This window comes from Bubalus bubalis, chromosome 24 (assembly GCF_019923935.1).
Source record: "Bubalus bubalis isolate 160015118507 breed Murrah chromosome 24, NDDB_SH_1, whole genome shotgun sequence".
Taxonomy (NCBI): Eukaryota; Metazoa; Chordata; class Mammalia; order Artiodactyla; family Bovidae; genus Bubalus; species Bubalus bubalis.
The window spans coordinates 8,073,178-8,179,366 of NC_059180.1; the positions used below are offsets into that span (position 1 = coordinate 8,073,178).

A 106,189-nucleotide genomic window follows, 5' to 3' on the forward strand; every position below is an offset into this window, starting at 1 on the left:
TATAGGCTTTAGTGAGCACTTGAACTGGAGCGGAGCCTGGGATGGCTGCAGATCTGTGGCTTAGGCACCTCCTGGTAAGCAGGGCAGAGACACCGGCAAGTTTTCAGCAGGGACACGATAGGGATTGGTTTTAGTCAGGGTAGCCTGGTGTCTGTGTGAAGGGGCAGTAGCGGTGAACTTGGAGACAGGGAGACATAAAGAGGTCCTCGTAAAAATCCAAGCAAGAGAAGAGGCTCGGAATTGCCTCCCTGCCAAAGAGCAGCTTCCCCAGGCGAAAGTGTTTGAGGCAGGATGCCCCCTCCCTGGGCCTTGGTTTACTCCCAGAGTGACCGGCAGGGACAGTGCTGGCAGGACCACGCAATTGGCATCCCGCGTAGAGCCGCCCTCCACGCTCGAGCGGCCAGGCCAGCGGCTCTCGGACCCTGTGGCCCCGCCCCAGCCCCAGCCCGGCCCCGGATTGGCTCTGGCGGGGGGCGGGGCCAGCGGGCTCGCGGCCCCAGGCTTTTCCCCATTGGTGGTAGCGGCGGCTCGAGCCCGGAAGCGGGCGGGGGCGGAGGCGGCGGAGGCGGAGGTGCCTCGGGCCGGCCGGGGTTGCGGTGCTGTCCTCGACTCTTGGCTCCTCCGGCCCGCGGCCCGGCCGCAATGCATCCCCCGCCTCCGGGCCCGCTGGGCGACTGCCTGCGGGACTGGGAGGAACTGCAGCAGGACTTCCACGGCATCCAGGTGAGCGCCAAGGCGGGCTCCCATTGGTTCCGAGCCATGTCTGTCTGGCTCGGAGTCAAGGGTCGGGTAGTCCCGGGTCAGGCTGCGGAAAGCTCGGGGTCAGGGTGGGGGACCCTGGTGTTGCTCCTGACGGCGGCGAGGCCCTGGGTCCCGGTGTCCCCGGTTGGACCCTCCTTTCGGCCTCAGATCAATGTCCGGCGGTGGTATCTTTGGCCCGCGCAGCCGCCGCGACACCGGAGTGACCCTACTGACCAGGGCAGACCTCCGGTCTCTCGTGAAGATCTCGGAAAGAGGCCCCGACTCCGACCTAGTCCCCTCCCAGGAGAGTCCGAGCTAACCAGGGCCAGTCTTGGGTCAATCGCTGAGCAAACGCGCCGTGGGCGCTGGCCGGGCCGGCCTTCCCGTCCCTCGGGCCGGGCGGTCTGGGCTGAATGTGGCTGGGGAGCAGGACGGGAGGCCGCGTGGCCTCGGTCCGGAGAAGTGGGATTTAGGTGAAGTCCCTTGATGGGGGCGAGGCCGGTCCTGGGTGCAGGACAGCTTCCAACCACACAGGACCACGTGGCTGCTGCAGAGAGTGAGGGGAAAGTGGGTGGGCGGGGCCCTGCCAAGAGACTCATGGGCCTGACAGGGGTGGGAGTCTCTCTGAGACCAGTGGAAGCCTGGCATAGCGGGGGTGTCTGGATCTGGCTGCTATGGGCCGCTGTGCTGTTCTGTGGACAGGCGGACAGGGGAGTGTGGTGGCTGGGGGTAGGCCGAGGTGGCCCCTCCTTGAGCGTGAGAAACAAACCCTAGCCAGGGTAGAGCCCAGGCCAGCTGGGCACTTGATCAGGCCTGTGCCTCTTTTGGACTGGTGCCAGCCTTTTCCTGTCCATATTAAGCCTGACTGCCCCCTGGCCTGTCCTGGCCAAGCCGCTATCATTCGTGCGTCTCCCCAGGGCCCTGAGCAGGGCAGACCCAGGCTCCCGAGCCTGGGCACCACCGTCCTGGCCTCAGCCCCTGCCTGACCTTCCTCACACTGCCCCTTGCCCCCCATCTCCAGGCTGCTCCTTCTCGAGACTCACCCCAGGGGGCAAAGTGCTCTGGGAAGCCCTGGGCCAAAGGTGCTGGGGGGAAGGGTAGAGGAATGGTCTAACAGCAAGAGGCCCAAGGGCTGAAGCCTGGTGACCTTTAACCCGGGAGGAAGATGCTGGGAGTCCCAGAGCAGCAGCCATCGTGGACAACCTCAGCTTCCCTCTCCCTTGCAGGCCGTCTGGACGGGAGGCTCTGAGAAGGCCATGGATGGCTTTAGGCTGCCTGCTTGGTCCAGACTGTGGACCCGTGTGGGCTTAGAATGCAGACTCAGGATGGGCAGAGAGGGGTGCGAGCAACTAGTAGATGGGCTGAGACTAAGAAAACCTTCCGAGAACGTGTCTGTTTCTGGGGGCTAGGTGCTGGGGGGCTCCTGGGTTTGCCGGAAGAGCCCCGTCTCCTTGCCTGCCTTGGAGAGAGAGGACCCTCGGGGCATTCCTGAGGCTGGCTCAGCTGGCTGCCTCCTTTCCTGCTGAGACCCTCCCGGGGAAGCCCTGGGCGAATCCGTGCCCCACCCCCTTCCCAGCAGGCTCTGGCTCGGGGGTCCCCTAGCCAGCCTGAGCCTTCCCCCTCCCTGGTCCCCAGGAGACCCACCGGCTGTACCGCCTGAAGCTGGAGGAGCTGACCAAGCTGCAGAACAGCTGTACTAGCTCCATCACTCGGCAGAAGAAGAGGCTCCAGGAGCTGGCCCTTATCCTGAGGAAGTTAGGACCTGTCCCCCTACATGCTCCCCGCCCTCCCTTCTCATACCCCTGGCTGTGGACCGGGGGTGGGTGTTGGGCCTGATGGGGTAGGGAGCTGGCGCTGACTCCGAGGTGCCCCTGGGCACGGCTTCTCCCCTCTCTGGGCTGCGTCTGCTCCCCTGCCCCCCAGGGGTCGGGTGTTCTGACTGGCTTCTGCGGCCCCACCTGCAGATCCAAACCCTCCCTCCCGTCAGAGGCCGAGGAAGCCGCGCAGGAGTTGGAAAACCAGATCAAGGAGCGACAGGGCCTCTTTTTCGATATGGAGGCCTACTTGCCCAAGAAGAATGGGTGAGCCACCCCTCCCCCAAGCTCGGCTCACAGCCCCGTCTCCCTCTGCTTGGTTTCCTGGACCCAAGGGGGCCGTCAGACCCGGTCGTCCCTCAGGGACAGCCTCAGTGAGAGTGACAGGTCACTGGGATGCTGGGCGCTTTGTGCGGGACACAGAGAGTCGGGGAGAGCACAGACAGGGGCGCCTCACCGCCTGGGAGGAGTCGGGGAGAGCACAGACAGGGGCGCCTCACCGCCTGGGAGGCCGCAGAACGCCTCTTGGGGTGGGTGACCCCTGGGCTGCGTCATGAAGGATAGAGGAGGGAGCCGGCCAGACCTGGAGAGGTGCAAACAGCAGGTGTCATGTCCAGAGCACAGGGTAGGAGGTGAAAGGTTGCAGAGAGACCAGCTCAGGAGCCAGCCTGCGGCGCTCCCCTCTGGCCCAGTGGGCAGGAGAGAGCAACAGCTCAGTTATGCACTTACATCAGCCGCCGTCACAGCAGAGGACACGGCAGAACCGGGGCTCGGGGAAAACAGTCCAGCAGAGAGACCGCGGGGAGAAAGGCTGTCCCAGAAGGCAGGGGAGGGAGTGGCCCGCAGCTTGAGATCAGATGGACCCGCCGGGGGCATGGTGGGGGCCGGCCAGAGGTAACACTGAAGGGGAATGTTTCCTGGAAGTCCGGGTGACCTTGGAGAGAACCGCTTCCAGGAGGGTGGGGCTGGAAAGGTGATATTGGGGATGACAGAGAGCCGAGGAGACAGCCAGGTTCAGGCCACGCTTGCGAAGCTTGGAGGTGAGTGGAAGGAGAAACCAGTGCCTGGAAACCAGTAACTAGAGCTCATCGTGAGGGTTGAGGGGTCCTTCTGTTTGGGTGTGTGAGTTTGTACACAGGAAGGGCTTGAGCATCTCTACCTGCTCAGAGGTGGGGCCTGCAGAGGGTGAGACCCAGGAGGGGTGCAGTGTGCACTGGAGGGAACCTGGGGCGGTGGGAAGCGGTGGTCTGGGAGGAGGGGCATCCAGAGAGGAGGGTGGGGAGGCAGCAGAGATGATGTCACCTGCCTGAAGGTGACAGGGTGGAGGGTTTGGGGGAGGGTTGGCCGGGGCGCCGCTGGGAATGGGAGAGGGAGGAGCTGGCAGCGAGGCAGAGAGGCAGCCTGGCCTCCAGTCCCAGCCCCTGCTGTGCCCTGTAACCTCTCCACGGCCTCAGGCTGGTCCCTGAACCACCGTGAGCCCGGGCCTCGGGCTTGCGTGTGAACAGGAGCCCATACGATGGTGCTGCTGCTTGGTACACGGCTGTGACTCTCAGACGAGAGGAGCTTGGATGGAGTGGGTGATGGCACTCTTCGGGGTTGGCAGGAGGTTGCGGTGGGGCCGCGGGTGTGGGTGGCTGCAGTGGGCTTGGGGCTGAAGGCTACTGTCCTTCCCCAGGTTGTATCTGAGCCTGGTTCTGGGCAACGTCAACGTGACACTCCTGAGCAAGCAGGCTAAGTAATTTGTGGTCGCCCCCCTGCAACCTCCCACCCCGGGGCCCCTTCCAGCCTGCCCCAGCCTCCCTGGCTGAGCCTGGGGCTCGGGGGCCGCTGCCTGATGGCACCCCAGGCAGCCCGTCGGGAGGCCTGGCTGGGCCCCGCCAGCACCCCAGCCTGTCCCACGAGTGTGTCCCCCCAGGTTTGCCTACAAAGACGAGTACGAGAAGTTCAAGCTCTACCTCACCATCATCCTCATTCTCATCTCCTTCACCTGCCGCTTCCTCCTCAACTCCAGGTGGGTGTCCTGTGGAGGGGGGTGCTGGCCTCCCGGACCCTCTCCAGGCGCCAGCACCCACCCTCTGCACCCCTGCCCACAGGGTGACAGACGCTGCCTTCAACTTCCTGCTGGTCTGGTATTACTGCACCCTGACCATCCGCGAGAGCATCCTCATCAACAACGGCTCCCGGTGGGCGAGGGCGGGGCCCAGCCCCCAGGGTGGGGGGGACGCCCCTGGAGCTGCCCTGCAAAGTGGGGGGCAGTGGGGGAGCCATGGCTGAGAAGCAGGGGGTACTGGCTCCTTCCCACTGCAGCCCCGCTTCCTGCCCCCCGAGCCCTGATCCTGGGGCTGAGGGGGCAGGGGTGACGGCGGCTCCCTGACACAGGATCAAAGGCTGGTGGGTCTTCCATCACTACGTGTCCACGTTCCTGTCGGGAGTCATGCTGACATGGTGAGTGGGTCGGCTCGGTCCCAGGGCCTCGGGGGAGCGAGGGGCAGGGAGAAGGGGGGTGTCCCTGAGTCCCCACCCTGCCCTCTGCTCTCTGCTCTCAGGCCCGACGGCCTCATGTACCAGAAGTTCCGGAACCAGTTTCTGTCCTTCTCCATGTACCAGAGTGAGTGTCTCCGAGGTCCCAGCTCTGCTTAGGACTCGCCCCCTGGGAAGGGCGGGCTCGGGCTTGGGGCTCTGGCCCAGTCCTGATGCCCCCGCCCCTCCTCGCCAGGTTTCGTGCAGTTCCTCCAGTATTACTACCAGAGCGGCTGTCTGTACCGCCTGCGCGCCCTGGGCGAGCGGCACACCATGGACCTCACTGTGGGTGAGTCGGACGAGGCTGCCCTGCCCTGCCGTCCTTGCCTCTGGCCCGGGCTCTGAGTGACGGGTCCTCTCTGCCCCACTGTGCCCCTGCAGAGGGCTTCCAGTCCTGGATGTGGCGAGGCCTCACCTTCCTGCTGCCCTTCCTCTTCTTCGGACACGTAAGTTGTACCCGAGCCCCCGTCTACCTGGCTGTCTCGAGCAGGGACTGTGTGTAAGAGCCCCCTCCCTCCCAGTTCTGGCAGCTTTTTAACGCGCTGACGTTGTTCAACCTGGCCCGGGACCCCGAGTGCAAGGAGTGGCAGGTGAGCCGGGTCCCCGCATGGGGAGGACGCGGGAAGGGCCGGCCCGGCTCCCGTCCTGACCCCAGTTGCTCTCCCAGGTGCTCATGTGCGGCTTCCCCTTCCTCCTCCTCTTCCTTGGCAATTTCTTCACCACCCTGCGGGTCGTGCACCAGAAATTCCACAACCAGCTGCACGGGAGCAAGAAAGAATGAGGCTGGGCCCTCCCTGTCCAACGGCACCCCTGGCCCGAAAGGGGCTTCTGAACCTCTGTGTGGAGGGGGTGGGGGCTCCCCGTGTCTGGGAAGGTCTCATCTGCCCTCCCCTGGGTTTTGTGGGCTCTGTGGGCCCTGAAGGCGTTGCTGGAGAGGAGGACCTGGGCCTGTGTCCCTGCCCCCTGGGAGCTGGGCGCCAGTGGCCTGAATAAAGGAAGACAGCTCCGAGAGCCTCTGTGTGTGTGCTCCTGTGGGTGAGACGGGCTTGGAGGGCCTGTGCCGCCATCGCTCGGGACCTGGGGGCCCCCGAGGTGTCTCTGGGGTCTGAGCTAAGGAGACCCAGGTGGAGGCCTCAGATCTGTGCAAGCACTGCCAGGCAAATACAGAAAACAGAACTTTATTCCAAGGGCCAGAGATTATTTAAAATTATTTACACTCATCGAAAATCACAGGGAGGGGCCAGGCCTCATCCGCTGAGAGGCGGACCCCTGTGTTCAGCCGCTGAGGGTCCCGAGGCGCTCACACACCTCGGCCTGTGACCCTCGGCCGCACCCCCTGGGCTGACTGGAGGGCACGGCTTGGGCTGGGAGCAGCCTCTGTCCTGGGCCTGCCTCTGGGGCCGCACCCAGCAGAGCCACCCAGGAGACCCAGCAGAAGGGAGTGAGGTGCGAGATTACATGATGGGGAGAAAAGTCTGTAGGGCGTGAGCGGCGGAGCAGGGGGGCGGCCTAGCTCCACACGTCCAGGGAGTAGCGGCCCTTGGTCATCAGTTTCTTGACGTAGTCCACAGCCTGGGCGTGCTCCATGGCCCCCTGCTCGGCCACGATGTCGTAGAAGGTGTTCTGCACATCCCTCGCCATGTTCCGAGCGTCCCTGCACGCAGAAGGGAGGCGGCACTGGGGGAGGGCCCTCCACAGGCAGGCCAGCCCCCCACCCCGGCCTCTGCTGCATGCACCACCCCTCGTCTGCTCCACCCACGCCCCGCCCCACTCACACCCCCCACTCCCCCCTCACTCCCCATCTCTGCCCCCCTCACCCCTCCTCTGCCCTCCTCACCCCCCTGCCTCCCTCACCCCCCGTCTCTGCCCCCCACCCCCTCCTGCCCCCCTCACCCCCTTCTCTGCCCCCTCACCCCCTGCCCCCCTCATCCCCCCCACTCACCCCCTCCTCTGCCCCACTCACCCCTCCTGCTCCCCCACCTCCTCCTCTGCTCCCCTCACCCCCCATCCACCCCACTCCCCCCCCCCGATCTGCCCCACTCACTCCCTCTACCCCACTCACCCCTCCTGCCCCCCTCACCCCCCCACTCACCCACACACGTAGATGTGGGCGCCCCCCTCGTGGATGAGTTTCCACAGGTGCTCCTTGTCCTTCTTGAGTAAGTGCTGCACGTAGACCTGGGGGTGGGGGTGCCTGTGAGGGAGGCCGGTCGCCCCCTGCACCCCCCCACCCCAGGCCTGCCCCCGGCCTCACCTTCTGGGGCTGCTCCCGAGAGAAGGCCACGTTGAGCTGGGTGAGGGCGCCGTCCTTGTGGAAGCCGGCCAGCTCCTCGCGGTACAGGTAGTCCTCGTCAGAGCGCCGGCACCCGTAGTAGAGCAGCGTCTCGCCCACCTCCTTGCCTGGGGCGAGGGTGGCCGGGTGAGCGAGGGACCCAGGCCCGGCCCCCTGCCCGGAGCCCGCCCGGGCCACACACTCACCCTGCTGCCTCAGCCACGCCCGCTCCTGGATGAAGCCTATGAAGGGGGCAACCCCGGTGCCGGGGCCCACCATGATGACGGGTGTGGTGGCCTTGAAGGGCAAGCGGAACTGGGACTTGCGCACGTACATGGGCACCAGGGCCCGGCCGCCGTTCTCCCCGGCTGGCTCCTTGGCCCGCAACCAGCTGGTGGCCACGCCCTTGTTGATGCGGCCCGTCTTGGTTTCGTACTCCACGGCCACGGCACAGATGTGCACGGAGTTGGGGTGGACCTGGGGGTGTGCAGGGGTGAGCGTGGCGGTGCCCGGGGTCCTTCCCTCCTGCCACCCACCCCGTCACGGGGTCCCTGCTCAGGGCCCCTTCCTGGCGGCCAGCCTGACTGGCTCTTGGCACCAGGGCTGGAGGGCAGGGTGCGATCTTACGGTCCAGCCTTCTGGATACACAGCCCAGCAGTCTTGAGCAAAGTGCCCGTGGACGTGGGGCAGGGCTGGGGCTGTGGCCCAGAGACCTGGGGCTCTCTGAGGAGCCAACATTGTCTACTCTACGGGGGTGGGCCCGGAGCCCCCACCTTGGAGGACGAGGCGATGGAGTAGTAGCGGGCCTGGAGACGAGGCAGCAGCTCGCACAGGTGGTCGATGGGGGGCCGCAGGGACGGGTAGTCCTGCAGGATGGCCAGGATGTGCCGCCGAGCCTCCAGCACCCACCTCAGGTATAGCTCCTGGGGACACAAACGTGGGTAAGACGGCGAGCGGCCCAGGGGCCCGGGCAGCTTGGGGGATGGCCGGGCCGGGGGGCTGGCACTCTGGGTGCTTGGGCGCCGGGGGCAGGCCCACCTTGCCCTCGCCCGACGAGGAGGCCATCTTGCGCAGCTGCTCGTGCTCGGCGGGCTCCGAGGCGTACTGTGCCAGCTCGTAGAGCACGTTGGTGCGTGGCGGGTTGGTGATGTCCAGGTAGTAGGTGAGGGCCGTGCGGTAGGAGGTGGGGCAGGGGAAGGGGTGCTTCTTGTTGGACTCCTCTGCAAGGAGAGCGCAGCAGGGTTCGGGGTGAGGGGCCACCCCAGGGCTGGTGGGGTGCTACAGGGAAGGGGTGGGCCAAGGCTCAGTGGGCGGGAACCAAGGCCAGCTCTCTTGGGGTCTTCCTTGGGTTTGGGGCAAGGCCTGAGGCGCCTGGCTGCTGGACAGCCAGTCTCATCAGAGGCAGGACGCTGCTGGGGGCGGCCTGTCACTGTCCCCATCCAGGACGGTCACTGCTCAGAGAGGGCGGCCAAGGGGGAGCCCCCCGGTGGGGCCTGCCTGCCTGCGGGCTGGACCTGATCCACCGTGGGGGCTCCAGGCTTTGACGGTGAGATGCCAATACCGGGCCTTCGGCTGTGATGACAGGCCCCCTCCAGCTCAGGTTTTATTCTTGGACACAAGCAGAAGCTGGTGCACGCCACACCCACATGCCAAACTTCTGGGGTGGCATCTTGTACACTCAGGCGCTCCGCCAGCCCTTGCCGAGGGGCTTTCACTGCCACAGTCAACAGGCCGGCTTTACTGACGCCTCCCCACGGCCAGGCCGGAGCAGGGCTGGACCCAGGGGTGACTCCACCTCCTAGAGGCACAACCGCAGGGGCGTTGACTCCTGTGCACCAGCGAGCCCCAGAGAAGCACAAGGCTGCCAAGCCACCCAGAGAGGAGAGGGCCTGGCCCAGGACGGCTCAGCCTTGAGGGCTGAGGGCCTAGCTTTGGGGGAAGGGTTGAACTCCTTACTGAAGCACGACCTACATACGGTGTACAAGTCACATGAGCAGAGCTTGATGGATTTTCGCGAACTGAACGCCATTGTGTACCCAGCACCCACATCAAGCAGCAGGTGTTCCCCGCACCCAGGCACCCTCTTGTGTGGGCTCAGGAACGGGGGCTCAGGCCTCACACCACGGGGCAGGTGTGGGCGCGCCCTCTGAAGTCCCACTTCTGCCTCGCGTTCTGAGCCTCTGCAGCCCCCTCTCAGAGCAGCCCCTGGCAGAGAAGGGCCCCCACCATGGAGGCTCAGGCACTCCTGGGAGAGGGTGAGCCCCGACAACACCCCCACCGCCAGAAAGGTGCTGCTTCAGACAGCACAAGGCCTCCCCCGCCCCCACCAGTGAGAGGAAGAAGACCAGTCCATGGCCCACGGGCCAGCAGGTCCCCTGCCAGCAAGAGGAATTCCGCTGCAGACCAGCCCCCTTTCCTGTCCTCTCAAGGCCGACTCTGGAGCCTTGAGAGGTGAGGAGGAGCAGCCCAGGCTCGGGTCACCAAGGACACAGGTGGGCGAGTGGGACAGGGCCAGGCCGAGGGGGGCCCCAGGTTGGTGGGTGGTGCGGGGCGCTGGGGGGTCACAGTCAGAGGCTCGGGCCGGGGGTGCAGGGTGAGCACCCTCAGTGCACCTAGAGGCTGTCAGGATTGCTGCCTCGGACCCCTGTGCACAGGTGAGGAGACCCTGGAGCTGGAGGGGCCTGCGGTGGCCGACTGTGGTGCTCTTCCCCACGGGACATGGGGCTGCATGGACAGCTGGGCCTGGCTCTGTCTTCAGGCCCCATTCCCTCCAGGGGGTATGGCAGCGAGGGGATGAGGAGCCCCATAAGGGAGCCTGCCAGACCCTACAGCTGCCTTCTCCCCTTGCCTCCTGGTTTGCTCTGCAACTTGCCCCTCGGGTCTTGGGTATGAGGGCTTCCAGGATACCAGGCTTTAGGTCTAAGCAGAAACTCAACCTCTGGGCCTTGTCAGGGGGCCCATTCCCACCAGCGCCCTCAGGCCCAGGTAGGGGGGAGGCCTGGGACCCAGGACTCACCATCAAGGTTGTTCAGGGACATGATGACGTCCAGGTCAGCACCCAGGATCTCGCCAAGCTGGTTCACCAGGGCAGAGTCATTAGCCGGATAAACAGCCACATGGTCCCCAGACTCATACCTGGGGGTGATGCGAGGCTCAGGGGGAGGGTGGAGGGCAGCTCTGTGCGGGAACAGGAGGCCTGGGTGAAAGCTTTGGGGAGGGGCGTGGCGGCAGCTGGTACCTGATTTTGGAGTCTGAGATGTCTAATTCCAGGTGCATGAGGTGTCGCTCGGTTCCCTGGTTCAGCTTCCGGTTGGTGGTGACTACAGCCAGGAACGGGTTCTTGGCGTCGAAGGGGCTGGGGGGTGAGCAGTGCAATGACTGGCCAGGCCTCTGGTCTGGATCTCCACACCCACACGGACCCTCCCGACCACACAGCACGCGGGGAGCCTCAAAGCCAGCCTCCTGGGTCATGAGAAAACCTCTCCAATGAGGTAAAGGGCTTTCCCAGTCCCCACCAAAGTGGTGTTCCCGGCACCCGCAAGGGGGCAGAGCTGGGTTATCAGCGTCCCCGTCTGCAGACACAGAAACTGAGGCTGGTCTGAAACCTGGGGGACCCTCCGCACCTGGTACCCACTGGTGGGCAGAGCACAGGAGGGCCTGGCCCAAGAAGGTGGTTCCGTAAGACGGAGGAAGGGCCTGGGTCCTGAGCGACTGCCCAGGGCTGCACAAGACAGGCTTTCCCACCGGGAAGTCACTGAAATGGGCTGTCGGCCGCAACCGCAGTGGCTGTCTAGAGTGGGGCTGCTGGAGGGTCAAGGAGGACCTTCCTGAGCGGCTCAAGGTGTCTGGGTGGGGCCCAGGTGCAAGTAAGGGGCCCCAGAGAGGAGCACTTAGGACAAAAAAGTCCAAATATGGAGGCAGATTTGAAGGAAATGAGCCCTTTGGCCAAGGTTCAGCCTAGAGTCAGAGCTAACTTGCTACGTCCTGGTCCAGAAAGTGATGGTCACCACCCCCCCGGATATTTAACAGGCAAATGAAGTACAAACTGAGCAGGTGCCAGTCTCCCCGAGGCCACGCTCTGGACCAAAGGACCACCAAGAGGGGAGGGGTCCCCAGGGCCCTGGGCTCAGAGCAGCCTCCCATCTCTCTGCTCCGGGCCTTGTGCCCTCCTCTGGGGCGGATATGGACATGTGTGTGGCCCTGGCCAGGCCCCTTCCCAATGGAGGGAATGAGGAAGTCCATGGGACGGGGCCCAGCAGGAAAGGCCTTATGGAGACATACAAGATGGCCAGCCGTCTGGGCCCCAGCCACGCTCTCGACTCACGGTTTCTGGTTCTCATAGCTCTTCAGGCGGCCCATCTCGCCCGTGTACACCTTGGCCATGTCCATGTCTGTGTGAACCATGAGTTCGTACTGGCGAATGCTGGAAGGGGGAGACCCAGGGTGAAGCTGAGGGCTGGAAGGGTCCCCAGGAGGGAGTGAGGCTGTGAGACCATGGGGCATGCCTGAGGGATGCGGGGCCAGGCGTGACCCACGAGGAAGGAGACGTGTGAGTGTGGGGCAGGCAGGAGAGGTGGGGCAGCCGGGCCAGTAGGCCCGAGGAGGCCGGGAAGCCCACCCTGACTCTTGCCTGTGGGGCCCCTTCCATACCCTGACTGAGCCTCCCCCAGCCCCACTGCGCCCATTGGGCCGGTTCCCCACCCACAGCCCCAGCTGCACGCACTCACCTGGACTCCTCTCCGGTGGCTTCCACCCCGAAGTGCTCGCACACGGCCGGCCAGAACTGCTCTCGCCACGTGATGAAGTCCTCCTCCAGGCTGTGGACCAGAGGGGGTGAACCCGGGGCCAGATGGGGCTGCCAGGCCAGGCTTAGACCCTCTGTCCCCTGGCTACCCTCCAAGCTCGAGGGTTCATTTCACACCAGCCCGCCCAGTGATGTAACCCAGGGCAGCAGGAAGCGTCCAGAGGTTCTGCAGCAACCACGGGCAGCCCTGTCTGAGCTGGGTGAGCTGGGAGGGTGTGGACAAGCAAAGAAGGCGGGCCTGGTGCTGGGGGCTGGCCTTCCCTCCCCATGGTGAGGCAGGTCACAGGGATGCGCAGACACTAAGGCTCTGCCCTGCCCTCCTGGGCCCCGACCAGCCTGAATCTGGGGCTCCTGACACTTGACAGCCTGGGTGGGGGTTGAGGGTAGGGTTCGGGGTGGGGGGCACTCACTTCCCGTCATCGTCGCCCAGCCCCAGATCAAAGATTCGCTGGGCCCCGAGCTGTTCCAGCCGCTTGTCCACGTACTTGCCCATGGCGTTGAAATGCTCGTATGTCTTGTTCCCAAGGGCAAACACCTGTGTGGATGAGGGGCCAGGGTCAGCGGGTCCGGCCAGACACCTCGTACGGGGAGGCCCCGGAGCGGATTTGTTTCATGGACCCACAGCTCAGGCTCCCCCATGACCACCTTGGCCTGGACCCTGCCAGCTGCAGGGTGTTCACCCCACCCGATCCCTTGCCCGGCCGAATCCTGGTCAGCCCACTCCTCCTTTCTTGCCTTTTGTCTCTAGAAGCTAATGCCCTTGGGCACGGTGGGGCTGGGACACGGGAAGGGGGCTCTTAGTGCCGGGCTGGGCGGAAGAGGGTCACCGTGTGAGCCCTTCCCGGGATTCCCGCCTACAAGCTCCCTGCCAGGTCCGGGCTCTGCAGATCGAGGTGAGAACTGGAGGTGTCCTCTTGGACACGAGCTTCTGGAGGTCGCACGAGCCCACACGGGTGACTCACCGCGTACTTGACCCCAGAGAGGTCCACGTCCGTCTCCTGGAGCCAGTCGTAGAAGTCCTGGGCATTGTCGGTGGGGTCTCCCTCGCCGTAGGTGGCCATGCAGAATACGGCCAGGGCTTTCTCAATCTCTGGTAGGCTGCTCAGGTCGGCCTGGGGGGACAAAGGCAGGGCCAGGCCAAGTGACCATGACTAAGCTGGCTCCCAAGTGCAGACGGGTGAGTCCTGGGCTCAGGTGGACGGAGTGCATCTCAAGAGCGAAGAGACAGCAGGCCCAGAAGAGCACGGTGAGGGCCTGGGTGTGGATAGCAGCAGCTGGGTTCCGGGCCAAGAGTGGGCAAGTGGAACACGTTGCCACCTCTGGGGCACCTCAGCACCCTATGGAGTCCCGGGGGGCCTGAGTTCATGTGATTCCTAACCAACTGTCTGTCAACTCGAAACCCAGGTCCTAAGACAGAGGGATAGTGGTGCCATCCCCAAGACCGAAGGGGGCGTGTGTGTGGAGTAGACGGGGGCTGGTTTGGTTAGGGTGAAGGAGGGGCACAGGTGGGAAGCAGCTGGCACTCAGAAGACAGGGCTTCTCAGGAGAAGTTCATTCATCACGTTGGAGCCCACGTGATGACTGGCAATGACCCTGCGGGGAGAAGCAGGAAGGCGCTCCCTGGGGTGTCTTCCCAGGACTAGCTGCTTTGTCAGCCCCGCCTCTCCTGGGGCCTAAGGACCACTCCCTCTTCTCTGCCCACCGTGTCCCCTGGGGCCGCCGGCCTGGCCATCCCAGTGAGCAGACTGCTGGATGTTTCCTGCAGTCTGGAGAGCTATGACCGGGGAAGGAGCCAGTGCTGGGAGGAGCGTGAGCAGGGTGAGATGGCCCCCACGGCCTCAGAGGCAGGCTGGGTGTGGCTGGGGCCAGGAGGTGGGGACTGAGTCCTGCAGACAGCGCTGTGTGGGTCCAAAGGAGCCACGTGCCGAGGACAGCTGAAGGAGGAGATGGGGGAGGGGGGATCCTATAGCCCCAAATGGGGGCTTTCCCCTCAATCCCCGGGCTCTCCTGGGCCCTCCCCAAGCCCAGACACATGAGTTTACAGCCTCCATGCAAAGCTGAGCTGCAGGGTTCGTAGAGATGGCTGGTCCAATACCCTCATCCCTTCCCTGTAGACGAGGCCCCCCAGTGAGGGGCTGGGCCAGGTCCCCCAGGCAGTCGGGGGAGCAGGGTTAGAGTCCAGAACCCGCCCCCCCGGCTCCTGAGTCCGGCTCCCCTGACACTGCAGTCCAGGAGAGGGGGGTTGAGGGAACACGAGAGACAGTTCCTCTCTTGACCTGCTGAGACCCTGTCATCTTTTAAGCCACACCCAATGCACGAGGTGCCCGGGTCCCTTCTGTGGGCACCTGCCCAGCGCTCATAGAGCCTGCACTGTGGAAAGCCGGGCAGGCAGCGCACATGGCACACACCTGCGCCAGGGGTTCTTTATGTCCGGAGGCCGCCTGGCTGCTGGGACAAATGACAAGAGGTGCCCAATCCCGCCTGTCCCTTTGCCTAACTCTGCCTTCGTGTCTCCACGATCCAGATACGCCTGCCTTAACACCCTGGACCGCACTGTGCGGGAGGAAGGGGCCGGGGCGTGGCGGGCACTCACCAGGTCATACTCCTCGGGGTCAGCTGCCATGCCCCGCATCCCATAGCGGTGGGCGTCCTTGGACAGGCGGTTGGCAAACTCCTCAGCAGTCCCCGTCTGGGAGCCGTAGAACACGATGATGTTCCTGCCCTAGGGATGGCCAGACACACGGGGTCAGTGAGGGGCCAAGAGCCACAGGCTTCACCGGAGACTCAAGGTGACCACAGGGGCAGGCAGGTCCCTAAGGACACCCTCTTTCTTTCCTCCTTCAGGTCCTTTCTAAGTCACCTTGGACCAGCATCTCACTACCACAGACACTGCGGCGGGTGGGGTCAGAGGCCACCCAGCCGGCTCCAGCTGAAGCCACCAAGGTAATCCAACACACGCAGCTGCTCAAAGTCACACTGTAGACAGATCTTTAAATAACACTTGAAAATAGCAGAAATAACGTTCAGTAAAAAACAAGAAAAAATAAACTTATAGTGACCAAAGACTATGTATAGCATAATCCAATTTTGTTACATATCCACCCGACATGTGTGTGCACAGTTTATACACATTCATGCAGAAAGGAAAAAGAACAGCATGAAATATACCAAGAGTCTCTAAGTGGGAAAATATGGGTGAGTTTTCCTGGATGTTTGCAAAAGTAATCACACATGCTTTATAAAAACCTAGACAGCGGGGGGAGGTACCCCATCTAGACTGGCCCACAGGCTCTGACTCCGCCCTCCTCCCACAGCGCCCTCCGCAGCAGCTCTGGAAAAGCCCCAACCCATCCCCCAGACTCCCCAAAGGCAGGGATGTAGCAAACTGGCCCAGCCAATGGGTGCGCTCTGCAAGGTCCAGAAGGTGGAAGCGAGGCACAGGCCACCTTCCGGTCGGTCCCTTTCTGCAGACCTCAGCAGCAGGCCTTCCAGCGGCCAAACTGCCTAGAGGGGTCTCTGGTCTGGCATCGAGCCCTGACTGACAGGTGCAGGTCACAAAAATAAAATGCAGGGGTTACGACTGCTGTGAAGTGTTCTCATACCTTTTTCATTTCCTGAATTTTCTTACAAATCATTTCAAAATCATTTAAAAATGTATTTTAAAATGATGCTTATGATATCAAGGAAAGGAAGGTAAACATGATATAAAACAGTAGTTATGGTAGTTATGGTAGCATCAAAATATATAAAGAACCTAGAAATAAGCCAAACAAGAAACATGTAAGAAGCCACCGAGTGACAAGGGGCTTCCCAGGCGGCTCAGTGGCAAAGAATCCGCCTGCCAATGCAGAAGCTGCAGGAGGCTCAGCTGTGATCCCTGGATTGGGAGGATCCCCTGGAGAAGGGAATTTCTACCCACTCCAGTATTCTTGCCTGGGAAATCCCATGGACAGACAGCTTGCTGGGCTACAGTCCAGGGGGTCGCAGACGAGTCAGGTATGACTTAGCGACTGAACAGCAACATCAACAACTGAGTGACGGAGGGCCCTGCCGAACGGAAAGACCTCTGCTTCTCACAGAGATTCGACAGCAGGATGCTGGGCCTCCACCCACGATACAGAAATAACGCGATCCTAATAAAAACTGCAACAGCTCTTTTTTTCATCAACATGATCCTAAAAATCTTGTAGAAAAGTTAAGTATGAACCCATTGCTGGAACACATTTGGCAGCAGAAAGGAAAGAAGTGCTGGCACTTGCGGCAGCGCAGGCGACCCCTGAAGACACTGCTCAGTGGAAGAGGCCACCGAGGGCCAGGTACGCAGTGCCTCCATCACGTGAAAGCTCCAGCACAGGCAGCTCTGCAGAGACAGCGCATGAACGTCGCCTAGGGCTCAGGGTGGGGAAACCCGAGCGACTGCTAATAGTACAGTGTTTCTTTTGGGTAAGATGAAAATGTTCTGAAATTGACTGTGGTGATGGTTTGCGCAACTGAGAATACACTAAAAAACCCCTGGTGTGTAAGCTTTAAATTGGAGAACTGTATGGGATATGAATTAAATCCCAATAAAACTGTTATCCAAAATAAGTGAATATACATGAAGTAAAAGCTAGGAAAAGTGAAAAATAAGAGTGATGGGGAGAGGGAGGAAGTGCTTAGTGCTACAGATGTTAAAACAAGTTATAATAATTAACAGTATGATATTGTTTATATACAGACAGCTGGATCAAAGCATCAGAATAGGAAAATGTACAAATAGACTCAAATACCAATGAAAATTAAATTTATGACCAAACTAGCGGGGAAAAGATGGACTTCATTACATGGAATTTAGACAGCTGAGTAAAAACATGTTGGACCCAAACCTTACATCTTACACCAGGATAAATTCCCAACAGATTGAATTTTAAATATGGAAAACAGAAATCATAAAGATACAAGAGAAAACATGGAAGAACTGTTTTATCTCTTTAGAGTGGGGAAGCCTTTCACACGATGACTCAAAGTCCAGTAGTCATAGAAAGAAAAGTAAAAAGGACTATGGAATTTTTAAAACAAACACACAATAAGCTGAGTGACACACAAACTATCAACTGGGAAAAATATTTTTAAGTCGTATCACAGACAAGGCGTTAACTTCCCTAATAATTTTAAGGAATTTCTTGAGAAAGATCAAACCCAACAGAAAAGTGGGCAAAGGAGCTGAACAGAGAATTAAAAAAGAAAAAAGAAAAGCCATCCCATAACATGAGAATTTGCTTTAATTCATAGAAAAAATGCAAATTAGAACTACAGAGATAAATCTTTTTTTTAACCTAGAAAATGGGCAACACCCCAAACTCTGGTAGTGGACTCTGTTGGCAAAGCTGTGGGGGAACAGACTTTCTCACACCTGCTAGTGACTGCCCTGGTGTGAACCCTGTGGGGTGGGGTGCAATGTGACAGCTTCTATCACAAACACGTGTACCTTTTGATTCAACAATTCCACATCCGGGACTGTACTGTATTTGCAAATATGCAAACTGATCTACATGGTCACAGTGGCTCTCTCTGTAAGAGCTAAATGAAAGTCATTCTGTCGTGTCCGACTCTTGGTGACCCCATGGACTATACCGTCCATGGAATTCTCCAGGCCCAAATACTGGAGAGGGTAGCCTTTCCCTTCTCCAGGGGATCTTCCCAACCCAGGGATTGAACCAAGTCTCCCGCATTGCGGGTGGATTCTTTACCAGCTGAGCCACAAGGGAAGCACAAGGGAAGTCACAAAGGAAGAGCTAAAGATAAGCAATATTCCAAACGCCCGTCAACAAGGCAGTGTTGAAGGAAATTACAGTGCTTGTGGCCACGAGTGGAATCAATATGCAATTATGACAAAGGATGAGGGAGGGGGCTCTGAATTGCTGTGAGGCAATCTCCAAGACATTAAGTGAGAGAAAAAAAAGGTCTATAGCAGTGTATGTAATATGCCACTTTTTGTGTTTAAAAATTAAAAATAAAAGTTTATTTGTTTTCATTACACGCACAGAAAGAAGTTTTCAGAACAGTGATGGGTGACAGAGACAGGAGAGGAGCTTTCCACCTGAATAGTTTGTGTTTTGGATTTAACCACATGTATGAAGTACTGTGTCATAAAATTTGATACTTAAATAAACAAAAACAAAGAGCGAGAACTGTAGCTGCGCTAGGACCACAGCCATGTGAGGTGGACATCTGCTTGTGGACACAGCCTGGTCTGGGAGGAAGGAGCCGGGCGGCATCTGAGACAGAGGGAGGGTCTGTTCCTAGAGTTTGGTTTGTTCAAGAAGTAAACATTCAACAAACAGAGTAAACTGTCCCAGCAACGGCAGAGCAACCTCAAGGCTCTGGTTAGACTGGAATGTACACGCGTGGGAGCGGAGTCCGTTCCCACCTGCCCTCTCTCCTCCCGTCAAGCGAAGCTGGCCTTCTGCTGGCCATCTCCACCCGCCCACCAGGGCCGAACACAGACAGAGAGAGAACTCACCGTCTTCTTCATCTTCTCCACGAAGCTTCTGTCTTTGACAGAGGAGGTCCTGAAAAATAAAAGTGTCTGATGGGCATGGGAGACACCGTGGTGCCCACGCCATTAGCTGCCTCCAGTCCAGTGCCAGGCTGGAAGAGGGAGGACCCAGGCTCCCGGACCTGGTAAACCCAAATCTAAAGCCTCACGGGACCAGGGCTGACCCGCTGGGTACAGGAGAGCATGAGAATGAAAGGTCAAGTTCACTCCCTGGGCCCTTACCAGCCCATGGTCCCCATGGCTTTGTCTCACCTCCAATTTCCACCTCTCAAGGCAACCAGGAGCCTCCCACATAAGATTCTGACCACGCTACTGCTGCACTCTAAAACCTTCCGTGGCTCCCATGATCCACAGGCCAGAGGTACACAAGTCCCTTCAGGATCTGCCCTGGCCTTGCCTGCCAGCCCCCTCCCGAGGCCACCCCTCCGTGATGGTCCCTAGGATCCTGTCAACTCCACCGCCTTGTGTCTGGACATCAGGATGGCTGAAGACATACCCTGGGAGAGACCCACACCAGAGAAGCCATTCTAAAGAAAGAAAAAGGGCCCTTCGATTCAGAATCCACCCTCCTCCACTGTCTAAATGATCGGCCACAATGACCAGCTGGGCATCTCCTAGTTCCTCCCTGCCCTTGGACCCACTGCCGCCTTGGCCTAGAGCGCCTTCCTTTAACCCTTTCCCCACAGACTCCTGCTTATTCCGAAAACACGAGGCCTAAGCTCCTCTCCAGAGCACTTTCCCTGCCACTGACATGAGGCTGTCCATTACCACCTTCAATGCGTCTTCACGCCTCCGTCCAAACCCTTCAGTGTGTTCTTGCTCAACCTGAGGGCTGGGTGTCACAACTTGGGGGAGCTGCCTGTGTATCTCTTTGCAATCAGCATGAGCACGATTGCACTTGGCACATGAAGCCTTATCAGCTTCTGGGATGGTCGGTCCTGAGTCCTTGCCCAGCAGGAGGTTGGCTGAGGTGGCCTCAGAGGCCTTTGGAGGCTCCCCGACCCACCTGAGGGTCTGACATCAGTGGAAAAGCTCTCCTCTCTCAAAGGACAGAGGCTTCCATACAAGCTTCAGCCAAGTCGACTTGAGTCCTCACTGAAGACAGGGACTAGGGCACACCCACCACCCACTGAGCACCCGGCTGCCTGTCCTCCACCTCCAGGTGATGTGGGCCAGCCAAGGTGGGGCGGGCATGAGACTACATAAGGTGGCCCCTACCTTCCCAGGGCCTGTCACCAGGCTCGGAAAATCAAAGAGGAAGAGGAGGGGCCACACCTCAGGAGCAGAGAGGTTCAGGGTCAAAACCTGCTTCTTCTACTAAATAGGCCCCCGACTAGATAAGTCAAGCCTCTCGAAGCCTCGGACTCCTTGATTGAAAACCCTGCATCTCCACCTTTGCAGCTGCCCCAGTGGGGTGCTCCACACCGGGAACTCGTCTAACTCTTAGGGATAAAGAGGGAAGGGGAAAGTGTTTGGGTGGCTCTGTGATTTCAGCAGGGTGAGGTGTGAGAAGACCAAATTGATGGGGCATCCGCAGGCCACAGGCTCCAGAAGGAGCAGGCACTGCGCCCAGAGAGACAGGAAAAGCCTCGAGGAAGAGCTGGGCTCTAGTCTCAGGGAGGAAATGGCTCCCGCGAGGGAAAGCCGCGGCAGCTGAGGGGCTCCTGGATGAGGCCCAGGCAGCCGGTGGGGATGAGCTCTGGGGAGGAGGGCCAGGGAGGGGAGGCTCCCTATGCAGCTGCATGGAGGGGGTGTTCCAGGCTGGCAGGAAGGGGAAAGGGGGCCCTCTATGCAGGTCTGGTTGGGGGTGTCAGAGGGCAGGCACAAGGTGCTAAGACCCCCCCACCCCCAGGAACAGGGTGCTCCTGAGAAAGGCGTGCACTTCTGAAGGCCAGCACTGTCCTTAGCTTCAGCCCCTGGGGAAAGATCACACCCACAGAGCCACAAGCGGGACAGGAAACCCGAGGAGGAGGGGGAGACTCCGTCCACGCCTCCAGTCACTGCCCGACACGGGGCAGGCTCCTCATGCTCCCACTGCTGATGCCTGGCTGCCAGGCCCTGACAGGGCCACCCCTGAGTGCCCTTGCCTGGCTTCCCCGCTCCTGACCGCTGTGCACTGGGATTCGCACTCGGAACCCAATCTTTTCCAGGGTGAGGGATGGGTAGGGCGACTGTGGCCCTTCTGGTTTCTGGTCTAAACCCCTTTCTTCAGGAAGCAGAGATATGCAGCCTGCAAACCAGGACCGCGGGGGCCAGGGTGGCCGTGCCCCGGCGAGCCCCGGGGGGCTGCTCTTGAGGCCATGCCCTCCTTGTGCCTCCAGACGTCCCTGCCCAGGAGCAAGTTCCCTCCACACCCCAGTGGGGGTGCCTGTGGGCATCCACACCGTCTCCCTGGACGCTGTCTGGAACTGACCTCAGGATGGGCTCGTCCTGATGAGCTGAGTAGGTGCACCCCATGGCTTCTCATGCCCAGCTGCTCTGGACTGCGGGGACCAGGCAGAATGCTGCACCCCGGGAAGCGTGCAGGGGGCCAGCAGCTAGCAGGTCGGGTTCCGTCCATTCTCTACTGGCGCTGGAGGTGGGCAGCCCGGCCCATGGACGCCGCACATCCTCCCGGACGCTCTGTCCTCTTGGGAGCCCCGCAGAGCCCCTGCCTGCCTCTGACCCCGGTGCCTGGGAGAGCAGCCGCATCTGGCGGGCCCAGTGGGGAGGAACCGGGACTCCCGGCTGGAGCCTCCCATGAGCCCCTGCGTCTGGCACACACCCCTCCTCCTCCTGTATGGACCGAGGGAAGGAGGCAACCTCCCCAGCCCCAGCTGGAGTCTCCTTGGTAACTGTTTATAGCAAAGCCCTTTCTCCCCACAGCCTCCCCCTTTTCCACTTTAAGGAAAAAAAAAAAAATGAAGTCGTGCAGGCTGAACAAAGCTCCTCTGGACCCTGGGAGGCGGTGGGGCAGGTTGCTATGGCAGGGCTGCATCCCTATAAAGGAGCCTGCTGCCGGGTCCCGTTAAATTAGATCTGGCTCCCATCTCCCTCCCTACAAAAGAACTGCGGGGGACAGAGCCTACTACGCTGGGTCCAGTCTCCTGGGGTAGAGGGTCCGTGAAACTAGCACATCTTGGCCCCTCACTACAGTGCGGGGAACGCCCAGCAGGGTGGGCTGAGATGGTTCCATGTGGGGAGCCCCCCTTTGAAGGCACCCAAGTAAACAGCCATCAGGAGAGGCCACGGCTGGCCCAGGCGCGGAGCTGAGACCACACGGCTCCAGAGTACAAACGGTTCCAATTAGGTTCCCCACCCCCAAACTGGGAGCAGAAGTGCCTCTGGTTTCTGAGGTCAACTACAGTGGGGGTGGTGGGGGGGACTGGATCGGCCCAAAGGAGGGTGGACAAGAACACTGAGTCACTTGGACCGAGACAAACCACAAGGGCTGGCGTGATTCATTCTGTTTCCAGTCCCAGGCCACGCTCAGAAGGGTTTGTAAAATTTAATTTTCAGCAAAGCGGAACTGACTTCTTCTGAGACTTTCCCTTGCTCCCGGCAACACGTGGGGCAGCTGCTTTTGAGTGGCTCCCTTCAGAGCCTTGTGGGTGGCGACAAGTTCTCCAGGCCCCAGGGCGGCAGGCCGGGAAAAGGGCCGAGAGCTGGGTCACATTGATGATGGTAGAGCAGGTGGTGGAAGGGGGAAGACGCACCGGAGCCTCGTGGCAGAAACCTTGTGGCTAGTGGTTGGGAAAAGCTGCCTGGGGTGAAAACAAAGTGGCTCCCTGGAGCTTGAGAAACAGCAGCTTTCTCTACCACCCAGGCCCAGAGTGGGAACTGCCATGGGCAGAAAGCGGCGAGGCAGGTGGGAGCATGCAGCAGTGTGGGAGGCCAGGGGTCAGAGACAAGAAACGGGGGGACCCCTGCGTACAGAGCGCTCCTGTTCACTTCCTTTTCTACTTCAGGTAATTGCCCCGCCCACCCCCACCGGGAAGGTGGAAAGGATTCTGCCCCATTTGACTTTGGAGGGAAGTGAAGCTTGGGGCTGAAGCAGTAACTTCAGCTCCAGGAAAGCCCAGAGGCACCCTCCCACTCCCCAGCAGGGCAGGCTGAGGGTCTGCTCCCCACCCGCCCCCAGCAGAGCAAGGCTGCATCTCCCTGGTCACCCCGTCGGTCAGGACACAGGACACGGCGGTCCCCGTGAACACTTCACTGCCCTTCCCAGGGATTCCTCCCTGTCACTGAGGGTACTCTGAGCCTCGGGGGGAGTGATGTTCCCCTGGTGGACACTATGGGCCCTGGTCAGCAGGACACCTCCTGATGACCATCCGCCAATCTGTGTGGGGCCCAGACGCAAACCGTAGCTCTTGGGGCTGCCCTGGCACCAGCCCTCCCCTTGGCTCCCCACGAGGGTCAGACAAAAACCCCAAGACCCTGCGGGTACCTCCCCAGCCTAAGCTCTCCTATCTCGGCTCCCTTCACGACCCCTGACTCCCTTGGTGACTTACACCCAGGCTCTGCCAGGATACACCTTCCCCAGAGCAGGCCCTGTTCTCCTGGTCCCAGTGTCAGCACACGCGGCCCTCTCCCAGCTTCCTACTCAGCCTCCAGACTCAGCCTGGGGGGTACCTCCCTCCTGACATCCCGCCAGTGGCACCTCAGGCTGTCTGAGCCTTGTCCACTGTACCACCCTCGTGCGTCCCACCTGCACATGAGGCCCTGAGGATGCCCTGTGTCCCTACGCCCTGGCCCCTGGCCCCCAGAGATGAAGCCACTGGCACCGAGAGCCCAGAGGATGCCCAGTGAGGTCAGAAGGGCCACTGACACTCGGCCCTGCATCGCTTCCCAGACAGGCCACGTCTGAGCTTTGGGGCACTGGCTAGAATGGCAAAACCTCCCCAATCCCATCAAGGGACAGGAGCGGTCCCTTGTGGTCAGGTGGCAGCAGAAAACCCCCAGCTCCGAGTATAGGGTAGCATGAATGTCCTGAGCCCACGTCCTCGCCGTGTCCACCACAGATGCAGGCGGTTTCGGGCACGGTCCACCCTCCATGGCCTTTCCTCGTGTTTTGCTCTTTGTAAAATCCGTTTGCGTTTCCACTGTCAGAGCCAAGGACCCCTGTCTAGGAAAGGTGGCCCTGAGCTGGGTGTGCAAAGAACCAGCACCAGGACAGCACTCGGGAGACAGAGAATGGTCAGAGATGGTGCTGGAGGCCTCGACTCCTAGTCTTCCTGGCCCTTCTGCTGAGAGCGAGCCGTCAAACAAAGGTCATGGAGGAAAATGAGCTTTTTTGTGGCTTTTCAGAAGCAACCCCCAGTGGGATGCAGTCAGTAAAATCTAGACCATGGGAAACTTGGGGAAACAAATGATCTGGTTTCTTCAACAAAAAATGCTGTGAGGGAGTCACAGGGGTGGAATGAAGCCTTCGGACCGAAAGAGATCTGTCACTGTGTGATGGGGAAGCAGCCAGGCACGAGAGGCCACAGCCCCAGTGAGCATGACTTGCCAGAAACGGCGAAAGTGCGGGACAGAAGTAAGACCAGCAGGTGCCAGGGGTGGGGGCTGGGGAGTGCCAGCTGTGAAGGGGCCTGTGGGGGTGCCTCCTGGGTGCGGAATGTCCTTGGTTATCTAGACTGTAACACTGGTTACGCCACTGCACACACCTGTCAGGACTCATCAAACTGTGCGCTTCACAAAGGGGAATGTGCATGGCAGAAACCAGCATGATAGTGCAAAGCAACTATCCTCCAATTCAAAATAATTTTTTAAAAAAGGAGAATTTGGGGGGTTTCCCGGGTGGTCCAGTGGCTAAGACTCTGTGCTCCCAATGGAGGGGGCCTGGGTTCGATCCATGGTCAGGGAACTAGATCCCACACGCTGTAACTAAGACTCAATGCAACCAAATAAAATAAATGAAATATATTAAAAAAAAAAAAAAGAAAAAAAAAAGGAGACTTTTACTGCATGTAGACCTGACCCCTCCAAAAGAGAGGTTGAGAAGATTGAGTAATCAATTGTGATGTATGGCTTTAGATCCTGAATCTTTAAAAAAAAAAAAGGTTTAAACAAAATGGCTTGGTCACTCAAGGAACTATGAACAATGCCAGCCGAGTATCCACTGATACTGACACGTATTGCGGACTTGAAGGGGTGGGAGGGAAGTGGTGTGTTAGGTTTAGAAAGGGGAAGTCCTCGAATGTGAGAGAACTGGAATATTCTGCTAGTGCAGGTTTCCGTCTAGTTTCACAGGAGATATTTCCAGTTTCCTATGAAAGCATGTGATTCTTTATTCATCATTCATATGAGTTACAGGACTAATGGTGAAATCATACGCCAGCTTTAAGGTAATCTGGCAAGAGTGGGAATGGCCCGGAGCGGCGAGCTGAAATGGTGACGGGGGCCTGGGCTCCCCCCATGCTTCAGTGTTTGCTTGCAACATTCTGTAAGAAGCAGCTTTGTTTCTCCTAAAAGCACCACAAGAGGAGCAGGCTGCAGGGGTGAGGGCTTCCCAAGGCTGTGAGCAGAGCCGAGGGGGAGCACGGCCGGGGCTGGCTGGGGGCGCAGGCTGCCGTGCGGACCCCCTCGACACCGGCGGCCCTGCTCAGCCCCAGCCCCTGCTGGCCACGGTCACGGTGGGCTCACAGCTTGGCCGAGTCCTCTGGGATGCTTTTTTTTTTCTCCCTTTTTCAAAAAAGGTTATATAGAAGTGAGTTTTAAGTGAAACTGCTAGGGCTTTCAATGTTGTAAATTAAAAAAAAAAAAAAAAATGTAACGTAAGCCACACCCAGCCTGTGAGCCAGTTTGCTTGAGAGGCAGACACACGTGCAGATTTTAGCATTTACTAAGTCAACGGCCTTTCTCTGAGTATCTTCACTTTGACAGGCCGTGGGCTGGGCTGGAGACCCAGACAAAGGATGGGATGGGAACAGGACACTATCTCTGCACCATGGAAGGAGGAAAGAAACAAATTCCCACCCAATAGGAAGGGGGCTGTATTATACGTGCAAGCAAAGTGCATGTGGGCACAGAGGGGCCCTGAGCTCCAGACCCCACCCTGGGGTCCCCCACACTGGGAGTTGCCCTGGCCCCACGCGCTCCGCCCAGAGGTACAAGCTGAGCCAAGGGGGAGGAGTAAGAGGGAGTGCAGATGAAAGAGGGATTATTACTATGAGGATGCGCTGCTTGTAACTGCTCTCTATTACAAGTCTTTAATTGCTATCGTAAACTGTTCGAAACACCTCCCCAGGGGGATAAAACCATGTTTCCGGATTAGAAGGCTCAAAGCTCAATACTGGAAGATGCCAATTAATTGAGAGATTCCATCCAATCCCAGCAGGTTTTTTTTTTTTTTTCATTTGTTAGTACTCTTGCCTGGAAAATCCCATGGACGGAGGAGCCTGGTGGGCTGCAGTCCATGGGGTCGCTAAGAGTCGGACACGACTGAGCGACTTCACTTTCACTTTTCACTTTCATGCATTGGAGAAGGCAATGGCAACCCACTCCAGTGTTCTTGCCTGGAGAATCCCAGGGACGGAGGGGCCTGGTGGGCTGCCGTCTATGCGGTCGCACAGAGTCGGACACGACTGAAGCGACTTAGCAGCAGCAGCAGCAGCAGCAGACATTGACAAACTGACTCTGAAAGTTACATGGAGGCGAGTCCCTGCAAGTCCAGTGGTTGGGACTCTGTGCTTTCATTGCTGGGGTCCGGGTCTGATGCCCGGTTGGGGAACTAAGATCCCACAAGCTGAGCTTTGGCCAAGTTTAAAAAAAAAAGTTATTTGGAAATGCCAAGGGCCCCCAAAAGCCAACAGAATCTTAAAAGAACAAAGCTGGAGGACTTGGACTACCAGATACCAAGTCAACAGTTACTATAAAATCACAGAAAACAGAACAGTGTGGTACCGGGGAGAGGACAGAAAACAGACCAATGGAACAAGGGGTCTAGAAGTCCACCCCCATCTCTCTGGCCCCCCGATTCACATCCCAGTGATGACACTTTAGTGCAGTGAGAAAAGAATGACCTTTTCTATTGTAATAAATGGTGCTGAACTGAACACATGGATATCCATAAAGGAAAAAATGAATCTCAAAGGGCCCTGACAATTGGCTGATACCCAATCAATTTTAGCTGGATGGCAGATCTAAGATAAAAACTACAAGAGTGAAGCTTTCAGAAGAAAATACAAAAGATAAGCTCCATGACCATAAAATAAGGCTTCTTAAACTGGACGCCAGAGCATTAGCCATAAATGTGAAGGCCAACCAAAAGTTCACAAATTGGACCCGTTTAAGAACTTCTGATCACAAAAAGACAGATACTATTAAAAGAGTTAAAAGGCAAGTTACAAAAAGATACTGACGATATGTAGATATCTAACAAAGGACTCGAATCTAGAATACATGAAGAACTGTGACAAATGAAGAAGGTCAATAACCTGGCAAGAAAAAAATGGCCAAAGTCTTGAATGACCTTCACAAAAGATACGTCAGTGGCCAGTAAACATGAAAAATCACTGAAATGTGATTAAAACAGGTACCACCACATGCCCATTAGAATGGCTAAAATTTTATTGGTTTTTTTTTTTCATTAAAAAATTGTTTTTGCCCATACTGTGCAGCTTGCGGGGTCTTGGTTCACTGTGGCGGTGGTGGTGGTGGTTTAGTGGCCCAGGCGTGTCGACACTTTGTGACCCCATGGACCGTAGCCCACCAGGCTCCTCTGTCCACGGGGTTCTCCAAGGATACTGCAGTGGGTTGCCATTTCCTTCTCCAGGGGACCTTCCTGACCCAGGGATCAAACTTGGGTCTCCTGCATTGCAGGCAGATGCTTCACAATCCAAGCCAGAAACCCCTTAGTTCGCTGACCAGGGATCAAACCCAGGCACTGATAGTGAAAGCAACAGGTCCTAAAAACTGGACCGCCAGGGAACTCCCTAGAAAGGCTACAATTTTTTAACTGATGAAAGTAAGTGTTGGTGAGGATGGGCAGCAACTGAACCCCTGCCTGCTGGGGGCAGGGCTGGAAGCTGGTACTTGCAGGCTGGGAAACTGGCTGTATCTAACAGAGACACACGTGAGCCTTCCCTCTGACCCCACCTCCACGTCCACCACACACCCAGCAGAGCTACGTCCACACGGGAACCATGTCCACTTGTACAGGTGTTCCCTGCAGAGCCACTGGTAACAATGCCTAAGGCTTGAAGCAATCTAAAGGGCCTTCGTGACGGGAGTGAATAAATCATGGTTTATCCCACAACTGAACGCCATGTAATGATAACGAAAGAACTATCACTACACATGATGTGGAGAAACCTCAGGAAAAATGGCCAAACGCTACACATCCCGAGACACAGACGACACTTGTCACGAGAAGTCAGGAGAGTGGGCGACCTGGGGGTGGTGAGACTAGTGGGGGAAGTTTCTTACATGATTATGCCCCTTTTGTGAAAAATGATCAAACCATGTGCTTAAGATCTGTGTACTTTTATGTCTGCATGTTATGCATTTCAATAAACAGCTTATGAAAAATACCACGGAGGCCTTCTAGAACTGACCTTTCTTTGAAGCCCTCCCTGGGCACCTGAGGTTCTGAAGCCCAATCCAGCCTTGTGATGAGGGCTCCCCCCGAGGCCAGCACGCCTGGGAGATTCACCTGCGGACATGGGGGCTCCTTGGGGATCACGTGCACCCCGAAGTCTGGGGTCAGGGGGCTGCGGACGTGCATCCTGTGCTTGCTGTCAGACACAGCCGCTCCCACTGGCTTGGTTTTTAAAAAATATCCATGCCCAAAGGTCTGGACTCACTATCCTGGGTGGTGAAGGCCTGAAAAGGCCTTAAAAGACCAACTGGAAGCCACTGGGAATCAGTGAGGACTCTGGATCCAGCCGTGGACTGCAGACAGTCCCCACACCGCTGGCTCTCTGCGGGCCTGGTGGTGAGGGAGGTGCCGCGTTGTGGCTGGAGCCGCCTGCGGTCACCGGAAGCACGAGAGAGCAGGGGCAGCATGGAGGGATTTGCATGGGGCCAGCTTTGTGGCCCAGGCGCATCAGCAAAGCGGCCTCTCTGAGTCTCAGCTCTCTCACCTTTAAACTGGGATATTACCCACATCTTAAGAGACAGAGGCAGCCTGGCAAAGCGGGGAAAACTGGGGGCTGTGGAGTCTGTAGATCCAGGTTCAAAAAAAAAACAGCTCTGCTTGTAAGTTAGGTGACCTCAGGCACACTCAGTCACTAACACCTCCGCTTCCTTCTCTGCCAAACAGGGTAATCATGGTGTTCTGGAAGGTTCCTGTAAGACTGGAGATAGTATTAATGATGAGGGCTCTTCAAGCACCAGGAGCTGGGCAAAGAGCTCTATGATGGAGCATGTCAGTTAATTTTTACAGCCCTATGAGGTCAGTTCTACTGTTATCTCCGATTTATAATTGAAGACACAAACTTCAAAAGATTAAGTGAGGGCAAATGTCACAAGACTAATACAGGGTGGGGTGGGGTCAGGACTCAAACCTTTGTAACCATCACGGCCCAGACCCTAACCACTGCTCGACAACAGCTTCTCTTACAGTGTACACGCAGGACCCTGGCCACAAGGTATTCAGCGTGATACCATGAGGGACGAGAAGGGGACTGAAACATGGAGGGTGAAAATTTTAGGATTATAAAGAGGGAAATAGAGTTTCAGCACTCTGGCAAAGAGAAACCATTTGAATCTGTGAATCTGTAAAGTCTAGGACTTCTGTTTCAAGTCCATCTAGTGAGCCCAGGGACCCTGGTAACGCGAGAATGGCGGCTCCAGGCTCTCTCATGGCATAGCCTCCCTCGGGGGTAGGGGTTGGGATATGCCTGCATCTTACAGATGAGCAGACGCAGGGCCCCTTTAAACTGGGACCTAGGCACTGGTCCTCTTGAGTGCCATACCTTTTCACCAAGAATACTCTGCCACACCACGAATGTACCTATCCAGTTCCAGGGGTACAGGCTGGCCTCCGCTCGCCTGCCAGCCTCCCCGCCCCACTCTGGCCTTCTGCTGGCAAAGCCCTTGAAGTCTTGGAATGTGGCCCCCTTCCTGCAGCACACCATTCTGACCTCTCCAAGAGGGGATGCCTCAGTAGAGACCACAGAGCCTGTATCTCCCGCCTGCTCACCTCTCCCTCCATCATGAGCGATGAGGCCACCCACTCTGTTGAGCTGAAAGTGTTTCAGAAACCATTTTTTAAAGTACCTTTCCAAGTCCTGACTTGTTAGCTTCTTTAACATAGAGGCCATTCTTGCATACCTGCAGCGTCCAGCGCAGCGCTTGGTACAAAACACTTTGGGACACAAACACCTAAGCAGCTGCCGAGTGGCAGGACTAGAGCTAGTTGATGTTACAGACGTCACCCACAAGAGCTCTGTGAGGGCGGGGTCACTGCGTTTAGGGTTAGTGACGTCCGGAGAGGGGAGCGGGCCTGGAGGCTGCATTAATGCCCAACAGTCAATGATTTAATCAATATGTACACACAACGAAACCTCTACAAAAACCCAAAAGGATGGGATTTGGACAGTCCTGGAGCTGCTGACGACACAGGATTGGGCAGGTGGCAGCCCAGAGAGGCAGGGGAGCCCCGGGCCCCTTCCCCACACCTTGCCCTATGCCTCTCTTCCATCTGGCTATTTCTTTTATTCTTACTAAATCACACTAAGCAGGTGATCTAGTAAGAAAGGTGTTTTCCTGAGTTCTGTGAACCCCTCTAGCGAATTAATCAAACCCGAGCAGGGGGTTATGGGAACCTCTGACCCAGGTAGTTGCTGGCACTCGGACTTGTTGATCATTGTCTGAGGGGGGCAGGGGGCAGGCCTCTGGGGCTTAACCCGTAACCTGGGGGAGCTGATGCTAACTTCAGGAGACAGTGTCACACCCAGCTGGGATCCAGAGAGCTGGAGAACTGCTTGCTCAAAGGAGCGTTCAGTCTGAGCACTGACGGTAGAGGAGGAAAAAATAGCTTTTCTCTTACTTTGTCACCAACCCCTGACCGCAACCAATCTCTAAGCTCCAGGCTCCTCTCTTCATTTAAAAAGAGAAAGGAAATTATCTTCCAATTAAAATAAATAAATTTTTTAAATAAAATAAAAAGAGAAATGAGCAGCTGTTAGGCAATAAGGATATGTTAAGGCAGCGTCAAACTGCAACTCTCTCCTTGTCGACAATGAAAAGGATTCGAGGGAATCCCGAAAGGACCGGTTACCTTGTGCCCTGGCCCTGAGGAGCGTGCCTCGGTGAGCCCGTGTGTTTACGAAAGGCACGGTCAGGGCCTGGAGTGAGGCATTAACTGGGAGCCTTGTGCTGAGGTCCCGGCGTGCCAGAGCATCAGGCTGCCTGTCGGCACACGGCAACTTCTGCTCTGACTGGTTCCTGTGACGCCTGAATACGAGACAGGCATCAAAGGGCCTTGACCGATGTGAGGGGCAGCGCAAACAGAAGCGCTTATGAAGCTAGACCAGAAGCAGAGCCCACCAATCAGGCAAAACCCAAGACGCTACGAGGGGCCCTGCCCCTCTCAGCCGGCTTGCTCCTGCCTGAGCACTGCCGGGAAGACAGCAGAGACGTGCTCCGGGGGGGACCCTGAGTGTTGTCACTTACGTGGTCTGAATCTTGGTGAACTCGGGGACTTCTTCTTTTTTCTTCCTGAAGAGGAACCAGTATGTCATGACACCCACGATGAGAGAAAACAGGATCATGTCCGTCGTGCTGAAAAGGGACACTTCTTCAGCCACCATCTCAGACGTGGTGGTGCCGGCATCCATGTTGGAATCTGCCATGTTCATCAGGAATCTGTCCAGACAAAGAACGACAGAAGTCAGCAGGGGCTGCCTGGGGCCTGCTGGGGGGCCCCCTGAAGGCTTCGGTCTGGGCTGCACACCCCAAGGGCTGCAGCAACAGGCAGAGCCCCAGGACCAGAACCAAGCGAGCATGCGGGCCGCGTGGTGCCTGCTCAGCCCCGGGTGCACCTGGGCACAGGCTGGAACCAGGACCCGGCCTCCGGTGACCTGAGGAGGAACCACGTGTTCCCCACACCAGCCTGCTTCAGCCCCACAAGGACACAGCGGGGCGCAGCTTCCCTTTCCCCGGCAGGCCCGGGATGCCCCGAACCAGCACGCTCCACAGGTCTTCAGGGACTGGCCCTTGGACAGCTCCATGGAAATAACCTCTGAGCCCTTGGAATGTGCCGCCTGATAAGAATGTCTCACCCAGTTTATGCTAATGCTGCAGCTTAGGGGAACACCTGGGGCTCTGAGTCACATCGTACTGCTGGGACCTCTGGGGCGCTGGAGACTCAAGCGGTGAGCTCAGACATGGGGGCGCCCCGGGCCTTCAAGACTGATTCTCAGTAAGAACCCTGGACGCCACGGCTAGAGGGGGCCTCGCCGGCTGGCAGCACCTAAGGCACGTGGCCACACGTGGCTGCCGGTGGAGCACATGGTGTGACTACCCCGGAGGACAGCCCGCCCGCGGGCAGAGCACACCTGGAAGCTTCTGCCGGCTCCTGCTGGACTGTCCTTTCGCGTCTCCCTCTGCTGCTTTCAGGCTGTCTCCCTCGGCCGTAATCAACTATGACTGGGAGTAAAGCAGCTTTGCCAAGTTCTGTGAGTCCTGCTGCATCACTGAGCCAGACGGTGGTCTTGGGGGAACCCACCCCCCCACACACACCGATTGGCTTAGTTCCCAGATGGTGTTCTTGGGAACCCCCACCACACCAACCTATTTAGTCCCCTTGAAAGGTGCTCGACTGGTCCTTCCACCACTGAAACCTGGCAGGTATGTACAGATGAGTCAACAGAGGCCCAGACACTCCCGCAGTGCATTTCTGCCTCTTGTCACCAAGGCCGGGCTGGCTCTGCAATCTCATTGTGCCCTTTTGCAATCACTGCTCCTACCCAGTGGCTGGCTCTCAGTGCAACCACAGCTCCAGGCTCAGTCAGAAATGCCTGAGTCACAGCTCGGCGAGGAGGGCAGTGCGAGATTACTTCACACGTGACTTCCATTAGCTGTCACTGCCTTTGGGGAACCACAGCGGGGGCCCCGGGGCAGCTGAGGGCCGGGAGCGGGCCCTTCAGGGCGGCCCTCAGCCTGCTTCTCAGCTTGGTCACTAATCTGAGGGGCTGGTTTCAGAGGCTGAGTTCCCGAGATCACCTCAGCTCACCCTTTCTGATATCTGATGTGAAAAGACAATCTTAACTCGAGTACCCAGAGAATACTGTTTAAAGAATTGCCTTATAAACACACTGAATGTTTACTCAGGGTTAGTCACGTCTCTCTACCCGCCCCAGCAGTGGTGTCTGGTGCGCCCACGAGACTTCTGCTGTGGAGGGGACCTGTCCTCATGGTTTTGGAGCCCGCCTGGGGCTCCCACCAGGGCTGACGTGCTGACCCAGGAGAGCCCCCCGCGACGACTGCCAGCTCCCTGTCCCACCACCTTGCTGACTCAGGCTGCCCGGCCCCCTTACTTACCAAGGGGGGACTGACACCCACAAAACTAAACAACTGCTTCTTGCCACACGCGCAAGTCAACCGCAGCACTCAGACTGGGGTCTCCACAGCTCTGAGACGTAAGATGTCAGACAGACCAGAGCTGCAGAGGGCGGTGCAAAGGACCCCGGAGAGCATCTATTTCCACCAGAGGCCGGGAGGCTCCAGGGGCGAGGTTTACTCGCCACTCACCCAAGCCGGAGAACAGAGTGGACACGTCTCTCTGTTCTGTCCCCAGTTCCCGAGGGACGAACAGTCCCCCCAAGACACCTGGGTATCTGGCTCGTGGTGAGAAGGAAGGGTTGGCAGGCTGGCAAGGAGGAAGTCAGGAAAAACCTTCACCTCATGCTTCCCAACTAGGATCAGAGCCATGTGCCTGGGGGCTGAAGCCAAGAACAAAATGTTAAACCACCAACGTCCCACGGAGGTGTACATGAACGCACCTGCCCTCCTCTCCAGCCTGTGTCCCTGCCCCCAGGGCCTTGACCCAGGCCTGGGATGCTCTCCTTCTACCTGCTCCCCACTCGGTCCTCAGACCTTAGCTCAACTGTCACTTCCTGGGTGGGGGTGTGTGTCACACTTTCCCAGCACAGTGCTTAGCACATCACCTAGGGCCGGAAAAAAGTTCTCACAGAATGAAAAAAGTCAATGAATTCACTGAAACACACAGGATGTATCAACTGCATGAACCACTGACATGAAGCCTACAGACCCAAAAGAACTTAGGGGCTGGGAGCATGCCCATGCAGTGATCCTCCAGGACACAGGTCTCCCGACCTTCTCGGCTTGTGAAGCCCCTGGAATCTGAGTAAATGGTATCCCTAGGCCAAGAGACATACCAAAGAGTTCCATTTAGGAGTAGTTGGATCCCAACAACTTCCAAAAACCCAGCTCTGCAAAGACACACAGAGTGTCAAAGGGAATGCAGATCTCACACTGATACTGAGAAACACCCCCAAGCTGCTCTCAGGGGCACAGATGTGGAGTCTCTCTGAGCACCTCTGGGTGCCAGCAATGATGCCCCGAGGCACCTCAGCAAGGTCAGGGAATCAAGGCCCTGCTGCATAAAATCACTCTACTCTGAGTGTGAAATATTCAGATGGAAGAAATTTGACCATCCTGCCTGGTGGGTGGTCTCCATTTCAAGTGTCGGGGGGCTGACCGTGAGATGGGCTGACCGTGAGATAGTCTGAGGTCCCCACAGGCCCTCGAGGGAGACTCTGGGAGCCCTGTGCAATTTACCTTTCAATCATTCATTCTTTTGCACTTAGTGGGAAGCAGGAAAACCAAACAGTACAGAGCTCACGGGTCCAAAAGCAACATCTGTCAACAACAGAAGAAAATAAAAAGGGTGTGGGAAAATACAGGAAGTTCTTAACCAGACCAGGCTCTTGCCACAGGCCTGTCACCAGCTAGGCAAATCCCTTACTGGCAGGAAGGAGGCTTTCATATTCTTACATGTAAAAATTAGACACAGAAAAAATGGGATTCATCAAAGACCAGCCAAGTAAGTCTCCCCCACCCCAAACAGAGCAGGTCTGATTCAATCTTTTATTACATATTAGGTCTGTACCTACGTTTTTTCACTTTTATCATAAAGACAGTGTACATATAGAAACGGACATAAACAGACAGACAGGTGCTATTCCTCCTTTTGAACTGCACCAATTAGCCAGTTCCCACTGATGCTGAAGGTCAAAGGCAGCAATGCCAGAGCTTCCCAGGTGGTGCTAGTGGTAAAGAACCCACCTGCCAATGCAGGAGATGTAAGAGATGTGGGTTCAATCCCTGGGTTGGAAAGATCCCCTGGAGTAGGAAATGGCAACCCACTCCAGTATTCTTGCCTGGAGAATCCCATGGACAGAGGAGCCTGAAGGGCTACAGTCTGTGGGGTAGCACAGAGTCAGAGGCAACTGAGCAGCAGTCCCCGGGGCAGCCCGACACCCTGCAGAGCGGGGTGAACAAATCGCTGGCCACCCGGGGCCAAGGGCATGGCGGGAGCGAAGTCAGCTTTGAAGGGACACATGTGGCAAAAAGAGAAGGGCTCTTTCTCCACCCAACTGTCGACAGCACCTGACGTCTCAGATCGTCCTCTGGAAAGCATCTGCAGCTTTGCCGTCACTGTACGTTAACTTCTCGTCGGTAACCGATCGACTAAGCTGGCGCTGACATCACAGTGAGTTGGCATGAATGCAGCAACAGGAAGGAAGGAAGGAAGGAAGCCAGCGAGCGGTGTACGCGCCGCCCCTTTAGTGTGCACGTCACCCAGGCACGCAGGCACCGTCGCCTCCAAGGAGCCAGGACCACCTCCCCACCCCCCACCCCTGCTGCAGCGCGAGTAGGGTCTGTTCAGGGTCACAAACCTCTGCCAAGGTTCTTCAAGATGAGAGAGAGAATCCTCAGGGAAACCAAGCCTCCTCTTGCCTAACAGCTAATCCTCCAGAGCCTGAGCGATAACTCAGGGGAAAGGGCCTCCCCAAGGCAGCCTGCTGAGAGCACTGCTCAAAAGAGCAGCTGGAACACACTCCCCTCTGGGTACAGTGTCCGCCTCGCTGACCTTTTAAACCCACACAAGGCCGGCGAGGCTTTCTTTGGGTTCATCCTGTTTGCCATTCACTCAGCTTCTTACATCTGCAGGTTGGGAACTTATCAGCTATTTTGTCTCCAAGTTCTTTCTCAGCCCCACCCTCTTTCTCTTTCCCTCCCGGGGCCACGCTGGCCTATGTGTATGGCTGTCCCCAAGTCCCTGTGGCCATGCTCAGTTTTATCACCTCGCTTCTCTCCTGGCTCAGATTGGGTCATTTCCATTCTCCTAAGTTCACCGGTGGTCTCCTCTGCCAATTCTGTCGTGGTGCCATCCGTGGAATTTTGGTCTTTTCTTTTTGCTATGGTATCTTTCAGTTCTAAGATGTCTGTTCAGCTCTTCTTTATCTTTTGTATGACTGCTTTTTCTCATTCAAGTTGAGATCTTTCCTAGTTCTTAGGATGGTGAGTGATTTTTTTAAATTGGATCCTAAGCATTTTGGGTATTATAACACTCTAAATCTTATTTAAGTCCTCTCTTTTGTCAGGCCTTCTCTGTCCCAACGCTGGTCGGCATATTCCAGTGGTTTCAAACCACGGAGGGGCCACACATAGGGGAAAACGGAACTCTGAGGAAGAAGAAGGGAAGATGGTCCAAACAGTCAAAGATGGGTCGCCCAGGGACCAACCTCTGAGCTGGGGCATGAAAAATGACCAGGGTCCACCAGTCAGGTAAAGGAGGGAAAAGTTCCAGCTGGAGGAAGCATGTGCCTCCTGATAAACGAGCAGTAGTTACTCACTTGTAACCACTGATACAAATGATGAAAGAGCAGCAGTTACAGAATCTAGTGTGACTCAAGACTGTTAGGACAAGATGCGTTTGCATGTGCGAGTATAAGGGTGATGAGTAAGAGGCTGGCCTTTAAAAGGAGATTTAAGACCAGTGTGTGAAGGAGTGTTCTGCGTGCCTAAGGCCTTTGAGCTCTGGGTGGCAGTGATGACAGGGTGAGGGTGTGGCACGGTTAGAACCAGGTGGCAGGGTGGTAACCCCAAACAGTGGCTGCACCCACAGGATCAGTGCAGACGTGGAGCCATGACCAAGGCAGCCTAGACTAGAACTCATGCAGGCCCATGTTCCCCACAGACGCCCAGATGCCCCGGCTGATGACTTTTCCCCCGATTAACAGGGCTTATGGGTGGGATGTGGAGACACGTGACGGGCACTGTGTCTGATGCAAGGATGTGAAAGAGGAAGGCAGCCAGGGAAGCTGGATCTGTGAAAGCATGACTTGGCAAGAAGCAGGCAGAAGAGCGAGCTAGCATCACTCAGCCTAAACGGAGCTGACAAAGCCCCATGGCCACTGACCACCGGAACTGCGGCCGGTCGTGGACGGCCACGTGCGCTTGTTTCTTCTTTCGGCCTCTCTGGGGCCTCAGCCACCTGGCCTGAACCAAAAGCATTGTGAACCCACACATCCCCTAAGCCCTTGGCAATAAACTCTGGGGCATCTGAGGCTGTAACTTAGTTGACACTACTAAACGTTAGCAAGGGCAATTTATGGTACAAGAAACTTCACACGAGAGCTGTGAGGTAATAGAAAATATATACATACATACAGGGGCCTCTGCCCCCTGTTCCTGGCACAGAATTTCTATCCTAAAATTCTTGGAATTTCCTAAAGTGATAAGAGCACCAGGAGCATCTTCTGTTTGAATGCAACTGTGAGTGGGCTCCTGCATGGGGGCTGGTTACCAGGACGACCAAGCGATGAATTTGTTGTTGTTATTTAGTTGCTCCGTCGTGTCCGGCCGTTTGCGACCCTATGGACTGTAGCCCACCAGGCTCCTCTGTCCACGGGATTCTCCAGGCAAGGATACTGGAGTGGGTTGCCACTTCCTTCTCCAGGGGATAAGCTTGGAATTTTCAGTCCCTACCTGCAACGCCTTCTCCAGAGAGGGGAGAGGGGCTGGAAACGGACTGAATAACTGATCATCCCTACAGGAGGAGGCCTCCCTCAAATCCCAGAAGCACGGGGCTCAGGGAGCTTCCAGATTGGTGAGCAGAGTCACGTGCTGGGAGGGTGACCCTAAGTCTACAGGGACAGAAACTCCTGGGTTCAGGATCCTCCCAGACCTCACCCTATGTGTCTCTTCGTCTGCCTGCTCACCTGTATCCTTCATCAGATCCTTTAATATACTGGTAAATGTGTTCTCCTGAGTTCTGTCAGTGGCTCCAGCAAATTAATCAAACCTGAGAAGGGGGCTGTGGGACCCGAAATGCAGAGTCCATCAGTCAGAGGCACAGATGACAACCTGGACTTGGGACCAGCATCTGCAGTGGGGGCCTTTAAGGGGGCAGCAGTCTTGAGGGACTGAACCCTTACCCTATGGGATCTGACTCTATCTCCAGGTAGACAGAATCAACATGGAGTTAAACTGCAGGGTACCCAGTTGCTGTGCTTGGTGGGGGAGGCCCCCCCAAATCTGGCATGAGAGGTGAAGGAGAGACCCAGAAGGAAGGGCTGGGCTTCTCTAAGCCAAGTTCATATGGCTCACCCCCTCAACTACAAATCGGCACTTGTCATCTACCCCTACGAGGATTAAGTCATGGGCTACTGCAGCTGCTGACCTTCAACACCCCATGAAAGGAGCTCAGAGTAGAGAGCAGAAATGAGGCATCTGTGCTCAGGGGAAAACTGGCAGGACAGGTCTTCAAACAGATATTTTCAGGAACTGATTTTTCTGAGCCCAATTCTTATATCTTCTCATACCCAGGAAAGCACTAAAATCCTTCACGGTAACAACTGCTCCTCATGGCTAGCAGAAAGCTTCACGAGATGAGCAGAAACCTTCTGGAAAAATCTGTGCCTGATTGCATGTATTCCCCCTTTACCAAAATCACATGCATACTGTCCTCCCCCCACCCCGTCTCTCTGGAGCAGTTTCTCGGAGCTGAGGTGCTGTCTCCCAGGCTGCAGTCCTCATTTTGCCCCCAATAAAACCTATCTCATAGCTCTCATGCACATTTTTAAGTCGCCACCCTCCTGACCACCCCGTCGCCTTCACTGACTGTGAATACAAAGACGGAAAAGAGAGGCACAGAGCTGCAGGCTTGCCCTGCTTTACTCAAGGTCTGGGCAGATGAGGTCGGCTTCTGCCTCTAGTGCCTCATTGGGAATAAGGGGTGTTGGTGTGATGAGAAATGCCAAAGGGCAATCAGAACCCCCCCATCCCCAGCAGGGCATGCCACCATTCACTGGAAATGTCCACATAGCAAGGCTGCAAAACAGATCCTATGCCTCCCTTTCCAAGAAATGGGAATGGGATGGGCCAGAGCACACGGGGCCTTCCCAGAGTGGACCGGCACTAAGGGCCCACTGACAGGGAGCATCAGAGACAAACCAGAACACAGTCAGAAAAGGACCCCCAGGATGGCGTGGTCCCCAAAACATGACACATGAGAAGCTGGAAAGGAACCGGAGAAGTTTACCCTAAGAGATTGAGAGGCAGCTGATCCCTGCTTTGGGTGGTCAGGAAACAGAGGTGGCGGCGGCCCTGGACTGCAGAAGTGGTAACGGAGGGACGGAGGTTCCCATACTCTCCAGGAAGAACTTTCTGACAAAGATGCACAGAAAGAAAATGAACCGTGGTGAGGCGTGCCCCACTCCCATCAGTGGACGTGGGTCAACACAAGGCTAGGTAATCTGCACTTAATGACAGACTGCCTGCCACACCAGGGGCCTGAGACACAGACCCGCCAAGTTCATGATCATAAAACCAAACCAGCTAACTGGTGACGATACCAGGAAGAAAACCCTCGTCTCTGACCTGAGTCAACACTTCAATATGGATTCCTGACCTTCTTTCCCTTCTTTCAAAGGCTTTGAAACACACACACAGACATACACACATGCGTCTAGTTCTCATTAAAGAAGAGCTGTGGAAAGTGAAAGCAGACAATGACGCAGTGATACATCCGCCGCACGGCCTCAGGACTCGGGCAACGGGAAGAGACTGGGAGGCGCAGGGCAGACTCTGAAAAAGGCAGGAAAGGGGAGCAAATACTAACCCTCTTGATTAATCAAGATCACCAGTCCCAGGATCAGTCCATGCTTCCCACGGAGCTGGGCTTTCCGCTGCGAAGAGGGGCATCCCAGGGGGTTGAAGAGACTTTCAGCCCCTTGAAGTCACACAGCTGATGAGGGGTGCAGCTTGAATTAAAACATGTATCTAGGGACTTCCCTGGCGGTCCAGTGGTTAAGACTCTGTGCTCCCAATTCTGGAAGGCATGGATTCAATCCCTGCTCAGAGAACTGTATCCCACATGCTGCAACTAAGACTCAGCATAGCCAAAATAAATAAATATTTTCATAAGTAAATAAAATGTGTGTCCATTACTAAGGTCCCTTCTGATTCCCTCCCTGAATAATAATAAGAAAAAAATATTTTTCAACAAAAAGTTTTCTCTTAAAAAAAAATCCTTAAATTCTCAACTAAACTAGAATTTTTAGAACTCATGATATATACATTGTTCTCAAATAGATCAACCTCAGGCAGAATGACCAGGAGAAAAAGAAGATATAAATCACCAATATAGGGAATGAAAAAGAGGACATCAGCAGATTCTTTAGACATTAAAAGGGTAACATGGGAAATTATGAACAACTTTATGTCAACATTTGATAACTTAGATGAAATGGACAAATTCCTTAGACATAAACTGTCAGAGCTCACTCCAGAAAAATAGATCAGCTGAAGAGTTCTCTAAAAGAATTCAAATTACTAGTTAAAATCATCACCAAAAGTGAACTCCAGAAGCAGACAGCTTCACTGATTAATTACGTCAAACATTTAAGGAAGAAATTAGACCAATTCTGTACAAATTCTTACAGAAAATAGAAGGCTTCCCAACTCTTTTATGCCTGTACTATGCTGATACCAAAACCAGACAGAGATAGTACAAAAAAGAAGACCACAGACAAACATGCCTCATGAACACAGATGCAAAAATCTAAAATATTAGCCAATCAAATAACACAAAATGTAAAAAGGATACTACATCATGATCAAATGGAGTTTTCTCCAGGAATCAAGGTTAGTTCAATATCCAAACATCAATGTGATTCACTCTATCAATAGGCTTCTTTAAAAAACCTCGTGTGGTCACCAGTGGATGAGAAATAGCATCTGACAAAATGCAACATCCATTCATGATGAAAAAATTCGGTACACTGGGAGTGATAGGGAGATTCTTCAACCTGATACAGAGACAAGGACATGTTATTACAATAATATTAATAGTAGTACCTACTTCATTGGGTTATTCTGAGGATTAAACAAGCGCCAAAGAATTGATGCTTTTGAACTGTGGTGTGGGAGAAGACTCTTGAGAGTCTCCTGGACAGCAAGAAGATCAAACCAGTCAATCCTAAAGGAAATCAGTCCTGAATAGTCACTGGAAAGACTGATGCTAAAGCAGAAGCTCCAATAATTTGGCCACCTGATGTGAAGAACTGACTCATTGGAAAAGACCCTGATGCTGGGAAAGATTGAAGGCAGGAAGAGAAGGGGATGACAGAGGATGAGACAGTTGGACGGCATCATGGACTTGATGGACATGAGTTTGAGCAAACTGGTGTGCTGCAGTCCATGAGGCCGAAAAGATTTGGCCCTGACTGAGCGACTGAACTGAACTGAAACAAGCTGAAATTGTCAAGGATTTAGAACAGTGCCTAGCACAGGGTTATAAGCTGTCATAAATGTAGCTGTGACTACTATGAAAAGTCTTAATGATAAAGAAGTAAACAACAAAAGCACCCATGACCATGATAAAGAATGAACTGCTGCTACCAACAGAAACACAGTTGAATCTCAAGGACGTAATGCTGAACGAGGGAAGCCAAACTCAGGAGAGGACTTATTAAAGGATTCCATTTATGGCTGAACTTCAAGAAGAGGCAAGAGCAGTCAATGGTGACAGAAGACAGAATAGCAGTTACCTTTAGGTCAAGGGTCATCAGTGGAGAAGGAGGCACAAGGGAACCTTCTGGCATACTGGGCAATGGCCAGTATCTCATCTGGAGCAGTAGTTCCTGGGAAGTTTATGTAAAAATGCATCAAGCTGAGTATTAAAAGACTGAAGTTACACTGAAAAAAAAAGTACCCACAAAACAGCACATGTATTCTAGGATGTAAAGTATTTATGTCTCCATATGCATATGTGCGGAGAAGGCAATGGCACCCCACTCCAGTACTCTTGCCTGGAAAACCCCATGGACGGAGCAGCCTGTTAGGCTGCAATCTATGGGGTCGCTAACAGTCGGACACGAGTGAGCGACTTCCCTTTCACTTTTCACTTTCATGCATTGGAGAAGGAAATGGCAACCCACTCCAGTGTTCTTTCCTGGAGAATCCCAGGGACGGGGGAGCCTGGTGGGCTGCCGTCTATGGGGTTGCACAGAGTCGGACACGACTGAAGCGACTTAGCATAGCATAGCATGCATATGTGAACGGAGCACCAAAATATTATCTTGGGGGGGAGATTTTTTTCCCCACTTTATTTTTAATGTATGACTTGCTTCTTTAAAAATAATGAGTATGTGCTATTTACCTAACTGGAAAAATACTTTTAAAGCTTTTTTCTTGTGGAAAAAGAAAAAAAAATATACCCAGACCTTTGGGTCTGGTGACTTTCTTCCTTGACGGTGTCTCTCACTGAGCTCAGCACTGCCTGTACCAGCCCCTGAAGTGGGTGCTTACGTTTTCCATTCTAAGTAATGGGATGCTATACAATAGTTAAAAAAAAAAAGTTATGTGGAACTAATGGTATTCTCACTGAAATACTGTCATTATATATACATAACACAGAAGGCAGCGACAGTCTCATTATGAAACCACTAGTGAAATAAAATAAAAATTAGGTAGTTCTCCAGAAAAATGATCCAGGAGGATATATACAATAGTGATTTCCTCTAGGAAACATCTAGAATATGATGGTGGTGGGCGGGTGTCTAAAAGGACCTTTGCTTTGTCTATTCTTTATAAGGAGATGACTGTGTTACTTACGATATTAGATTCACAGGAGCTGGATTTCTTACTGCTGAAGGAGGGAGGTACAAATATGGGGAGAGAGATCAGGGAATGAATGCTGTGGGGTTGGACTGAAACTAGAGATATCAGCGTACACAATGGTTCCTTCATATATGAAGATGAACATGGAAATGCGTATGTGTTTGTGTGTATTTCCTACTTTTGTCTGCTGAGAGGAAATAAAGATATCCTAGGAGCAAGAAGCCATTTAGCATCCAAATCTTGGCTTCTCAACACCATTCTCCAACCAAAGAAACTCAGGCTCCTTGGAGAGATGGCTGACTCGGGAACAAGGGCAGGAAAAGCAGCGGATGAACCTGGATCACTTTGCTGTGCTAGAGCAAGGGAGGGCTTGAAGAACGACAGGGACGTGTCTAAAGAAGGCAGGAGTGCACCCGAAGGGGTTCCCACTGGGAAATCTGGGACAACTTGACCAGCAAGATAAATACCGCTAGCAACAGATTAGAACCCACTGGATAAAAGAATAACGCAAGAGTCAATACTGAAATAAAAGGTGGAGAACGTGGCTGACGCCACCATGATCAAGAGATCAGAGTTCAATACTGGGACGAAGTGAAAGCACCTGATGCAGGGCTTTAAGGACAAAAGGCTGTTTCTGTGACATTCCACAAACACATCTGAATCATATCAGGAGGAAACAGACAAATCCACACTGAGGGACATTCCATAAAGAGATGGCCTGACTTTTTGAAAAATGTCAAGGTCACAAAAGATAAAGAAAGACTGAGGAACTGCTTCAGATCAAAGGAAAGTAAAGAGTGGGCGGTTACAGTTCAGTGCAATCTTGGACCAAGAAAAAATAAAAATTTTTTTTTTCTTTTTGCTATAAAAGACATTAGTGGTAAGTTTGAAAAAAATTCTATGATTAGACAATGAACACAGACTATCAGTGTTAATTTCCTTATATTATTAAACCATGGCTATGTAAGAAAATGCCCTTGGATCTCAGAAAAGAAACACTGAAGTACTTAGGGGTACTTTATATGTCCATATGTAAAACTTATTCTCAAAAAGATCAAGAAAAAACATGACAGTGAGAGAGACAAGTGTTGGTGTGAATGTAGCAACGAGAATCCTTGTGCAGTGTTAGCAGGAAGGTAACTTGCTGCAGCCACTATGGAAAATGCTATGGAGGCGCCTCAAAAAATCAGAAATAAAACCATCCTATGACCCAGCAATTCTACTTCTGGGTAGTTCCCCAAAGAAAATAAACACACGAATTTTACAAAACATAGTGCACCCCTAAGCATTCTTTACAATAGCCAATATATGCAAGAAACCTAAGTGCCCATCCATAGATGAATGGATAAAGAAGATATGGTATATGTATAACACTGAAATTTACTCAGCCATAAGAACGAATGAAATCTTGCCATTTGTGACAACACAGATGGATCTAGAGGGTATTATACCAAGTGAAATAAATCAGATGGAGAAACAAATACCATATATTTCATTTATCTGTGGAGTCCTAAAAAACAAAACAGAAATAGATTCAGAGAACAAACTGGTTCCCTGAATGCCAGAGAGGATGTGGATGAAGTGAACAGCATGGGGAATAGAACCAATAACTCTAACGTCTTTGCATGGTGACAGACGGTTACCAGACTGGCTATGGGACCGTCTTGAGACGCACAGGAATACTGCGCGCTGTGTTGCGCGCCTGGCACTAACACAGAGACACAGGGGATTACACTTCAGTTTCAAAGAGAAAGAGAGGGACTTCTCTGGCTGTCCAGTGATTGAGACTCTGCACTTCCACCGCAGGGGATGAGGGTCAGATCCCTGGTCAGGGAACTAAGATCCCGCCTGCCTCATGGGGCAGCCAAAGAGTAAAATATTAACAGTAAAAGGGAGAGAGAAAGAGAGAAAATAATAAAGTAAAATGTTAATATCTGGGGAATCTCTGTAAAGAGTACTCAAAAATTCTTTGCACTATTTGTGCGACTTCTCTGTAAATCTGAAACTATTTCAAAATAAAAATAAGTTAAAATAAATACAAGCTTATTGAAGAAAATGTATTACATTAAAAAACATAAAGAAAACACAACCCAAATGCTTTGGTCTGTCCCACCCATTTTTTTACGTGTGTACTATAAAATATATTTATTTTTAACATCATTGGTTTTATACTACAAATAATTTTGTCCTGCTTTTTTCATTTGTTAAATTCTGAACATTATAAAAATCTCAAACGTTCTTCCAGCCTACGACTACACAGTAGCTTACTGGGTATCTTCACTATTACAAATACCACCATGATAAACATGATGACTGACATCTTTTCAAGATAAAACTTTGTGCACCTCTGATTATTTGTTTAAAATAGGGTTTCCAAATATATCTTAGAAACATTCTGAATCAAAGGGAATAAAGATTTTTAGGACCCTTGAATCACTTTCAAATTATTTTCCACAAAGCAATTTCTTTTCAGCATTTCTCTGCAGCTTTCCCTTTGCATTCTAACCTGGGGAGGAGGGAGTAACTCCACAAAACACTGCATCCTCATCAATGTGGGAAGGAAACAGGGTTAAAAAAAAAACAAAAACAAAAAACCCGACTGATAAGAATCCAGAAGGACTCCAGGGAGACCAGGACACTGGCACCCAAGAAGGGCAGTCTTTCAGCCATCCTTGATAGGCTTGCCTTGATTTCCGACATGAAAACCTTAACTTCCATGGGGACGGAAGGTGGGTGTGCACACAGGCCCCAGAAGCTCCCGCAAGGAGACAGGAGACAAGTCTGGGACCCAAGGAGGGCAGACCCAGAGCAGAGCTCGGAAGATTTGAAATGACTCAAAGAGGTGCCGCAACAGCTCTTCTGGGCTTTAAGAACACACAGGTAGGAGTCGGAACCCCTGCCAAACCCTGGTGGTCCTCTGTCTGCACTTTTCTACCATAAGCAGACAAGGTCAGTGAGGTCTCTGTCAACCTCCATCGGTTGGAATGGAAAGACAATGGCACATCTATCCAAGCTCACCTGTCCGCTCTGGCGTGAGGAGTAGCCTGTCCTTGTTCCAAACCATCTTACCAGAAAGACAAAACAAAGTAAAGAGCAACCTACCCACCTTTATTTATTCTTTCACAGTGTTAAGAACCGTGGGTAGGTTTTTGTTTACTTTGTTTTATTTATATGTTAATATTTATAGTATTACGTCAAATTTCCAAATGCCCCCATTCTACTTTTCTCTAGACAAAGTGAGTAACTACTTTTTCATCATCTGGTGACTCTTGAATCCCTACACTTCAGTCACATCAAAGGAAACCAAGACTACTTTCCAAAAGGAATATTTGAATTGCAACTAAAAATTGTGACTTTTCTCACTAGGAGTGGTTTCACAGAGAAGGGGCTATAACACAGAGGTGAGTGAAATAGCCCCATCTTTCCTTTGATTTCTCTCTAGTCCACTGCTTTATAAAACAGAAAAACTGGGGCAGAGGGACAGAGTGAAAGTGCATGGGACTTGGCAGGAGTTTAGTGAACCAAACCTGCAGACTGGTTTTACCACCGCCAGCCTCAGTCACTTCTCAGCCAACCAGGTGGTTTTTTAACCCTTGTTTGGCTTTTACATAAATGATGCCTGTGGCAACATTGCAAAGAATCACAGAAATACTGATGGTGATGCTGATTTGAAGACAACTGTCCAGAGGGAAACTACCCTGAGGAGAAACCACTGCACTCATATCAAGAGTGGGTCCTCCATGCCCAGGTACCCAGCACCATACTAACTAAACAGGAGAAGACAAACTAGGTCAGATGTCCTTCTTTTTATGGCAAGAGATGGGACACACAGTTACTTCCCCTCCAAAACAAGCAGCACAGGTTCTGGCCCGCGCGGTTCGCGGTTGGGCAGAGGCTGCCTAGGATGGCTTCCTGATGGGAGAGGGTGCAAAACCTCAGAGATGGAGGAATCGGGGAGGGGGTGAGTGAAGAGCAGCCAGAAGGACCTGCAGGTAAAATGGGGTCATAGCTCTAAATAAAATGAGTTAAAAATTGCTCTGCCACTTATCGTTCTATGACTGTGCACAAAACTTGACTTCCCTCAGCTGCCTGCCCATCTAAAATGGAGAATCATCATTATTAATAATTCCAAAAGGGCTGCTGGGAGGATAATATGGGTAAAGCTGCAGAGAACACCTGGTAGGCACCCAAAGAAGGTCGGTGGATCACTTCTTCAGGGCAGAAGCAGATTAAAAATAAACCGCATCGGGAACTCCCTGGTGGTTCAGTACTTAGGACTCCATGCTCTCACTCCCAAGGCCCAGGTTCAATCCTTGGCTGGGAACTAAGATCCCACAAGAGGAGTGGCACGGGGTGCGGGATGGGGCATCCTTTCTGCTGCATCTACCGTGGGGAGGAAGCCCATTCTCAGCAATCAGATCATCAAGATTCCAGAAAAGGCTGACATCACTCTCTCTGAAGGGATGCACAATGATTGTGAAGGGCCCCCAGGCCACCCTGCAGACGGTCTTCAATCACTTTAATGTAGAACTCGGCCTCCTCGAAAAGGAAAAGAGGCTCCGGGGTGATGAATGGTGGGGGGACAGGAAGGACCTGGCTATCACTGGCATTATCTGTAGTCACACACAGAACAAGATCAAGGGTGTTGCACTGGGCTTCCGTTACAAGATCAGATCTCTGTATGCTCATTTCCCCATCTATGCGATCACTCAGGAGACTTGCTCTCTTGTCAAAATCCAAAATTTCTTGGGCAAAAGATAACTCTACAAGGTTTGGATGTGGCCAGATGTTGCCTGTTCGCTATGTCAAGCCCAGGGAGATGAGCTAATTCCTGAAGGAGGTGGCAGTGGAAGTGCGTCAAATTCAGCTGCTTCGATTCAGCGAGCCCCAACAGTTAAAAAGCAAGGATATCAGACACATTTTTGGATGGCATCTATTGTTTCTGACAGAGGAACGCTTCAGCAGACTGATGAATAAAATCTAAGCTATTTGGCTACAGAAACAGAGAGTCCATGTCTCAGCTTGGGGCTGTTGTTATGAATACTGCAGACTTAAAACAACAAGTATTTATTTCTCATTAATTCTGCAGGGGGGGAAGATCTTGGCATCAGAGCATGAGCAGACTCCATGTCTGGCCAGAGTCCCCTGTGTGTTCTGTAGACAGCTGCTCTCTCACACGGCAGAGAGCAGAGAAGCATCAGTTCATCATTTCCAGGGTCAGGATTTCAACACTGAATTTTATGGGGACACAAAAATTTAGTCCATAACAGACAGATTTATCTGTTTTTTGTTTTTGTTTTTCCTTTGGTTGTTTGTGATTTGGTGTCATATCTAAGAAACCACTGCAAAATCCAAGATCATGAAGATTAACCCCTGCTTTCTTCTAAGATCTTCAGTTTGGCTTTGACATTAAGATCTTTGATCCATCTTGAGTTGACTTCTGAATATGGTGTGAGGCAAGGGTTCAGCTTCTTTCTTTCACATGTGGATATCTGGTTGTCCCAGCACTATTTTTTCCCTATTGCATGGCCCTGACATCTTTGTCAAAAAGAAAAAAAATCAATTAATCATACACAAATGTGTTAAGTTCTGGAGGCTCAGTTCTATTCCATTGATCTATCCATTATCTATCCTTAGAACAGGACCACACTGTCTTAATTATTGCAGCTGTGAAGTAAGTTTTGCAATGAGTATGTATGCATCTTCCAAGTGTGATCTTTTCCAATATTGTTTTGACTCTTCAGGGTTCCTTGAAATTCTGTAGTAATTTCAGAATCGGCTTTTCCATTTCTGCATAAGAAGCCATTGGGATTTTGATAGAGACTGCACTGAACCTGTACACTGCTTGGAGCAGAGTGAGGATAATGCCACTTTAAAATTAAGTCTTCCAATCCATGAAGAGAAATATCTTTCCATTTAAGTCTTCTTCATTTCCTTTCAGCAACGTTTTGCAGTTTTTAGTGCAAAAGTCTGGCATCTCCTTGTTTAAATTCATTCCTAAGTATTTTGTTCTTTTTGATGCTACTATAAATGATTTTCTTAATTTCCTCTTTGGAGTGCTTGCTGCTAATGGAGTTTTAACCATAGGACAAATAAACATTCCATGAGTCCAGATATAAAAATGGAAGGGAAAGAAGAAGCCTTCCTCACAGTGGAGTTCCAACTAATAAACGTATGAGAAGGAAAGAGGAAGAGACAGGACTACCATCAGAGAATCACCACAGTAAGAACTACTGCAGGTAGATCCACCAATGGATGTGTTAAAATCAGTGGGCAAAAAGTTCCGAGGCAGGGCTGGGTGGGGAGGACAGGATTTACATAGTCTCAAAGTCATCTCCTCCAAGATACCTAAAAAACTGCAAATGGAAAAAATAAAAACTTCACAATGGAAAACTGCCACAGACACCAACCTAATCAAGAGGTCAAGGTAGGCATCATCAGTAATGGACCCCTGAGACAGGACACTGAGAAGGGCACAGCACCGGTTTTGTTATGCTCTTGCCACAAATGCATAACCTCACACCGATCACAAGAAAGCGCTGGTCAAACCCAAACTGAGGGGCATTCTACAAAACAAGGGTCTGGCCCTCTCCTAAAGCATCAAGGTTATGAAAGGAGAATTGTTAGTGACTGGAGGAGAATCAGGACACCTGACAAGTCGAGGCACTGTGGGATCCTGGGTGAGAGCCTGGAGTAGAGAGAAGATGAGTGGAAAGACAAGTGAAATTCTCATGAGGGGTGGAGCTTCATTCAAGGACTGGCAAACTACGGTCTTCAGGCCATGCCCAACTAGCTGACTACTTTTGAAGACAAAGTTTTACTGGAACATGGTCATGTTTGTTCATTTACAGATGATCTATGGCTGCTTTCTCGCTAAAGCAACAGACTCGGTAGCTGGGACAGAGACCTCTGGCCCATGAAGCCTCAAGTGTTCACTATCTGATCCTTTATAGAAAAAGTTTGTAGACCCCTGGTTTACAGTTCATGATACCGTGCTGATCTTAATTGCCTGTTCTTGCTAATTTTATTATAATTTTTTAAGATGCTAACAACAGGGGAAGCTGGGTGAGGAATATAAGAAAACTTGCAACCATTTTTGCAATTTTCTGTAAGTCGAAAATTGGTTAAAAACTTTAAAAAAAAAATCCAGTAGCATCTTTACTGTGAGGCCTTCCTATCAGCCCCCCAAAACACACCTGCTACACTGCTGCCTGTTTCTGCTTCACTGCCTTCCCCCCGGAGGATGGTCTTCCTTTTCTTTCTGTAGCCATCAAAGCTGTCCCTTCACAAGTGCCACTTTCTCCAAAAAACCTTGGCTCCTGGTTTCATGGCCACACACAACTCTGGCACGTGGCAGCCTCTGCCTCAGGTTATAGTTACCTCCATATCTGCTTCTCTCACCAGATTACAAGCTCCTGAAGCTCTCATTATGTTTTACTCATCATTTTTGGACTTCTCCAGCCAGTCTCAAGAATCTGACAACCAGGATTCCTCATAATCGCTGAGCAGCAAGAGTTAATACCTCGATCCTCAAAAAGCCAGCCCTGAGCACCACAGGGGACAGAAAGGTTGCAGGGTCCTCATCAGCACCTCGTGCGCTGCCTGCCTGCTCAGTAGGCAGAGGGCAGGCCTAGAGACAGCACCCACCCAAAGGGCGCTGTGGGCCAAGCACCAGGCTAGGCACTTCACACAAGCTCTTTGGTGCTTATGATTAGCCTCTTTAGGTAAATATTTCACCCATTTCACAGATACAAACCTGAAGACCCAAGGAACCAGCAAATTACTTAAGGTCCCACAGCCAGTAACTCAAAGGGGGAGATTTAATGGCCGTGTGAGACCCTGTCACTGCTCTAGCCATCACTGGCTGCCCACAGATGAGCAAGGGGGCAGCCCAATCCTGGTGCACCATCCTCCCAGGTGGTTCCCAGGCTGGCTGGTCACCCCAGGTTCGGCCGGCAGCAGATGGTGCCTTTTGGTTCAAAGACCGACTCTCTGCCGCGGCAGTGAGGACCAGGCAGCCACACAAGGCCACTCCGGGCAGCGGCTCCGCACCCAGTGATGGAGGCGCTGACGGAGGCCAGCATTCAGAGACGTGGCCGTGCGCTTTCCAGGGGCCAGCTTTTATCATGAGGTCAGGCTCGGGCCTCAGATGGCATTGTTTTGATCCCTGGCTCTGCCTGTATTTTGCCTTGACATTAGGCCACTGCCGCCCATTAAAGGCCTGTTGTCAATCAAGTTGTATGAGCACAACTGAAGGTCATTTCCATGATCTTTGCCTGCCGAGTCATATCACGCTTTCAGGTAGCAGGGTTTGGGCAGATGGGTTATCCGAAATTCACAACAGAACAGCATGAACGAGTCGGGAAGAATCAGACCCTGTGGGGATAGAGGATTGTCTCATGGTGTCTGTAAAATTGTCCATGATTATTATACCACCTGCACTAAACCACGAGCTGCTGAGCCTAGGACTGCCTGACCGTGTTCTCTTAATAGGAGGAAGAAAAACTCAGCTTATTGGTCTGATTTTTTTAAAGCAAATAGTATTAATATTTTCTTTCTAAGATTTTATTTATTTATTTATGGCTGGGCTGGGTCTTCGTTGCTATGGGCGGGCTTTCTCCAGTCGAGGCGAGTAGGGGCTGCTCTCGAGTTGTGGTGCACAGGCTTCTCATCACGGTGGCTTCCCTTGTTGAGGAGCACGGGCTCTCAGTGTGCAGGCTTCAGCAGCTGAAGCAAGGGGGCTCAGTAGTTGGAGCACATGGGCTTAGATGCTCCAAGGCATGTGGAATCTTCCTGGACCAGGGACTGAACCCATGTTCCCTGCACTGGCAGGCAGATTCTTATCCACTGTGCCACCTGGGAAGTCCTGATATAAAAATCAAGATATAATTCACACACTCCCAAATTCCCAAAGTGTACGATTCTGTGGTTTTCAGTATGATCACCTGCTCTGCAAGCAGCACCACTAACGACCTCCAGGACATTTTCATCACCCCTTTCCCCCAACAAAGGAAAGCTGTACCCATCAGCAGGCACTCCCACCTCCTGGTGCATCTTCCCCTCTTTGTTCCAGACATCAGGAAATTCAAGACAAGGCCAAACAGCCTCCAGCAGCCATACACTAGCCTTATCCCTATGTCTCATCATTTTCTATTTACCTCACCTACTTTATTTTCCTCAATAAATACTAGCCGTAACAACAGGTACCAGGTTATGAAGCACATACATTGGGACTTTCCACTATTTATGTTCCTCCTCACACCAATGCTCTGAGGTATAGGAGCTATAACTAGCACGGTGATCAGAGTACCTTGTCTAAAGTCAGCGAACTGATAAGCGGTAGAACCAGGATTTAAACCTAGACCAAATGGCATCAGAGCCACTTGATTATCCACTTGGATGCCCTTCACCACCTTTTCAGGACAAGGCAAAGCTTAAAATGCTATTAATATTATGGAGGGGCAGTACAGAAGTTCTTTCCCTTCTTCAATTAAAAAACAATTACTGAATCAACTACCAAAGGCAGGAGGAATTTGAAACATTTAAAACGTCACAACTAGATGGAAAACTAAAATTGTACCAAAAATTCGTATTGTGTCTTAGAATAATCTTTAAAAAATACAGATCAGACCCAATACTGGCATCTCAGTCAATATGCAGCAGAAAGTTTGGCAAGACACTTGGCAGAGAGAAACCATAGGCACTCACCCTCCACTCATCCCATTAGTGTTTCTGAGGGCCTACAGCACACCTGGCACTGTTCCATGTGCTGGCTGACATGTGCGGAAATGGTGGGGATTTCTCTGTCCCCGACAAATCACCTTCTATTCCAACCACACTGCCATTAGGGAGAGGGAGAATGAGACTCCTTATTATAAGTTACTTCCATATTCAGGCTTCCCAGGTGGTTCAAGATGTTAAAGAATTCGGGCTTCCTAGGTAGGAAAAGAATCTACCTGTAATGCAGGAGATGTGGGTATGATCCCTGGGTCGGGAAGACACCCTGGAGAAGGGAATGGCAACCCACTCCAGTATTCTTTCCTGGAGAATCCCATGGATGGAGGAGCCTGGTGGGCTACAGTCCATGGGGTCGCAGAGAGTCAGACTCGACTAAAGCGATTGAACACTTCCATATTCTTGTTGGAAGCAGATGAAGAAAGAGGAAAAATAAACAGAAAACATTAAGACAGTGAGACTGTATTCTTGAGCAAAGGAAGAGTGATAATGAGCAATGGTACCATGGACAGATCATGAGACGTGATCGGGAGGAGCGGGAGGGAGAATTATGGATGCGGGGAGGCCAATTCAAGGGCTGGCGAGGCAGGAAATGACAGGGGCCACAGAAAGACCGCAGCATCGGAAGGGGATTCAAAGACTAAAAACTGTCGGGACTAAGTGCTGGTGGCAACCCAGAGTGAATATGAGGGGAAAGTGGAAATGTCCTCTGTCCTTAGAGCTTCAGGGACCAGGGGATGGTGAGGTCACTAGCAGGGCCAGAGACCTCACTGGTGAGGGTTTCAGAAGGGACAGGCTTGCCCATTTCTGCTGTCATGCTCAATGACCTTTCAGAGTTTGCAAATCACATTACATAAGTGACTGTGTCCAATGTGTCCAGGTAACGCCGTGTGGTTTCATAATCACAAAGGTTCTGCAACCCTAACTGAAACCGACAAATGCCCTTCTTCACAACACCACCAATTCCTAGTGGGACACTCTCCCGTGACTGGAATGCATACCTCCCTAAACCCCACCCCTGAAAGAAGCCGGGCACAATTGGCTGATCCACTGTCCTGGGTTTTTAAGAACCGCCACCCCTGTTTACAGTGCTGAAAGCTGACCTCCAGCAACCTACAAATAGAGAGTCAGCACACGGGGTTCAGAGGTGAGCACAAGTTCATGTGTTCCTACCCAGCCCTCAAACCTTTGTACAGACCCGGCCCACCAGGCTCGAGGACACGGTGTATGCTTCGAGGATGAAAGTTTCTTGAGGTCAAGGTGCTCTTAAGGCGCTCTTACCTGACCAAGGTGCTCCAAGGTGATATGAAAGGCTAAGCTCAGGCAAAAGGAATGGGGTGGACAGGGCCACGGGAGAAGGCACTGGAGATAAGAACTTGGGGAGATTTTTTAAAAAAATGACTAAACATCATTCGTGACTTTCACTTAGAAGCAAATTACATAACCCCACATCAGAGTACCCTTACAGTCTGTCTTCCTCTCTGATTATAACCAGGGGACAAGAGTCTGCTTTTTTCCATTCTATTCTACAACAGGTCACCTCCCAAAGAATCCAGTTCTCTGAAAAACAGTCTTTGGCTGAGGGCACCACAGTTTCGCCCATCATTTTGTTCTAGTTTAGCCTTGAAACAGATTAATTTTGGGGAAGCACGTGTACAATTCTCTGAGCTCTGTACAGATCAGAATGCCTCACCCTCTAGCAGTCCAAAGAAAGGATAATTCTTAGATGTTCACCCCCACCGGAGCCCCTCTTTATAAGTGAAATAAATAACCCCCCATGTCAGTGGCTTTCTCCACAAGCCACCCAGAAAAAGGACTAGGTCCCCCAGCTGCTTTGTTCACAACATTCCTGAGCATGTTGCCATGCCAACCAGCATCAGGCATAACAGAGGTGGATGAATTTGGCTCCAAAGGACCCAACCAACAGCAGCCACCAGCCTTCAAAGAGCCATGGTTTGCACAATGGCACTCCTCTGCCACCATTACACACGCACACACCCGCAGGTGCACAGCTATCGTAAACACCTCACTTGGGGAGGGGGAAGGGGAAGAAAAAACACTTTTGAGGATGTAGAGCTCTAAAATGGTATGATACAGATTTAGGCAGAGTCAGCTTCCTAAATGATGGATTCACCCAGAGGGAAGTAAGACAAGAATACAGTGTTCTGTGCTAGCCACATCCCTGACCTATTTAAAAGCCTTCCTATCACGTAGCATGGTTCACAAGACCCCTTCAGATAAGCCCCAATCACTTCCAAGCCTCAGGCAACCTACACCCTTACATGCCCCAGAGCTGGTGTGCCCTGGTGGGCTCAGGGAATTCCTATCTAACCTCCAAGATCCAACTCAGACACCCACTCTTATGCTGAGCCTTGCAGGATACCCCACATAAAGAAAGCTTGTCCCAGGGACTTCCCTGGTGGTCCAGTGGTTGAGAGTCTGCCTTCGAACACAGGTTCGATCCCCGGTTGGGGAATTAAGATCCAAACGCCAATGGGCAACTAGAGAAAGTCCGCGTGCTGCAATACTGACCCAGGACAGGCAAAAAAAAAAAACAAGAAATTCTCTGAAAGAGAGCTCTTCCGAGCACTCCCCAGGGCAAAGTGGGCTCAACACCAAGAGGAAATGCCTCGCACACCTTAAATCCAGAAGGAGCTCAACACATTCTGCCATCGTTGTTTACTTCTGTTTGGTCCCCTCCCCCTCAGCGTTTGCCAGGGCTGAACCAGATCCTTCGCCAGGGCTGAACCAGACCCTACACACAGTAGTTTAGACCCTAGAGGCCAAATATGTGTCTTTCAAGTGTCCCTCCTCAGGGATGGAAACGTATCCAAGAACACAGAGAATTCACTGCCAAAAATAAACACCCCTTGGGCTGTTCCAGGAGGCAGTAGGGCAGGGACTCTTTCCTCTGCTTCATGGATGAAGAAAGTAAGGCCAGGTGTGGGCCTGTATAAGCTGGTGCCTATTAAACAGAAACTGAAGTGCTGCCTCCAACCCAGGAGCTTTTCCGGGAACACAAGGTTTGGCCTATAGTTTGTATAATGATGATGATGATGGTGATGATGATAATGATGATGATCATAAAAGAACTGGCTTCATCTATCTCTGCATGAGATACTCTCATGTTTCTTACACTATAATGAGATGCATGGTGAGACATACGAGATGCACACACTTGCACACTGCAGTAACAGAATCGAGGAAGAACAATCATATTACTCAGTAATACCATGTATTAGGAGATTTCCTTCCACTCCCCCCACAAAAGAATGTCCTCTACAGTCAGAAAAGGAGGTAACAGTGCACAAAGAGAGCAGGGAGGGCTCTGAAGGCAAACGGCCCTGCGTGAGGCCTTAGTTTTACCATCATGGACTTGAGCAAGTGATTTCACCTCTGAGACAGCCTTCCCGGGGGTGAAGTGGGCATGGAAACACCAGGCTTTGGGATCATCAGAAGAACTTGAAAGAAAGAGAAAAACATGTATACCTAATACAAACAGCACAAAGTGTCTTGCACCTACTTTTCCTGAAATAAAAGCATGGCTGCTGTTAGTGGCTAGCGACTGGCCTTAGAATTAGGAATTAAAAAATGACGCATCTCTGTTGGTGGGAATGTAAGATTAAGATTTTTGGAGGGAAGTTTGGCAATATCTACTGACATTTATTAAAGTCATATTTTTTTTTTTTTAACAAACACACATACTCCTTTGTACTATTTTTTTCCATATGGAAAATGTCTCAGTGTAAGGCTATGAAGAATGTTCTCTGTCTATATTGCACATTTCTGTAATTGTCTTTTTTTCTTTTCTGGCTGTGTCACTCAGCTTGCAGGACAAAGAATTGTTAACACATGTCCTCCGGAGTGAAACTGAGGAGTCCTAACCACTGGGCTAGCAGGGAATTTCCTATAATAACAGTCTTTTCATAACGAGTACTGAATATTTTTGTAAACAGAAAAAATACACTCCTAGAAAAAAGTCATTTCTCCACTTCACTTTTTTTCTGATTTTTTCAAATGAAACTGACATATAATTAAAAGTTAAGTCTGAAATTACATCATCATTTGACAAGCCATGTGTCAGATCCACAGAGGACCTGTCTATTTTCTCCACTGCTATAGGCACGACACCTCAAACAGCATCTGTATATTGGAGGTAGTCACTACCTGTTAAATGAATACTTTTAAAGCTCATAAATATTCTAGCTCTTCCACTTCTAAGAATTCATTATATAAAAATATTTGTCCAATTGCCAAGAGATAAAAAACAAGGCTAATCCCTGTAGCAGAATTCATAACAGTAAAAGGCTGCAGACAAAAAATTTTTTTCAATCATATTGGTTACTGGGCTACTGTCATTTTTAAAAGGAATGAGGTTTTAAAACACAAATGAGGTAGCTATTTACGTCGTGTTATAGAAAGACATCATGTTAAGTAATAAAAAGTAAGACTCACACAGCATGACTAGTTTCATCTTAATTCTCTGTCTTAAATTTCAATAGTAGAAAATTCCTGCTGTTTTAAGTAAAAGAACAAAATCTAGGTAATAAGTGTTTTTATATATAAGGAAAAAATCTGGAGAATATATATTACATGACTAGCAATAACTTTTTTGTCTCAGTGTAAGGCTATGAAGGATGTTCACTGTTATATCACTATCATGTTGAGTATTTCTATAATAGTATTTTTAAAAATAATGACCACTTAGCATTTCCATAAACAGAATAAAATATATTTTTATAAAAACCATCATTTCTCTATTTCACTTTTATTCTGATGTTAATTGTTAAATCAATCTGACACCTAAGTTAAATCCCGTAGCACTAAATTGAGGCCCCTGGGCTTGGGGTGGTTCGGTGAACGGCACACAGTGCTCGTGCCTGAGCTGCGACTCAGGTTCCCTGATACTCCCAGCCCACACCACTCCATCCAGGGCTCGGCCCCTTCCAAAGTGTGAGGAAGAAGAGATGTTGCAATGGCAGTTGGGCTCTCTGGAACCATGAAAAGCTCTGCAATTAAAGAAGCCTCCCAAAGGAAGAGAAACTAAAAAAAAAAAAAAAAAAAAAAAGGATTGCTTAAGAGCCACACTTTTAATGAACTTGAAAAGTTTGCAAGTAAATGTGCTCAATTTGCCAAGCAGTTCTGATTTCAAATGGTCTCTCTCCTAAGTACACATGAACTTTATTTAACTCAGATTCTGATTTTTCAAAGAGATAAGGGATCAATTCAGAGTGGCCAGCAGGTCCTAAAATTTCTGGCTTGTCCAAAAACAAACATCTGAAACATCTCATGAATTGTTTACAAACCCCTATCACTCAGGAGTTTCAGCTGCCTCACTCATGCTGGCTTTGGTCAAAGCTGCTATTTCCAGGTGCTGAAGTACATCCCTGGGGCTCCTTTCACCTCAGACCTACCTATTACATTTTCAAGTGCTAGACAGGAAGGATTTGGGAAGAGTTATCATCACTGTGAAGCTGTCAACACTACAACCCAGTTGGAAGCCAATATTCCATTCTCTGAAATGCAGACCTATTTTTTTTAGACATGATTAAACTAGGTATTATTAAAATCATGAGAGGCTCAAGAACTGACCACTCTTCAAAAAGAAAATGAAAATTCCTTAGAGGGACACAAAGAAAAGAAAGTGATTTCTTCTGGGTTCACTGCTTTATTAACTTAGACTTTTGGACTTTTTCCTGATCAAGACAACCCCATAACCACTCAAAAGGGATTTGTGTAGATAGAACTTGTGAGTGGTTAATGAATCAATGTCTTCTCCCCAAACAGGCCGGCCTGTGAACTACAGGAACACACAGTGAAGATACTGGATCACAGAGGTTAGTTAAACGCTCACTTGGGTGGAATGTCACAGTTCTCAAAGTCACTCTTCAAGACCCTCTCTTGAATTTCAACCTGGTGGGGGGGGGCCTAACAGAGACTGTAAAAACCTGTGGTCCTGCCAAGAGGCCAAGGTGTCAGACCCAGGACTACCCATTCCAGCCCCATCTCCCTTGGTCTTAGCACTATTCTCCACTCCCGCCAAGCTCAGAGGGAAGGCTGTAGTTTGTTGGTCTTAAGAGAGGAGGTAGCCACGTTCTTTGAAGTGGCCCCGAATTTCTCAGTGTGGTCACCGGCTCACACAACGGTGACTCTCGTGAAGATGTGAAAAAGCAAAAAAGTCGAGGTCAAGTGCCCCCGCCGCCCAGGAGACCTCGCCCTTTTACCCAATTGCTCCCAAGAGCGAAGAAGGTCATGGCTGCCCAGCAGAGCCCGGCAAGCCCCTGCCCGCGAGGAGCACTGTCTCCCGGGGATGCCGACGGCACCAAGAACGTTTCCCAGGAGAGGCCGGCCTTGCGGGCTCCCCTGAGTCCACCTGATGCTGCGCGGCCAGGCTGGGGTCCCACCCACACTCAAGCGCGTCCTACGTGACTGAACCCAAGAACGGGCCGCCTCCTGAGGCCCACTGTACAGACTGAAAAACTGAGGCTCGGAGAGGAAAAGTGGTTCAGCCCGAGGGTGAAGGCGTGGAGGGCTGGAGCCCGAGTTTTCTCACGCCGAGACCCAATTCTCCGTCGACGGGGCCCGTAGTGCGCCCTCGGCCGTGGAAACGACGACCCTCAAGCATCCGCAAGAGGTCAGCTTGGGGTCGGCGGGGGGAAGGGCCACCCCCAAGAAGGTCCGAGATGGGGGCCGCGCTTTCCGCGGGAACGGCGGGCGAAACAGGCAGCCGACCCAGCCTGAGAGCCCGCCCCCGCGCCGGGACCCCGGCGGCCGAGGCAGCCAGAAGGCGTCGGGCCCCGGAGCCTCGGCACCCGGAACCCTGGGGCCCGGACCCCACCAATCCCACCCCAGCAAACGAACGCACTCACCACAGGCGGCCGGCTGCACTCGAGACATCTGAGCAGGACGCAGGCCCACACCACTGAGGCGCTACCACCGCCCGCGCCGGTCGCGGGGGTGGAGGCGTGGCCAGCGACGGCGCCGCTCCTCCCCAACCCGGCCATGCGCTCGCTTCTAGGGGCCAGGCCTCCCCCCTGAGAATCCGCACTCTTGGTACGGCCCTAGAGGCCACGCCCCCTTAGCCTCCCGGCTTCTCCTAGAGGCCTTGGGAACCAGGCGCTCTGTTACGGCCTGGGCTGCAGTGCCCGGGCAGACGGCGCCCGCGGCCCACGACGCTTCCGCAGGGTCGGTGGCCAGTGAGCTTCGCCGCCTGGCCTCCTGCCGACCGCCGATCGCCTGTGTTCGCGGCCTTTTCTCATCCACGGTCCTCAGTTCCCTCGCCTTCGAAAATGGCGAGGCGAGTGTCGGGGTCAGTCCAGCCTAGGATTGGAATGCTGACCTGCTTTTTGGGTGGGAGGGCAGGAGGTGAGCAAGCCGGGGGCGACGACTGGACCAAAGAGCTGGGAGGGGGCAGAGGGCACCTCTGGTTTGGAAAGTCTGGCTTCCTTGGTTGAGGGGTAAGAAGCCCACCTAAGCCTCCTGCTTGGTTACTATGTTACAGGGTTATGAGGATTAAGTGATGTAACTCTTGTTCCTAAATAGTTTAGCTTGGTGCGATAGTGCTCTAGAAATGTAAGTCATTATTATTACTATTATTGTTACCATGTGGCCCGTGCTTTGGAAGCTGGAGTCTTAACCATTGGACCGCCAGGGAAGTCCCTATTATTATTAATTTCAGGCTCTGCTACTGATTCCTCTGGGAACAGTGCAGGGGGGCAACTCACTTGTTCAGAACCAGTTCTCCATCTTTAAAAATGGGACCCACCAACGACAACCAAGTATGAATACTTTGAAAATTGTAAAAGGGTGTATAAAGAGAGGATCCTTCCCGTGGCCCCAGTTTTAGGTTTCCTACCTTCCAGTTTGTCGGGAACAAGTCTGATTCACCTCATTAAACCAGTCCCGCCTACAGGTTGCGTAAATGCCAGAGCCTTCAGGGTGGGGCACATCCATGTCTAACTTACGGACTGAATGTGTAACTCTTAATACTAGGCCCTCCTTGTTTCAGTCGCTAAGTCGTGTCCGGCTATAGTCCGACCCCATGGACTATAGCCCGCCAGGCTCCTCTGTCCACGGGATTTCCCAGGCAAGAATACTGAAGTGGGTTGCCGTTTCCTTCTCCAGGGGATCTTCTGGACCCTCAAGAGAGCAAGAGGGAAATTCATCCCCCAGACCTCTGATACTCTGTCTCACCTTTCCACCACTTTGTTGAACACCTCCCCCGCGTTTCCCAAAGAGGCTTCCATGAATCCTTTGCACTCTGCTTATGTGAAGCCAAAACACTGAACACTCAGTTCTCTTTCTCTCTGCTGATGGCCTGCCTGGGGCCAGAGATAGACATCTTTTGCTGTTTCTGGTTGAGTCTGTAACTGAGTCCTGTAGATTTCTTGTCCAGGACCACCCTCCCCATCTTCTCATCTTTCCTGCTGTCCCTGCCCTAGTTTAGGCACACCTGGGCTTCCCTTTCCCCCAGGATGATCTCAACAGTTCCTGTCTCTCGTGCCACCTCCAGTTTCTTCTCCACTTGCTGCCAGGGAAACCTCCTCTTCTACTGCTCTGCTCACTGCCCTACCTTCCTGTCCCTTATCTTTTCCTTCTCAAAACACACTCTCACTAGCCAGCTGGGGAAAAATGTAAGTTGGATACACACTTCACACTTTACACTAATAAAAACTTCCAGTAGATAAAAGATTTGAACAATTTCTAAAAAGAAGAAAAAGGAGGGACTTCTGGGGTGTTCCACTGGTTAAGAATCTGCCTACCAATGTGGGGAACATGGTTTTGATCCCTTTGGTCAGGAAAGATTCCCCACGCCGAGGGGCAACTGAGGCCATGGACCGAAACCAAAGAAGCCACCACAATGAGAAGCCCAAGCACCATAACTAAAGAGTAGCCCCCACTCACCACAACTAGAGAAAGACTGCATGCAGCAATGAAGACCCAGCACAGCCAAAAATAAATAAATGAATGAATGGGAAAAAAAAAAAAAAAAGATTCTCTGGGCCACTAATCCCAGTGAAAGAAAAGAAAGGAAAAGTCCTGCAAGAAACCATGGGAGAATTTGTGTTAATCTCCAAGAGACCTTTCTGAATTATTAATAGAACACAAACCCCTGAAGCCATAAATGACTGAAAAAACTACCTACATAAATATCAAAACATGATGTGTGACAAAGACCTACAGGCAAAGTCCAAAGGCAAAGGACAAACTAGGAATAAATATTTGTAATTGTTAATAATCAATAATCAAAGGACTACTTTCCCTAATAAACAGTCCCTACTAATTAATAAGAAAAGGACTGATTCATATAAATGGGCAAAAGATAGGAACCATCAGTTCACAGGAAAAAAAAAACCAAACAGATGGCTCTTAACCATATGAAGAGAAGAAATGAAAATTAAAAATTGACCGAGATCCCAGTTTTCACCTACAATGACAACAAAATCTGAAAGTTTGATGACTCATGGGGTTGGTGGAACTGAGTGGAAATAGACACGATCATTCATTGTTACCACATCCAAACATGAATACCATCCAACCGTAAAGAAGACAAACAAGGAAGCTCGTTGCTGATAGGGAACAATCTCAGATCAGTTGACAAAAGGGAAATTCAAGGTGATGGCCGGTGGGTAGAGAAGGTTTTCATCTGTGTTTTAAAAACTATTCTGTGAGAGAAAGTGGAGGGGGAAAAAATGTACATACTGTGTATCTGTATTTGGATGTGTATGTATGAGCTCTCTGGAAAGAAAAAAAAGAGCTAGCATTGGTTGTCTCTAGAGAGCTAGGACCAGGAGCAGAGGAAGCGTCATTGTACACCCTTTGTATCTTTCACACTTTGTGCATTATCCATGTTTTATTTATTCTAAGTCATACATGAATACTGATTACCCAGACAGCCTCGTCACCAGCCAAGGAACCAACTCTTTTACTGGCTCCCAATATGTAAAGAATAGTGACTATACACTTCATTTTTCTTAAATCAAAATTAAACATGTGTGAAGAGGGACTTCCCTGGTGGTCCAGTGGTTAAGACTCCTCACTTTCACCACAGGGGGCATGGGTTCAGTCCCTGGGCAAAGAATTAAGATCCTGTAAGCCCAACTGCATGCCCCCCCCTCCAAAAAAAAGAAAGAAGAAAGTGTGGGGTTGCGAACGACAGATTCCTGCCAACTCTCCTGTTTCACCTCATCTTCACTGCCCAGAAAGAATCAGCTCCTTACCTCATTTTGGACTTGCTTCTGGTCCTTATTTCCATGCTGGTAAATAAATGTTTTTGTGGCTGGCTGTTGTCTGAAATTTTAGGTCTTACCTCTAGAGTCCTGCTAATGATGAGTCAGGTTATTAAAACCACAGCCAGCCTCCCCTGCCCACATGTCAAAATAATTATTTGTGTACATGTTTTACATCCTCTATTAATCATTTTTATAACTGAAGTAATAGCCTGGGACCTTTATTTCTTGAGTCTTCCACTGCAAGCGATATCTTTTCACACCATACAGCCAAGCAATCAGCATCGGGTCCTCCCCTTTCCTCTGAACCCCTTGCCTCTGCCTCCCCACTTCAGCTGTCTGAACCTCGACATTTTCATTACTAAGCTTGACAGCACTTGCCTTCTACATAACATGTTCTTTGCTTTGTTTGTCCCTTGAGGCTAAAAGTCAAGTCATCAAGCAGCCTTAGCAGTGTCCTTGCATTCAGCCAGGCTGCATAGCTGAAAACCAACCACCCTTATGATTACAGGGCTCTTTCTGTGTGTCCTCTTCCTGAAAGTACATTTCGCCTCTGCCAACATGATTTAAAAGAAACAGATTCTCAGTCTCTCCATGGATCTGGTAGATCCAGATTTTTCCTGAGACTCCCGCCACGATTCCTGGGCACCCCCAACCCCCATCCCAGGTTGATTACTGTAAAGGATGAGACTGAGTTCCTATCTGTGTTTTAGTTCCCACAAAGGGGCATGACAGTTTGTGGAATGGATGGATGGCCTTAGTCTGGAATGCGAGAGGAGAGTTCAAAACCTGGCCCTAACTTACCTTTCCTGCTTGATCTTTACAAATTTTCTTCCACAAATTCTACACTGGAGCAAAACTGGGTGCATCCAGTTTTGTACATGCTGTGCATTTTTATTATTCTGTTGAGCCACTAGGAATGTTTTTCTCTTCCATGTTTATGTAATATGTCCATCTCCTACCAAAGCTCCCACCTCTGGAAGGTGCTCTGATCCCTTCAGAAGTGATGGCTCCCCACTACTATCCAGCACTCCAAGGCCCAGAGTATTTCCTACTTTAAATCATATCTTCAGAGGATCTGTCCCTCATCAGTCTGGAGTCCCTCCAGGGCAGATCTGTCTCAGAAGCCTCCTCTCTCTGCCTCCCCAACCCCGTGCGTGCGAGCGTGTATGTTCAGCCACTCTGTTGTGTCCAACTCTGTGCAACCCCATGGACTGTAGCCCGCCAGGCTCCTCTGTCCATGGGATTATCCAGGAAAGACTGGAGTGGGTTGCCATGCCCTCTTCCAGGGCATCTTCCCAACCCAGGGATCGAACTCAGGTCTCCTGCATTACAGGCAGATTCTTTACCACTGAGCCACATGGGAAGCCCTCCCCTTCCCCAGATTCTGCCAAATGAAAGCAGCATGGAGGCATTTGCAGGATGAGCCTTAGAGGATTCAGGATAGGCAGCCTGGAGTTAAGGAGCTTGGACTTGGATGAACTAGAGTGAGGGATGGGAGCCAGAGCCAAGGCTGGGGCGAGGGGGAGACAGGGGACTGGACAGAGGTCAGGGCAGGACAAGGATTTTGTGACCTGTCCTGACAGCTGCTCTGTTGGTTTTGGAAGGGCTGTGTCCCCTGAAGAGAACAGGAGATTTGTCCAGGTGAAGGTGCGGGTACCACCGCATCAAGGAATCATCAGGAAGGTGTGATCTTAGTCTAAGGGAGAGACAGGGACCGTTAGTATAGTGGGCCTTTCTCTGCTGTGGGCAGTGCTGTCCCACACTCTGCAACCCAAGGTTCTTCTGAATGTGAACAGCCTGAAAACTCCGGGCACCTGCAATAGACAGCCAGCCTAGGGGCTGGGGGAGGGGGCAGAAACTGGCCCTTAAAGCAAAGCTTCTCTTTGCAGCAGAAGCATTTAAAAAAATATATTTATTTGGTTGTGCCGGGTCTTAGTTGCAGCATGGGGATCTATTTCCCTGATCAGGGATTGAACCCAGGCCCCCAGCATTGGGAGCACAGAGCCTTAGCCACTGGACCACCAGGGAAGTCCTTGCAACAGAAACTTTTACATCCCACAAAGCCAAGGGCTGTACCTCGTATTCGTACCTTCTGATCAGTCTGATCCCTTAAAGCCTTTCCTTGCTCTACAGACCCAAACGTTTGCTGAGCCCTTGCAGTGGGCTCCCACTTGCTACGAGATGGAAGGAGGAGCTAATTCCTATTTACTGAGTACCACCTAGATCCTAAGCGCTGTTACCACAAATCTCAAGTGTCCACTATGATCCCCACTGGACAGATGAGTAAACAGAGGCTCAGAGAGGTGAAAGAACTATCCCAAGCTCCCCAGGCTCCCACAACTAGTAAGTGACCTGGGCCTTGTTTCCACCAATGAGTGTATCGTACGTGCGTGTGTGCATGCGTACATGCTCAGTCGCTTCAGTTGTGTCTGACTCTTTGGGACCCCACGGACTGTAGCCCGCCAGGCTCCTCTGTCCATGGGATTCTCCAGGCGAGAATACTGGACAGGGCATGGGTTGCCATGCCCTCCTCCAGGGGATCTTCCCGACCCAGGGATGAAACCTGCGTCTCCTGCATTGCAGGCAGATTCTTTACTGCTGAGCCACTGGGGAAGCCCCAGTGAGTGTGTCTGCTGCTGCTGCTGCTGCTAAGTCGCTTCAGTCGTGTCCGACTCTGTGCGACCCCATAGACGGCGGCCCACCAGGCTCCCCCATCCCTGGGATTCTCCAGGCAAGAACACTGGAGTGGGTTGCCATTTCCTTCTCCAATGCATGAAAGGGAAAAGTGAAAGTGAAGTCGCTCAGTCGTGTCCGACTCTTCGCGACCCCATGGTCTGCAGCCTACCAGGCTCCTCCGTCCATGGGATTTTCCAGGCAAGAGTACTGGAGTAGGGTGCCATTGCCTTCTCCTAGTGAGTGTGTCAAGCACATCTAAATCCACCCAGCTTCACCCCAACCCTGGGAGTCACCCTTCCCCAGGGAAAACTCTCCCAGCCTGGTGGGGGCTGGGCGAGAGGAGCTCTGTGCCACTCTCACTTCAGAGTGGTACCATTTCCACACTGGTGCGGCTCCCCTCATCCTCTCCCAAGGCAGTGCCTGCCTTGGAGGGTTCAGCGGCCTGACTCCTCCCTGCTCTCTCCTACTCCAGCTTCCTCCTTCATGGGCGCAGTCTTAGACTAGCTCCAAGTTCCTGCTTTACAGGAAGGAAAGGAGTTTCTTGAGCAGGAACTCATGCCAGGCACATTCAAAGGAGCTGCCCTGTCTACCTACAGGGCCAGGGATAAGGCGGTCACCAAAGCACAGACATACAGGCTTTCCTGGTGGCTCAGCAGTAAAGAATCTGCCTGCAATGCAGGAGATGCAGGTTCAATCCCTGGGTTGGGAAGATTCCCTGGAGGAGGGCATGCAACCCACTCCAGTACTCTTGTCTGGAGAACCCCCATGGACAGAGGAGCCTGGCGGGCTGCAGTCCATGGGGTCGCAGAGTTGAACACAACTGAACGACTAAGCACACACACGCACACACACACACAGACCCTCCACCCCGAGATTAGAAGCCAAGTTCTGCTTCGGCTGCTCACCAGATGCCTGGCCTCTTTAGATAAGAAATCAGTTTCCTTCTGAACAAGATGGGGAGGAAAAACCCTGTCCCGCCCCCTTTTCCCAGGTGTTCTGAGGTTTGTTATGATGCTCAAAGGATGGCTCTGTGACAGGGCAGAAGGCAAGGACACAGGTGAGCCCTGTCATCAAAGAGGAACAGGAGAAGGAGCATGAAGCCCCAATTCTTCAGGTTAAGCCCCTGGCCAAACCTCCTGCCTGACCTCTGGCCTGGGGGGACTCTGAACTTTCTGAAAGTCTTTGATGAGCAGTTGGTCTTGCCCCCATTTTACAGATGGGAAAACTAAGGCAGGGAAATGAAGCAGCCCTGTCTGATTGGTTCATCCCCAAAATCTGATCTTTCCCTTGTCAACGGGATGATCCTCTGCCCAAACCTCTTTTTACAAAGGGCAGACATCGTAGTTTCTTCTGATGTCAGGGGCAGCTGGCTCAGCCTGACCAAAGGCTCTCTGGCTGCTCAGGAGCCAGATCTTTAGAAAATAGATCGGAGGCTTCGGCTGTGGGGTTTACTAAGCCAGTTGGTTGTGTGGGGGCCTGCTGGCTGCAGGGTGAGCTGACCAGCTGGAGGCAACTGTGGACATGCAGTCTGAAGCCAGAGTTTGGCAACAACGTGAATTGTTCTGGGAAAACAGCTAGGAGGAGAGGAGCGCAGAGGCAGCCAGGGAGCTAGAATGAGAAGGCACTGAAACTGGGGGCTCCAGATGGATCGTGTAGGTACAGGAGACAGCGGAGGCCCTGGCTGGATGTCTCAAAGGGTACCAGTCCCCTACATCAGAATCGTCATGGGCCTATTAAAACTGCAAGTTCCTAAGGCGGCCCCACCCGCAGCCATCAGATCAGAATCTCTGGAGGCCAGGCAGAAATTGACATTTTAAATAAGCTTCACTTTTTTCCGCATTGGAATATGAGAACCACTGCCTTATGGGGTTAACGTGACCAGAACAGCATGGGGATAGCGTGTCCATCGCACAGCACAGCTCGGGTAGATCCAAACACAAAAGCAGATAAAGGAGGAAGGGACAGTTGTTTTGAAGGGAGAAGCCAGGATGATGACTGGCCTGGCTCCCTGGGGTGTTAAAATCTCCCCAAACCTTTCTCACAGCCTCCCTGCCACCCCCACACTCCTAGGTTCTCTAAACCACGTCCAAAGTTCAGCAAAAAGGCAACCCTGAAATCAAACAACAAACTTGGCCTTTGGCAACAGCAGATCATTTTTCCAATCTGGATTAACACCAAGGCCCAGACGGCTGTGTGACCTTGGACGGCTTCTGTGGATCCTTGTAAAGGCGGCTGCTTGGGTTTGGGTGAGGACGAAATGGGCTAATGGATTAAGTCGCTGAGTGTATATATTGGTTCTCAGGGACCAGGATGCCCTCCTCTTTCCGGTTTCCTACAGACAGACTCCCTCCCAGCCCCCTTCCCTTTGTTCCTTTCTCTGTTATGCAACCAAAGTTTAAATCCTTCCCGGTTTGGGGCCAGCTGCCGAGCAGATGGGAGGGTGTCTCTGTAACGTGAGATTTCGAAAGTCCCATCTTCCCTACCTCCTTCCACGTTTTTGTCCACGTGCAGCTGGGACAAGACCTTTGCCTCTCTCCTCAATATTGCAAAAAGCCGGGTGTTTACGTTATCTCCTGGCTTCCGCTCCAGCTGTCACCATGGCAACCAGAACCCAGTGCCGGCCATTGAAAAAGAGCCTCTGAGGAGGAGCCTGCTTGGTTTGTATTAACATTCAGTTTGGACAGCTCTTGCTGAGAGCATCTGCCTTGTACCTGTGCTGAGCAGTCACTAAGCAGAAATGGGATTGATTTAGAGCTGGTCCCTGACTTTGAGGGGCTGGTGGTCTCCTGGCCAAGATATAGAACCTCTTGGTCTAGTTCAGTGACTCTCAAAGTGTTGGCCCTCAAACCAGGAGCTTTCCCGTTACCTTTGAATTGGTTTGAAATGCCACCTTTCAGGCTTCTTTCAAGGTCTACTAGGGTGGGTAGAGGGGGTCCTGAAATCTGGGTTTTAACAAAAGCCCCTTCCCCGTGATGGTGATGGAGGCTGGAGTTTGAGAACCGTAGATCTAATTAAAACCTCACCCCATCCCAAGAACTGGGAACTATTGTTCCCACGTCATAGATGAAAGAACAGAGGCTCTGCCCTTCTCTGTGTGCAGACTAGCTGACAGCTTGTGAAGGGGTTGGGTTCTCGGATCCCTTCCAGTGTCAAATTCTACCTCTGCAACACCTGTGATAAGGTAAGGTAGCAGGTATTCTTTTTCCTGGATCCTGGCTGGAGAAACAAAGGGGTACCTTATTCTCTGTCCAGCAGGGTCAGGGCCAAGTGACAACTCAAGTGGAAATGGGAAATCACAACAGGGGGAAGAAGAGCTGGGAATGGGGTCAGAAAGAGCAACAGCAGGCCTGGTGATAACCACCCGCCCCAAACGTGGGGACACCGAACTGACATAATACCCTGCTGCCCTCATAGCCGAGATCATTTAGGCATATAAGCTGGACCCCCAATCCTGAGGCCTCCTCTCCTGTGTTCACTCACCTGCATACTTGGTTGGTCTCTTTCCACGCTTTTGCCCCCTCAGGCTCTCAGGGTCCCCTCTTACACTGCATCTGCCTGAACATCCATTCTCTCCCCAAAGTTGGAAACGCCTCTTTGGCAACCAATGGCCTTTAGCTTCTCTTTGCCCACATCCCGTGACTGGGCGCTTCCTGCCTTTTCAGGGAACCCATCCACCTATGAGATCTCTGACGGGGTTAAGTTTCCCTTTAAATGAGCTGACATCCATCCCTGTGAAATATCCACCTTTTACAATATGAGTTAGTCTAATCCCCCGTAACAGAGATTACAGGCTTATTTTAAAAGTAAGACAATCCATGCCAACTATTTCCCATAAACCTACCACTCACATTTGCAGATTAAACAAAGCAGGTAGATGATATCAACCCTTTACCTTGAAAACAGTAAGAACAACAAGATGAGGTGGGAGCAGAAAGGAACAGGCAGAAGGATCCGAGGCGGTGGAGGGAAAGGTCCCTGACTTGGATGCTCCGTCTTACCACTTCTTGCCCAAGAGACACTGGCAGGACCGCAGCAGTTTTCACAGAAGCCCCCTTCAAGAAAAAGAGCACAGTATTGCAAATATGATTTCCCAGAACTTGTTTCATTTTGTTGAATACAGTCACAGATGGATGGTTTGTAATGACAGAAAAGGTAAAACTTAGCGTGTCTTCAGTCATCGTTTTCACATACATTGTTTCAGCAAATGGGAATCTTGAAGCTTAAGTGACTGGAGTTCTGTGGAAATCTGCCTCTGACTCTGGGCCTCATTTTCTCATCCTATCCCTCATCCAAAGTTGGTTTGAGAAATGAGCTAAAGGAAGGTGAAACCATCAGCTGAGATGTTAGTGTGTCCTCTGATTTCTAAAGATGAATGCTTGCAGCCTGGGCATGAGGGAAGCTGGTTGATTATTCCCATTGCAGGAAGAGGACCAGATGGGCAACCCAGATTAGCATTCTGCCCTGGGGAGGCCTCAACTGGAGCTCCAGGACCAAACCAGTAGAACCAGTAAATTCAGGGAACTAGCTCTCTTCCTACCAGAAAGGAAATGCTTGTGCTGATCCATAAGGACGATAACAGGATTATTTTAATCTTAATCGTTTTGGCAACTCTGGCTCTGCCGAGAGAAAAGGCTGTGGTAGCTCAGGAAATTAAAAAAACTCTGGTTTCATTCCCCAGAACGTCTTTTTCAAGAGGGATGAGGGTTTAGCAGGAGAAGGAAGGAGCGCTAGAAACTCCTGCCTTGCCTTGGGCTGCCCAGCCAGCCTGCAGTACCTTGACCGCCAACCCTGTTTTGCAGAGGGTGTCTCCTTCTCCTCTCCCTTTTTATTTTTTATGTATTTATTTTAATATTTTTTGATGTGGACCATTTTTTTAAGCCTTTATTGAATTTGTTACAGTGTTGCTTGTTTTACGTTTTGGTTTTTTGGCTCAGGGCATGTGGAATCCAGGTGGCTCGATGGTAAAGAACCTGCCTGCCAATGCAGGAGTTATGGATTCGATCCCTGGGTTGAGAAGATCCCCTGGAGGAGGGCATGGCAACCCAGTCCAGTATTCTTGCCTAGGAAATCCAATGGACAGAAGAAGAGCCTGTCGGTCTGCAGTCCCTGGGGTCACAGGGAGTCAGGCACAACAGCTGCTGAACATATATGAGCGCACCTGCTTGTGGGATCTTCGTTCCCTGATCAGGAATCGAACCTGCACCCCCTTCACACTGGGAGGTGAAGTCTTAACCACCGAACTACCAAGGGAGTCCTCCTCCTCCCCTTTTTATTTTTTATTTAATTTTATTTTTTAACTTTACAATATTGTATTGGTTTTGCCATATATCAACATGAATCCGCCACAGGTATACATGTGTTCCCCATCCTGGCTCCTCCCCTTTTTAGAAGGTCTCCAGAGGACACCTCAGCTCCTGGCCTAAGCTGGGTACCTGGGGGGTCCCCCGTTGCAGAAGCTGCTGATGCCTGCCCCCCTGAGAGTTCAGGAGCTTCCCAGGCTGCAAGCGGAACCCCATCCATCTCTGTAGTGCTGCTTGCAAAAGAAGCTTATTCTCATCCCCTGCCCCTTCCTGGGTCTTCTGCTCTAGAAACCCTTAGGCAGAGGAATCCCTGGGCAACATGCATGCCAAAGAGGCCCCTTCAGGAGGCCAGGGGTCAGGCAAGCGCACACATTATCACTCTGAGGCAGGGGGTCCCAGAAGCACAGAGCTAGAGAAATTAGAGCTGGTTCCCCAGGGACTCAGCACCACACCCTTCACAGTTCTGTCCTGCACCTCCCCAGGCACAAGGGCATCTGCATCCTCTCTAATAAAAATGCCTGCCCAGGATGCCCTAGGGAAGAAGGAAGATGACCATGAAGACCTGGGCCCCCACCAGGCCCTAAAAATTTATCCAAAGTCGCCAGTCCTTGGCTTGGGGCCCCAAGGCTGGAAGTCAGAAGTGGCTGCGGGAGGGGATGAAGGTGAGAGCAGGTGGGATGGAAGGTGGAAGAGGGTGGGGCACCCACATCCAGGCCCACCACAAACCAAAAGCTGAGACGGTCCGCCCTGAGGAGTCTTTAAGATCATCCCAGGCTACCTCCCTATTGTACAGGTGAGAAAACACAGACCAGAGGGGTCGCAGCACTTGTCCAACGTCACACAGTAAATGAATGGCAGGGACGGGACTAGAGCCCTTGCTTCAGCGGCCCTATCCAGGACTTTCCCTGCTGTACCACCAGGCCTGGGCACAGGCTGGGGACAAGTCCCACACCAGCTCCTTCCTCTTCCCTTCCCTTCTCACACCGCCCCTCCAACCCCCACCCAGTCTGGGACAGGACAGACCCCAGCCAGCCACTCCACCTCCTCATCGAGGCTTGGTTTCAGCCACCCTGCCTTTAGCTACCCTCAGTCTCGGTTCTGGTTGACCTGCCAGGTACAGGCAGCCTGCTCTCTGTCCTCCTTGCCCTGAACATGGCTTCCCAGGAGGGCCGAAGAAGGGTGGGGCACCAAGGCTGCCACCTCCAGTGCTTAGCCTCTGGCCCCCTCCCCCTTCCTCCTGCCCTGCCACATGCTGAGAAGACACCCACCTGGGCAGCTGCTGGTGTGGATGCCCTGGACAGGGCCAACCGGCTAGGGCAGCTCCTCGGCTGAGGCACTGTCCTGCCTTCCCAGGGCTTGAGACCCATGGTGGCCTTTTATGGTGTGGTATGAGGGATTAGGGGTGGAGCCCAGGGTACCTATATCTGAAAAACATCCCCACCCTGAGTGTTCCTGCCAGGTGCTGGAATCAGAGCTGGTTCCAGAATGGTTTGTGCCTTGGCCAAGACCCTCATCCCTTACAAAACAGCACAGATGCCCCATCCAGCCAAGCCTAGCCTTCCTGTGAGGCTGCTCAGGGCCCAGGCGAGTGAGGCCAGTTCGGGACATGCAACCTCCCCTTGTACCCTATGGTCCTCTCTTGGGGTGACTCAGAACTTTGCACCGTGAGCCACACAGATATGACTGTTCCCACCTACTCTGGGAGCTTGAACAAGTTATTCCACCTGCGGCCCGGTTTGTTCACTCTGAGATGTAAATAATAATACGTACTTCATAGGATTGATGCAGAACCTAGCGCGTAAGCTATTCAATCACTATTTGAATGAATGAATGAATGAATGGAAAGATGACTACAGTAGGCAAGGGGTCTGGAAACCCATCCTTAGAAACCTTATTTCCTCACATCTCACCTTGCTTGCTCTATACATTCCAGAGTCTCTCTCATTTCCCAGCTCCATCTGTAAATATGTCCCACGTGCTCTCACGATCAGGCTGTGACTCCCTTCCAGTCTGGAAGGTGGCCTCCCAACAGCCTCTGTGCCCAGACAGTCTCCCCCACGGTACCTGGCTTAGGAGTGACCCATGACCTGGTTCTGGTCAAGGAAACAAGGAGGGGAGGTCTTCTGAGGGGCTGCACAGAGGGGGCTCCCAAGAGAAAGATCTCAGAGGACATGGTGCCTCTATGACTCTGGATGTTGTCATGCCCACTGGTGACCTGGGCACTCTGGTAGCCCTCATGAAGCCACGAGGAGAACTGGCCAGAGAACGAAGCCAATAATGGTTCCTGAACCGCTGGTCACACCATGCCAATTGCCCACCTGCTTCTGAAATTCTTTCCATGTGAGATAATGAAGGTCCTCTTTTGTTAAGCCAGTTTGGTTTGGGGTTTTCTTTCCCACTCACAGCTAAATGTATCCGGCCTGATCTTCTCTCCAGGTCCTACCTGCAGATGCACCCAGCTCTGGGTTTTGTTCTGAGGACCCCAAGATGAGCCGGGCTCTGTGCTTGCCCTGGAGAAGCTCATAGTTGTGAAGAGGGGCTGGCAGGTAATTAGATGGTTACAAGGTTGCGAGCAGAGGCTGAGAGTATCTGGAGAGGGACAAACTGACTGTCCTGGGCAGTAAGAGAAGGGTTCTGGGAGATGGGTTTTGAAGGATGCCTAGGAGTTTTACAAACAGATGAAAAGAATGTCTTCCAGGTGGAGCTAACAAGGTCAATGAAGGGGTATAACTTTGCTTAGAGAACATCAGTGAGGCTCAAATTAGGCCCATTTGAGAGTGGTGAGCAGAGACTGAACACCTCACCCAGGAGTTGTTCCCAGGAGCATACACAGGAGTCTGTGTATGCTGGGGAGCCAATGAAAGTTTCATGCAATAATGTACATCTTGGATTAGAAGAGCCTGGGTGTTCAGGAGAGACATGACCAAGATCTTGCCTGGGTGGGGACAGGAGGGTGAAATGGGGTAACTGGTAAAAGAGGCATTCTAGAAGCCCAACCTTGGGCCTTGGTGACTGAGGGAGAGTGAGAGTGGAAGGGGAGGGAAATGTGATGGCTGGATTCCTGGTATGTGAGGAGGAGGGGTGATCGTATAAGGCTTGGAGGAGACAACTGTGGTAGCCAGTCTCCAGGACAGCCCCCAACGATCCTGTGCCCTGATAGTCAGGCCACGTGTAGTCCCCTTTCACACTGTATCAGGAGACTGACCAACATGACTTCTAGCATAGGCAGAAAGGATGATATGTGACTCCCCAAAACTGGATCAAAAGCCTTTGTAACTTCTGCCTTACTCTCTCTTGCATCACCAGCTGTGGGGGAAAGCCAGCCAGCTGGCACATTGGGTACATTCAAGTAGCCTCATGAAGAGACCTATGTGCTAGAGGAGGGGGCCTTCTGTCAACAGCCAGCAAGGCACTGGGCTCTCCTACCAACAGCCATGTCAGTGGGTAACCATGGAAACAGATCTTCCGGTCCCAGTCAAGCCTTCAGATGATGCCTTGGTTGTAACTTCAACAGAAGCTTTGAGGGACTCCTCTGGTGGTCCATTAGTTAAGATTCTGCTTCCACTGCAGGGGGCTTTTGATCCCTGGTTGAGGAACTAAGATCCCGCATGCCATGTGACCAAAGAAAAAAAAAAAATAGAGAAGCCTTGAGCAGGACCACCCCATGAAGTTGCTCCCAAATTTCTGACCCACAAAACCTGTGAGATGATAAATATTTGTTATTTTAAGCTGCTAGATCTGGGAGTAGTTTGCTATACAGCTATAGATAATACTGAGACCTAGATCATCAAGATCTTATTTTTGTACCTATCCTTCCTAGAGTGGGGGAAAATTATTATCACTGGGAGGGATGCCCCCCAGCCCACATGGCCCATGCCGTCATCCACCTCTCTTTATAACTTACAGAGTGTTTTTACATAAGGAAACTTTTCACTGTTGCAACCAACCCCAAGAGGTGGTTATCATCCCATTTTACAGAGGGAGAAACAGAGGCCCCATGAGTTGGTGTGACTTGCTGAAGATTATATAGCTTGTCAGTGGCAAGCCTGGACCAGAACCAGGCTCTGAGTGGATCCACATCCCACCTGATGTCCATCAAAGAATGCTGCTCACCACCCAGTTCTATAAGAATCAAGTCATTAGCCGCTACAGTTACTGACCTATATACCCTGAAAGGAATTTAAGACCAAGACCAGGACAAAGCACTCTGTGCTTTGAAAAAACAGGCCCCTTAAACAGTTAGCTATATCTCAGGAAGAATTATAATAGACCCAGATTCTTGCACTTTCCCATACATAGAAAAAAAACAAAAACACTAAAATCTTTAACTGAGATATCTGTACCTTGTATCTAGCAGTGACCTTCTACTGAGAGAGACACTGGATTGCCTGTATTCCGCAGCCAAAATCATATATACATATATCCTGTCTTCTCTATGCTGGAACCTCTTCAGAGTAGTACCCTCGGAGCTATTGAGAGACTGTTTCCCAGGCTATAGTCCTCAGTAAGGTCTCTGAATAAAAACTGAGACTCAGAACTCTTAGAACTCTCAGCATAGCCTAGGGCCTGACTGGCCAAATGCAAAGCCGGGAGAGCCCAGCCCAGGGGCCCATGCAGGGGGCTGCTGCCCCAGCCTCCCAGGACCTCTCCAGGTAGGTAGATCTATTAGTGGTGCCCCTGGCATTCACAATGATCTTGGAAGGCCAGCCTGGGTCAGATGGCACCCCGTATATTATTAAGTAATTCTTCCCTGGTAGCTCAGATGGTAAAGAATCTGCCTGCAAGGAGGGAGACTCAGGTTTGATCCCTGGATTGGGAAGATCCCCTGGAGAAAGAAATGGCAACCCACTCCAGTATTCTTGCCTGGAGAACCAGAGGGACCTGGAGGGCTACAGTCCATGGGGTCGCAAAGAGTCGGACATGAGTGAGTGACTAACATTTCAAGGAACCCAGCTTCCTCTCCTTTCAGGTCCAGGCCTAGGAAGTGCTTGAGGCCAGGGACTAAGCGGCTGGTTCCATCGTTTGAGAAGTGCGTGTGCAATGAAGGAATCAGGGAGGGAGCCCAGAAACATCCTTAGTTGGGGCTGAAGGAAATTGGCAGAGCATCCCTTGCCTTGGCCTCGAGTTCCACTTTCCATTCCAGAGCCCTTTATGCTGCAGCAGGTGGGTCAGGGACCATGAAGAAAGAACCCTCAAGGGATTTGTGCATCCACAGGGAGACAGGCAGACACCTGGCAGCTTGCCAAGCAGGACAGGAGGTGCTGTGGCTTGTACGAGGCTCTGGAGTGGGAGAAGCAGGGGGAATCCAACACCAAGCCACAGGCCAGTGCGGGGAGGGCTACTTGCTGCCCTCTGTCAGTGGACCCAAAGGGCCTGGTCTCAGCACTGCCCTTCTGGAAAGTCTGACCTATCGTTCTCAACATCTCCATATATCCCATTGGCTGTTATTCTCACCAGCCTCACTCTTACTATTCTGCCGTATGCGCCAAACAGAGGTTTATACAAAGGGCTATAGGAATACCCAAGGAGGTAGTGACATGTTCTGCTAGAGGGGTAGCGGTCAGGAAAGGCTTCATGGAGGAGGCAGCTTTTGAGCTGAGGCTTGTGGAGTCTTTGGGAATTCACCAGGATGAGAAGGAAATTCCAGGCAGGAAGGAAAACGCACGCACGCAAGAGCATGGTAGGCATGGTGATTGCTATGGCCTGGGGGTGGATCGAGATACAAATAAGGCCAGCCTGAAGGGCCTTGAGGACCAAGCTAAGAAGTCTGTGCTTTACCCTGAGAACATTTTTCTCTCATTTTACTCAAGGGCTTCCTAGGTGACTCAGTGACAAAGAATCCACCTGCCAGTGCCGGTTCCATCCCCGGGTCGGGAAGATCCCCTGGAGGAGAAAATGGCAACCTGCTCCAGTATTCTTGTCTGGGAAATCTCATGGACAGAGGAATCTGGAAGGCTACAATCCATGGGGTTGCAAAGAGTAGGACATGACTTAGTGACAAAACAACACCAACACCTTACTTGACATCTCAGTGGCATTTGGCCTCTTTGTCCCCCTTTCTTCTCTTGCCTTCTGCAGCTAATGGACTCCCTGACACTCCCTTCCTCGGCTCCTGCTCAGGGTCCTTAGTGAACTCCTGCTCCTCTACCTGGCCAGCCAGGGTCTTCTGTGAACGGACCTCCTCGCAACTCAACCATGTTCCTTTCCCCCCGAGCATTTGTGTGGTTGGTCATTGGATATTCTATCATTTGTGTGGCTGTGTGATTACTAGCTTTCTCTCCGCCAGCCTGTAAGCTGATCCTGTGCACCGCGCCTGGCACTTAGCAGACCCTTCATGAACATCTGTGGAGCGAGCTGATGAACAAAGGGCAACATGTGTGATGGGGGAGGGGTGGGGAGGGGAGGCACCAAAGGGGTGTGACCTGGGAAGAGCCGTGGCTTGTTGCCTTGTATTCTGGTCACTCTGTTGGTTCCTGATCAGAAGGGGCGGGAAAGAGTGGGGGATGAGGCACCAGCAGGCTGGAGAGGGGAGACCAGATAGGAGGCTTTCAGGTCTCTGATTCTGCCTCTGAGGACCCCAGACTATTCCAGGTGGGCCCCCAATGAAGTAAAAAGAAATCGAGAGATTCCAGCCTCTGCATTCTGCATGTGTGCAAGTTGTCTCTGACTCTGTGCGACACTATGGACTGAGCGCCAAAGAATTGATGCTTTTGAACTGTGGTGTTGGAGAAGACTCTTGAGAGTCCCTTGGACTGCAAGGAGATCAAACCAGTTCATCCTAAAGGAGATCAGTCCTTAGTGTTCATTGGAAGGACTGATGCTGAAGCTGAAACTCCAATACTGTGGCCTCCTGATGCAAAGAACTGACTCATTAGAAAAGACCCTGATGCTGGGAAAGATTGAAGGCAGGAGGAAAAGGGGACGACAGAGGACGAGATGGTTAGATGGCATCACGGACTCGATGGACATGAGTTTGAGCACGCTCTGGGAGTTGGTGAGGGACAGGGAAGCCTGGTGTGCTGCAGTCTATGGGACTGCAAAGAGTCGGACACGACTGAGCGACTGAACTGAACTGATGGACTGTAGCCCGCCAGGCTCCTCTCTCCATGGGATTTTCCAGGCAAGAATACTGGGTTGCCATTTCCTTGTCTGGGGGATCTTCCTGTGATTCCCACCTCGTGTGTCTCATCTCTGGACACCTGGCTTCTTCCTTGCAGGAAGAAGGTGCCAACACCCAGCCACCTTCTACCCAGCCAACTAGGGGCAAAGGTGGCAAAGAGAGCGCCAGCACGGTTTTTGAGTGAGCCTTCTTTCTGCGGACATAGCTCTGCCACTGCTGTGCCTGGTCCAGAATGCAACTCACCCTCCCGCCGTTGGCAGGAACATCCTCAGAGACCCAGCAATTCCCTGAACAAGGGACCAGAGCCTGGAGAAGGGTGATGTCTGGTAGCCGTGTTTACTTCTGAGCAGGGATCCAGACCCCTGGAGAGGTAAGGTCTGCTCACACCTCTGCCCCCTTCACCCCACCCTCCCAGTGCCCCCAGGGAGGTACAGCCCCCTGAAAAGGATGAGGCTTGGGTGCAGGGCGGTGAGGGAAGAGGAGAGACAACTTGACTCCAGGTGTGGTTCTCACAGTAGGACATCAAGCACTGGGGAGAAATGCCCATTATATGGATGAGGCCCAGGTTGACTGTGATCTGCCCCCATTCTGCCCAAATTCTCAGAGTTAGTGGTCTTCATCACATTCAGCCTCCACAGCATCCCTCATCTGCTCACCTTGGTAACAGGACCACTTTCCAAAGCAGCCTGCTCATCCTCAGATGGGCCTCGCCCCCACCGTACCAGCAACCGGAGCAACCTCTGCATTGGGCAGTATGACCTTCGTTTTGCAGTTGAGTAACCTGAACTGGAGGCCAAGTTCACACAGTAAAGCAGGTCTCCTGATGCCCATGCAGCTGCCCCTTCTTTCACACCAGGGAGCGGGCAGCTCCCCTGTGGTCCTTCCCTCTCTGGGGCTCAGCCCTGCCTAGACAGTCCCCTCCTCCTCCTCTCCCAGCAGAAGACACACACACATGCGCGCACACACACACACACACACACACTCTTCCAGCACCAAGGTCTGTCTGCAGGAACAGACACCCTGGCATATCTTTCTGGTTCTATACTGTCCTGTACTGGAAGCTGGCCCTTTGCCTTCCACTGTCTTGTAAGGAACCTTCTGGACTTTCCCCCCGGATTTCTTTTGTTTTTCTCTGTCCCTCTCTGGGTGCAGCCCCATCTGCTCTCAGGGGGAGCAGAGCTGGGCTGTCTCTGCAGAGGACGTGTGAGACCAGGAGGGGCCCGTGGACCACCTTGAGAGGCTCAGCAGGTTGGACACCAGTCAGGCCAGGCCTGCATGTGGGCCCAGGAGTTGTGTCCCTGGCTGATGACGACATGCCTCGTGTCCCCTGCCAATGCTGTAGGGAGTGGACCCTGGAGGTACCCAGCAGGCTGGCATAGAGGTCAAAACCCAGAGCCTTGGTATCTGCCTCTGGGCTCAAACCTCGCTTCCTAACTGTACTGCTTCTAGGCAACAGGACTGATAGTCATTCCTACATCATAAGATTGTTTAGTTCAGTTCAGTTCAGTCGCTCAGTCATGTCCGACTCTTTGTGACCCCATGAACCGCAGTACGCCAGGCCTCCCTGTCCATCACCAACTCCCGGAGTTCACCCAAACCCATGTCCATTGTGTCGGTGATGCCATCCAACCATCTCATCCTCTGTCGTCCCCTTCTCCTCCTGCCCTCAATCTTTCCCAGCATCAGGGTCTTTTCAAATGAGTCTGCTCTCTGCATCAGGTGGCCAAAGTATTGGAGTTTCAGCTTCAGCATCAGTTCCTCCAATGGACACCCAGGACTAATCTGCTTTAGGATGGACTGGTTGGATCTCCTTGCAGTCCAAGGGACTCTCAAGAGTCTTCTCCAACACCACAGTTCAAAAGCATCAATTCTTCTGCGCTTAGCTTTCTTTATAGTCCAACTCTCACATCCATACATGACCACTGGAAAAACCATAACCTTGATTAGATGTACCTTTGTTGGCAAAGTAATGTCTCTGCTTTTTAATATGCTGTCTAGGTTGCTCATAACTTTCCTTCCCGAGGGGTGAAAGAGTAGAGTAAAAAAGTTGGCTTAAAGCTCAACATTCAGAAAACTAAGATCATGGCATCCGGTCCCATCACTTCATGGGAAATAGATGGGGAAACAGTGGAAACAGTGTCAGACTTTATTTTGGGGGGCTTCAAAATCACTGCAGATGGTGACTGCAGCCATGAAATTAAAAGATGCTTACTCCTTGGAAGGAAAGTTATGACCAACCTACATAGCATATTCAAAATCAGAGACATTACTTTGCCAACAAAGGTTCGTCTAGTCAAGGCTATGGTTTTTCCAGTGGTCATGTATGGATGTGAGAGTTGGACTGTGAAGAAAGCTGAGCACTGAAGAATTGATGCTTTTGAATTGTGGTGTTGGACTGCAAGGAGATCCAACCAGTCCATCCTAAAGGAGATCAGTCCTGGGTGTTCATTGGAAGGACTGATGCTAAAGCTGAAACTCCAGTACTTTGGCCACCTCATGCGAAGAGTTGACTCACTGGAAAAGACTCTGATGCTGGGAGGGATTCGGGGCAGGAGGAAAAGGGGACGACAGAGGATGAGATGGCTGGATGGCATCACCAACTTGATGGACATAAGTTTGGGTAAACTCTGGGAGTTGATGATGGACAGGGAGGCCTGGCGTGCTGCGATTCATTGGGTCACAAAGAGTCGGACACGACTGAGCGACTGAACTGACTGACTGACAATAATTAAATGAGTTACTATATATATCCGGCAAATATTTGTTGAGTGCCTGCCTGCTAGGTGCTTGGACAGGGAGAACCAGAACTGTCCTAGGCACAAGCGAGGGATAACACTGTGGATAGAACCAAGGCTCTGATCTCATGGAACTTAATATATATATATATATTTTTGGCCAGGCCATGCAGCCTTTGGGATCTTAGTTTCCCAGCCAGGGATTGAACCCACAGTCTTGGTGGTGAAAGCGCAGAGTCCTAATCACTAGGGAGCCAGGGAATTCCTTCATGGAACTTAACATATATGTTGGGGACGGGTTGGATGAGAAGGAGGGGCTCCCGAGGCGGTAAAGGGGAGGGGAGCTCTTGGAGAGGGAGGGGGAGAGTGGGCTCCATGCAAGAGAGGGGCTCATGAAGGAAACTGGCCCCCCACCCCACTCACATGCATGCACACAGAAACACACGTGTGTACATGCACATACATGCCTGCATATGTGTGAGAGCTCTGAGAGGACCCAGGTCCATTCCGCCACCTCCAGTAGGCATTTTGGCCACCCTCTCTGCAACCCCCTGACCTGGCTGTGAGCAGGTCGGGATCAGTGGGCTGAAGACCTGGGTGCTCAGTAAGACTCTGCTTTCACTGGCTAAGTTGCTTTCTTCCCAGAGCCCCAATATGTTCATCCATAAAATGGGATGAGTCCTGGCCTCCCAGGGTGAGGTGACAGGCTCAGAGACCCTGCGGGGCAATGGGGAAAAAAGAAGCCAGGTCTCACATCCTCTGCCCTCACTCCAGCCTAGCTCCACCTTTCAGAACAGGTGAAGGGGGATGGGCCTGGCTCCTGAAGACTGGAGAGAGCTGGAACTATTACCTAATGCCACCCAGAGCCTCCCAGGGTGAGCCAGAACCTGACCCGGCCAGACCTTGGTTCTCAGGAAAACTGACACTGTCCCAGGTGCAGAAGCCACCAGCAGGGCCTGGCACCCTTGGGAAGGGAGAGTTCCAGGGCCTGCAAGGAGATTCGGGTTCTTTCATCAGGACTTGGGACTGCAGCATGAAGGCTTAAGGCTAGACTCCAAGCAGAGAGTTTCACCCACCCCAAACATTCCAGAGGGGCTGGCTGGACACCAAGAGGGACTGACTGAGCCACACGGCTGGAGAGGCCTGGGTGGAGGCCGACGCAGGGCAGGGCAGGACAGGACAGGGCCCGGGCAGTCTTCTCGTGGGAGACAGTCTCTGGGGGCAAATGGGAGGCTGGCATGTGGGGTTTGTGTCCACTCCCTGTGCAGCCTCAGGAAAGACTTCTTTCCTCTCAGGACCAGAGGGTCTAAGGATCTTTTCAGCACGGTCATCGGAGCTCTGAGGCTGAACCAGGCTGGGGAAGGACCTTTCCCACTGGAGAGTATCTAATAGGCAGCGCCGCCCGCACCTTCAAGCTGATCCCCCTTGCTCCCACGTTGAACACACAGAGCGATGCACTGGCCCGTAACCTCCCTGAGCCCCCGTACTCATACACATTCTCAGCTTCTCCTCCATTCATCCCTGGGTTCCTCCGGGGAGGAAGAGGGGAGGGGGATGACATTACTGGGACCTACTGCCCCACCGCTCAGGCCCAGAGGAGGTTCAGGTGTCTCCCGTCCCTCCTCACAACTCAGATAAGGGATACCAGATGGACAGGATCTGACAGCTGAACTTAAAGCCAGCTGATTTCTCTTCCATCTGGAGGCCAGGGAGACGCAGGCTCAGGATTGTCCCGGCAGCCATGGCCAAGATGGTGGCCCCCCACCCATCCCCACCGGTAGAGCCCTCAGGAAGGGAGAGCTGAAATACCCTCCTTTTCCCCACCTCCCACTTCCTCAGAAGGGAAGAACTCAGGGCAGGTGGGATCTGGGGGCTGGGACACCTGGGTTCCAACCTTCCATTCTGGGAGTTTGGCTCTGCCCCGCTTCCCCGGTCCTGCCAAGTAACCCTTCTGTGCATCTGGAGTCCTGAGAGTTCACAGAAGAGGGGCCACACCTGGGAGCGGAGCACAACAAAGAACAAACAGGAGGCTCAGGGGTTTTAGATTTCTTCTCTGCCAACCACAGGAATGTTCCTGATGGCTCTGCGGGGGGTGGCGGGGGTGGGGTGGGGAACCCGCCTATCACACAGAGACCCAGAGAGCCGGCTCACCCTTAGGCACAGAGCTTGGGTACATGGAAGAACCAGCTCTACCTTGTCCTCCTCCAGCCCCGAGGGCCCTGGGCCAGGGCAGCCTCAGGGGAGAAGCCTGGCTTCAACTGCGTGAATTTGTGAGGCTCCCTCCAGACCCCAGGTTCCTGAACAGGGAAACCCACAGTGGTCTCCACCACCCCCAGGGTCCAGTCCAGGCTCCTTAGACTGGCCATGAGGGCCCTTCCTGCCCTGGCTGCCATGGCCTCTCCGCATCCATCCCTCGGTGCTGGCCCCGTTGGCCCTTCTACAGCACACTTTCCGGGCTGGCTGGGCATCTTGATCTGGGCTGCCCTCTCCTTCTGGAATGCCCTTTTCCACATTCTATTCTGGAGAGGCCTGCTCAGCCTTCCAGGCCAGGTTCGGGGATTGCCTCCTCTGGGACACCTTCCCTGGGTCCCGCAGGGCTGGCTGCTCCCTTGCCTGGGGTCTGCAGGAGTGAGCAGGGGTCTCTCCCAGAGCTGGGGTCTCCCAGGGAGCTTTCTTCCTCCCTCACCAGACTTCAATGAGAGCGGGCCTTGGTCATCTTTGTGGCCCAGCAGCCCCTTGGATGGGGCCTAAATGTAGCAAATGCTCAGTAACTCTTTGATGAGGAAATGAGTGAGTGAACGAGGGCGGGCAGTGTGAGGACTCGGGCTCCCAGGATCTCTGACCCTTGACCGTGAACTCCCTGTGGGCCAGGTGGTTAGGTCATTGGGGCTCAGAGCACCAAGCCATGAGCATGGGTGTGGCCTCCCAAACCCAGGCTGCCCACATACAGATTCCCAGGGGAACAAGCATTCATTGAGCACCTACTGTGTGCATCACCCCAGGCCATTCTCCCTCATGCTCGGCCCTTCCCATCTGGCCCTTTCTCTGTCCTTCTCTCCACCCAGAATGCTCTTCACCCACATCCTCTTATGGCTGTTCCTTGGATTTCATCAGATCTCTGCAGAAAAGTCACCTCCTCCAGGAGGCCTTCCATGACTTAAGGTTCTCCCCTCTCTATGCCTCATTGTCTTGTCTTAATGCTCTGTAAGGGCTTCCCTGATAGCTCAGTTGGTAAAGAATCTGCCTGCAATGCAGGAGATCCTGGATTGATTCCTGGGTTGGGAAGATCTGCTGGAAAAGGGATAGGCTACCCACTTCAGTATTCTTGGGATTCCCTGGTGGCTCAGAGGGTAAAGAGTCTGCCTGCAATGTGGGAGACCTGAGTTTGATCCCTGGGTCGGAAAGATCCCCTGGAGAAGAAATTGGCAACCCACTCGAGTTTTCTTGCCCAGAAAATCCCATGGATGGAGGAACCTGGCAGGCTACAGTATCCTTGCCTGGAAAATCCCATGGATGGAGGAAGAGCCTGGTAGGCTACAGTCCGTAGGGTTGCAAAGAGTCGGACACAACTGACCGACTTCACTTTCACTTTCTTTCATTTCACTTTAATGCTCTGCACCGTGCTATCACTAGCCCCTATTTTTCATTTATTCATCTGTTTGGTAATTGTCTTTCTCTTCCTCCCTGTCTCTGACACACAGATTGTAAGGCTCTTTAAATGTAGGCATTTGGCCACCTTGCTCTCTGCTGCATTCCCATAACTGGAATAGGGCCTCGCATAAAGTGGGTGTTCAGTAGATGTTCAGTGAATGAATGAACACAAGCCAGACAGTCCCCCTTTTCACAAGGCTCAAGGTGCAATAGACAGGCACCTGCTTGGAGAAGGCCACCGCATTGGTGCAATTTGCCACCGTTAATAGAAGCCTTTTCCCCATCCACGGAAGCTACAGTCACATCATGACAGGGGCCTCTGTCCTTTACTGACATCCCTGAAGGAAGGGATGGCTCTTTGCATTTGACAGGTGAGGGAAGGAAGCTCAGGTGAGGCTGTGTGCTTTGCCCTCCGGTCAAACATGTTTATAATCCCTCTGTCTTTATTACCTGAGGCTTTTCAGGTGGCTCAGTGGTAAAGAATCCGCCTGCCAATGCAGTAGACTTGGGTTCCATCCATGGATTGGGAAGATCCCCTGGAGAAGGAATTGGCAACCCACTCCAGTATTCTTGCCTGGAAAATTACATGGACAGAGGACCCTGGCTGCCTACAGTCCACGGGATTGCAGAGTCGGATATGCCTTAGCGGCTAAACAGCAGTAGCTATATTACCTATGTAATTCTCCCTCTGGTGTCAGTGGCTTGCCCAAGGCCTGGTAGCCAGGAGAGGCTGCTGGAGCCTTGAGGGCCCCCTCTGCCTTCTGATCAGAGCTCCTTCCTGGGGCTACTCATTCCAGCTCTCCCTTCTCTCCCCGCTGGCCTGGGGAACCAGGTAGGGGGTGAGGTCTCTACCCTCCATGGTCTGGGTTCTAGCACCATGTCTTTCCAAGGCCTCAGGCCATCTCTGCCTTGTGACCTCGTGGCCACAGAATCACTGTGCCCTACGCGGCATATCCCCCAAGCCCCTGCCCGCAGACCACCTCCCTCTTCCAGCTACTGTCTCTAGCAGGGAGAGTTCAAAATGTCATTTCTCTTCTGCTTCCCTCCCACTTTTCCTTCCCACCGCATGAGTACAGGATGCCATGGAACTGACCACATTGCTGGAGGAGAGACGGGGGTGGGGGGCCCCAGATGCGGGTAGAGGAGCCGGCTGTGGGGAGCTCCCCAGATTCTGTGTGGGGGTGGTGATGCACTGAATGTAGCCATCTAGGTAGATGACCTTGCCTGTTTTCCAGGGTGGCTGTAACAATCCACCCCAAACTGGGTGGCTTCAAACAACAGACATGGAGACTTCCCTGGCAGTCCGGTAATTAAGAGGTTGCTTTCCAATGTAGGGGGTACAGGTTCGATCTCTGGTCTGGAAGCTAAGATTCCACATGCCTCATGGCCAAAAAACCAAAACATAAGACAGAACAAAATTGTAACCAATTCAATAAAGACTTAAAAACAAACAAAAAAACCCCCAGACGTTTATTCTTTCACAGTCCTGGAGGCCGGAAGTCTGAAATCAAGGCATCCAGGGGCCCGTGCTGCCCTTGAGAGTTCTAGGGAGGAACACTTTCTTCCCTCTTTTCAGCTTCCAGTGGTTCCTAGCAGTCTTTGGTACCCGTGGCTGGGAGACACGTCGACCCAGACTCTGCCTCCGTCATCACACGGCCGTTTCCTCCCTGTGGGGTCTCTGTGTAGCTTCGTCTTTATGGGGAAGCCAGCTGTTGAGTTTAGGCCCCACATGAATCCCATATGACCTCATCACGTCATATTCACAGGTACAAGTGGGGGCTACGGTTAGGCCTTCAACATATTTGAGGGAACCCGCAAATCCCATGGACAGAGGAGCCTGGTAGGCTGCGGTCCATGGGGTTGCTAGGAGTCTGACACGACTCAGCGACTTCACTTTCACTTTTCATTTTCATGCACTGGAGAAGGAAATGGCAACCCACTCCAGTGTTCGTACCTGGAGAACCCCAGGGACGGGGGAGCCTGGTGGGCTGCCGTCCCTGGGGTCGCACAGAGTCGGACACGACAGAAGTGACTTAGCAGCAGCAGCAACTATAGGGTAAGGGAATTAGAGAAGGTGAAATTCAGAGAAAGAATGAGACAGGCACTTTACAGGAATAGATCACCTTTAATGAAGCGAGAAGGGGCAGCAGTCAGGTTAGTGGGCTGCTGCGCTGAGGAGAGCAGGTATATATGGAAAACATATATATGGAGATACATTGTTTTGAGGGGTCTGTTTCTCCTCAAGATTATTTTTGATTAGTTAGCTTTCAACAACTGGGGCAAGGAATTCCTGAGACCGGCTGGAGACTGGGATCAGCTGGGAGCTGAACGTAATCAATCTTAATGTCCGTTCCTTTCTTCGGGGGAGAAAGTTCTTTATTCTGTATAGAATGGTGGGGAGGGCCTGGAGGGGAGCTTTAACTCCAGGCTATTTTGAGCCATGTAGCTTTCCTTCACCAACGGAACCCACAACCCTGACTACAGAGAGTGCAGGTTGGCGTGGAAGGCCCTTGGGTAAGGGCCCAGATTTGTGAGTTCAGAATGTCGTGTCTATGTTTTTACATGCCTGTGTTGGGTGTGTGTGTCTGTGTCTGTATGTGTGTGTATGTCTGTGTGTGTGTCTGCGTGTGTCTCTGTGTGTGTGTGTCTGCATGTGTGTGTGTCTGCGTGGGTGTGTGTCTGCGTGGGTGTGTGTGTCTGCGTGTGTGTGTGTGTGTCTGTGTCTGTGTGTGTGTCTGCATGTGTGTGTGTGTGTGTGTTTGTGTGTCTGTGTGTGCTTTGTGTCCCAACCGCTCCGAGCCCTGTCCCAGTGTCTCCTCTGATGCTGTAGCCAGGCCCCCAGGAGGAGGAGTCCCTCAAGGAAGTAGCCTTGGGGTGTTTAAGCAGACTTGGACAGGCCGCCTTTCATGGGGGAGGAGCTACAGGCTCAAAACGAGCAAGATCCTGATGGTGTGGCGGTGCGGAGCTTCGAGTCCAGGTGGGGGACTTGCTGCCTCTGGCTGCGGGCAGTTATCCAGGCAGAGATGCTCTGAGTAGAGCCCTGTGGGCACCCTGGGATGCAGGCCCGGGGAGGGGCCCCTGCAGGTCTCAGGAGCCAACTCCATCCTCCTCCATCCCCTCATTCCTCACTTGGGGGAACCTCATCCTACAGGACTTTCCAACCCAATCCTGGGCCCTCCCCCACCCTGCCACCTGCGGGCTGTCAGACGCCTTCCGGCAGGGCAAGAACACTGGACTCCAGGTGGGAGAGCTATGTGCACACGCTTGGCCACTCACTTGCTGTGACCCAGAAAGTCACTTTGCCTTCTAGGCTCCATTTCTGTCTGTCCCACCCCTCAGCCAGGGCCTCAGGCTGGGCACTCACCACTTCCAGCTCTTTCCTAGCTGCACACAGCCTCTGCCCTGCCTACCTCCCTTCCCGTCTCTGCTCACACTGTTGCCCTGCGTCCTGCCTGGTTAACTCCCCTCCACTGCCCTCCCCCGCCTCACCCTGTCCCGGCCAGGTGGGCATGCCTCACCTCTGTACCTGGCTCTTCTCCCATGCCACAGAGCACGTCTCCCGCGATAGACTGGGCACAGTGAAGCCTGGGCTCATCCTTTTCCTTCTTCGTGTCCCCAGAGCCAAGCACAGGCCAGGAGCTCTAGTTGCCCACAAGTGAAGTGAAGTGAAGTTGCTCAGTCGTGTCCGACTCTTTGCAACCCCACGGACGGTAGCCTACCAGGATCCGCTGTCCATGGAATTTTCCAGGCAAGAATACTGGAGTGGACTGCCATTTCCTTCTCCAGGGGATCTTCCCAACCCAGGGATCGAACCCGGGTCTCCTGCATTGCAGACAGACACTTTTACCGTCTGAGCCACCAGTTGCCTGCAAAGCACTTGTTAAATGAAGGAACGAACCAGCAGGCATCTGAAGGAGCCGGGCCTCTCAGAGCTGGGCGTCCATGCCTCTCTTCCAGACCTTATCTTTGGTCACATTTATGCACAGAGCAGCATCCCCAGCCCCACCCCAGAGGGGGCTCCTCCGAGGACTGATGCACACCCTCTCCCTCCTATAGTCCCAGCACCAGCCCCAGGGAAAGATTTCAGAGGTGGCCAAGGGGCTGCTTCTCTCCTGCCCCCTGCTGATGAAGAGGGGGAATTGGAGGACGTCTGGATGCTTCTCTGGCTATCAGTGGGTCTGTCCTAGCCTGGGGACAGGAGAGTGGTTTCTATCATGCGGGGGAACAATGGCCTTCCCTTTGCCTGGTGGTCTGTGTTCTTCATGCACCTAACAATAGCCAGAGGACCTAGTTAGGGCTTTCCCCTTTCCCTCCTTCCAGAGCCACCCCACCCCCGTGGAAGGATGTGTGGTCGGTACCCGACTGACCCCCAGATCTCCAGGCTGGTCTGGGGGCCTCTTCTGATGCCTGATCAGCATCACTGAATTACAATTTTTCAATTGTCTACTCTCCCCCACTCCCAGATTGAGATCCCCAGGAGTAGGGCATCCCAGTCCATTTACTTGGTCAACAGATCTTCACTGTGTCAGCCCGGTGCTGGGGGTTTTCCACCCTTGTGGAGCTCACCTCTGTCTTGTCTTTAGGTCCAGCCCGAGCTTGGCACACACGCATGGAAGCGGGTGCATGTGGATGAGTCAACAGGCAAGTGCGGGAGGGCCTTGGGATCCCCTGTACGAGTGCCCGCACTCTGGTCCAGGCTGCTTGCTGTGGCCCAAGCAAAGCCCAGGGGAACAGGCGAAGAGCCAATTTCAGAGCAGCGGTCGCAGGAGAGGACGGGCTGCTGTCGGCTGCTCTGCCAGACCCACCCCGCCTCCCGGGAAGCTGGTCAAGGAAACCAGTGGCAGAGGAGACGATGGGACTGAATGACCTCAGATGACCCTCACAGCCCTGCTACTCGGGGTCGAATGAGGGTCCTTGAGCTTGGCCATCCATGAGGCAGGCCTCTGGCCTCCACAGCTCTGGCCGGTCCAACCGGGAGGGCCAGATACGAAGGAGGTGACGGTAGCACGCTGAAAGGTAGGCGGCCTCCTCCCCTGCTTCTGGGCACAGGCCTGGGACTGGAGTCTGCAGTGGAGGGACGATGACTAGGGGACACACAGCAGCCTGCCCTCACCGAGTGACCCTTTGGGAAAGGTGCCAGCGTGGTGGGACATGCCAGGCTCTTGGGACCGCAGCCAAGTCTCAGGTGCAGTCTGGACTCCTTGGGTGGTGAATCCTGTTCAGAGTCCTGCTCGGGAGCCACCCTCTAGGCTTTGTCCCCCCTCCCCGGCCAGTGCAGGCCATTTACCGCCCTGACCACTGCTGCAGATCTGTGGGCGTGTCTTATCCGTCTCTAATTCCCAGGCCTCTCCAAAAAGCCAGCCCAAGGTGGCTATCCAGCTCCGGGAATACACAAAGGCCACGTGTTACGGTGTTTGTCCGGACGCCTGCACCAGGCATTTCTTCAACGCAAGCCCACCTGAAGGAGTCCCGCCGACAGCTGATCAGAAGCTGTGAGCTCCCCCGGGCCTGATCAGGTGCCCGTTGGCTCAGTCACCTTCATGTCCTCTCCTGCCCTGCCTCGAAGAGTGGGGGCGGTAGGGAGCTGATCCCTGCAAACCATGTGGTTTGGGCTCACTTGCCAACAGCTTCCTGGTTAATTTAGCCCACAGGATCTCCTGCTGGGAGATCAGGAGACAGGCAGAGAGGCCAGGGCTCTCCTCCCCACCTTTTGCTTCTGACAGCGTCGCCGCCAGTACCCGCGTCTCTCCTTTGTGTAAGGTCTGCCAGACAGCCCTTCTCAGTGACCCAGCCTGGAGTGCAGGGACCACCACGGTGGCTCCCTGCTGTCCACCCATTTCAGGGTCGCCAAACCTTTCCGTTTGCCCTTTCAGCTCTCCAGGGAGCCTCGTACCTCCCACCTCACTTCACATCCCCACTGGGGCGTCGTCTGCCCGACTGGACCTGGGTGCGGTTCCCTTTGCTGCCCTCTGTATTCCCCGATCATAAAGACACAGCACGCCAGGAGCAGGTCGGAGGCAGTTTCTTTATACAAACGTAACCAACGCAACGGACCCGTCAGCATACTGCTGGGGCACACGCAGGTCCGTCTCACCACCCCTGGGGCAGAAGTCTGGGTGGTAGGGGTGTCACTGCAGGGGAGGAACACTGCACAGGCCTGGGGACTGGCGAGCACACCAGCAGGGAGCCCCCGAAGGGCACGCACGGACACACGGACACTGGGTAACCAAGAGCGCTACGCACAAGGCCAGGAAGGAACAGAGAGCTGGGATGAGCCGCTGACAACCGAACCCCCTGCCCCGAGGTTTCTTCGGGGCAGGGAAGTGGGTGGGAGGGGCCTGGGCCTGAAGCCAAGCACCCCAGCTGTGCCACGAGAGCCACGAGTCCTGACCGGGCGCCCTGCTTTCTGCATCTGGGAAGTGGGGACCACTGTACTTCAAGAAGCTGTCACAAGGATAAAGGAGATGAACAGGGACACATATCAAAATACTCAACACAGAGCATGGCACATAGAGATGTCCAATAAATAACTTCGTGTCAAGAAAATCTCAGCTCAGAGAGGCCCTTTTTGAGAAGGCCAGGAAGGGAGATCGTGTCCCTGGAAACTTTCTCAGGGCATCAGGACCCTTGAGCACTCCTTGGAGCCTGTGGCTGCTGGAGTGGCCAGGGCCCCGGAATACACGGTGCCGGGGCAGTTGAGGGGGGCGGGGGGCTGGACTCCTAGGGAGGCACCCGCGGAAGCTGGGTAGACACCCGAGGAGTTGGGGGTTGTGCCAAAATGATTCTGCACGTAGCACAAGCCGGAGGCAGGCTGGTACGGAGGCAGGCTGGGCATGTGCCCAGGAGCACACGATGGCCAGGCCGCCAGTTTCTGGCCACTGGCATGCTGCATCTGGGCGGCAGGGTGGTTTGGGGTCAGGTGAGAGTGGCCGCTCTGCGTGGGGTAGGAGCCGGGCACAGGGTTCGGCCTGGAAAGGAACAAGAGAGAAGATGGGCACTGAGCTAGTCATGCCAGGAACACAGCACCCTGAACTGTTGATCCACAGGAGAAAGGCTTGGGCTCGCTGCACTGCCTTCTATTACAACATGCTGTGGACGGGCATTTCCTGTAACCAGCTGTAAAAGTGCCACATGGGGAGAAAGAGTCATATCAACTGAACAGAAAACAGATGCCCAGAGCGGGCAGGGACCACTCACGGCCCTGCAGTAAGCCAGCAGGAAGAGGGGCGATCGGGCCCATGCCTGAGACCCCTTGAGGTATAAGGGCAGTCTGCAAGTTGGATGGAGTTGGGGATGGGATCACGGTAGTTAAGTGTCTTCCATGGCTGGCCTAGCGATTCAACCAAAGAGAACAGGTCCACTTCTGTGGGAGGTCGGAGGGCAGGGCTCCAACATGGTAACACAGGGCTCGGGCCCAGGCCTCGTCTACTGGCAGATGGTCTACCAGTGATGGCAGGAAAGAAGGCTTATAGCTCAAAGTCCCGGCAGGCAGGGAATGGACATGACAGATGCGGGGAGCTGTCTGTGCAGAGGTCAAAAACCCCACCACAGACACAGGTGGCTGGGACTACAAAGGAGGACACATTCTAAGGGATTTAGCCTGTGAACTTTTGCAGAGATTTCTCAATACGAAGAACAAATGTCAACACCACTGACACCTGTGTTGCTGCTGCTGCCGCCGCTAAGCCGCTTCAGTCGTGTCCGACTCTGTGCGACCCCTGAGACAGCAGCCCACCAGGCTCCCCCGTTCCTGGGATTCTCCAGGCAAGAACACTGGAGTGGGTTGTCATTTCCTTCTCCGATGCATGAAAGTGAAAAGTGAAAGTGAAACCGCTCAGTCGTGTCTGGCTCTTAACGACCCCATGGACTGCAGCCCACCAGGCTCCTCCATCCATGGGATTTTCCAGGCAAGAGTACTGGAGTGGGGTGCCATTACCTGTGTTAGGTAACAATTAAACTTTGATACATTTCAGTCCAAACCTAGGCTTATAAATCAACTGAAGTACAGACACATGACACTTAGCAGCATTTTCGGAATTTTAAAAATGCAGAGGCTCTGGCCTATAAGAAGCCTGATAAGAGCCTCCAAGGGAAACAAAGCTGTCCAGGCTGCCAGGACTGATGCCAAAACCAACATGTGTGTCAACGCTGCCCGTGTCCTGTTGTTGGGTGATCAGAAACATCATGTTCTGTTCTGGGTGCCTGCAACAGGCCAGGATGATATGGGGTGGAACACTATGCCATGTGGGTCACCATATCCCCAGCCAGGTCTGCACGTTATGGGGAAGCAGGATCACTGGGCACCACGGGTGTCACAGTTACAGAGAAGTGAGTGTGATCCAGCATGCAAGACTGTCCTCACTGGGGGCTGCCTTGTAGAGCGAGGCCCCAGCCGCCAGGGGTCAACATGGTCAGCTGTTTTAGAGGGGCTTCCTTCATGGAGCGCGGCTGAGGAGTTTGCAAATGAGGACCCCTAAGTTCTCTGAACTGAGCTTAGAACTAAGTTCTCTCTAGATTCTGTGAGAACAGCAATTAAGAACCAAAAAGCTATACAATACAGCTAATTCTAAATGTAAACACCTCCCACCCGTTGTTTTTGCTGTTCAGTTGCTCAGTCGTGTCCGACTCTTTGCGACCCCATGCACTGCAGCACACCAGGCCTCCCTGTCCTTCACCACTTCCCAGAGCTTGCTCAAACTCATGTCCATTGAGTCGGGAACACCATCCAACCATCTTACGATCTGTCGTCTCCTTTTCCTCCTGCCCTCGATCTTTCCCAGCATCAGGGGCCTTCCAAAAAGCTAAAATACAGCTAATTCTAAACATCAACACCTCCCACCCACTGAGACTCCAGGAATTACTTGCCTGAAATAAAATGAGTGAATGTGCATTTCTATTTTTCCCACTACCCGTCCCTGCCTTTAAGAAATGGTCAGAGCTGGGACTTCCCCGGCAATGTCCAGTGGTTAGGACTTGGCACTCTCACTGAGGGGGCCCTGAGTTTGGTCCTTGGTTGGGGAAGGGGGGTTAAGATCCAACAAGCCACACAGCATGGCCAAAAAAAAGAGAAAAGAAAAGAAAATGGTCAGAGGGCTCTGAGCCACTGAAGGCTGAGAGTCCACCTCCTAAAATAAACTATAAGCAACAGCTTCTGATTCAACCAAGATCCTGGCTCCAGGCCAGCGTGGGGGACAAGATGGACTCCATAGCTGTCCCAAGGCAGAAACGGGCCACGGACAAAGCACTTTGACTTGGCGGTGAACCCCTTCTCTGGGAGGGAAACCTCCTCCATCGTGAACTCTCAGCATCGACAAAAACCAGTGAAGGCCATCCGAGGCTGGCAGCGTGTGTGCGGGAGGGACAGGAAGTGAGCAGGACCCGGAAGCAGGAGCCCTTGGCTCTCGACTGGGTGCTTCTGACTCTGTGTTACCTGGAGAAAGACGTTTGTCCCCTTTGGGCCTCCTCTCTGACAGGAGGGAGTGAGGCTACGTGAGCACTCCATTGAGAGTTAACGTATCTGGACTGGAAAACGGTAAATAAACTTCGTCTTCTCCCACCAGGTGGCCAAGAACACCCTGAGGTTCAGGCCATGCCACCTCCTAAGCCTCCCAGTCAGTCAGGTGGATCGCGCTTCTTGCCAGCATCACCTGCTGGAGCCCAATCCCAGCCCCACAGAGTGCTTGTCAGTGCTGAGGGCTGGCGACGCCACTGATGGGGCCGCAAGTCCCTCGGGATTACGTGCAAGGGCTTTGAATGCCTCCTATTGAATGCCCTTCCTGCTTGGACCCCACTTTGGAAGCAGCTGGGCAGAATCCAGGATGCTCGGGAGAAATCTGTGGACAGGTTTTGCTGGGTAGGCCTGGGCAACCCACACCCTCTTCCCTATTCCCCAGGACACCGAAAACCAGTTGCAGCCTCTACAGTAGGGGTCCCCAACCTCTGGGATCTGATGATCTGAGGTGGATCTGAGAGCAGAATCACCATTCCCCCCCACCCCCAATCCCACTCCTGGTTCATGGAAAAACTGTCCTCCACGAAACTGGTCCCTGGTGCCAAAAAGGCTGGGGACTGCGCCTTTATAGGCCCTGCAGCTGCAGGAATAAAGCAAGCACGGCCTTCTGTAACTTACTTCCGGCTTTGGGCTGCCCTCCTTTCAGCTGAAGAGCCGGAGATGTACTTGAACATGGAAATCCTCCTCATCAGGCTGAAGGGGAACTTCTGGTCGAGCTTCACGGCGACTTGCTCTGGGACGTCAAAGGAGAAGCAGTAGGTGAGGCCGTCTGGGGTCGGCGTGTTAAGGAGAAGCAGAGAGCGCTGAAGGGAGGGGCTGGACACTGCCCCCAGGACACAGGAGCCACTCTGGCTCCACACGGGGCCTGGGCTTATTCCACCATCATCTCTGGACTGCAGTTTCAAGCTCAGGGGAAACCAGGAGTTGGGAGTTTCTAGCCTCCGTTCCTCAGAGGGAACACAAGGCAGCAACGATAGGCAGACAAGTGCTGACACCTTGCCCATCCTTTCTCCTGGGCCTCTCGAGCCCCTGTAATGACCGTCAGAAGCCAGCATGCGCCTCTGTCTCTCTAAGTGGGATGAAGCAGGCGGCTAGTCTAATACCCTCTGGGAGGTCTGACATCTTGTCCTTTGTCCCAGGTAGAAGGAGCCTTGCCTCGATGTGACCAAGTGAGCTTCCCGTGGGCCTCTGTGGCAGCCCGCCCCCCACACCGTCACCAGCTCCCAGAGAGGTGAGGGCACCCTGGTCATCCGACCTGTATCAGCCCGTCACTGCCGAGACGGCCAAAAGAGTCAGCCTAATTGCCAGAATATTTATGCAAGGAATATAAGGCTTATTCTAAGTTTTTAACCACGCATATGGTCAAAGCCTACCTTAAAAAAATTCTTTTCTTCTTCTTCTGAGAAAAAGACTAAGACTAAGCCAAACAAAAACAAAGAAACCTGTGTCCCGGGAATACCTTTCATGGAACATCTCTAGCTCATGGTTATTTCAGGATCTTCCAGTAAAAAAAAATTAGTCAACTGGGTTTACACCTTGGAAAAAAACAAATCAAAGTATTTCAGTAACTGGCAGTGCTGAGCCATTGTATGGAAAGAGCCTGGGGGATCTCTTCCAGAAAAGAAAACTCTGGCATAAAGAAAGGAAGTGACCTGCCTGAGGCCACATGGTTCCGAATCTGAAGCTGGCACACGGAATACCTACATGTGAGCTCTACCTGCCTGAACGCCCTGCCCGACCCCCAGGACCTCCAGTGTGGTTCATCCTTTGGCGTGTCGCTGTTACTACAACGGCCCTCTAGCAAGGATACATGCTAGCCCGATTCCCAGGCCACAGACGTTACTGAGGAAAGAGGTCTGCGGAATGAGCCAGGAGGCACAGAGCAGGAGCCACGGCACCAGCAGGGAGGGCACCACCACGCCGAACACCAGGGCCCGCCTCATCCGAGAGCGGACGCAGTTGACTCCCAGCATGGCGAAAGCCACGGGGGTGAAACCGCGGGCGTCCTCCACCTCCCCGAGCTTTGACAGCGATGACACAGCTTCAAACGACAGGAAGATGATGGCGCAGATGACGGTGAAGACCACGGTGAAGAAGCAGTGGCGGACGGTGCCCACGGTTCTCTCAAAATTGCCAGCAAAGCGCCAGATGACGATGGCACCGCAGAGCAAGGAGACGGGATTCTCGTAGACAAAGATGTAGGTCACCAGCCTGTAAACTGCAGAGGGAACCGAGTTAGAGGCCTGATGGTGGCTTGCTCCCAGAAGGGAAAAGCCAGGTTACAACCCACCTAGGAAAACAGGGAGTAGCTGGCTCTCGTTGCCAGGGAAAATCAGCCCGGAGCCAGTGGGATAAGCAGAGGGGAGCAACAGCGAAGGACCCAGGACTCAAAGTAGAGGCAGGGATGTCTAATCTTTGCTCTTTCCCAGACCTGGAGCAAGTCTTATCTGTGACTGGCTTCCACGTGGGGGAAAAAAAAAATGACACTTTTTAGCATGGGATGGTCTTTTATAATTTGTAATGTGCTTTATAATCCTCTTTGAGGCTTTAATACTGACCTATCTCACCGGGCAGTTTGAGGGTTAATTAATTGTAACAGCTTCAGGTGGATTGAGTGGGTGTCACTTAACACTCTTTGTGCCCGTCTCCTCGGCTGTAATCCTGACCTCTCCTTCCATAGTGGCTGTTCAGAGGAAGAAAAAAGGGACCATGAATTATTGTGCACCTGTAAAGATGAGAAAACTATCACTAAGAATGTAGATACAGAACTCAGAAGTCTTTCTTGCAAGTGCTTATCCAGTCTTAGAGGTAGAGTGATGCTCAATATGCAATAAGACGGTAAAGAATCTTTTATTTTTCTAAAAGCAGTCCTTGCTTCTGTATTTTTATGTCCCTGCAGGCCAAAACACTAAACTGAAGGAGGGGGGTGATCAGTGAAGTGGCAGTAACATTGGATTTGGAAGTCTAAAGCAATCTTGGCTCTGTCACGCCTAGACTGGCTGAGTTCAGCCCAGACACAGGGCCCTGTCGGCTTCAGTGTTCTTACTATAAAATAAAATGGATACACTCGAGGCCCTCAAAGGTCTCTTACGTGTCTAATACTCACATTGTCCATGAATCCCACACTCAAGACAAGCCGCAAAGTAAAGGGAAAAAAAAAAAAAGGGAGCTCAGTTTAGGCTGGCATTTTGCATCTGTCTCTGAAGACAGACATGCTGTGTGTATCCAGGGTGAGGGTGAGGGGGACCACTTTTAGATTTGAGCAGGGAGGCAGGCTAAGAACCATATACCTCAGTCAGAACATCTCTGTAAGGCTTCGTTATCTGAAGAGTATCGTCATTACTTGTTGAGCACTTCCAACACTGAAATCCCAAAGGTACATGTGAAGATTCTAGAAGCAATTCTATATAATTTGGGGATTAGAAAGCCCCCAAGGTTCCAGTTCAAAAATGTCACAAGATGCAAAGAACAATCTGGGTTCCTGTGTCAGTTGTATGACTCAAAAGCTCTGTGAGTCTTCGCATTAAGCCTCAGTTTCATTTAAAGAATGGACAACAATAAAGCCCATGGGCAATAATGCCTACAGTAATAATACGTCATGGGATCACCATGAGAATTAAAAGAGGTTAATGCATGTGAAAGTGCTTTGCAAAACAACAAAAGTTATACAAATCTCCCATTTTCCTCCCCAGAAAAGAATGGGGAAGAAATAGGAGACTAAGAACATCTTTTATGAACTGATATTTATAATTAATTGGTCTGCAAAATATCTCCATCTCCCCAAGAAAACCAACACCTCTCCCAAAGGTACGAGACACCCGGCTTCCGCTATAAGCTGGGAATCGGAGTCAGGATTAAGATAAAAACGAAGATGCAGAAGAAATTCTAAACCCCAGGAGGCCAGGATGCTTACAGAGGTGGCCACAGATACAGCTCAAGTGTCTTGAGAAGGAGGGGGAAAAAAATTTTTTTTTTTCCAGTAGGGGGTTGGGCCCTAAAGCAGACGTAGGTGTGAATGTGACAAGGGAGAGAAAAATCCTCCTCGGCGAGCAAGCAGGGGTGAATGAAACCTAATTGCTACGAATGGATATGCGAGCCTTGACCAGTACGATGACGACAGGGACGGGAACAAATCTGGGTAGGGAAGGGTTACAAGGGATGATCAAGATGGGGCTCTGCACAAAGACGTGGAATATGGGGCTGGTCCTCCAGGTGGGGAGAATGATGCGGACGGAGATGGGGTGGCGTGGGTGCTGGGAGGCCGGAGCCCAGGGCCTGGCGAGGTCGGAGGAAAAAGGACTGGCACCCGGGACCCGGCCCCGCCCTGCTCACCTTGCCAGTTGCGCAGGGCCTCGGACCGCAGCGAGAGACCCGAGGGCGCCAGGGGCTGCTGCAGCAGGAATAGACGGGGCCCGGATACCAGCAGCGAGAGCAGCGCGGTGAAGAAGGTGGCGGATGGCACCTCGGGCCACAAGGACCAGCTCCGGTACCCAGGCTCCGAGACCGCCATGGCCGCCAAGGCTCTCGCTTACCTACGCAGCTCTGGCTGGTTCTCGGCTCTTTCCGCCTCCCTGCGGCTGTCACCCCTGGCAACAGCGGCGGGGATGACCGGAAGCCCCGCCTCCCAGAGGCCCCGCCCCGTGCGGAGTTACCCAATCCAGTAACTCGCGCTGGCATGCCTTCCACGCGCGTAGGCCGCAGGGAGTCCAGCCAGTGGTCTCTAGCTGCAGCATCCTTGGGACTGGCTAAGAGTCCCGGGTGGGAGCCGCTTGGGGGGCACCGGGCGGGGCGGCTCGAATTTTGGATTTAATCTCAGCTCTAGCTACCTAATGAGTATTGTACCTTGCAGTTTACAGAGCCTTCGATCTTTTTCTCTCTCTCTTACACACACACACAGCCTCCCTTGTCTGTGTTTACCTTCATTAATACCAGTGAAGACATTAGGGTCTGGGTAATGCAGTTAGATGGCAAAGACAATTAGAACTCAGGTTCCCGCCGTTGCTTTGGCCTAGAATTGGCTACTGGCAAAGGGATTGGGAGCAGGAGGAGAAGGGGACGACAGAGAATGAGATGGCTGGATGGCATCACTGACTCGATTGACATGAGTTTGAGTGAACTCTGGGAGTTGGTGATGGACAGGGAGGCCTGGCGTGCTGCAATTCATGGGGTCGCAAAAAGTCGGACACGATTGAGCGACTGAACTGAACTGAAAGGCAGGTTTTGGTGCCTGGATTAAAGAAACAGGGTAGGAGAGGAAGGAGGAATTCCACGGAAGGCCCTGAAGTGTTGTTCAGTCGCTAAATTGTATCCGACTCTGACTCTGCGACCCCGTGGATTGCAGCACGCCAGGCTTCCTTGCCCTTCATTATCTCCTGGAGTTTGCTCAAATTCATATGCATTGAGACAGTGATGGTATCTAACCATCTGTTGCTCAAATTCATGTCCATTGAGTCAGTGATGCTATCTAACCATCTCATCCTCTGCCACCCTCTTCTCCTTTTGCCTTCCATCTTTTCCAGCATCAGGATCTTTCCCAATGACCTGAAGTATTAGGGATGTAATATAACAATAATAATAACCAAGGTCTGTTTTAGCCCTTAAAGTCTGAAAAGCACCTTCACCAGAGAAGAAAAGCACCTTCACTCGCACCAGTTGTTTAGACAGCTGAACTATTGTTTCCTCAATTACAGATGCTCCAGACTAAGACTAGGATCTGAATCCCTGTTTGCTAAGTGCTGACTTTCTTCCCTTTTCACTATTTCCCTCTAATATCCTGCCTACTGCTGCTGCTGGTGCTAAGTCGCTTCAGTCATGTCCGGTGCGACCCCATGGACTGCAGCCTACCAGGCTTCTCCGTCTATGGGATTCTCCAGGCAAGAACACTGGAGTGGGTTGCCATTTCCTTCTCCAATGCATGAAAGTGGAAAGTGAAAGTGAAGTCGCTCAGTCGTGTCCAACTCTTAGCGACCCCATGGACTGCAGCCTACTGCTACATGTATATAAATTTGACTACTGAGAAATGAACAAATGCTTCATTCTCTGTGCTGGACTTTCAGATCCGTTCCCAGACCTAGTCTGCCCCCCTGTCAGTGGTTCTGGCAATGTCTGTGTTCCCATGAACCTCAGGAAGGGAACCTGAGATTCTTTTCATCATTTGTGTTTAGTACTCAAAAATAACCATAATTTTATGGATATAAATATACAGCCATGGAACATATTTCAGCGAATTCTGTGTCAGTTCAGTTCAGTTCAATTCAGTCGTTCAGTCGTGTCCAACTCTTTGAGACCCCTTGGACTGCAGCATGCCAGGCTTTCCTGTCCATCAGCAATTCCCGGAGCTTACCCAAACTCATGTCCATCGAGTCGGTGATGCCATCTAACCATCTCATCCTCTGTCGTCCCCTTCTTCTCCTGCCTTCAATTTTGCCCAGTATCAGGGTCTTTTCCAATGAGTCAGTTCTTCAAATCATGTGGCCAAATTATTGAGTTTCAGCTTCAGCATCAGTACTTCAAATCAATATTCAGGACTGATTTCCTTTAGGATGGACTGGTTGGATCTCCTTGCAGGCCAAGGGACTCTGAAGAATCTTCTCCAACACCACAATTCAAAAGCATCAATTCTTTGGTGCTCAGGTTTCTTTATAGTCCAACTCTCACATCCATACATGACTACTGGAAAAACCATAGCTTTGACTAGACAGACCTTTGTTGGCAAAGTAATGTCTCTGCTTTTTAATATGCTGTCTAGGTTGGTCATAACTTTTCTTCCAAGGAGTAAGCGTCTTTTAATTTCATGGTTGCAGTCACCATCTCCAGTAATTTTGGAGCCCAAGAAAATAAAGCCTGTCACTGTTTCCATTGTTTCCCCATCTATTTACCATGAAGTGATGGGACCAGATGCCATGATCTTAGTTTTCTGAATGTTGAGTTTTAAGCCAACTTTTTCACTCTCCTCTTTCACTTTCATCAGGAGGCTCTTTAGTTCTTCTTTGCTTTCTGCCACAAGGGTGGTGTCGTCTGCAAATCTGAGGTTATAGATATTTCTCCTGGCAATCTTGATTCCAGCTTGTGCTTCATCCAGCCTGGCATTTTGCATGATGTACTCTGCATATAAGTTAAATAAGCAGGGTGACAATATACAACCTTGACATACTCCTTTCCCGATTTGGAACCAGTCTGTTGTTCCATGTCCAGTTCTTTTTTTTTTTTTTCTTTTTTTTCATGTCCAGTTCTAACTGTTGCTTCTTGACCTTCATACAGATATCTCATGAGGCAGGTCATGTGGTCTCGTATTCCCATCGCTTGAAGAATTTTCCAGTTTGTTGTGATCCACACAGTCAAAGGCTTTGGTGTAGTCAATAAAGCAGAAGCAGATGTTCTTCTGGAACTCTCGTGCCCTATCAATGATCCAGCGGATGTTGGCAATTTGATCTGTGGTTCCTCTGCCTTTTCTAAATCCAGCTTAACCATCTGGAAGTTCACATACTGTTGAAGCCTGGCTTGGAGAATTTTGAGCATTACGTTTCTAGTGTGTGAAATGAGTGCAATTGTGCAGTAGTCTGAACATTCTTTGGCATTGCCTTTCTTTGGAATTGGAATGAAAACAGACCTTTTCCATGCTGTGTAGATTTAAACTAATGCTGCTCACGATGCAGCAGTGGGCGTGAAAATGAAGGTTTTACTCAACAGGAAGCAACATATGACTCTGAAGTGAGGTGGAGCAGCTAAAAATAGCGAGTGGGGACTTGGGCTGCTGGAACCAGAGTCTGGGCCTTGGAAAGAGGAAGGGAATGGTGGTCCCATTTCCTCTGTGCCACTCCAGGAGTTCTGCATCTCCTTTCAGACATATATTTTGGAAAAGGATGTAGAAAAATTAGGGCTTGTCCAACAACAAGTGACTAGAATGGGGAGGGAAAGGGGGACTTCAAATCCTATTTGATGAGGGACAATTAAAGAGATCAGAGAGACTTGCCTGAGAAAGCTTCAGGGGTCCTGACCACTGACTATGTGAAAGGCTTTCCTGAAGGCGAGGGAGTAGACTTACCTTGTGTTACTCCAGAGGGGAGACCTGGGGATGAAAGGTGGAAAACAATAGGGCGACACTCTGGGCTTATGAAAGAACTTTCTGACAACTTGTGTTGTCCATCTGTGGCACGAGGGGCTTTAGATGATAGTGAGCTCTCCACGACTGGAAGTGTGCAAACAGAGGCAATCTGGGGACTTGAGGAGCCTCTTGAAGTGATTCAAACATCAGGTTGGAGATGGAACTAGATGCCTTTAAAAGTTTTTCTGGACCCTCAGTTCTAAGACTCCATAAACAAACAAATGCATACAGAGGGTTGAGACACTTGCCACTTACTGGGTTGTGGTTCAGTTGCTAAGCTGTGTCCAGCTCTTTCCAACCGCATGGACTGCAGCATGCCAGGCTTCCCTGTCCTTCAGTATCTCTTGGAATTTGCTGAAACTCATGTCCATTGGACTCCATGCTATCCAATGGTGATGCTATCCAACCATCTCATCCTCTGTGGCCCTCTTCTTTTCCTGCCCTCAAGGTTTCCCAGTATCAGGGTCTTTTCCAGTGAGTCAGCTTTTGCATCAGGTGCGAAAGTACTGGAGCTTCAGCTTCAGCATCAGTCCTTCCCATGAATATTCAGGGTTGATTTCCTTTAGGATTGACTGGCTTGATTTCCTGCTGTCTAAGGAACTCTCTAATGCTTGCTCCTTGGAAGAAAAGCTATGACCAACCTAGACAGCATATTAAAAAGCAGAGACATTACTTTGGTAATGGTCCGTCTAGTCAAAGCTATGGTTTTTTCCAGTAGTCATGTATGGATGTGAGAGTTGGACCATAAAGAAAGCTGAGTGGCAAAGAATTGATGCTTTTGAACTGTGGTGTTGGAGAAGACTCTTGAGAGTCCCTTGGACTACAGGGAGAACAAACCAGTCAATCCTAAAGGAAGTCAACCCTTAATCTTCATAGGAAGGACTGATGCTGAAGCTGAAGTTCCAAAACTTTGGCCACCTGATGCTAAAAGCCAGCTCATTAGAAAAGACCCTGATGTTGGGCAAGATTGAAGTCAGGAGGAGAAGAGGATGACAGAGGTTGAGATGGTTGGATGGCATCACTGACTCGATGGACATGAGTTTGAGCAAGCTCTGGGAGTTGGTGATGGACAGGGAAGCTTGGCGTGCTGCAGTCCATGAGGTCACAAAGAGTCAGACACGACTGAGTGAATTGAACCGAAGGGACTCTCAAAAATCTCCCGCACCACAGTTCAAAAGTATCATTACTGCCCCCTGGTGGACAGTTCTGTGCACGAGTCCTTTAAGTTTGTTGGCAAAGAGGCCAAATCCGAAGCAGAATACTGCCCCCTTGCCGGCTGTTCGGGGAAGTAGCTCACATCTAGATGGATGGCTTAATCTGGGGACACCTGAGTAAGTCCAAAATCCTGGATGGCCCCCAACATGCCCCCAAGGTAATGAAGCTTCAGCCTTCCATGTCATTCATGTGCCGTGCCAGCCTACCCCACCTCTCTTTTCCCACACTCGTGGAGTGGGGCACACAGCAGAAAGCCCACTCCCTAAATACACATGCCCCCAGAGAACAGAACGCTGGTCCCAGGACGCCTTCTGGCTGGCATCGCTGTTTCTGTAATGATCTACCTTGGATCTCTCCCAACACCTGGTTTCACCAGGGCCTGGGAAGCCAGGTTGGCAACAGTCAAACAGTGGAAGCCCTTGCAGGCTGTGGTGAGCAATGTGAATCTTATTCCAAGAAAGTGGAAAGTTTAGAGGGCTTAAACCAGATTTTCCTGAACCATTTATGGTTTAGAAAGTGGGGAAATGAGCCCTCTCAGACACTGGGAAGATTGGAAGTTGGTGGAATTTCTGTAGAAGGAAATATGGTAGTATCTTGCAGAATGACTAATGCACTCATCTTTGATCCAGCATTTCCACTTCTAGGATTTTAGCCTACTGACCTATTGACATCCATGGAATATGTCTTACATAAAACATTATCTACCGCAGTAGTAAATACTGGAAACAACCGGATGTCCATCATGGAAAGAATGATTAATAAACAATGGTTCATTCTTCAAAGGAATATTCTATAACCATAAAAAGAAAAAAAAAACTGAGAAAGCTATGTATCAGTATGGGATGATATCTGAAATATTTTCTTGAGTGGAGAGGCAAGGTTAATATCAGTGGATATACCGTACTACCATAAATATAAAGACTTGGGGAGAAAAAGATACCTTACTCTGTGTGGAATAATTTTGAGGCTTCCAGGGAGAGGAACTGAATGACTGGGGACTAAGTCTGGGAGGGCTCATTCCTTTGTAAACTCTTGGATATATTTAAAATTTTAAACTATTTGCCATGGCCTGAATGTTTGTGTCCCTCTGATCCATATGTGGGCTTCCCTGGTGGCTCAGACAGTAAAGAATCTGCCTGCGATGTGGGAAGCCCAGGTTAGATTCCTGGATCGGGAAGATCCCCTGGAGGAGGGCATGGCAACCCACTCCAGTAATCTTGCCTGGAGAATCCCATGGACAGAGGAACCTGGTGGGCTACGGTCCATAGGGTCACAAAGAGTTGGACACAACTGAACCAATGTAACACATACACTTATGCACCTAATGATTAATTGAGATCATTTCTCCTTTTTCCCTTTGAAGATTATCATGGCTGAGCAGAATCTTCAGGATTGGTCTCTGAACTTATCAGTTCACCCTAAGTAAAGTAACTTTCTTCTTGACCAAAGCTTGCCTTATTGGCTATGGAGTGGTGAGTGGCCGAATCTGAGTCTGGTTACAGACCTTCACCAAGGCTCATTTTGCCTCAGTTTTTCTCTCCAATCCTGCTTCCTTCCCTGGCATAGATATTGATTCCAAGAGCACTCCCCAATAAATGACCACCTCTCTCTCAGAGTGTGCCTCCCAGAAAACCCAATGCATAAAGATAGAGTTAATTTTAGGAGTTTTCCAAAGTGGTAGGGCTACTTTATACTCCTCCCGGCAGTAAAAATGAATTCCAGTTGCTTCACATCTTTGTCAATACCAGGATGTATTCATTGATTTAATTTGCATTTCTGTGATGACTAATGATCATGGCCATTTTGTCAAATGCTTGAATACAAATAAAATGTTAAAAATGAAACAAAAAAGATGCCTTGGAGAGAGATGACCATGGCTGGACACAGCAGCTGAGGTGGAGAAAAATAAATGGATTTGGAATACAATCTGGAGGTGGCACCTGAGTTAGCTGATGGAGTGGGTATGCAGAATAAGAGAAAGAGAAAAATCAAGGGCAATACTTCCATGAATTATGGTACCCCATAAAGATCTGGGGCTTCCCTGGTGGCTCAGTCAGTAAAGAACCCGCTTGCCAATGCAGAAGATATGGGTTCTATTCCTGGGTTGGGAAGACTCATTGGAGAAGGAAATGGCAACCCACTCCAGTAGTCTTACCTGGCAGGATACAGTTTAAAGGATCTCAAAGAGTCAGATATACAAATAACTTAAGAATAAAAAGACAACCCAGTTTAAAAACTGGGCAAAGGATATGAATGGACATTTCTCCAGAGAAGGTATACAAATGGACAATAAGAAAATGCTTAAGATCATGAATCTTTTGGGAAATGCAAATCAAAACCATACTGAGATACCACTTTACCATCCCCAGGATGGTTATAATTTTTTTTTTTAAAAAAGGAAATTGCAGTGTTACTGGGGAAGTGGAGAAGTCAGAACCCTCATAACTGCTGAGGAGAATGTAAAATACTAAAGCCACTGTGGAAAATAGTGGTAGGTTTTCAAAAAGCTATGCATAGAGTTACCATATGACTCAGCAATTTTAACCCTATGTACCTAACCTGAGAGAACTGAAAAACCAGCGTTCAAACAAGAATTTGTATAGGCATGAACATAGCAGTATTATTCATGATAGCTAAAATGTGGGAACAACCCAAATTCCCATCTACTGATAGATGGGTAGACAAAGTGTGGTAGATAAAATAAATACAGTGAAATATTCAACTGTAAAAAAGGATGAAGTACTGAAACAGTTGTAACATAGATGAGCCTTGAAAACATTATGAACAAGTTCAAAAGGAGATCATATTGTGTGATTCCCCTTTTTTGAAAAGCCCAAAGTAGGTAAATTCAGAGACAGAAAATATGTTAGAGGTTGCAAAGGGATGGGGGAGAGAGAGGGGATGAGGGAATGAGGTATGGTGTCTCTTTTGGGGGGTGATAAAATGTGTTTTAGAGTTAGTGGTGATGGTTGCCTAACTCTGAACATACTAAACATGATTGAGGGAGTTCCCTGCTGGCCCAGTGGTTAGGATTCAGTGCTTTCGCTGCTGTGGGCCTGTGTTTGATCCCTGGTTGGGGAACTAAGAGCCCATAAGTCACATAGCATGGCCAAAAAGTTACAAATAATTAAAGAATAAAG

The 106,189-nt window shown here is 52.1% G+C and overlaps 3 protein-coding genes, 1 long non-coding RNA gene and 1 pseudogene across 12 annotated transcripts; 3 read left to right on the plus strand and 2 right to left on the minus strand.

The window, feature by feature from the left end:
• The first annotated feature begins 533 nt into the window (after window positions 1-533).
• Window positions 534-6,086, plus strand: TMEM120A (transmembrane protein 120A). 2 transcript variants are annotated; one of them, XM_006057122.4, is made up of 12 exons: window positions 534-723; window positions 2,377-2,495; window positions 2,706-2,822; window positions 4,231-4,290; window positions 4,471-4,566; window positions 4,649-4,738; window positions 4,935-5,000; window positions 5,102-5,163; window positions 5,272-5,364; window positions 5,457-5,521; window positions 5,597-5,665; window positions 5,818-6,086. In XM_006057122.4, the coding sequence occupies exons 1-12, from the start codon at window positions 643-645 to the stop codon at window positions 5,854-5,856; spliced, it is 957 nt and encodes a 318-aa protein (XP_006057184.2). In that variant the 5' UTR covers window positions 534-642; the 3' UTR covers window positions 5,857-6,086. The 2 variants fall into 2 exon arrangements, with proteins under 2 accessions (XP_006057184.2, XP_006057183.2); XM_006057121.4 differs by having other exon boundaries at window positions 536-723; window positions 5,743-6,086.
• A 151-nt stretch (window positions 6,087-6,237) lies between these two features.
• On the minus strand, window positions 6,238-59,506 carry LOC102403559 (NADPH--cytochrome P450 reductase). Of its 5 annotated transcripts, none has more exons than XM_025275248.3 (16): window positions 59,375-59,506; window positions 31,290-31,481; window positions 18,654-18,702; window positions 14,745-14,873; window positions 13,114-13,263; window positions 12,562-12,686; window positions 12,075-12,164; window positions 11,672-11,770; window positions 10,586-10,702; window positions 10,364-10,482; window positions 8,386-8,567; window positions 8,121-8,270; window positions 7,554-7,824; window positions 7,330-7,475; window positions 7,168-7,253; window positions 6,238-6,729 (listed from the first exon to the last, which is right to left on the minus strand). In XM_025275248.3, the coding sequence occupies exons 2-16, from the start codon at window positions 31,472-31,474 to the stop codon at window positions 6,585-6,587; spliced, it is 2,043 nt and encodes a 680-aa protein (XP_025131033.3). In that variant the 5' UTR covers window positions 31,475-31,481; window positions 59,375-59,506; the 3' UTR covers window positions 6,238-6,584. The 5 variants fall into 5 exon arrangements, with proteins under 5 accessions (XP_025131033.3, XP_025131032.3, XP_025131031.3 ...); XM_025275247.3 differs by lacking the exon at window positions 59,375-59,506 and adding an exon at window positions 39,769-39,902; XM_025275246.3 differs by lacking the exon at window positions 59,375-59,506 and adding an exon at window positions 34,419-34,442.
• On the plus strand, window positions 46,924-47,747 carry LOC123331573 (annotated as a pseudogene).
• Window positions 59,507-59,593: 87 nt separating the features above from the next.
• LOC112581838 lies at window positions 59,594-62,938 on the plus strand. The gene is made up of 2 exons (XR_003106492.3): window positions 59,594-59,870; window positions 61,304-62,938. It is a non-coding gene; the product is annotated as an uncharacterized LOC112581838 (long non-coding RNA).
• Window positions 62,939-90,225: 27,287 nt separating this feature from the next.
• On the minus strand, window positions 90,226-98,331 carry RHBDD2 (rhomboid domain containing 2). 4 transcript variants are annotated; one of them, XM_045164255.1, is made up of 6 exons: window positions 98,063-98,203; window positions 96,289-96,413; window positions 96,021-96,183; window positions 95,541-95,948; window positions 94,349-94,499; window positions 90,226-91,187 (listed from the first exon to the last, which is right to left on the minus strand). In XM_045164255.1, exons 4-6 carry the CDS (start codon window positions 95,701-95,703, stop codon window positions 90,830-90,832), a joined length of 672 nt encoding a protein of 223 aa, XP_045020190.1. In that variant the 5' UTR covers window positions 95,704-95,948; window positions 96,021-96,183; window positions 96,289-96,413; window positions 98,063-98,203; the 3' UTR covers window positions 90,226-90,829. The 4 variants fall into 4 exon arrangements, with proteins under 4 accessions (XP_045020190.1, XP_045020191.1, XP_045020192.1 ...); XM_045164256.1 differs by having other exon boundaries at window positions 96,021-96,187; XM_045164257.1 differs by lacking the exon at window positions 96,021-96,183.
• Window positions 98,332-106,189: the final 7,858 nt, after the last annotated feature.

Bases quoted from the DNA above. Each gene is read 5' to 3' on its own strand.
- TMEM120A (XM_006057121.4), top strand. From the start codon at position 643: ATGCATCCCCCGCCTCCGGGCCCGCTGGGCGACTGCCTGCGGGACTGG. The intron at 2,496-2,705 runs GTTAGGACCTGT...CCCCACCTGCAG, and splicing joins CTGGCCCTTATCCTGAGGAA to ATCCAAACCCTCCCTCCCGT. The intron at 4,567-4,648 runs GTGGGTGTCCTG...CCCTGCCCACAG, and splicing joins CGCTTCCTCCTCAACTCCAG to GGTGACAGACGCTGCCTTCA.
- LOC102403559 (XM_025275244.3), bottom strand. From the start codon at position 32,512: ATGCACTGCGGGAGTGTCTGGGCCTCTGTTGACTCATCTGTACATACC. The intron at 12,687-13,113 runs GTGAGTCACCCG...TCATCCACACAG, and splicing joins TCTCTGGGGTCAAGTACGCG to GTGTTTGCCCTTGGGAACAA. The intron at 7,254-7,329 runs GTGAGGCCGGGG...CCCCACCCCCAG, and splicing joins CTCGGGAGCAGCCCCAGAAG to GTCTACGTGCAGCACTTACT.
- RHBDD2 (XM_045164254.1), bottom strand. From the start codon at position 98,240: ATGGCGGTCTCGGAGCCTGGGTACCGGAGCTGGTCCTTGTGGCCCGAG. The intron at 95,949-98,062 runs GTGAGCAGGGCG...TTCCCTCTGCAG, and splicing joins GGCCCTGCGCAACTGGCAAG to TTTACAGGCTGGTGACCTAC. The intron at 94,500-95,540 runs GTATCCTTGCTA...CGCCGACCCCAG, and splicing joins CCTGGGAATCGGGCTAGCAT to ACGGCCTCACCTACTGCTTC.